The following is a 141,649-nucleotide window of genomic DNA, read 5'->3' on the forward strand; positions in this document are numbered from 1 at the left end:
TCACTACAGCCGCTCCTTCCCACAGCCAAACCTCTGACTGCTCAACCAGGACTGACTTCCTTGGGTTCTTCCATCACCATTTCATGCCTCTGGATCCCACATTGTTCCACTTCAATACTTTTGCCATTAGATAAAACTGAGCACATCACCAAATTACAAAACAGGGAGACAGAAAAAGTCAAGCACCTCTCCTCTGAGGGCAGACTGAGAGTCCTGGAGTTACTCAGCGTGGTGAAGAATAGGCCCCAGGGAATTTTACTGACACTTTCCAAAACTTCAGTGGGGATTCTGAGGGAGTACAGGACCCCTTTTTTAAATTTGTCCAGTTACAATAGCATGTAGGCTAACATTTTTAAACAAATAGGGGATTGAGTCACAGAAGGTCTAAGGAAAAACTTGTTTACTGGGAGCATGGTGCAACACTGGCACAAGTTGCCCCAAGAGCTGGTAGGTGCCCCATCCCTGGAATAATCCCAGATCAGGTGGGACAGGGCTCTGAGCAACCTGATGTCCTTAAAGATGTCCCTGCTCATTGAAGGCCATTTGGACTAGATGACCTTTACAGCCCCTGCCAGCCCAGCCTAGTCTGAGATTCCTCACTCTTTTCCTTTGAAAAGCACCAAGATTGGAGATGGGGAGCAGGGGGGCTCATCTGATGCCTTGGACTTCAGTGTAGAAGGAGCCCATCCCTCGGACACTGTTTCACCTGCAGCCCCTTTGCATTTTACCTGCAGGAGCTCCTTGGCAGACCAGCGCCGCGCCTCGTCTGTCTGCAGGCAGCAGCTCAGGAAGTCCCGCAGCCCAGGTGAGAAGAGGTTGGGCTGCTGCAGCTTTGGCTTCCCTCCTGTGGCTATCAGGAGTTGAGGCTGGAGAAAAAAGAAACACAAGGTTCTGCCTGCTTCTTTCACATCTGTAACTGCTCTCCCAGATCCCATTGTTTAACCTCCCGTCTGCCCTGGCATTTTCTGCCCTGGCACAGAGGCAGAGATGACTTTCCTATTCCAACAAACACCCAAGCCCCAAAGCAGCCACAGCTTTTCCAACATCCAGGGGATCTTGTCTTGGCAGGTGATTTCATTAACTGACCTAGTTAGTGGGAACTACAACACCAAAACCGCATTTGCTTCCCTGAGGATTCACACCAGCTTAACAGGATTTTCAAAGGACGGACTTTTCTATAATAAGTAACTCTACTGTTCCCAAGGGTTATTACATGAAAGGCATCTCTGAAGTGCTTGTTGGTCCCTTAAGCACAACTACTAGAAAACAAAACTCATCAAGCTTTTTGCATTGTTCTTGGTTAAAAAAGTAAAAAGCATGCAGAACTGCTTGGGGATTCTTTTGGTGATTGCTTCTTTTTCTTTTTTTCTTCTTTCTTTCTTATTTTTTTGCAGTTTTTCTATAAAATTAAAACTAGAAGGATTCAACCTCCATTACGAAGGATGTTTATCACATATCAAACCGTTTCGCTGAAAAATTCCTTTCCTTCAAAAAACAGAGCTCCAACATTGTTCAAAAAGCAAATGAGAAATTTCAGGCATGGCTGCAGGCAAAAATGGCAAGTTGCTGAACTGGTTACCTGCCACTTCCCTTCTGATGCAACCAAAGCTACAGCAGATGCTGATGTGCTGAAATGCAGGGACATTTTAGAAGAGGACCTTGGTGGAAGTGGTGCCAGCAGATGGCAATGGGATTCTGTCCAGTGGCACACAGAACATGGGACAGGTGAGAAAGACAATGGGATTAGTAAGTATTTTTACCGTACCCAGACAGGAGTTTTATTCCAGTGAGGAACTTCTCCTTCAACCATTTCGATGCCCACAATTCCAAAGGACCATATGTCCACTTTGGGGCCAGTTGGTTGACCTGTCACCACTTCAGGTGCCATCCACCCCAAAGTGCTGGCCACTGAGTTCTGTCTACTCTGCTCAGGGGTGAGCAGAGCAAAGAGGCCAAAATCAGCTGTGGAGAAAACAACACACCATGAAAGCCAGCTCAAATTAGGAAACCAAGCAAAAGAATTCCCCACTCTAACTTGAAGAATGTGCTGTTGAGGAATCTCCTGGAGAACTGTCCATTCTCAGTTTCCTTGGGGCTTTAGCCAAGCAAGCAGGGAACTGGCCACTTCCAAAAAAACCCCAGCTTTGGGAACTGCTCACAGCAGAGGTCTTTATTCCACTGAAGGTTTAGATTGTACCTATCTCCCTCTCTCTGGAAGGGACACACACAGACCAACATCACTCTTGACTGCTTGTGGTTCCTTATGGTACCTCTGTGCACATTGCAACTGTGCCTTCAGCTCAAAGCAGGGGCCCCTGCACTCCCACCAGCACCATTTCTGGGGAGCTGGCACTCACTCAAAGCAGTCCCACAGCCCTGGAATGCCACCCCTGACCGAGAATATACTGACCCAGCTTGACAGAGCCATCGGTTCTGAGAAGGATGTTGTGGCTCTTCACATTTCCATGGATCACGTGGTTCATGTGAAGAAAATCAAGTCCTTTCAGGCACTGGGAAGGAAAACAGAAACAGGAGGACAAAAATTAGTGATGTGAGTTCATCACACAAGAAAGGAAACAACTCTAAATGATTCCCTTTCCAGGAGAATGGGGAGTAATGGCAGAACACAGTGCCATTGAGAGGAAGAGCTTGCTGCTCCAACATTAGCACAGCAGGACCTTCCTAAGCAAAGGCATTGTCAGCTTTTGAAAGGGCAACAGAAACTGCTGTTGTAGACTGTCCCCTGCAAACCAGCCAGAATAACTGCTCCTGCAGTGGACGGGCTCAGGAGCAAACAGCAATTTGGGTGCACTACTGTCTTCTTCAGCTGAGGACTGTGAGAAAAGAGTCACTCTATTTTCTTTGCTATTTGTTTCAAATCCTGCCATCAGTACCTTTGCTTTTACAGGCAAGGAATGCAGTGCAGACAGACTTGAGGTAAACATTTAGAGAGGTAGGGTGGAGAACAGCAAATACAGACAGAAGAGACAGAGTGAGAATTTAACAGCAGCAGATCAGAGTGCAGGAATAGAGTACAGTGAGTTCTGGGGCACTGGCAGACAATTCACTTGAGATGCTTTTACTTTCCCACAGCATACCAGCAACACAGAAACAAAGTTTGGCACATGAGAACTTTCCAGTTCTGAGCCACACTTTCCCAAACAATCCTGCCCAAGCCCTTGGAAGCACAGGTGAGATCCCTGACCTCCCGACTGATGGCTGCCATCTCATCCTCACATAGGTAGGTCTTGCTGATGGCATCACTCAGAGTGCCTCCATCCATGTATTCCACCACCAGCCAGAATTGCTTACCCACAAGGTAGCTGAAAGAATGAAACAAGGGTGTGGATATCAACGTGAATGATTACGTTTTGTTTGGAAAAAATAGGGGTTGATCCTTTTTTCCCGGTCCCTTGGTGATGAGGGCAGAATCAAAAGAATAGATATCCCCTCTAGACTGTGCACTGTTTGCAATCTATGCAGTTTCTAGGAGAATGACACATCTGTGAAAAACAGAAGTGTTAGAATGGCCAGGAAGTGAAAAATGCAGTTTGGTTACAGATCAAAAACTGTCACTCGGAGTGTTTCTGGAAAAAAAGCACCTAGTGTCCCTGACATGCACAGCAATGGAAAAGAGGGGACACAATCCAAGGCAAATCCTTGTTAGCTTTTCCACATGTAAGAAGACACTTGAAATAAATCAAGCCCCAAAACAATAGGGTGGCAGTGAATTTACACATATTTGATTTACTAAGATACGGTTGATCCAGGATTTTGAACAATTTTCAAACTACATGTGCCAGGGAAGACTCGTGCAGACAAGATGCACTCTCTTCCCATTCACTGATGATGAACAGAACAAAAATAATTTACTAATAATTAACAGCTCTATTTTCTGCCAGTGACCAAAATGGGTTTTTACGTTGCATGTTTGCAGTATGTAAACAAACAGTCATGGGACAAAAGCACAACAACTCACCTGTCTAAATAGTTGACCAGGTTGGGATTACTGTTCATCTTCATGACCAGGAGTTCAGTGACTTTTAGTTCCTTTGTCCTCAGTCCATGGAGATTTACTTTCTTTATGGCCACCTAAAATGACATTGAAAATCAGTAACTTGAGAAGTTGGAGGCACAAGAATACAGCGCACATGGAGTGAGTGATTTTGCAATGACACAGCTGAGCTGAGCCAAAGTGCCTTGTGATCAGACCTTGGAGTAATTAGGAATTGATATTCCAGCAACCCATTTCTCTGCTCCCTTGGAGGCCAGATTCAGGACACATGGCCACTGACATTTTGTGTTGTCAACTTGGTAAAAAAGATGTCTTAACTATCACCCACAAAGCTCTGACCACATTCTCTGCTGCTCTGTCTGGGATTCAGGAGTAATCCATGCCTTGCTACTCTGTGGCTATATCTGGACTATAAGCAGGGCTTAAGGCTTTTAGGGATGCCTTGCACATCTCTCCTTATGTGCAGTTTCCAAGTGCAGCACTGCAGGTGGCTAAGGAACTACCAGTAGCATTCAGATGTGTTTGCTGGCAGCCAGAAATGAGAATACAGCTCTGAAGCTGTAGCCCAAAGAGCAGTGAGCTGCTCTAAGGCACCATCTTTGTTTTAGCAACTGAGAGCAAGTGAGCATGGGCTTCTCTGAAAGGAACTGCTGCCCTCCTCGCCTTCCTTCTGGCAGCTGAGTAGGACAAAGCCTGTCCCAAATGTAATTTGCAGGCTGGTCCCAGTCTGTGCTTCTTGTGCCTTTACTGCACAGCTCTACCTAAAGCTCCAGCTCACAGCAGAGGGCAAAGCCCTCATGTGCTGCAGAGTCTGTGGGGGCTCTTGACATTTACCTCTGTTCCTGCATCAGTGTTGAGTGCCCTACAAACCTCTCCAAAAGTCCTGGAAATAAAACAAAGCAAAGAAAGGAGAAGCCATTTAGAATTTGGAGTGAAAGCCAGCCCAGACACGAGATCTGTGCTGGAAGTGCCTAAAACCTGCAGGATGCAGGAGGGGTCTGCCAGAAGGCAGATGATGCATTTTCCTCTCAAGTGCATGGGCACTGGGCCTGTTCCTGGAGTATTGGGCTTTACTGCCTCAGCTCAAAAAGAGAGATTATTCTTTCCTCCCAGGTTACAGTTTCTAAACTGTGCACTTCTTGTCCTCACCATGGAGCATTTCCTTCAGCAAACCCTTGGAAAGAAATGTTCCTGAGAACTGTTATCTCACAGTTATCATAGTGGATAGGTTGCTCTTTCAGGCAAGCAAGACTCTTCTCCTTTCATTAGTGTGGCTGTTTGATTTGGAGATACTTAAAAATGCGAAGGAAATTAACACAGAGCTGTCCCACACTTGAGAATCAAGGAGATCTTCCAGGCCCTGTTCCTTGCTGCAGGCAAGACCTTGGCAGCATGGAGATGTCTTTGACAATGCCTTCTGACCACGCTCACAAATTCCGACCTCTACTGAGAGGTGGGACAATCTAACCCCAGTGTCTGAACATGTTTGCAGGTTGTCTGACTTCACACTTGATAGACATTCTACCAGCAAATCACCCGGCCCATGGTTGTGTAGAAGTAACTGTGGTTGGACTCACCCGCTGCCAATATTTTCCAGTTCAGTGTATTTTGTCACAGGATTTTCCATGTTCACTATTTTCCCTGAGGGAAACAAAATGCAAGATGCTCACTTTAAAGCAGAGATCTCAGGTTCCAGAAGATAAAAAAGGCAGTCCCACTATGGGGGTCTCTGAGCCCTTTGTGGTTGGCTGGGTAACAACAACAACAACCAGACAGACAGCTCTGCAGCACAGATGGCCAACACACAAAGTGATCTTCTGCAGCAGCTCTTATAGGGAGTCCTAAATGTCTCTGTGACACCAAACTGAGGAGGAACATTTGGTACAGCTACGCTGACACATGCACACAACACACTGTCCCTCAGACAAGACATACACAAGACCTACTCAGTAGCTCCAAGTGCTTCTCCTCAGTCTCCTGCTGCTGAGCAGCAGCTGCGTCAGTGCTGGAGATGAACAAACTGCCCGGGCTCCACTTCTCAGGCTGGGGAACAAAGGCTCCTTTGGACAATTCTGCTGCTGCAGCAGCAGCTTCAGTAACAGAGCCTGTGTAGATCTGAGATGAGCAATGAGTTTGTATCAGAAAGGTGGCTGGGAGAGATTACTTCAAGATCCCTTCTCAAATGCAAGCCCTTAGGAAGATGTTCTCAGCCACATGCAGGGCTCTTAAAATGGATTATTTGATGTCCACCTCTTAAACTGGGTGGGTCAAAACCAAAAGCTGGTTTTTCTCAAGTTCATAGCCAGACTCATGTTCCATTTTCATGGATTTTCTGAAGGATGACTGCCACAATGACCATTCCACTTCCTCTTCAAGGATTCCTTTCCCCCTCCAAGGCCTGCAGACACACTTGTTCAAATGTTCTACCTTCTCCCACTGAGTTCTCTTTTCCTTCACCATCTTCGGGACGTGCCCAACCTGCAGCATCTCCTTCTGGGACAGCTCCTGTGCCTCACTCTGACCACAGGGCTCTTTGTTTCCAGTCATTTGCTGGAAGTCTTTGCAGGCTGGCAAGTGAGATCTCAACATTTCCACCTCAAGTCAAACAGAACAAAGCAGTAAGAAACTACAGCTTGTCCCTGTCAGCCAAGAGTCATCGACTGTGAGGAAAGGGAGAGAACAGATTTACAAGGGCTACAGACAGCTTGTTTCAATCCTCCAACTGGGTCAGCATGTCCCACTGTAAAAATACCTCAAGAAACAAGGAGCACAGTAAGAGGCCAGCAGGAACCAATTGGAATGACTGCTAGCCAAAAGGACACAGGACTAGCCTCACTGTCCAGGGCAGACATTGAGATTTAGCCCACCAGGAAATGTCCTTGAGGGTGGCTGTGATAGACCCTACAGTAGGATGGCACTCAGAGGCATCGCCCCACCCCCAGCTACACTACAGTGGAAAGGCAGGAAGGGCAGAAAGCACCAGTTTGGTGACTGCACTGGCTATTGCTGTTTCACTCACTTGCTGACACAGGGCATTACGTCTCTCTCTGATAATTTTTAAGTTTTCCTCCAGCCTCTTCATCCTAGCCTCAGTTTCCTGCAGCTCTGTGTGCAGCCGGGCATTGATGTTCTGTAAAAAGCAAGAGAAATCCTTCACAAGTGAATTGTCTGCCACTCTTGTACTGACCCTGGTTTGTTGACCGCCTCTCTGCTGATGGAGCTCCATGTCCTCTCGGACACTTCTCATGGCCTCCTTGTGCCTTCTCTTCACTGCCATCATGGGAATCTGCTCTTCAGCCAGCTCTGCTTGTGGTTCTGCCTTGATGTTCTGTACACACAAATGCAGAGACAGTCACAGGGAGCTGCCATCAGGCTCTGCTTTTTCCTCTTTCAGCCTTCACATCTAATTCATTCAGCCACTTCTTTCTGACCCACCTCTGCTTCCATTGTAACCCTCCCATGCCAGTGCTAATCTCTGCAGATTACAATGCTCTGTGCTTTCAGTGCCTGTGGGAATCTCGGCCTCCTCAGTCCCAAGAGCTCTGTTTTATGCCCCTGTTCCTGCCCTTCACTCTGTCACCTGCTGAGCCAGGCTTACCTGGCCATTCTCCTGTGGCTCTTCCACCTGCTGCCCGAGCTGCTCTTCCTGCTCCTGGGCTGGGAACAGCTCTCCCTGGGTCTGGCATGGCACCTCTGATAAAGTAATCTGCTCATGCTCTTTCTCTAGAAGGGCCTGCACAGAAAGCAAGAGAGGATGGGTTTCACCTTCCCATACCGCATTTGTGGGCCAAGTCTCTAAGCCTGATGGGCTCACATGTTCCCAAAGCTCTGTGTTGCTGCTCTCCTGCGTCATTCTCTGACCATGGGGAGACACAGATTCCAAAGTGACACTGGCAGAACAATCAGGGTCCATCTGGGACTGAAGCTCTGACAGCCTCTCAGGCAGCTGACAGGGAAGGGCTGGCATTTCTCAAGGCTCTGCTGAGGGGTCCCTCCACTTCTGCTGTGCACCTTCTGTCTTTCTTTTGTGACAGACTCTCAGGCCCTTCCCTGAGCTCAGTTCTGGCTCTGTAGGTCACTTCCAGTGTGGGCTCACTTCTTGAGAAAGACACATTTCTGGAGTTCATGTAAATGTTACATAGATAGATAGATCAATCTCACTTATATAATTTCTCTTCCTATAATTTCTATTATGACGTACATCAGCACTCAGGAGCCAGTGCCCCAGTCAGCAGCAATCCTGAACTTGCTCTCCTGCTGCTTCAATAAACCACACTCTCAGGGAATCTGGAGCATGTAGGTTCTTATGGAATGAGATCGGAGCCAGAGCACTGCACTGGGAACTGCACTCTTTTTGCATCTGTGCTGAGGCAAGTTCTTCTCTTGGCCACAACCACACTGTCGGTGCGAAAGGGGATGTAAATCAGAAATGAAGCCCAGCCCCTCCCAGCTCCTGTAATCTCTGAAGACCAGTCGGAATTCAAGGGAGTTGATTTCCTGTTCAATTCCCAAACACAATCTAGATTGCATTATTGGACAATTGCTGATCCCCGAGGCTGCCAAAAGATCAGGGCACTGTTAATGTGAAAGTGATGTGCAAGGTCCTACTGACTGGCCTGGCATCAGAACAGCTCCTTCTGCACCAACGGCCCTGCCCCAAACTACATCTTCTCATGTAGGAAAATGTTGAGCAAAAGCACCTTTGCTTGCTAGAGGAAGAAAACAAACAGGTCTTCTCCTCCGAGTAAACCAAAATAATCAACAAACCAAACAATCAAAGTGTCACCTACCCCAGTGTCTAAAGCACCTGGATGCAGTGAAGGGATGCTTGGCATGGGAACGGTCCTTGTGGGGAGCACTGTCATGTAGGCATCTATGGAAGTGTGCCTGGAAGTTCCCTCACGAGCCTCCCTTTCCCCAGGCTAAAGCTCCCTCAGCACCTCCTCATTGGGCTTGTGTTCCCACCTCTCCGCAGCTCCCTTGCCCTTGTCTGGACATGCTGCAGCCCCTCAATGTCCTTGTGCTTCACAGGGGCCCAGAACTGGACACAGCACTCCAGCTGCGGCCGCAGCGGTGCCCAGCACAGGGCACAGGGCACTGCCCCGCTCCTGCTGCCCCACTCTTGCTGACACAGGCCAGCACGCCCTTGGCCTTTTTGGTCACCCGGGCACACGCTGTCTCATGTTCAGCTGCTGCTGACCGGCACCCCAGGCTCCTTTTGTCCAGGTGGAAAATTTGACTTAAAATACAGCATCCAGAATTTCAAGATGTCTTTCCTGTTGTTAGCAAAACAGAAGACAGCTGTCCAAGTTTTCAACTTTTCCTCCTCACCAGGCTCCAATGATATTTTCAAATGGAGTTAGCAAGGCAGACCACACAATAGAAGGCAACAACACACACATGTAACCTGTAGGGGTTTGCCTCAGAAATGGGTCCAGAACTATGTAGTTTTTGTCTTTTCCCACACAGCACATGAGTAGGCCCACACGGATTCACAGACAACACAATCATCTCTTTGCAGCTTATCAAAAACAGGGGGACTCAGACTGCACTCTGCTACCGACCGCCCTGCCTCAAGAGGCGAAACAACAACCTGGCAATAAAGGCACCAAGTCTCTCACTTCAAGCTGCAACTCCACAAAGTGTTTCTGAAATACTCCCACGTAAGCACACCCAAGAAGCTTGTGGGGACAAACCACTCCAAAGAGCCTGTGTGGTCAGATCAACCTTTTTGTGCCTGTAGCTCCTTGGTCAGCCTGTGGAGTGGGACAGGACTCTACAGAACATAGTGTCCCAAAGGTATCCAACAAGGCTGAGCTCAGTGCCTGTGACATGCTCCCTTCTCTGGGCCAGAGAGCCTTCATACTTCAGGCTGGCCCCATCAGAATCCCAGCAAGCTGGAGCCCAAACATGAATGATCAAAGCCCATTTTCCAACTCTCACTGGCTGCGGGAATTGCTAGCTCCTGGAAGGACTCCAGCACTCAGCATCCTCAGCCACCAACAGCAAGTGCTGGCTGCTCAGGAACTTGCAGCTCTGTCTTGCACTAAAGACCCCACCAGCCAGAAGTGGCACTTACTGGCTCAGAATATTCCGGCTGTGCTGTGACCACAGCCGCAGGCTTGCGCTCATTTTGCTCCGCTTTGGTCTCATCTCCAGGAGTAGAAGGAGCCAGAGGAGAGTTTGTTCTTGGTTCTGGGTTCTGTGGACAGAGAGAAGCATGAGGGACAGGCCATTACCTATCATTTATAACCTTATCTCTATGAAGTCACTCCAATTAAATTAAAACAGGTTGATTCACAGAACTGCATATGGCTCTGAATACAGTATTCCACCCTGGCTACTATCAGCAAGCAACATTCCCTCTGAAAACTAAGCTTTGAGTTCTTTCAAGCTCTGAAATGGAAAATTATGAAATACCCAGCAATGTCTGTGCTATCGCTACTTCAGACATGGAAATGGATTTTCTTTTAGCCTACCCAGCTGGCCCTCCACACTCTACTGCCACATGCCAAGCTCACTGCTTTCTCCTCATTTCTGAAACACCAGGAACATCAAATGTTCCTTTCTCACTCACCTCTGATTTGGCACCTCTGAATACACGTCTCAGGTGACCTGGAGCGGGCAAGGAAAATGAAGCAGATTATTTGAGACAACTGCCTGCGCTGATGAAGCCCACAGAACAAGTCAACCCAAACAGAGAGCATTTTCTGTTTCACAACAAGCATCCAGGAGACACAGCTCTTTCACACTGCCAGCAAGAGAACAGGATGATGTTCTTGCTGTGACTCTGCTTTGGCCTGTTTTGCCAGCAAATTAGTACAAATTTGATCACTACAATGCAAATAGTTCTTTAACAATCAATGCTTCTTTTCTGCCGCACACATAAACCAGCTTTCTTTACCCTCTCCTTCTCGTACTGGTTTTCTTAATTAGTTACATGCACTAATTCCCATTAACTTGCTGAGAAGAGCTGCCCCAGAAAAGCTACCCCAAAATGCCTCTGAGCTGTGGAAGTTCTATTGGCAGTGAAACAGCACAGCAGCAGCTCCAGGGTTCAGGAGTAAACACTCACTGCTTTGCAGTTTGCACTTCATTGTAAAGGGAATCACTATTTTAGCACTTAGTAAAGGGTCAGATTAGACAGTCAAAGCCTTTCATGACATTTAGAAAAGAGAAGCTTTCTCTGAATTCTTGGAAGAACTGCAGAAATTTTAGAAGGCCTTCTGCAGGCCCAGTCTGCATTTTCAAAGTTGTCCTGCTGCACCCAGCAAACACACGACATGTCAGACTCTGCTGCCACAGACTCTCCCGTGCAGGGAATGCAACCCTTGCAGGTTCCCCTGCAAATGCTGCCTGCAGCCCCCAGTGTCTGGCTACAGACATCCCATTTTCAGCGGAACGTGTTGACAGGAACTTTACCAAACCAGTGGCATCCTAATGCTCTTTCTGTTTCAAAATCAACCCAGTCACTAAGAAAGAGCGGGAAGACAAATGCCAGCTTAGGATACACCCAAGGAAAACCCCTACTTACGTCCCAGGTTAGTCAGGTAATAGGTGGAATATCCAATGCCATAAACAGTGCAAACTGCAGCAGCCAGTTGCTCAATCATTGTAGCACTGCTGTGCAAGTTTGCAGACTGTGCTGAAACACAAAAACAACAAGGCTCCTGTCAGTGCACAGCTGCCCACTGACAAACAGGAGGATACCCCTGCGCTGAGCAATCCCAAGAGATGCTCTGCCACTGAGGCCTTGCGTGCACCAAGACAACCTTCTGATGTCACCACAGCAACGTGGCAACCATGCCCTGACATCACAAAGCAAACGTTCTGTATTGGTCTGTGAATTTATGCAAAGCAGCCCAACCTTCCCTCCAGCAAACACAAAATAGCCTGGGAAGTTCTCCTCTGTCACAAAGCAGCACAAACTGCCCTGGTGGGCCAAACCCTGTTCTTCAAGGGATCTAAGAGTAACTCCAAGAGTGCCCCAAGCACATCCAGCCTGTCCCTGAACTGGGCACTCAGATGGGACCAAAGCAAAGGAAACCAGACCAAGAAAATGGCCCAAAGCATTGCACAGAACTAGGATAGAAGGCACTGTTGGCATAAAAGCTGAAATAATGCCTAACAAATGTCTCCACATATTTGCACATTTATTGGACATGCCCAGGGCTCTTGTGTATGTACATCTCTGCCTTTATTCCACTTTGGAAGCAGTCAAACTGGCAGGATCTGCCAGGCAGACAGGCAAATTCAGGACATCCCCTGAATCACATCAGTGTGCATCTCTTCCTTCTCACCCTTCCAGCCTTGAACCAGGCCTTCTATCTCCTGCTCAGGACTGGAATTTTCCCAGTCACAGTATCAGCTCCCACATGGCCATCACATGAGATGAGGCCACGATGGCTCAGGATACTGACTCCATGCCAACAATGGCTCCATCATGCTTTGTTCCCTTTTCAAAGTTGAACTGCCCATCCATTGACCAATCCATTGTTTCTCTTTCAAGGGTCAAGTTCCCACCCATTCAACAATACAGTTTTTTTCACTGTCTTGTTGACATGCTCAAACATGGATCAGATATGGCCAGGCATCAGACATGACTTTGGTCCCTGACACAGTCATTTGGGAACATCCCATCCCTCAAATTCTCCTTCGGTGGTCAAGAGCCTCCTAAAACCACTTTCATTCCCTTGAATGCATTCCAGCTACCTTCTTAACAGGACCACTCTCTTTTTTCTCAGGGCTAAGACAGCCACTTGCACACAATAATCACTCCAATGGGGGAATATAGGACAAAGCAATGTCTGTTCAAGTTAAAGAAATTCACATTTTCTTAGAGTCAAACATTTTCCCAACATTTTCCACTGCACTCTATTGCCAGCAGACATCCCACCCTGTCCATTCCCCTTGCAGAACCCTGTACCTACTATCCATGGGCACCAGGGAAGGAGCAGCAGTCACAGAGGAGATGCACCTGCTGCACTGGGCAGGAACCAAAATGCTCTTGAGTCACAGCTGCAGGCCTGTATCTGCACAGGATGCTCTGGCTGCCCCACTCCTCATCGGCTTTTGGCACTTGGAAATGCACTTGCACTTTCTGCCTCTTGTGGAAGTACCATGGTTGTGCAAAAATCGGGCAATGTGCCATATTCCAAAGGCACTGCAGTATGGATTGAGAAACAAAACAACACACTTTAGAGGCTATATTAGTATAGGAGGTAATATCAGTTCTGGTCTCTAACTGGAGGCCACCAGGGGCAGATATGGAAAAATGACCACCCCACCTAGGGTGAATGTGGTTTTCTAAGTTTGGAAAATTAGCATAATTGGCAAGAATTCCCAATTAGAAGCACAAGAATGAGGAAATTTCCCCCTTTTCGTTCCATCTGTTCTGGAGCCCCTCTTTCTTGCTTCTAGCTGTACTAGCTGTTCAAAGCTATACCTACTTTATGAGAAAGTGTCTCCAGAGAGTGTTTTAACATTGGTTCCCAGAGGACGTAAAGTAGGATAAGAGCCTTTGGAACGTGTTTTATCTGTCTGCCTATTAGGGGAGGAAAAGTACTAGGAAGTTACCTAGGAACCATTAAACCATACAATAGTCTACGCATCTATGAAGATATATGAAGGAAATAATAAAGCAAAAATAATGTTGGCATCAGAAGGAGACCCTTCCCTAGTTCCTAATCTTATCAAAACCACCATAAATGGGACTTTCCATCATGAAAAAAAAAAATACTGGGCAATTCAGAAAGTTAATGAAGAGCTTATCAAGAGGATGACAGGGAAGGGAACCTTCCAACGGAGTTGAGGTTTGATAGAGTTCATATACTGAGTCCCACTCTTGAAATTGAGAGGTTGAACTAGACAGAGCCATCCTGAAATGGTCTTCACAACCTCCTAAACTCCCTCCATTGATTCACTGCAATGATCAGAGATGCCAGTCTGGAGAGAGGCTCAGCTGGCTTCAAATATGGATGCTCTCCAAAGGGAAACAGCAACAACAGACAAACCATTACAGTAATTTCACGAATACAAGACGCACAGAGTATAAGCCACACTTCCGGTACGTCGACAACATTGATGTCTTTGTCAATAAAAAAGCCGCACCCGAATATTAGCCGCACTTTCGTTCATAGCGAGGATCTGTGTGCAACTTTCACAAATTGGTCAATTAGTAACAGAATCGCAGGATAGCGGGGTTTAGTGGCTCGGGGCGGGGCCAGGCAGGCTTGGCCCACTCATGGTTGCTGACGGGGCCGGGTGGCCCAGCTAGGCACTACGGCTCGGCGGGGCTGCTCGAGGCCGGCTGGGTGGTGCTGCCACTGCCGCTGCCAGGCTCGCTCGCCCCCTGTTCCCATCTGCACCGCCGCGTTTGCTCGCCCTGCCCGGCACTGCCGGCCCCCGCGCCGCTGGGCTCCCCCACGCTGCTGGCCCCGGTTCTGCTGGGCTCCCCCACACTGCCAGGCTTCCCCGTGCTGCTGGCTCGGGTTCTGCTGCCCACCCCCCCCCCGCCCCGCACCTCTGGCTCCGCCTCTGCCAGGCTTTCCCACCTCTGCTGGGGCTGGCCGGGCTCCAGCTTGGCTTGGGGCTGCTGCGGGCTCTCACTTCCATGTTGGCAGCTTTTAGAATATTGTTCATATATTAGCCGCCCTGGAGTACTAGCCGCACTTCTGGGTTTCCACCAAAATTTTGGTCAAAATGGTGCGGCTTGTATTGGTGAAATTACTGTACTTTGCAAACTCAGTGCCTCACAGGATCAAGAGAGATTCCTTGGTTTCCAGAAATAAGCAGAAATAGGACTGGCAGGACCATCTGCACCTCTGCCTTCATGACCTTGCTATCACAGGCCAATATGGCCCAGAATCTCACCAGTTCATTCATCAAGCTGTCTTCAGCAGCAGCAGTGCAGCTCAAAAAGCATCAGGCAGCAGTTCCCATTCCCTGTGGGTTCATGGCTGTGGGGCCAGGACTGCCAGGGCCGGGGTGGGGGGAGAGCACAGGCAGCACCAATCCCAAGGAGCCACTGCTCCGACACCGCCAGCAGGATCCCCCCAGAGACGAGGGATCGGGAGCTGCCCCTGAGCACTGAGATGGTTTCTGCAGTGCAGCAAGGCAGCTCAGGTGCCCACCTGAGCCTTGAGCAGGCAGCAGCCAGCTCTGCCAGCAGCCCCAAATGGCCAGAGAGCTGCCACCTCTCAGACTCACAGCCAAGGCCCCCAGCACGACAATTTCCATGTCAGAGCTGCAGAGACTTTCCTCTCATCTTGGTGGATCCCAGGGAAAAGTTTTGGGCACTGGGACACAGAACCTGCTTGTCGAAGGGAGTGATCACTCCACTCACAAGGAGCTCAGGAACACCAGAGCTTGAGCAATCCCTGTGGGACCAGCAGAGGATTCCATTGCAGCTGAGGGGACAGGATCACTGCCTATCAAAGTGTTGTATTGCACTGAAAATGGTTCGTTCTGTACTCCCCCAAGGTTGAGAAGATGGTTCAGCCCTCCTTTAGCCACGCCCCACCAGCACAATCTCATTGGCTGCGATTTGGTCTCCCTCCCCTCCTTTTTTCAGCCCCCCTCGGACATGGTCGATGAGCAAACATGGCGAATACACGAAGGAAGAGGAGCTTCCTTTGTCTTTTGCCTTTTATCCGTGCAGAACTTCCTCCCTCTCTGACCTGGAGCTAGCCGGACAGGTTGGAGAGAAGAGGGAATTACAGCAGCTGGCTCTTCAACGTGGGGCCACCTGCCAGGTAGAGACTCCACGGAAGGGCTGAAATTATGAGCCTCATGGACCGTACAGCTACCTGGGCAGCAGGGAGCTGCTTTGTGCACAGCACCTGCTGAGAGAGACAAGCTGGCAGCCTACCTAGCCCAAGGCAGGTCAGTTCTGGCCAAGAACTTTCTTTGCAGTGCCGAGGCCCCCAGGAAAGGGGTAAGTTTCCCTCAGGATAAGTGGAGCCCCAGTCGAGTTCCCGCACGGGAACAGGCGCCGCAGTGGCAGAACTGCCGGCTACAGTTTTAAAAGTGGCACGGCCAGCACGTGGTCCCTCCTTCCAACGTGGGCTGGAGCAGAGGGAGCAAACAGCTGCCTGCTTGCAGTCGTTTGGGTAGCTTGCTTTTAAGATCAGGATGGGCTGTCCGCTTTCTACGCAACAAAGGAGCTTATAATCACAAATTCGCAGCATATTAAGTGGTGGAAATCTTAAAACTTCTGAGATACGGTGAAAGCAATTTGTATGCTGACAATCTATTCAGTTCCCTCAGTGTACCCTGCAGAATGTAAATTCTAGCTCTTGGGACAAAATTGGAGACCTTTTAACATCTAAAATGCAGAATGGAGAGGAAAGAGTATCTCAGGTTCTCCCAACATTCCCGCTAATTCACAAAGACTTGATTAAGATGGAACTGAATGGACAGCTGCAGGAAACCCCTCTGGCTTCCCCTTGATGCACGGAAAAGCACTCTATAGCTCACAGAAATAAGTTATAAGTGTAGGTATGTATTTATTCAGCGCTGGGTAATAATGGGGGATCGCTCCTCCAAAAACATGCACACCTTTGGTGACCTGTGCCTCGCCTTTTATTCTCTATAGGAATATACAATTTGCCTAATACATATTCATTGCCTATCCCCGCTTCATATGGAAATTAGTTTCATGCCTCTTTGCGACTGCGCATTATTCCTTTTTGGGTCGCTCTGGTGGTCGTTGGGGGTCTTCAGATGAAGTAAATAGTCTTCCTCTCAGTTTCAACTTTTCACCTTGTATTCTTGAGCATGCTCTCTTTTTAGTCCTTTGGTCATTTTCCAGACTTTGGTATCAGTTTCCCGCATCCCAGGGACCCCCTCATCCTGTGGGTCTTTGTTCTTCCAATCTGCCAACTTCATCCTGCAGCTTAGCTTCTCTTCCTGTTTTGCAAGCACCATAAATTATAGCTGACACTATTGTTGTGGGCTGGGGGAGGTTTAGAAATTTTTCCCATTATGATGTTAAGCTGGCCGGGGTGGCTCTCCTTTTAGCCATTAAGTGCTCAAGACAAAGGGATGGCTGGGATGGTCCTGATTTCTTGATTGCCGAAAGTGGAGTGCTGTTTTTGTCCTTCGGCGGGTGGGGGGACACTGGCAGCTCGCCGGCCGACCTTAGGGAGAAAGGTTGTTTATCTCCGTGGTGGGATCAGGCCCCCTGCACTCCGACTGCTAAAGCTTCCTGCTTCTGAGAACAACGCTGAGAACCGGGACGCCCACGGTGAGCAGAGTGCTTTCCTCACCCTTCTCCCACCTGGGACGGCACTGCCGCCTCGCTCCCCCTGCTCCTGCAGCAGCTGCGACTGAGAGGCTGCCCTGCCCTGCTCCATCGGGACTGTGCAGACGAGGAGGGGCATCTGTCACTGGAAAAAGGGACTGAGACTGAGTTTCGTTCTGTTCTGTCACTGTTTTTTTTCTTTCATATAGCTGATGCTATTTTTGTTTGTCTTGTAAATATATCAGTAAAGAACTGTTATTCCAAACCCATACCTTTTTGCCTGAGAGTTCCTGAATTTCCTTTTCCTGGCAATACTGTCCCTTTAAACCAGGACAACTATAGTTTTATCAGTCCCCTTTTCAATCAAAACCTTTCTTAATATTTGATTCTTAATTCTCAATTTCTCTATTTCAGTCCCCCCTTTTCTGGAAAATTAGTAAATTCTTTTACTTAATATCGATACTTGTCTCTTTTCCAGTCTAACTTCCTGGCTTGCCCCTCTCGGTATGTATCCCTCATTACATTACCATATACTGTCACTAGGGAAGTCAGTGCCACTATCCACTTTAACATCCTCCAGTTCCAAACAAGTATTCCAACAAACAGCACCAGACTTACACCTACTAATATCAGCATGACAATGATAGGGTGGCAAAGTGTGTTCAGAATCCCAGTTGCAGTTGGTGACCATCCAAAGAGTGCATCCCACCAGTGATGAGTTGCATCCTGTTTTACTCTTTGTAACACTTTGCTTATCTCTTTTATGTCATGGTAGACAGTAACCAGAGTCTTGCCCATTTTCCTGAATCTCTTTCAGGATTTCTGTCAGATCTTGGTGTTTCATTAGCTGCCTTACTAATGTAAGATTCATTCCAATGGGTGTAGGTGATAATCTATGATACATTGTGTAATTAGATCTTATCAACTGGTGGGATGTAACTGGTGCCACATATGAAAAGTCACATCCAACTATCTTAACAAAACTACAAATACAAAGGTTAGAATGATTCTTAGTGGATAAGATTACATTGTTATCATCTATTTCTACAGAAGTACAAGCAGCTCTTAAACATACACAGCCTAAGCCAATGCATACAAGCACAGTCTCCTGACTAGTATCTGGATGAATCTCAAAGTGGCAAATACTTTGCTCAGTATCCAGACATATATCTTGTGCATCAATTGTGTTACTCTCACAGATAAACTCTAGTTGTTTTTTTGTAGCACAAGATTCTAAATTTACAGTTTGCCATTTCCCATTTATCATCTGGGTCCATGCTCTGTGCTCTGAGGGATAGAGCACTGCCCTCTCATGATTTAATCTTAATGCAATAATGGGGTGGATAGTGTAAATCATGGCATTACGTATAGTAAGCACAAAAGCAGTAGCCATTTCAGTGGTAGGGTCACAGATATAATTTACCAGAGTCCACCAGGATTGAAGTTTTCTTTCTAAATTGTTTGCATTGTCCCGGACAATTTTCCAAATTTCAATTGGAAAAGCACCTTCACTTCCTTCCCTTATTACTAAAGCAACTGTTGATTGCATCCATAATTGTGCCTGTATGCAACTGAGAGCCAACGACACATTGTCCTGGGCCATATTAAGTGCCTTTATTATTAACTCGTGGTCTTGGTCTGCAGCTTTTTCCCATCTTGGTAATACTTTAGAGATCTGCCACTGGCTAGTTCCTAGTGCTAATAAAGAGGATCACAGGGGCTGATCTAGCTGTCTCAGATCACTTTTTGCAGTGGTTAACTTATTCATTAATATTTCTGAATCTATTCCATTTAAAACTCCCAATCCTATTCCTAATATTCCAGTTAAATCTCTTTGCATTCTGCCCCTGAAGTGTATTCGCTTTTGTAACCATGTTGCCCAACCTTCAAAGGAGGTTTTTAGGAAAGAGGAGCAGGTTGGCTGAATTTCAGAGATGTTAGTTTACATTAGCAATTCAACATGTTTGAGAGACCACTCTGGGTTAAATAGCAGTTGTTGTTGGCCCGTATTCCTTATTACATAGAGGCCAACTTCATAAATTTTAGGTTCAATTTTAGGTAGAGTGGTTTGGGCTTGGGTTACAGCTGATTCAGTTATTGTAACAGTTGTAACATTTATTTTAAATTTGAATGTGAGCCCAATAGAACTGTGATCCCAAAGGCAAACCACATACACAGTTTGTACTAGTGTAAAATTACACCAACAATCTAATTTACTTGGATGACTACAGACTTCCAGGTCACTGTCTGTAGGAGAAGTTGAAACAGTAATTTGATTTGCTTTCTTACGTTTAGTCCCATTATCCATCCAACATCCTACTCTGATTACTTCTCTTGAAGGGACCACAGCCCTTGTTTTTGCCATTCATGCCTTTCATATACCTGGTTTCCATGCACAACCACAGTTGATAGGTTTAAATCTTTTATATCAGAATGCTTTCCCATGGATCCAGTGTACTGAATGAAAGCTTGGGACCAAGGCCAGTCAGCTTCATTCTGACTAGAGGTACTTTACAATTCTTGGGTCACACTTATGATTACAAGCAAAACAAATAAAACAATTCTGTTGACGAAATATCTGCAAGCTAAATTACTGAATACTCCCGATCACAATGTACTCATTTTGCTCGAGTAAGTTTTAATTTCAGTTCATTGTCACCCGATGTTACTTTCCAAGGGGCTTCTGGAGCCTTTTTCACTCGAGAGTGGTGAATCCAGGCACTCCGTTCCTTGATCTTAACTGCAGTGAAGGTAGTGAGGAGCACCTGTAATGGTCCTTCCCACTGTGGCTCCAAAGTTATTTCTGTAAGAGATTTAACATATACATAATCTCCTGGTTGTATGTCATGCACTGGTCCATGCAGCCCTCTGCCCCGAGTTCCAGCCACAGGTTTCTCAATTTTTCTGAGTTGCTTACTTAAGGCTAACATATAATCAGTCAGCCTCTCTTCCCCCACTTGGGTAGACAATCCCTTTTGCACTCCATATGGTCTCCCATAAAGCATTTCAAAGGGACTTAGTTTTTCTTTGGCTCTAGGCTTGGTTCAGATCCTCAGCAATGCCAGTGGGAGAAACTGAGGTCAGGGTAAATTAGTTTCTTGTCCTAATCTCACAATTTGTTGCTTAATTAAATGATTCATTTTTTCAACTTGGCCACTTGACTGGGGATGATATGGAGTATGGAGCTCCCAGTCTATGCCCAAGTGATGACTGAGTTGTTGTACTATTCTTGAAATAAAGTGTGGCCCTCTATCTGAAGATATTGTGGCTGGAACTCCGAAGAGTGGGATTATCTCTTGTTACAATACCTCCTGGGCTTTGGCAGTTCTGGTGGGGAAAGGCTCTGGCCACCCTGAAAAAGTATCTGTTAACACCAGCAAATATCAATAACCCCCCTTTTCTTGGGAGTTCTGAAAAGTCAATTTGCCACTGTTCTCCAGGCCCATGGCCTTTTCCAATTTGACCAAGTTTTGGTTTGGGAATATTCTTGGGTTTGGTTTGCAGGCAAATGTCACACTGCCGGGTTACCTGAACTACAGTAGAGTATAAACCTTTGGCAGCAATCTTTTCAATTAGATAATTATACAGGGGATCTACTCCCCAGTGTGTTTTCTAGTGCTCTTCCCTTACTAATGACCATAACAGGTGAGAAGGGATGACTATTGTCCCTTCTGCAGTAACAGCCCATCCCTCTTGGTTATAGGTTCCTCCTTGATCCTTAATTAGTTCTCTATCCTTTTTGGTATATATTGGCTTACCTTCAAGGGAGACCTGTCCATCTGGAATTAAAGCTCCTTCAATTGTCACCTCACCTCTTGCTGCTTCTTTTGCCTCTCTGTCTGCCAGCTCGTTTCCTTCCTCCAATTCTGAGCTCACCTTCTGGTGTGCCTTAATGTGCATAATTGCTACCTGCTCAGGTAGCTGAACTGCTTCCAGTAGTCACAGTATTTCCTGTGCGTGTTTGATATTTTTCCCTTTTGAGTTTAACAGTCTCCTCTCTTTCCAGATGGCTCCATGTGCATGTACAACTCCAAATGCATATCTTGAGTCTGTATAAATATTTATTTTCTTTCCCTTTGCGATCTCTAGGGCGCGGGTTAAAGCTATTATTTCAGCCTTTTGTGCAGAGGTATCTGTTGACAAGGGTCCAGACTCTATATATTACCTCTTTGCAGGTGGTAACTGCATACCCAGCCTGTCGCTTTCCACTGACGACATAGCTGCTTCCATCAGTGAACCAGGTTTCTGTGTCATCCAAAGGGGTGTCCTTCAGATGTGGGTGGCTAGAATAGGTGGCTTCGATGGTCTCCAGGCAGTCGTGGTGTACCTGCTCCCCTTGATTTCCACTAAGAAAAGAAGGTGGGTTGATAATGTTAGTCACAATTATCTCTACATCATCTTGTTCTACCATGATGGCTTGGTATTTCAGGAACCTTTGTGGGGAGAGCCAGTGCCCACCCTTCACTTCCAGGACTGCAGACACTGCGTGAGACACTAACACAGTAATTTTCTGGCCCAGGGTGAATTTGCGTGCCTCTTGAATATTCAGCACCACTGCTGCAACCGCTCTGAGGCATCCCATCATCCCTTGGCTGTTGCATCCAGTTGCTTAGAGAAGTAAGCAACCGCTCTCCAGTATGGACCTAGGTCCTGGGCCGGTATTCCCTGGGCAATTCCCTGTTTCTCATGGGAAAACAGAAAGAATGGTTTAGTCACATCTGGGAGTCTGAGAGCCGGAGCTGACATTAGAGCTTTTTTCACCTGGTGAAAGGCCCGCAGGGCCTCTTTTGTCCACTGGAGTTCTCTGTTCCCATTTGTAATGAGGGCATACAGAGGTTTTACAAGTAACCCATAGCTGTGTATGCACAGCCTACGCCATCCTGTCATTCCTAAGAATGTTAGCAGTTTCTTTACTGTTTGAGGTTTCGGGACTTGTTAGATTGCTTCCTTGTGATCTTGCCCTAGAGTCTGTTGTCCTGCACTAATTTCATAACCCAGGTAGATTACCTTTTGCTTCACTACCTGGGCCTTTTTCTTTGATACCCTGTATCCCTGAAGTCCTAGAAAGTTTAGGAGGCTTACCGTCCAGGCTGCACATGCCTCTTTCATCTGGGTGGCTATGAGGATATCATCCACGTACTGCAGTAGCTTTCCTTCTTCTGGGGGAGCCTCCCAGGGTTCCAGGTCTTTGGCAAGTTGTTCCCCAAACAGGGTAGGAGAGTTTTTAAATCCCTGAGGCAACACCGTCCATGTGAGCTCGGATTTGCATCCACTTTTAGGGTTTTCCCATTCAAATGCAAAGATTTTCTGACTGTCCTCATGGAGAGGGAGGCAAAAGAAGGCATCTTTCAAGTCTAGAACAGTATACAGTAATTTCACGAATACAAGCCGCAGCAATTTGACAAAAATTTTGGTGGAAACCTGGAAGTGCGGCTAATACTCAGGGGCGGCTAATATGTGAATAATTTTCTGACATTTACAACCCCAGACGTGCCAGCCAGGGCGCCGAGCCAAGCACCTGCCAGTAAAAGCCGGCATTTCGCAATTGTTACAGTGTTACTGTGTTGCCCTGGCTCCCTGCAGGCAGCATGGGGGGTGGGGAGAGAGGTGGGAGAGCTCTCTTCTTCCCTCCTCTGCCGCAGCTCAGGGGAGAATGGGGGGAGCCCGCGCCGCCATTGCCGCGGCCTGGGGAGGAGGGGGGGAGCCTGCGCCGCCATTGCCGCCGCTCGGGGAGGAGGCGGGGAGCCTGCGCTGCCATTGCCGTGGCCCGGGGAGGAGGCGGGGGGGCCCGCGCCGCCATTGCCACGGCTCGGGGAGCTGACAGGAGCCCCGTGCCACCATTGCCGCGGCTTGGGGAGGAGGAGGGGGCTCTGCCCCCGCCCTCCGCCGCCGTGGCGGGAGCAGGGGTTGCTCTGTGCCCGGCCAGCGCCGCGGTGCGAGCGGGATGCTCTCTCCGTGCCCGACCGGCGCCGCAGCGCGAGCGGGGCGCTCTCTCCGTGCGGGGCCGGGGCGAGCGAACCCAGAGGCAGCGGCCAGCCCCGAGTGGCAGCGCTGGGCTGGGCCACCTCACCCCGTCAGCAGCCCCTAGCGGGCCGAGCCTGCACAGCCTTAGTTGAACCAGTAAACCCCTCCCTGCCGCGGTTCTGTTAGTATTTGGCAACTTTGTTGCACGCGGGTCCTCGCTGCGAATGACAGAGCGGCTTATATTCAGATGTGGCTTATTTATGGACAAAGAACGAAATATTTGCCAATACCCAGAGTTGCGGCTTATACTCAGTGTGGCTTGTATTCGTGAATTTACTGTACCTGGTGTTAGGTACGTTAGCAAAGTGTATGGATTTGCTGCCACAGGATACAGATCTTCAGTGATTTTGTTGACAACCCTTAGATCCTGTACTATCCGATATGACCCATCAGGTTTTCGGACCAATAAGATGGGAGTATTGAACACATATTGACATTCTTTTAACAACCCTAATTGTAAAAAGTTTTCAACTATCGGGCTAATTCCTTCCCTGTCCTCCGTTTTCAAGGGGTACTGTTTAATTCTAACTGGTTGTTTTCCTTCCTTTAATTTAATTACTATAGGAGGTGCATTTTTCGCCTTCCCTGGTACATTAGAAGCCCACACTCCAGGGAACACTTGATTCATTATTTCTTCACTAATTTCTTCCTCTATTTGAACGGCTGTTAACATTAAACTTAATGCCTCTATGTACTGTTCATCATTTACCTCCAGAATAACCTCCCCATTTTTAAATTTAATAGTTACTTGTAATTGTTCTAATAGGTTTCTCCCCAAAAAATGTTTTGGGGACCTGGGCACGTATAGAAGTTTATGAATACCTCATTGCTTTCCAAGTCTATATTTTAATGTTTTACAAAAATATGCTTTTTCAGGTTGACCAGTTGCTCCTATTACCGTAGCATAATCCTCTCCCACAGGTGTCAAAGTTTTATTTAAAGCTGAATATTTGCCCCTGTGTCAACCAGAAATTCCACCTCTTTCCCTTTTTCCCCCAGCTTCAATTTTATAACCAGTGGATCTCCTGGGGTGCGATCTACCAGTCCTCCTCAGTCTTCATTCACATGTGCAATTATCTTTCCCTTTTCCTGAGGGCTACCATGTCTTCGTTTTGGGCACTTATGTTTCCAGTAGCCATATTTCTTACAGATTGCACACTGATCTCTGCCCAACTGGGATGGGCCTTGTCTAGGTGGTCCCCGTCCACGTCTTCCTCTCTCCCTCTCACTTACGACAACTACCAGCCCCCTCTTTCCTTCTTCTCTCCTGAGAAATAGCATGAGCTGTAATAGCGTGTCATAGTCCAAAGTTCCACCGGGTGGCCACTTCTCTCCCTCGTCCAGTTTGTGTAAAGGCCACCAGTTTTTACAGAATCTACAGTAAATTCACAAATACAAACCACACGGAGTATAAGCCGCACTTCCGGTGTGTTGGCAACATTGTTGTCTTTGTTAATAAATAAGCCGCACCCGGAATATTAGCCGCACTTTAGTTCGCGGCGAACTTTCACAAAGTCGTCATTTAGTAACACAGTCGCGGATTGCCGGGGCTTACTGGCTTACTGCCGACCTCGGAAACATTGTTTCCAAGTGAAAAAAGACACAGACAATGGCTGCGGCACCGTTCCCTGCAAGTTTTATTTACAAGCCGAAAAAGACACGAACAATAGTGTGGTCATTTTGCAAGCATTCCCAACGGATCCGCATTGCCTTTAAACAGCTGCTGAGCCGCGCGGGCGAGCAGCCGAGCACCGAGCAGAGCCACATCTCCGCGCCGGCACGGCCACACCGCTCAGCCCCACGGGCGAGCGCCCGAGGTCCGAGCAGAGCCGTTTCCCCTCCACGCTCATCGACACGAACCCCCCTCTCCTGTGAGCTCAGCGAGCGCCGCCCTGCCCCCCGCCCCCTCAGCCCCGCGGGCGAGCGGCCGAGGTCCGAGCTCAGCTGTTTCCCCACAACGCTCATCGGCGTGAACCTGCCTCTCCTGTGAGCTCAGTGAGCGCCACCCCGCCCCCACCCGCTCAGCCGCCCACCCCCTCCTCCGCGTGAGCCCAGCTACCCGCACAGCTGCACAAGGGCAGCCAACCGCGCAGCTGCAGAAAACTGAAAACACTTTAAAAAATACAGAAAAATATCACACTTTTATTAAACTTTTAAACAGTTTCATTTTTCATTCATCAGCCACTTCATCAGCGGCTTCATCTTCCATGAAACCGTCGAAGTCTTTGTCCTCCGTATTGGAAACCAGCAGTTGGGCAATGGTGGGATCCAGCGAATGTGAGGCGGTTTCGCCCGCACCTTCACCATCAGAGTTATTACTTTCGGTACTCTCCATGGCATTGCTGGTCAGTCCAGGAATGATGTCAGCTTTGGTGAACCCTCAGCTGATAGTTCTGGTAGTTACTTTACCCCAGGCATCCAGTATCCACTGGCACACTGTAGCGTAACTTGCCCTGCGCAGCCTCCCAGTGTTGGTATAGGAGTGTTCGCCTTCCAACATCCACTCTTCCCACAGAGATCGCACTTTAGCCTTGAAGGAATGAATAATACCTATGTCCAGAGGCTGCAGTTCTTTGGTCAAACCACCCGGTATTACAGCAAGCTCCGTCTTCTTTATTCTCACGATTTCTTTCACGGTTTCCGTCGTGTGGGCACGCATGGAATCCAAAATTAGCAGTCCCGGTAACTGATTAAAGAAATTAAAGAACCTATGCAATGTGCCACCATAAACTTCCGTTAGCCAAATCTTCATTGCTTTTTCATCCATCCAGCCTTTTGAATTAACATGAACCTTTATTCCATCTGGAAATCTGTCTTTAGGGAGGGTTTTTCTTTTAAAAATTACCATGGGGCGTAGTTTCTGCCCAGCTAGCGAAACGCCAAGGACGACCGTAAACGACGTCTTTTCATTCCCTGTGGTTCTTACTGGTACTGTCGGTGTTCCGGTGTGCTCCACGGTCCCCGTCAGCGGCATATCGAATGTGAGGGGTACTTCGTCCATGTTAATTATACAATGCAGCTGTATATTATTTTCAGAGATCTTGTTTTTGCAGTAACTCCGGAACCTGGCTACCTTTTCTTTGTAGTCCACCGGCAACCACTGACACACCATGGTCCGTGTACGGACAGAGAGCTGTTGTCGCCTCATAAAGCGGAAGCACCAAGACGCTCCTGCTTGAAATTCTTCTATATGCAATTGATTTGCAATTGCTTTGGCTTGTATCTGAATGGCGACAGTAGATACACTTCAGCCAGCTGCTCTTCGGTCAGAAATCCAGTGATAAAGTCTTTCTTCCAGCTCTGGCCATCATGCTCTACGGCCACGGAAACTTTTCTTTGTCTTTCTTGCGAGACGAAGTTCATCCTCCTGCTGTCTCCATCTGCGTACCATGCATTCATTAATGTGGAATGCTCTAGCTGCAGGTCTATTCCCATGTTCTTTTGCATAGCTAATCGCTTTCACTTTAAACTCCGCGTCGTATGCTACTCTCTTCTCCGCAGCCATGCCGAGGGAAGAAGTCGCCAAGGGGAGAACGCGCCGAGAAGAGAACACGCCGAGGGCAGAACACGCCGAAAAAGAATGAACCGCGGGAACTCACCCTGCTAAATACCCCCCCGTCCCCCAGTAATGCTGTCATCCACAGGCAGGCAATAAGCTGTTCTCTGATTGGTTCATCGTCGGAACACCGGGAAACCATGGATTTCAAACTGTTTCGGCTCGGGACTGGACCGGCATGATACTAGGTAAGGGCAGATATCACTTTTTTGTTCATAAATTAGCTGCACCCGAATATTGGCCGCATTTCCGGGTTTCCACCAAAATTTTAGTCTTCTTGCTGCGGCTTGTATTCGTGAAATTACTGTAATAAGGTCTCTTTTACTTTATGTGCCTCCTTGTCCAGAAAGGTCTTTCCAATGTGCAATAATACAGCCTAATGGACTAGCCCTAGAGATTTCTTTACCTTGTCCAGTTCCCATTATCTTCTCCCTTTTGTCTTTTCCTCATACAGTTTACTATTCTTTTCCAGTTGTCTTACTACACACACACAACCCCAATTCACAGACACCCAATGTAACTTCCCATGCTAGCTTCAGGATTTTAGATTCCACACTTGCACTCACCCCACGCTGACCCCAGTCACTTCACTTTTCTCCAGCCACCTCAGTCGCCCGAGGTCGGAACCGTGGATAGAGCTCCACACTCATGTCATACCAGAGGTATGTCTCACTCGCTCATTCACTCACTGACACACTCAACAACTCGACCTGTCCGGACTTAACAGTCACACAATACAGCAGCCAAAACAAGGGTTCACTCAACTCACCCTCAGAGTCGCTAACGGGCTGCTCTATCAGCTCAGTGAGACCCCTCCATCGGCCCTGCTATCGGCCGGGATCAATCCCTCTCCCTCTGTCTCCGGCCCCACCTTGGATGGCTGCTTGCAAGTCCAAGGGACTGTGCTGTGCATCAGGCATCTCTGCACAACTTACCAGCAGCCCTGTTCTAGATATTTAATACATACCGTTTTATCCGCAGTGCCAGCAGGTCGTTGTCTGTCCCCGCAGTGAGCGAGCCGAGGTTCGGGGTCCCTCCAGGAAAGTCCCGGGGCGCGCCAGGGAATCCGCTCCTCGGCCGCTCCTGCAGCCGGACAGAGATTCTCCTGGCTGGCTCGCCAAACTGATGCGCAGAAAAGCACTCTATAACTCACAGAAATAGGTTATAAGAGTAGGTGTGTATTTATTCAGCGCTGGGTAATAATGGGGGATCGCTCCTCCAAAAGCATGCACACCTTTGGTGACCTCGCCTCACCTTTTATTCTCTACAAACTAGGAATATACAATTCGCCTAATACATATTCATTGCCTATCCCCGCTTCATATGGAAATTAGTTTCACGCCTCTTTGCGACTGCACATTATTCCTTTTTGGGTCGCTCTGGTGGTCTTCAGGTGTCTTCAGATGAAGTAAATAGTCTTCCTCTCAGTTTCAACTTTTCACCTTGTATTCTTGAGCATGCTCTCTTTTTAGTCCTTTGGTCATTTTCCAGACTTTGGTATCTGAAACAAATGGGCCAGGAGACTTGCTCCCTTGAAAGGCCTTTATTGGTGAAATCAGCTTGGGGGGAAGCACACGCCGCTGCTGCTGCCAATGACGGCCCGGAGGAGGAGGAGTGCAGCTGTGTCCTCACAGGCAGAGCTTGGTCTTCTTTCCTTGACGAGTTTTGCTCGTGGTCTAGGGGCGTCATGTTGGTGGGGTGCTGTTTACATCTTGGTGGTAAAATCCAAGCAGCTCGGAGTGGTCTACATCATTTTCCCAGCCTGGGAACACTGGTCTCAGCTCCAGGTGTCATTTGGGCTCGTTGTCCTAAGGGGTTTTAAGTCCGAATAATGTCCCAGTGTCCCTTGCACTCCTTTTATTTGCATGCGAGTCCATGATGTCATCCTCCTCCCAGGCGCCATTTTCAGGGAAGCAGCAGCAGCAGCACACCTGACGAAGGGAAAAGGAGATACACAGGTGAGACAGAATGGGGGCTGGGGGCAGAATGGGGCCAATAATTTAACATTAACAATCAACAATTAACAACCAGAACAGGGCAAAGCTTAATATTAATAATTATACATTAAAAACTAAAACTTATAAACTTGTTCATAACAATTCTCCCCTCTATTTCTTTGATCAGGCCTTAGCCTGCATCAAACACTGACCTCTGATTCCTGAATATAAAATTTTCTTAGTTTCTGATATTGTTCATATATTTCTCTGGCCCCTTTTTGCTCTTGTTTCTGACTTTCTTGTTCCCGACTTTCCATTAACATGATTTTGGTGTGTCTTTGGTTAGTTAGCTCCGGGAGTTGTAAGTCATCCCTTTCCTGTGTTTTTATTGGTTTTTCTTTTATGAGGTCTTCTAATCCATTTTGGTTTGCTTCGTACTCGAAGCAAAGCCAGGGATCTCCTATAGAACATTCCCCATACAGGCGTTGCCTATAAGAGGCTGTATTTCTTACTAGCCAGTATACCTTCCCATCTTCTCGACAGGTGCTTAACTAGGAGTTATTGAAGCACTTGGGATTTAAGTTGGTATGCACCCTTAAGAGGTACTTGAGATTTTCCCTGTCATAGAGGGGATGATAGCATTTAGTACAAGCATCCTCTTCAGTTCCTAAAGTGTTGCATATGGATAAGATTATCATTATTCCTCCCAAGAGTCCAGTATGAGCCATTTCCCTCGGCCTCACCTGGTCTTGCCTCTCAGGAAACTGGAAAACTTTTTGGATGTACACTAGAGTCCTTCTCTCAGGGGCCAGCTACCTTCACTCCCGATTCCCTACCAATTTAGTCACCTTTTTGGGGAATTTGGGGAATATTCTGTAGGAGATTAGTGCTGCTTTGGGCACTAAAGTTAACAGGGAACCACCAGCAAGCTGTATTTCAGGGCTCAGAGGAGAATATATGAACTTTTCTAATGTTCTAGTCAGTTATTGGGGGCATGTAAACAGAACACTGAACTTGCCAACTTTCACAACTTTGAACTTCAAAAACCACTCAAACAACAACAACAAAATCAGAAAAAAATGCGTTGAACACAACGCCAGCTAACCTCAAGAAACGTTAACACTTTGTCTTCTCAAAGAGTCCTTATTACAACATAATGTCCATTTGCACACAATCTTTTTCTTAAAACCTATCCAGTTAGTTCTTTCATAAGAATTCCTTAACTGTCTTTTGGTTTCCTTCTTAATGTTATTTTAAGATTTTAAGGTCTCAAGTAGCAGTCCATTCAGGGGCATCTGTTAGTGGTGCTACAGCATCTGGTTCATTGTTGGGAGGTGATAGTGGTCCTTTAACTGGAGACATGTGTGTCCAGCCTTGCTCCTGGGTCCGCACCGCCGTGTGTGTAGTGAGCAACACTTGGAATGGGCCTTCAAATCTAGGGGTTAGTGGTTGGTTATTCCAGGGTTTTATTAATACCCAATCTCCGGGACTGATCTGGTGTACATCTGCATCGAGGGGGGAGGTTTGGGGAAGGTATCCCTTTCTTCTGAGATTCCCCAATGTCTTCCCAATGACCTCTAGATATTTTCAGGTTTCTGTCTCTTCTTCTGTGTAGTTCCCCGTCCTGAAAGGAGTGATAAGGAAAGGAAGTCCAAACATCATTTCAAAGGGGAAAATCCTATGTCCGACCGGGGCCTCGTTCTTATTCGTAGAAGGGTGAGAGGCAAACACTTAAGCCAATTCATCTGAGTTTCAGAAATCAATTTTGTTAAAACATTTTTGAGGGTTTTATTCATTCTTTCTACCCTTCCTGAACTTTGGGGATGCCATGGGGTATGTAACCTCGATTTCATTCCCAAAGCTCTGATTACCTCTTTTAGGGCTTGTGCAATAAAATGCGGGCCTCGGTCAGAATCAATATTGTTTACCAGTCCATACCTTGGGACTATCTCTTCCAAAATTATTTCAGCAACTACCTCTGCAGTTTCTCTTTTTGTGGGAAAGGCTTCTACCCAGTGGGTAAGATGGTCTACCAACAGATGTTTATATCCTTGTATAGGGGGCATTTCCATAAAATCCACTTGTATATTTTGAAATGGTCTCAAAGCTAACTCTCTTCCTCCTGGCGTTGCCCTTCTCATAACCCTCTGGTCTACCTTCTGACAGATGACACATCCTTTTGTAACTGCCTTTGCTAGATTATATACCCCAATACATATGTTTTCTCTCAGGAAGTGGTCACAAAGCCCTTGGATTCCCCAATGGGTTAATTCTTGTATTTCTGTTAGTACTCTCCGGGCCAAGGCTTTATTCAGGAATTTTTGCCCATCAGATGTTAGCCATTCCCCGTGTTCCCCTTGATGTAATCCTAACTCTCTTATTTCTCTCAGCTCCTTTTCACTAAATGTTGGTCTTCCTTCTCCCTCTCCTTGATCTAATGTTTCTTCCAGTCAGGATTTTTATTGACCCTTCTGGGTCTAAAGCTGCTTCTTTAGCCATTTGGTCTGCTAATTGATTTCCCCTCACCTCAAAGGTGTCTGCCTTCTGATGTCCTTTAATGTGCACTAGTGCTATTTCTGCTGGTTTATATAGGGATTCAAGTATTAATTTTATTAACTCTTTATGTACCAAGCTCTTTCCTTTCGAATTCAAGTATCCTCGTTCCTCCCAGATTTTACCAAACGTATGAACAATCCCAAATGCATATTGTGAATCGGTGTAAATGGTTCCCCAATCCTTTTCCAACAAATCTAATCCTCTTTTCAGTGCATAGATTTCACAGCACTGAGCAGACCAGTTCAATGGTAACTTCCCCTTTTCTGCAACCTTCATATCTGTCCCTTTTATAATTGCGTATCCTGACACCCTTTTCCCCTCTATTACTCTTGAGGACCCATCAGTGAACAAGACCCTCCCGTATGGCAGGGGGGGTGTCCTCTAGATCTTCCCTTACTTTTGTTTGTAGGTTTATTAACTCGATGCAATCGTGTTCTAAATCAGTTAGGGGTTCCCCTGATAGAAATTGTGTGGGATTCAAACTTTTAGAGGTGTTTAATTCTGAGTTCTCAGAGTTCATCAGGATAATTTCATATTTTAATATTCGAGAGTCTATCAACCACTGTTGGGCTTTATGGCTTAAGACCGTTTTGAGGTCATGTGGTGTATGTATTCTGATTTTTCCTTGTAGGGTCAATTTTTGGGCCTCTTCTAGTAAGATGGCTGTAGCAGCAATCGCTTCTAAACAGGTCAGCCATCTTCTAGCCACTGGGTCTAATAATTTTGATAAAAATGCAACTGGCTTTTTACTCTCTCCCCATTCCTGGGTTAACACCTCATATGCTAATTCCTTTCTTGGTGTTCACAAACAACTCAAAACCCTTTTTCAGATCTGGCAGGCTTAGTACAGGTGCTGAGGATAATTTATCTTTTAATTCTTGTAATTGCTCTTCATCTTCTGTTGTCAACCTTGCTGGCTCTGGATTAAGCAATTTATTGTATAGAAATTTAACTCTCTGGGTATATTGGTCTAACCACAACTTGCAGTACCCAAATAGACCTAAGAGCTTTCTTATATCCTGCCTAGTTTTAGGGGCAGGGATAGACAAGATTCCTGCAATTCTTTTGGGGCTTAACCTCTTATATCCCTTCCCGATGATGTGGCCAAGATATGTGACTTCGGTTTCTACAAACTGTAATTTGTCCTGAGATACCTTCAAACTTTTTTCACCTAGAAAGTTTAAAAGTTCAATACTAGCTGTTTTCACTTAATTCTGTTCTTTCCCGGGTATCAACAAATCATCTACATATTGTAGAATTTGTACCTCTCCTCCCGGGACAAATTGCTCAAGTAACCCCTCCAGAGCTTACCCAAAGAGATTTGGAGATTCTGTAAACCCTTGAGGTAAACGAGTCCATCTTAATTGCTGTTTCCTTCTCCTGTCTAGATCTTCCCATTCAAATGCAAAACAATCATGACATTCCTCTGCTAGGGGACATGCCCAAAAGGCATCTTTCAGATCTATAACCGTAAACCAAGCATGTTCTAGCTTAAGAGGGTATACGGATTGGACACCACTGCGTGCCTTGTGATGGTTCTTCTATTAACTTCTCTTAGGTCTTGAACCAGTCTATATTTGTTATCTGCCTTCTTGACTGCCAGTATAGGAGTGTTATGGGGGGACGTACATGGTTCTAAAATCCCTGCCTTCAGCAGATGGTCGATTATTGGCCCTAGCCCTTTCCTCCCTTCTGGGGATATTGGGTATTGTCTGATTCGAATGGGGGGAGTATCTTTTTGCATTTCAATATGGATTGGTGAAATATTAAGATATCCATATTTTCCTTCCTCTGCCCAGACCCTCAGATTAATTTCTTCAGTATCCATCTGAGTTAATTTCATGATTTTAGCCACCATCTTTCCATCTTTGGGGATAATTCACACACCCAACTGAACTTGGAGATCTCTTCCTAACAAACATCTCTCTAGATGGGGTAAATAAATAAAATCAGCTAGACACTGTCTAGAATTTCCCTTGATTTCCACTCTCTCAATAACAGATGCTTTGAATGGTTTCCCTTCTACCCCTAATACTTCACAGACCCTTGTTCCGATGGTAACTCCTATTGGGAGCTCATTCATGCTGGATCGATCGGCTCCTGTGTCCACTAAAAATTCAAATTCTTCACTTTGGGGACCTACTTCAGAGTTTACCAAGGGCTCTTCCTGGTGGCTCATTGGATCCCCTAATTAGAGCCCCTGACACCCCTAGTCGTCTCCCCTCAAAACTCTCTCTAGGGCCTCTTGTTCCTTTGCTATTGCCTTGTCAAGTGTGCGTTTCTCACAGTCTCTCCTCCAGTGTCCTGTTTCCCCACAGTAATAACACCTCTGATTACTCATAGGTGATACCTTGGGCCTCCCATAATCAGTACTCTCTCTGTTAGCCCCTGACAATGCTCCACCTCTGGGTCTTTCACGGGGAACCTTGATCTGTGATCATTATCTTTAACGTACGGTTTTGGTCCATCTTGATTTGCCCCTAAGCTTTCCCTGGTCACAGCTACCATAACTCATTTGTGCATTTGTTTTTACCTTTTCCTCTTCTCTTCTTTGATATACCCTGAGGGCATCTTCTAACAACTCATTTATACTTTTCTCTTGCCAATCTTCCATTTTTTCTAATTTTCTCCTGATGTCAGGCCAAGACTTGGTCACAAATTGTACTTTTAATAGTACCTGGCTTTCTGGACTATCAGGGTCGATATTGGAGTATAGTTGGAAGTTTCTCCTTAGTCAGTTAAGCCAAGTGGCCGGGGCTTCATCTTTTTCTTGAGCACTGTCAAAGGCTAACTTGGTGTTATTGCTTCGGGGAACGGACTCTTTTGTACCCTTGACCATAAGAGATCTGTAATCTTGCATGTTCCTCCTCCCTTACTCCTGGTTTGGATTCCATCCCGGGTCTACTAGGGTCTTTTTGTTGTCTTCTGGGGGCCCTAACCTATTCTCTGTGTCCCAGATCCTCATGGCCAGCTGCCCGAATCATCCAAACCTCCTCAGGGCAGAATAATACATTTAGGATGGAATTCAACTCCCCCCACGTATAAATACTAGGTCCCAGAAACTGATCAACCTGATTCGAGATTCCTATCGGATCCTCCACCAAGTTCCCTAGGTCCTTCTTGAATCCTTGAACCTCAGAAGCCGTCAATGGAGCATTCACAAGTCCTACTCTCCAGCCGTTCCACCCATAGGGACCTCTCTAAGGGGGAAGAGTCTCTCTGCCCTCGATGTCCTAGACCTAGTGTGGTAATAAGGTCCTTCTCCCTGAGCACTATCTTGGGGGACAGATGTGTTAGAGGCTGTGTTAATATTCCATGCCTGTCGATTCGGTTCCCAGTCCGGGGGAGGAAGAGGAAGGGTATTGGGCAAGGGAGAGGATATTCCAGGGGACACTGGGGATAAGGTTAAGGTTGTAGGTAAAGGGGCAACAGAGGGGGTTGGTGGTACAGGCAAATGAAGAGTAGGGGTTAGGACGGTGGACGGGGTACGTAAAGGAGTTGGGTTTTGGACAGGAACACTAGGAGCAGCTAGTGACTGGATCGCTGATGGCAAAGAGACAGAGATGTTTGACTCTGTAGAGGACGGGAGTGGAGGTCTGTTGCCAGAGGTCAGTGGGGGTGCTGGGATTTCTGTGGGATAAGTTGGAGAAGAAGCCTGGGGCGTAACTGAAGGAGCTGGAAGGGGGGCCTCAGGCAATGCTGGATAGATAGGAGGAAGAGGTGGTAAATATTCAAGGGAGTCCCATCTCTTGCCTGTTTCCTTTACCTCCTCATTCCCTTCTTTGTCTTTTTTCTTCTTTTGTAATTTGTATATCTTGGCATTATCCCAGCCTGCGGCAATTTCTTGCCAACATGCAGCAATTTCTTGCCAACATGTGGCATAAGCTAGTTGTTCCATATCGGGACAACTTTGGTTCCTTAAATACTGGCCTAATTGTGCACATAACCATTGGTCCTGGGTCCCGTACCAAGGCCATTCCCCTTGCATTTGTAACTGGGGCCAAACTTCCGTGCAATAATATATTAATTTGATTTTGTCCAGACTTGTTGTTACCATTAGGGTCTCACATCTATCCAGCAATTGCCCAAGAGGACTACTAGGGGGAATGTTCTTCACCTTCTTCTTGGAGGAGCTTGCCCTCTTACTGTAACAACCTCCCATGTTTCAGGCCAACAAAAAGCTCTAACGGTACCTCTACCCGAAAGGAAATAGACTGACAGGCAACACAGCCTTTAAGCAACTAAAACTTACTTGGCCCTGTTTAAATTATAAGTTACAAATTACTTCACCAAAAATCTAAGATGCCCTTACCAAAACTTAATTCATCAATAGGCAACACAACTAAAAAGACTATTTGTTTGGGTTACCTTTTCAGGCCAGAAAGAAAACTTTAACTGTGCCCCTACACAAAAGGAAACAGACCAATGGGCAACCTAACACTTAAACAACTTAAAACTGTTCAAGCTGGCCTCTCAAATTAACTCCTGTCCAAAGTTTTTGTAACTCAAACTGTAACAATTAAACACAACACTCTTTAACTCACTTAAATTACCACAAACTCTAACGGAAGCCTTAAATCCCGTGAACTTTAACCACAATCTTTCGAGTTACCGTAAACTTTAACGCAAGCCTATCATAAAACCGAAACAACAAGCCTACCTAGACTTAAGGCCCAAACCTCCCCATTTAGCCTTTTGGGGCTGGTCCTAGTGATCAGCCCCCTATGTACCCCCGTGCCTCGCCCCAGCGGGACTCTGAGCACCTTTGTTCAACACTGCCAGGGTCTCTAGCACCAGATCTCCCTGAGAACCTCCCCTGCCTAGCCTCCCGCTGGGCCGGACGTGTCCAACCCCAGACTACAAGCACCCCTCTACCTGGTGCCGTCCCCTTTCCTGAATTTGTAGTCAGAGTTGGGAAAGGTAAAAAAAACTCCCAGGGGTTACCTGGGGACATACTCTCCATTACCGGAGAGTCACCCAAGCACGGCCCGACCCCTTTGCCGTCTGCTGGCCCAGCTTGACCACCCTCCCCCAGAAGAGTGGCCTAGGGAAGAGGGATGCATGTGGGTGTGTGTGATGCCTGCCTTGCCAGTCCTCACATGATTCCCTGACTCCCCACTCCTGTGCTCTGGGCAGTGGGTTTACAAACTCCACCCTCCCCTGGAGTTGAGACAGCCCACCACCTACGGCGCGTCTGGTCCGGCCCTGGGGAACAGGGCCCTCCTGGACGTTCGGCGACGGCAGTACCTGGGGGTACCCTGCCAAAAATTTCACGCCACTCACACCACTGCCTAGGCCTCTGCACACCCAGAGTCACCTAGGCTGCCTTGGGAGGGGGGTTAATGCGTGCCACTCACACTCTAGGAGATGCCTCACACACTCGCTAGGCCTTGGTAGGCCTCACTTGCTTCCCCCTGTTCCTGGCCGGTCCCCTCACGGGAGATCTGGAACTGCGGTACTGAGGGGTCCACAATAGATTCGAGGGTCCGAGCTGCTGGCCCCCATCTCACTCACACACCACTCACTCACCTCCTATTGCCGCCACCGGCTATACTCACCCTGGTGCTCCTCCAGTCCATCGTCCCAAGCTGATTTCCTGGTCCGCGTAGCCAGCTGTCCATTGAGGTCCTGTGGGGCAGGCAGCCATCCCGTCCCTGGTCCTCTTCGGGCGTGGCTATCCCGGACGAGCCCCCAGCTGAAATAAATGGACCAGGAGACTTGCTCCCTTGAAAAGCCTTTATTGGGGAAATCAGCATGGGGGGAAGACCGAGGGGATGCACACACCGCCGCTGCTCCCGATGACAGCCTGGAGGAGGAGGAAGAGTGCAGCTGTGTCCTCACAGGCAGAGCTTGGTCTTCTTTCCTCAACGGGAATCCCTGGGAAGCCAACTTTTGCTCATGGTCTAGGGGTGTCATGTTGGTGGGGCGCTGTTTACATCTTGGTGGTAAAATCCAAGCAGCTCGGGATGGTCTACATCATTTTCCCAGCCTGGGGACACTGGTCTCAGCTCCAGGTGTCATTTGGCGTCATTGTCCTAAAGGGTTTTAAGTCCGAATAATGTCCCAGTGTCCCTTGCACTCTCCTCATTTGCATGCGAGTCCTTGATGTCATCTTCCTCCCAGGCGCCATTTTCAGGGAAGCAGCAGCAGCACACCTGACGAAGGGAAAAGGAGATACACAGGTGAGACAGAATGGGGGCTGGGGGCAGAATGGGGCCAATAATTTAACATTAACAATCAACAATTAACAACCAGAACAGGGCAAAGCTTAATATTAATAATTATACATTAAAAACTAAAACTTATGAACTTGTTCATAACAGTATCAGTTTTCCTCATCCCAGGGACCCCCTCATCCCGTGGGTCTTTGTTCTTCTATTTTAATCTACCAACTTTATTCTGCAGCTTGGCTTCTCTTCCTGTTTTGCAAGCACCATAAATTATAGCTGACACTATAGTTTTGTCAGTCCCCTTTTCAATCAAAATCTTTCTTGATATTTGATTCTTAATTCTCAATTTCTCTATTTCACTCTCCCCTTTCTACCCCGCTCCCTCTGCCCTGGAACAGGAGGGAACATGTGGGACACCTTGAGATACGCAGGGTACCCAGCAGAGCCGCTGTCTCCCTGGTCCCACATGTTCCCCTCAGTTTCCTGGCTCTGGCAGCTGTGTGCGGGCTGGCAGAGAACCTTCCCTGTACCCTGCTATCCCAGCTGTTTCACCCCAAATTCAGCGTTCTAGTAACTTTAAGGATCACCCCCCACCCACCAAGTATCGACCGCATGACTGTGCCCCGAAATGGCAGTGGGCACGTGGCTGAACCACACGGGACTGCCGACCGTGTGGCTGAAATCCAAGATGGCGCCAGCTGCGTGGGGAGGGTCCAAGATAGTGGTGGCCATGTACCGTGTCTTCTGGGCTGCAATGGGGGTGCAGACAGAGGGAGCAGTGCCCAACCCCCTGGCCCTCATGGGGGTAGGGGCGCATGGGGGGGTAGCCTGCCTTTCAGTCAATGCATGGATGGGGGCAGGGGCAGGGGAGGAGGTGTCCCACCTCCGGATTCCTGTGAGGGTGGGGGGAGAAAGGGTGTCCCCCTACCAGTCCCTGTATTTCCTCACATCTGGCTCCCACAAAGGGGAGGGGGAATCCCTTCCCAGATCCTGCAGGGAGGGCAGTGCCCTGCCTGTGGGTCTGCAGGGGGCTGGGGGCGGGGAGAGAGTTGTCCTCCATCCTGATACCCTCGAGGGGGAGGTGAACCCCTTCCAGGTTCCCACATAGGGGAGAGTGGCTGCCCGCTTCCCAGTTCCAGGTGTGCAGGTGGCGGGGCATGGCCACCCACTGGTTCCCACCGGAGTGGGAGTCCTGCTGGCCTATTTCCCCTGCCAGCTCCTGCAGGGGAAGGGGTCACCCACCTCTCGGCCCCAGTGGGGGGCAAGGCGGGCATACGACCCAGGGAATCAGAACCAGGAACAAGAAGCCATACCCTCAGTTGCTCCTGTCATATACTCCAGTAGGAGTAATGAAAATAGAAGTTATCAGCCTTTCTCCTACCAAAATAAGAAGGAAATTTGTAAGACCCAAATGTAATTTGACTGAGACAGTGAGCTCTTTAAAGGGATGGTGCAGGCTACCTTAATCTCGCATTAGTTGGTCCCAGCCGACCTCCAAGACCTTTTCCGGTGTCTCTTAATCCCCTCAGAATTTAATCTGTGGGAAAGCACATGGAAAAGATCTCTGAAGGGACTCCTAGTGGAGCTTCAGCAAAGCTCTGAGGGAGAGAAAGATGCCGATGGGAATGCTATCACTTTTGAACACTTATGTGGGAAAGGGGACTGGGCCAGCCCCAAGAACCAGACTCGGGTGCTAACCAAGCTTGTTTCAAATAAGATCTGTAGAGTTGCAGAAAAGACTTTTAGCCAGCTACCAGTCGTCGAAAACAAGGGTAGTTATATTAATATTAAACAATATGCCTTGGAGAATTTATTGCATTTTGTTGACCACTTTCGATCACAGATTGAGAGGCAAGTGGAAGATCCAGTGGCACAGGCAGTGTTAATTAAGGAAGTGGCTCAGAGGAATGCCAACGAAGCCCGCCACAGGGTAATCTTAGGGTTTCCCATTGACTCTCCACCTGCACTAGCACAGATGATAGAGGCCTGTGCTAAGAAAGCAGAGCTGTTCTGTGCACCAGAGAGGAATCTGGGACTGGCAAACCCAAAGACTGCAGCACCTGTAACATCAGGAGTGAAGAAGCAACTGATGACATCAAAAAAGCTTCAATATGTCATGTGCTTCCAGTGCAAGAAGCCAGGATACTTTGTCAGAGACTGTCTTCAGAGACAGCAGGAGAAGGAAAAAACCAGAAAGAAGAAGCAACCAACAAACAAAAAAACTGAGACCAGAGTGCGCACCTGCTTCTAACATAAATGTGTGCCATGGTATAAATACAGTGGGCTCCATAGTGGTGAAAGCTTCTCTCTTAACAAAAATGGGGGAGGAAGGTAAGAAGGGTGTAGGACAGCTGGAAAAATAAAAATTACAAATGTTTGATTAACAAAGTTTGGCAGCCTCATGGGCATTTCAGGCTCATGACTACCAAAGCCCTTCATTTCAGGTCTGCTGATTGGACAATCATTGGAGTGGACCTGTCAGATGATTCACAGGACGTGACGATAAACCACATGGAATTGAACAATGAGTATTTTGTTATTGGGGACACCTCACACACCTCCCCAGAGACTGAGGTGGCTCCCATTACCATCAAGGAAGGCATAATTCACCTCATTCCCCTGGTGTGCTGCCCTCAGCCAGCCTTCTATTTGGCCAAGGAGCAAATCCTCACCCAGACCATTCCCATTTCAGCAGAGGTCCCAGTAGATGAAAAAGCACCTGAAATCTAAAGTCTACTGGGTGGAAGTGGTTGGCAAAGATAAACCTTCTTTGGCATGGAACCTAACCTGTGGATCAGACCATCTCCACGTGTAAGGGTTGCTTGACATGGGGGCAGATGTGACGATCATACCCAAGAGAATGTGGCCGCTACAATGGGAGTTGCAACCCATGGCTGGAAAAATCCAAGGTGTAGGAGGGCAAAGATCTCGAAAAGCATCATGCAAATTGAAAGGCCAGATGGAAAATTGGCCAGTGTCCGTCCATTTGTCACTGACTACACGTGCTCCCTATGGGGGAGACACCATTTCCCAGTGGGGAGTCAAATTACAGTAAATTCACGAATACAAGCCGCACTGAATATAAGCCGCATCTCTGGGTGTTGGCAAATATTTCGGTTTTTGTCCATAGATAAGCCGCACACGAATATAAGCCGCTCTGTCGTTCGCAGCGAGGACCCGCGTGCAATTAGTAACAGAACTGCGGGAGGGCGGGGTTTACTGGCTGAGCTAAGGCTGTGCAGGCTCGGCCCGCTAGGGGCCGCTGACGGGGCCAGGTGGCCCAGCCCGGTGCTGCCGCTCGGGGCCGGCCGCCGCTGCCACTGGGCTCGGTCACCCCGGGTCGGCGCTGCCCCGCGGTGGCAGGCAGGGACGGAGCTTCCCCCGCTCCTACGGCAGCGGCGGCGGGCGGGGACGGAGCTTTCCCACACCCGTGGCGCCGGCGGCGGGCGCAGACAAAGCACCCCGCCTCCTCCCCGAGCCGCGACAATGGCGGCGCGCACTTCCCCCCCCCTCCCCGGGCCGCGGCAATGGCGGCGCAGGGCTCCCGTCGGCTCCCGGAGCCGCGGCAATGGCGGCGCGCCCCCCCCGCGTCCTCCCCGAGCCGTGGCAATGGCGGCGCCCCCCCCCCCGTCGGCTCCCAGGGCCGCGGCAATGGCGGCCCGGGCCCCCCGCGTCCTCCCTGAGCCGCGGCAATGGCGGCGCTTCCCCCCCGTCGGCTCCCCAGGCCGCGGCAATGGCGGCGCGGCCCCCCCGCGTCCTCCCCGGGCCACGGCAATGGCGGCGCGGCCCCCCCGCGTCCTCCCCGAGCCGCGGCAATGGCGGCGCCCCCCCCCGTCAGCTCCCCGGGCCGCGGCAATGGCGGCGCCCTCCGCCCCCCCCCCCCCCCCTCCACCTCTCCTCCCCGGGCCGTGGCAATGGCGGCGCCCCCCTCCCCCTCCTCCCCTGGGCTGCAGCAGAGGAGGAAAGAGAGCTCTCCCGCCTCTCTCCCCGCCCCCCGTGCTGCCTGCAGGGAGCCAGGGCAACACGGTAACACTGTAACAATTGCGAAATGCCGGCTTTTACTGGCCGGTGCTTGGCTCAGCACTCTGGCTGGCACGTCTGGGGTTGTAAATGTCAGAAAATTATTAATATATTAGCCGCACCCAACTATTAGCCGCACTTCCGGGTTTCCACCAAAATTTTTGTCAAATTGCTGCGGCTTGTATTCGTGAAATTACTGTAGTTATCCCTAAGACTCCCCAGGATTTTTAGAGGCGGCCACTGTAGAGTGCCCTACCCACCAGTTAGCGTGGCTGGATGACACCCCAGTTTGGGTAGGACAATGGCCATTAAGTAAGGAGAAGCTTAAGGCCCTCAAGGAGCTTGTGGAGGAGCAACTGGCAAAGGGCCACATAGAAGAGACAACAAGCCCTTGGAACTCCCCAGTCTTTGTAATAAAGAAGCTGGGGAAGGATAAGCAGAGGCTCCTACATGACCTCCAGGAATTAAAGTAATTGAAGAGGTGGGGTCACTCCAATTTGAGACGCCTTCCCCAGCGATGCTTCCCTGAAATTGGCAATTGGCTTTCCTGTACATCAAGGACTGTTTCTTCCAAATTCCCCTACACCCAGAAGATACTCCATGGTTTGCCTTCTCAGTTCCTACTATCAGGAAGTCCCAATGAAGCACTACCAGTGGAAAATACTTCTGCAGGGAATGTAGTCCCTCCATCTGCCAGTGGTATGTGGCTTCACTGCGGTCACAAGTGCTCAAAGAAGGGAGGCCATCATCCTTCACTACATGGATGACGTGCTTGTGTGTGCCCCCCATGACTCTATACTCCAATACACACTTGACCCAGTGGTTAAAATTTTAGCCTCTGCTGGATTTCAACTGCAGGAGGACAAAGTCCAAAGGATGCCACCTTGGAAATACCTGGGCTTGGAGATCACTGCTCGGACCATTGTTCCACAGAAATTGGAAATCAATAGCGTTCCCAAAACCCTAGCAGATCTGCATTGCTTGTGTGGGTCTTTGAACTGGGTCAGGCCCTGGCTAGGCCTCACCACTGAGGACCTAGACCCCCTCTTCAATTTATTGAGGGGGGAGGGAGAGCTGGTTTCTCTCAGGGAATGGACCCCAGAGGCAAAGGCTGCAATCGAAACAGCAATTGAAAAGAAGGCTTTAGCCGAGAGGCAGGCTCACCATTATCAGCCCGAGCTGCCTTTCAAATTCATTGTCCTGGGAAAGCTGCCACACTTGCACGGTTTGATATTCCAATGGATTGAGGGGCAGAGAGATTCACTCTTAATCGTAAAGTGGGTCTTCCTCTCCCACCAACGATCCAAGACCATCACCAAGCCACAAGAGCTGCTGGCTCAGCTGATCCAAAAAGCCAGGATAAGGCTGTGTGAGCTGGCTGGTTGTCACTTTACATGTATTCACCTCCCAGTCAGACTTTCTGAGGAGGGAAGGAACTCTCCTGAGAGGCTGACCAAAAAGATGTCCAAGCATCTGCTCCGGAGCAATGCCAACCTCCAATTGTCTCATCACAGCTACAGTGGACAGATTATCAGTCCATGCCCCATCACATAAATTGTTTAATGAGTAATTCCACCTCGTTCCTTGTGAGAAAAGGAGACATCGGCTGCTCAAAGCTCTCACAGTGTTCACGGACACGTCCAGAGCGTCCCACAAGTCGGTGATGCCTTGGAGAAATCCCCAGACTCAGCATTGGGAAGCTGATGTTGAGTTTGTGGAAGGGTTGCCTCAGGTAGCAGAACTGGCTGCAGTTGTGAGAGCCTTTGAGAAGTTCTCGGAGCCAATTAATTTGGTAACTGACTTAGCCTATGTAGTGGGGGTAGTGTCCAGGGCGGAGCAGGCAGTGCTCAAAGACATGGAGAACAAGTGTCTCTTCAGGTTGCCTTCAAAACTGTTTAGTTTTACACCAAGAGCATCCATTCTATGTAATGCACGTAAGGTCACATACTGATTTGCCAGGCGAAATTGCAGAAGATAACTGTAAGGCAGACTCCCTTGCTGCCCCAGCTAAAAAAGCACACCTCCCAGATATCTTGCAACAGCAAAGCTGAGCCAACAGCAATAGCGTCAGTATGTGCCAGGTCTGATCCGTCAGTTCAAGCTAACACGGAGTCAGGCTCAGGCCATTGTGGCTACGTGTCCCAGTTGCCAGCTCCAAGTCATGCCATTACTAGGTATTTGGGTTAACCCTCGAGGCCTTGGGAGCTGCGAAGTGTGGCAGACAGACGTAACACACGTTCCCAGTTTTGGTCGCCTCAAATATGTTCATGCAAGCATTGATACATGTTCAGTGCGGTTTATGCCTCTGCCCACACAGGAGAAAGGGCTGTGCATGCCAAACAACACCTAGTGTGCAAGCCTTTTCAGTGCTGGGAATCACTAGGGAAATCAAGACAGATCACGACCCAGCGCATGTGTATTGTCCAGCAGTGGGGAGTGGAGCATAAAACTGGCATCCCCTACTCCCCCACCGGTCAAGCTGTGATTGAGTGTGCCCATCAGATGCTCAAGTAGGTCCTGGCTAGACAGAGCAGTTCAAATGTGTGGATGTCGCAGCAGCAAAAGCTCTGCAAAGCCCTGTTCATGATTAATTTTCTAAATTGTTCATTTGAAAAGATGAGTCCTCTGGTGGTATGTCACTTTAACAGCGGTAATCAGTTTAAGTACAGTAATTTCACTAATACAAGCCGCACCAATTTGACCAAAAGTTTGGTGGAAACCCGGAAGTGCGGCTAATATTCGAGGGCGGCTAATACATGAACAATATTCTAAAAGCTGCCAACACGGAAGTGAGAGCCCGCGGCAGCCCCAAGCCAAGCTGGAGCCCGGCCGGTCCCGGCTGAGGTGGGAAAGCCTGGCAGAGGCGGGGCCTGCAGTGTGGGGGCGGGCGGCAGAGCCTGAACCTGCAGGGCAGGGCAGGGTGGCGGCAGAGCCTGGGCCAGCAGGGCGGGGGAGCCCGGGAGAACTGGGGCTAGCAGTGCAGGGGAGCATGGCAGAAGCAGGAAGGCCGGCGGGTGGGGCTGCCTGGCAGCGGGGGAAGCCCAGCAGAATCGGGGCCAGCAGCGTGGGGGAGCCCAGCGGTGCGGGGGCCGGCAGTGCCGGCCAGGGCGAGCAAACGCGGTGGCGGTGCAGACGGGAGGGGGCGGCCGGCGAGCTTGGCGGCGGCCGCCCTGCCGGCAGACCTGGCAGCGGTGGCAGCCCTGCCGGCCGGGCGAGCTAACATGGCGCGGGGCGGCCGGCGTGCCTCGCAGCGGCGGCGGCGGCTGGCCCGCCGGCAGGGCGAGTAAACGCAGCAGCGGGGCGGCCGGCGTGCCTGCCAGCAGCAGCGGCGGCGGCCGGCCCGCCGGCAGGGCGACTAAACGCAGCAGCGGGGCGGCCAGCGTGCCTCGCAGCGGCGGCGGCGGCTGGCCCGCCGGCAGGGTGACTAAACACTGCAGCGGGGCGGCCGGCGTGCCTCACAGCAGCGGCGGCGGCTGGCCCGCCGGCAGGACGAGCAAACGCGGCAGCGAGGCGGTGCTGACGGGAGAGAGGGGCCAGTGAGCGTGGCGGCGGCTGCAGCACCACCCGGCCGGCCCCGTCAGCAACCATGAGCGGGCCGAGCCTTCCTGGCCCCGCCCCGAGCCAGTAAACCCCGCTATGCCGCGATCCTGTTACTAATTGGCCAATTTGTGAAAGCTGCGCACGGATTCTCGCTACGAACGAAAGTGCGGCTAATATTCGGGGTGCGTTTTATCTATTGACAAAGACAGCAACATTGTCGAGGCACCGGAAGTGCGGCTTATACTCCGTGCGGCTTGTATTCGTGAAACTACTGTAGTCCCAGCATACACCTGTCTTAATTAAGGACCCAGAAACTTGGTAAACCAAGGCCCCTTATGAACTCGTTACCTGGGGTCATGGCTATGCATGAATATCCACCCCCTCAGGCCCTCAGTGGATACCCCAGAAGTGGGTAAAACCTTTCGTCCCTAAAAATCCAGCTCCAGCAGAAGGGGATGAGAAGCAAGTAGCTATTGCTTCAAAGAGAAAATGCCACCGGAAAGAGGAGAGAAAACCTACCTAAGATCTGGTTACCTTCTGGCAGACTCACTGAACTTTTAATATACTTTAAAAATGTTTGTTTTTCTTTTTAGTAAAAACCTACCTCCTACTAAACCTCGCAATGAACCCCTTCAAAGTTGCCTTCCTGGTTGCACTGAGCAGCTTGACAACTGTGTGGATCATCCCTCAGCCTCACTAGAACATCTGGGTGACCCTGCAGCAGCAAGAGACCCTATGTCCACCTGCCTGGTAGGGATTCCATTGCAGGCTGGACAATATCCAGCCAGCTTTGACACACATATACCTAACCAGTTCCCCAAGTCACACAGCATCCGACCACGCCAGCATCATCATCGGTGGACTGTAATGATGAAGAACCCCATAGAGGAATGGCTACCAAGTTTGCCCAAAGCAGCTCAGGAACCCCAAGAATTGGAGCTATTGGGTTCCTCCCTGGCACCATACTGCATTCACTTTACCTTCAGTCCAAAGCCTTCTAGCACCAAGGCCTTCCACAACATATTGTAATATCAAGAGGAATTCACTGCCAAAAGGTGCTGTAGTATTCTGAGCCATGTTGCAGCAGACAACCCATACCATTTGAGTCCCAAAAGCCTCCCTAAGAGGCTGTTCTTAATTAGGGGAAACCAGGCATGGGCAGGGATCCCTTTTTGGCAATTAGGAGGGCCATGTACATTCGGGCAGTTGTCCCTGTTAGCACCCAACTAAACCTTAATTGATGAATGGACTCGTAAAAACAATTTGGCCAACAAAATCCAAAAGAGAAGTGCTGACAATTTGGACCCAGTCTGTGATTCTGAAATTTTTCATTGGGCCAAGTCAAAAAGAGTTGCTGTGTCCCCGTTCCTTCCATGAGTCACAGCAGCCAAAGCTCTAGGTGAATTGGGCCACCTAGAGTGCTGGGTGGTCAAACAGGCAAACTTAATACCCACCGCCATCAGCTCCCTCCTGGAAGATGAGGAAATTAGCAGGCGAGGCACACTCCAAAATCGTGCTGCCATAGACTTTCTCCTGCTGCAGCATGGACATGAGTGCCAGGAATTTGAAGGATTTTGCTGCATGAACCTAACCTCAAAAACTCCCAACATCCACGCAGCCCTCCAAGACATGAACAGCTTGATGGGACAACTGAAGCAAGAATCCGAGGATTGGTTAAGTGAACTGTTCAAAGGACTCATGGGGTCGCGGACTTCAATAGCTAAAACAATTTTGTTGTTTTTTGTTGTTCTTTTCCTCATAGCGTTGGCACTTGGAATTCTACATTGCTTAACTTTCAGAGCAATTAACAGTCTAATTTCTACTACCTCAGAAGTCAACCACATGGAGTTAGCAAACCAAAAGAAGTCTAATTTGCCCACAAATCGTAAGTGGTGGGCAGGTCCATATTCTGAATCAGAATAAGCCAAACACCTTTCTTTCAACTTTATTGAACAAAAAAGGGGGAGATGTTGTATTGCACTGAAAATAGTTCTTCCTGTACTCCCCCGAGGCTTGTGAAGAGGGTTCAGCCCTCCCTTAGCTCCTCCCTGCCGGTGCAATCTCATTGGTGCAACACGGTTTTCCCCTCCCCTCACCCTGGGTTTGAAATTCCCCGCTGTTCTTTTGTTTCTCACTCTTTTCTCCCTGGACATGCTTTGGGAATAAAGTCCTGGACATTTTCCTGGAGCAGAGAGCCTCCTTTGGTCTTTTGCTTTTGTCCATGCTGAATTTCCTCCATCTCTGAATCAAAGCTAGCCGAGGCAGGTTGGAGAGTGGGGAGGGAATCACGGCAAAGGGTCTCCTTCATTCACAAACTCCAGAGCAAACTGCCTTTGGAATATGGCCCAGTGGGCAGTTTTGCCCAGACATGGTACTTCTATAAATAGAAAGAAATCAAAGGCAGTGGTATTTGCAGCCAAAACCCAATAAAGTGTGGGGAAACCAAAACATCCTGTGGAGATGCAGGCCTCCAGCTCTTACTAGAAACCAGTAGAGTTCTTGCCAAATGATTATGTATTACTAAGTGCAATGTGTTTGCCTGGATAAGAGTCTTGCTCAACTGAAAAAGCAGAAAGATCAGCAAGAGGGCTCTCACGGCCCATCACATAATTTTTATTTTGTTCATCTGTCTTTAAGTTGGCAATTAAATGTGTGTCTGCAGCTGAGCTGATGAGAGGGGAAAAAAAAAGACTCATGGCAGGGCCATGACATTCTACGAGAGGAATCACTGGTGTACATTTCATGGACCCCTCTCAACCCAATTAAATTATTGTAGTTCTGGTTTGAAATAGACAGGTATGAAACAACTTTGAGAGACAGAGACTGAAATGGCTTCTGGATTTTTTTTTTTAAGAATGAGGAAAACTACCCAAAAGGTGTTGTTTTATAACATTTTAAAATAGACTACATAAAAATTAACAACTGCATTAAATAAGACTTTAAAAAGTGTTGAGGTATATGAATCATTAGAAATAAAGAAATATGAAGATATGAAAGTATATTTTCATTAAAATATGAAATTACCGACAAAAGGTACACTGGACTACAATACAAAAGTATGTAAAGCTCTACTTTAATTAGCTCTTTTTACATTTCTAGAGCTTTTTCCTTCTGAAGAGAAGCTAGAATATTCCTTAAGAAAACTGTAACAGCCAAGACTCCATTAATTAAATTTCCTGATTTCTTCTGGTGGTGAATGAGATATCCTGGCTGACAGATCTGACTGAAGGCAAAGAATAGGTCCTGCGTGGTCTGAAACTGAAGGTCGTGTTGGCTGAAGACCCAGTACCAGTCCTATTCCCTCTCCAGCTGGAGGGAATGGACAAGGAAAAAGTACTTAATGGCCTAATATGGGAGGAAGATTCCAGCTCTGAGATAATTTCAATTAGGGATCGCATAACATTGGCATATGTGCTTGATGGTCGTGAGGAATGGTAAGTCCTGCCACTCCTGCCACTGGGGACGGGGATTGGGGTCACACCAGATCTGTAAGGTGTCCAACAGGAGAATAAGTCAGTGTCACTTCTGTAGTGTATCGAATCCGCGGTTCGGTCAGTTGCAGGTCGCAGTGGCCCGAGATGTTGGCTAAACCTCTGGTCAAGCTGACTTTCTGACCCGTAGCTAAAATGTTGAACTCTAGGATCTCTCCCAAGTGCTGGAACTAAAAAACAAACTAATGAAGAGAATACCTACATTTGTTGTTAAATACCTCTCACAGAGGCATGTATGTGAAGTACTTATAAATGTGTGCTTCTTGTCCTAGGGGCTTATTGGAAACATACAACACCTGATTATAGATATTAATCTTTGTTTGAAAAAGGAAAATAGCACAAGTATTCTGCCCCAGGAAGTGTTGGAAAACAATAACAATTTATTTGAAGTGCTACATATATGTGTGGACATCTTTCAATCCTCATCATTACAATTGCAAGGGTGGGGTTTTTTTAGTCAAGAAAACAAACTTATTCTGCAGTCTCCCTGACAAAAACTTTCATGCCAGTGTAAGCTTTTAACACCCCCTTTCTTTTCTGAAAAATGTCTCAGAACATATCTGTTAGCATGAATTTTGTAACTCCATTTTCTTGACACGTAACTATTGTTGCTATTTGCGTGAAGAAACTGTGCAGTATGAAGCAAGATGCTGGCTAGGAACCCATATCCAAGTGACTTTAACTGCTTGAAAAGGAGACTTACCATCAGGAGCAGGACCAAGAGGTGTACTGACTCCTCGGGGTATAAAGTAACTAGGAAGAGATTCTGCCAGAGAAAGTAAGTTAAATTCAGAGAACGTAAATATTAAAAAGCAAGGAAATGCACAGAACTGAAATAGTTATGGATGGAGGGGAAGACTATGTTGGTTCCAGACACAGCATAGGTTTTTTAGGGTGACACACCAGAGGGTAAGTCGGTTCCAGACAAAGGGCAGGTTATGTAGGGTGTCCCACCAGAGGGTATGCCAGATCCTGACAAAGTGTAGGATCTGTGTCTAGGCTCTCCCCAGCGTACTGGAATAAAAGAGAGAATAGAAAACAAATCAAGACAGAATCTACATTTGCTATTAAATACCTCTCACAAAAGCACATATAGAAAGTACTTATAACTGTTTGCTTCCTTAGTGGTTATTTGAGACACAGGGCACCTGATTATAGATATTAACATTTGTTGGACAAAGAATATTGGCACAAGTATCCTGCCCTAGAAAGTGCTGGAAAACAATAGCACTTTAATTGAAGTGGTACAAATATTTACAGACATTTTTTACTCCTCATCATTATAAGTGCTAAGATGTGGTTTTTTTTATCCAGTAAACAAACTAATTTTACAGTCTGACAAAATTTTACCCTGACAAAAATTTTCATCCCTTTATTAGCTTTCACCATCCCATTTCTCCTCTGAAACAAGTCCCAGAATGTTTCTGATGGTACTTTCTTACTCCATTATCTTTGCACTTAAGTACTGTTGCCATTTGCCAAGGGAAGCTGAGCAGCATCAAGGGAGATGCTGGCTAGGAACCCGTATCCAAGTGACTCTAACTGCTTGAAAAGGAAACTTACCATCAGGAGTAGGACCATGAAGTGTACTGATTCCTTGGGGTGCAAATGGAAGCCAAAAGGACTCTGTTCAGAGAAAGTAAATTTTAAAAACCAAGGAAATGCACAGAATTGATATTATTATGATTGGAAGGAAAGGCTGTGTTGGTTCCAGACACAGCATGGGTTCTTTAGGGTGACACACCAGAGGGTAAGTTGGTTCCACACAAAGGGCAGGTTATGTAGGGTGTCCCACCAGAGGGTATGCCAGATCCTGACAAAGTGTAGGATCTGTGTCTAGGCTCTCCCCAGCGTACTGGAATAAAAGAGAGAATAGAAAACAAATCAAGACAGAATCTACATTTGCTATTAAATACCTCTCACAAAAGCACATATGGAAAGTACTTATAACTGTTTGCTTCCTTAGTGGTTATTTGAGACACAGGGCACCTGATTATAGATATTAACATTTGTTGGACAAAGAACATTGGCACAAGTATCCTGCCCTAGAAAGTGCTGGAAAACAATAGCACTTTAATTGAAGTGGTACAAATATTTACAGACATCTTTTACTCCTCATCATTATAAGTGCTAAGATGCGGGTTTTTTTATCCAGTAAACAAACTAATTTTACAGTCACCCTGACAAAAATTTTCATCCCTTTATTAGCTTTCACCATCCCATTTCTCCTCTGAAACAAGTCCCAGAATGTTTCTGATGGTACTTTCTTACTCCATTATCTTTGCACTTTACTGTTGCCATTTGCTGAGAGAAGCTGAGCAGCATCAAGGGAGATGCTGGCTAGGAACCCATATCCAAGTGACTCTAACTACTTGAAAAGGAAACTTACCATCAGGAGTAGGACCATGAAGTGTACTGATTCCTTGGGGTACAAATGGAAGCCAAAAGGACTCTCTCCCACAGGTTTCTGTTGGCATTAATTTTATTGTTCCGTTATGTTTACAATTAAGTATCATTACATTTCCGTATATGAGCTTTGCAGCATGAAGGGAGATGCTGCTTCTGAATCCACATCCAAGTGACCATATTTGCTTGAAATCAGACTTACCATCAGGAGCGGCAGTAGGAGCAGCAGGTACTGTGGCTGCTGGGGTTGAAACATGAGGCTGAAAAATATCTATTCAGTAAAAGAAAGTTTTAAAGAGCAAGCAAAAGGAACAGAACATAAATGGTTATGGTTGCAAGGAAAAACTATTACAAATTCTTAATGGTTTATCACAGAAAGGAAGGCAAAAGCCTTGGGTTAAAGACAAAAAAAAAAAAATTAAAAGTATTAATAAAAGAAAATAAACAAAAAACAAACATCCACTCCCCAGCCCCACAAAACCAAGAAAATAAAAGAAATCAAGCATTCAAACCAAAACTAAAACAAACTCTAACAAAAAAAAAAAAAAGAAAAACAACAAAAAAAAAGAAAAAAAAAAAGAAAAACAAAACCAAAACTCCCAAGGAAATAGGGACCAGTAGAAAAAAACCCATTCCAGTAGTAATTTCAATCCCTGTGTTATCTTTCATCAATCCCTTTCCCTTCCAAAAAAGTCTCAGAACATTTCTGTTAGCACTGGTTTATCACTGCATTATATTTACCATTCTGTAATATTGCATTTGCCTACAGAATCTGTGAAGTATGAAGGGAGATCGTGTCTGGGAACCCACATTCAAGTGACCAAAATTGCTTGAAAAGCAGATTTACCATCAGGAGCAGGAACAGGAGCAGGAGGTGTACGGGCTTCTTGGGTTGCAACGCTAGCCCGAAAGGTATCTGTTCAGAGAAAGTAAATTTACTTCAGAGGAGGTAAGTTTGAAAAAGCAATGAAATGCACATAACCAAAATGGCTATGGTTACAAGGAAAGGCTGCTACAAAATGTTAGCAGTTTATACCAGAAAGAAAGAAAGAAGTCTTTGGTTTAAAAACAGAGATTAAAGGAAGTAATGGTAAAGCTAAAACTGACACACCCACCCACCCACTTCTGTTACTCTGCAAAACCAAAACAATCCTACCAACCAAACAAAACCCAATCTAAAACCAAAAATACCCAAGAAAAAAAGGACCAATAGAAAAAAATTAATTATAGAATAATAGAAATTTTAATCCCTGTGTTAGCTTTCACCATCCCCTTTCTCATCCGAATATTGTCTTTGAAGGCTTCTGTTGACATTAATTTTTTTGTTCTGTTATGTTTACATTTAAGTGTCATTACATTTGCCCACATAAGCTTTGCAGCATGAAGGGAGATGCTGCTTCTGAATCCACATCCAAGTGACCATATTTGCTTGAAATCAGACTTACCATCAGGAGCAGCAGTAGGAGCAGCAGTAGGAGCAGCAGTAGGAGGAGCAGTAGGATCAGCAGGTGCTGTGGCTGCTGGGGTTGAAACACAAGGCTGAAAAATATCTGTTCAGTAAAAGAAAGTTTTAAAGAGCAGAAAATGCAAAGAACATGAATGGTTATGGTTGCAAGGAAAGGCTATTACAAATTCTTAGTGGTTTATCACAGAAAGGAAGGCAAAAGCCTTGGATTAAAGACAAAAAAAAAAATAAGGAAATTAAAATACAGTAATTTCACAAATACAAGCTGCAGCAATTTGACAAAAATTTTGGTGGAAACCCGGAAGTGCGGCTAATAGTCGGGGGCGGCTAATATGTGAATAATTTTCTGACATTTACAACCCCAGACGTGCCAGCCAGGGCGCCAAGCCAAGCACCTGCCAGTAAAAGCCGGCATTGTGCAATTGTTACAGTGTTACTGTGTTGCCCTGGCTCCCTGCAGGCAGCACGGGGGGCGGGGAGAGAGGCAGGAGAGCTCTCTTCTTTCCTCCTCTGCCGCAGCCCAGGGGAGGACGGGGGTGGGGGGGGGGGGGGGGGCGCCACCATTGCCGCAGCTCGGGGAGCCGACGGGGGCCCTGCGCCGTCATTGCCGCGGCCTGGGGAGGACGGGGTGGGGGGGCGCTGCCATTGCCGCGGCTCCGGGAGCTGACGGGAGCCCCGCGCAGCCATTGCCGCGGCCCAGGGAGGGGGAGGGGAGGTGCGCGCCGCCATTGCCGCGGCTCGAAGAGGAGGCGGAGTGCTTTGTCCGCACCCGCCGCCGGTGCCATGGGCGCGGGAAAGCTCCGTCCCCGCCCGCCGCCGCTGCTGTAGGAGCGGGGGAAGCTCCGTCCCTGCCTGCCACCGCGGGGCAGCGCCGACCCGGGGTGACCGAGCCCAGTGGCAGCGGCGGCCGGCCCCGAGCGGCAGCACCAGGCTGGGCCACCTGGCCCCGTCAGTGGCCCCTAGCGGGCCGAGCCTGCACAGCCTTAGCTGAGACAGTAAACCCCGCCCTCCCGCGGTTCTGTTACTAATTGCATGCGGGTCCTCGCTGCGAACGACAGAGCGGCTTATATTTGGGTGCGGCTTATTTATGGACAAAAACCGAAATATTTGCCAACACCCAGAGATGCGGCTTATACTCAGTGCGGCTTGTATTCGTGAATTTACTGTATGTAAGAAAAGAAAATTTAAAAACCCAAACATCCACTCACCCACCGCAACCACTCCCCAAAACCAAAAATGTACAAGAAATCAAGTGTTAAAACTCAATCCAAAAAAAAAAAAAAAAAAAAAAAAAAAAAAGGGAAGGAAATAGGAACCAGTAGAAAAAACCCCATTCCACCATTCCAATAGTAATTTCAATCCCTGTGTTATCTTTCACCACCCCCTTTTTCTTCTGAAAAAGTCTCAGAACATTTCTGTTAGCACTACTCACTACTTTTAACACTGCATTATATTTACAGTTCTGTAATGTTGCATTTGCCTCTGGAATCTGTGCAGTATGAAGGGAGATGTTGTCTGGGAACCTATATTCAAGTGACTAAAATTGCTTGAAAAGCAGACTTGCCATCAGTTTCAGGACCACGAGGTGCAGCAGCTCCTTTGGGCATAAATTGTTGCTGAAAATATTCTATTCAGGGAAAGTAAAATTACTTCAGAGAAAATTCAGAGTAGAATTCCAAGAATGTTAATTTTAAAAACCAAAGATTTGAACAGAACTGAAAGGGCAGTGTTTGCAAGGATTTAGAAAAGAAGGACAAGAAAAAAGGAAGGGAGGAAATTTAAAATGGCAATAAAAAAATCAAAAACCAAACACTCACCCACCAACTCACCCACCAACACTGTCCAAAATGAAAAAAATACAACCTACCAAGCATCCAAACCCAAATCAAAACCTAAAATATCTAACCAAATTGGAACCAATCGAAAGAAAAAATAACTCATAGTAATTTGAATGCCCGTGTTATCTTTCACCATCTCCTTTCTCTTTTGAAAATGTGTCAGGATGTTTCCATTTGTATTAGTTTATTGCTCCATTTTGCTTACAATTATATACTGTTGTATTTGCCTACAGAAGTTGTGTAGCATAAAGGGAGATGCTGGCTCCAAACCCAAAACTAATTGACTAAATTTGCTTCAAAAGCAGACTTACCATCACTGTCACGAGCATGAGCAGGTGGTGTTTTGGCTAGTTGGTGTCCCATGCAACCCCAAAAATATTCTATACAGAGAAAATAATTTTAAAATTTAAAAAAAATTAATTAAAAAAAAAGGAAGTGTACAGCACTGAAATGATTGTGTTTGCAAGGAAAGGCCATTACAAAAATATTATTGGTTTAGATCAGAAAGGATGGAAAAAGTCTTTGGGAAAAAAAAAAAAAAGCAAGAAAGTAATTTCAATAGTAGAGAGAAACAAACAAAAAAAACCAGGAACCAAACACCCACCCACCCACCACCACCCCCTCAACCAACCTAAAATATCCAAGCAATTAAGGATCAATATAAAAAAATTACAATAGTATTTTAAGCCGTGTGTTAGCTTTCACCATCCCTTTCTCTTCCAAAAAGTCTTAAAATGTTTCTGTTGGCACCACCTTTACTGCTTCATAATGTTTGTAATTACGTATTGTTGTGTTTGCGTACAGAATCTGTCCAGCATGAAGGGAGATGCTGGTGAGAACCCACATTCAAGTGACTATAATTCCTTGAAAAACAGACTTATCAGACATCAGGTGGAACAGAAGCAGGATGTGTACCTGCTGCTTGGGGTTTAATGCAACCCCAAAAGGACTCTGTTCAGAGAAAGTAAATTTACTTCATTGTCTTAGATTACAATATAACCAAAAAGTATGTATCTGTGTCAGCTGTTAAGATGCATGGGGCAGTGCTCTTTATTCTCTTCATGACTCATCCCTGGTAACTCCCTCCAGGGGGCTATCTCTGCTAATGGGCCATCATGGCTTCACTGTATCCCTCATGACATTACATCATCCTGTTGTGAGATGCTCTGCCCAAGGGGGACAACCAAGCATTCCTACCTGGATACAATCTGAGGTTTTGGAGCACCAGAGCAGCTATACTAACTGGATTCCCAGAAGGTAAGAGCTGCATAACCACCCTGGAACTTCAGAGGAAGACCAGACCCTGTTGAGGATTGCTGCCTCAACAGAACCACAGCTACCGCTTCAGCAGGTCTGTAGCCACCATTTAACTGGACTGCTGCCACCACCCTGACCAACACGCTGTCAGTTTAAGCCAATAGTTTTGCCTTCATTCTAATTTTCCTGCTAAAATGTAGTTCTGACTAGAAACTCCTACTGGTTTGTTTTCAAACTAGTACATAGTACATGGTACCAGCTGGCTGGGGTTCAAACAGATGCCAAACAGATTCTGTTCAGAGAAAGTAAATTTACTTTGGAGAAAGTAAATTTTAAAAAAACAAGGAAATTAATTAACTATTGTATTTGCCTTCAAAAACTGTGCAGCGTGAAGGGAGATGCTAGCTCTGAAGCCATATTGAAGTGACTAGAATTGATTGAAAAGGAAACTTACCATCATGTGGAGAAACAGGAGCTGATAGAGGAGATGAACCAGCTGCTTCAGGTTCAAAGTGAACCCGCAAAGATTCTGTTCAGAGAAAATAAATTTTAAAAAGCAGGAAAATGCACAGAATTAAAGTGGTTATTATTACAAGAAAAGGCTATTACAAAAATGTTAATGATTTTTGACAGAAAGAAAGGAAAAAGTCTTCATGGAAGAAAAAGAAAGAAAGGGAAAAAAAGAAATTGGGGTAATGGTTGACAACCGACTGAACACGAGCCAGAAGTGTGCCCTTGGTGACCACAAAGGCCAATGGCCCCTGGCCTGTGTCAGGAACAGTGTGGCCAGCAGGAGCAGGGAGGTCATTCTTCCCCTCTACTCAGCACTGGTGAGGCTGCACCTTGAGTGCTGTGTCCAGTTCTGTCCTCTCAGTTTATGAAGGACGTGGAGATGCTTGAGTACAGCCAGAGAAGGGCAATGAAGCTGGGGAGGAGCTTGGAACACAAACCCTGTGAGGAATGGCTGAGGGAGCTGGGGTTATTCAGCCTGGAGAAAAGGAGACTCAAGGATGACCTTATCACTCTCTACAACTCCCTGAAAAGTGGATGTGGTCAGGTGGGGTTGGTCTCTTTCTCCAGGCAGCACTGACAGAACCAGAGGACACAGTCTCAAGCTGCGCCAGGGGAGATATGGGTTGGATATTAGAAAAAAGTTTTTAAGGAAAGAGTGACAAAGTACTGGAATTGTCTGCCCAGGAGGGTGGTGGAGTCACCATCCCCGGATGTGTTTAAGAAAAGACTGAATGTGGCACTTGGTGCCATGATCTAGTTGAGATGTTAGGGCATGGGTTGGTCTTGATGATCTTGAAGGTCTCTTCCAACCTTGTGATTCTGTGATATGCTGGCTAGGAACCCACATCCAAGTGACTAGAATTGCTGGAAAAACAGACTTACTATCAGGAACAGGGCCACAAGGTGTAGTGGTTCCTTTGGGTACAAAGCGAAGACAAAAACATTCTGTTCAGAGAAAGGAAATTATAAGAACCAAGGAATTGCATAGAATTTATATTATTATGGTTGGAAGGAAAGGCTGTGCTGGTTCCAGACACAGCATAGGTTCTTTAGGGTGACACACCAGAGGGTTTATCGGTTCCAGACACTGTATAGGTTCTGTAGGGTCTCACACTGGAGGTTATGTTGGTTCCACACAAAATGTAGGATCTGTGTCTAGGCTCTCCCCAGCGTGCTGGAATAAAAAAAAAAAAAAACAACAAAAAAATTAAATTCAGATAGCATCAACATTTGGTGTTAAATACCTATCACAAAGGCACATATGTGAAGTACTTATAACTGTTTGCTTCTTAAGTGTTTATTTGAAGCACACGGCACCTGATTGCAGATTTTAATATTTAATAGGCAAAGGACATTACAACAAGTATCCTACCATCAGAAATGGTTGAAAAAATAGCACTGTATTGGAAGTGCTACAAATATTTACAGAGATCTTTTGCCCCTCATCGTTATAATTGCTAGGCTGGATTTTTTAATCAAGAAAACTAACTAATTTTACAGTCACCCTGACAAAAATTTTCATGCCTGTATTAGCTTTCACCATCCCCTTTCTCTTCTGAAAAATGTCTCAGAGCATTTCTGTCAGCACGAATTTTATTACTCCATTATCTTTACACTTAACTATCATTGTTATTTGCCTAGAGAAGCTGTGCAATGTGAAGGGAGATGCTGGCTCTGATTCCTAAGTCACTCAAAACATCTAAGTGACTAAAATTGTTTGAAGAGCAGACTTACCATCAGGAGCAGGACCACAAGGTGTTCTGATTCCTTGGGGTACAAAGCGAGGCTGAGAAGATTCTGTTCAGAGAAAGGAAATTTTAAAAAGCAAGGAAATCACAGAACTGTAATGATTATGGTTGCAAGGAAAAGCTATGTTGTTTCCAGAGGCAGTGTGGGTTGTCCCACCAGAGGGTATGTCAATTCCAGAGATGGTATTAGTTCTGTGTCTAGGATGTCCCCAGCATTCTGGAATAAAAAAAAAATAATTAAAAAATATATAGAGAGAATCTACATTTGCTGTTAAATATTTCTCACAAAGGTTCATATATGAAGTATTTATAACTGTAAATGTCTTAAGTCCTTATTTGATACACACATCACCTTATTACAGATATTAACCTTTAACAGACAAATTGCATAAGTATCCTGCCCTAGGAAGTGCTGGAATACAACAGCATTTTTTGTGAAGTTCTACAAATACTTACCAACATCTTTCATCCCTCATAATTCCAAGGCTTGTTTTTAAATCAAGTAAAGAAATTTATTCTACCGTCTCCCTTTCACTGTTATTAGGGAACACATTCCCTGTTAGCCACAGAAGGGAGTCCTTTACGTTTGGACATATTTCACCATCAATTGAAATCAACATTTCATACTCTTCAAATATTAGTCAGGCATATTGTTACAGGCAACAGTTAAATTAAATTATTGTAATATTTGAACATGTTGCAGTAGTCTGACAAGTTAAAAGTTCACGTACCTAGAATACTGAGTAACAAACAATTTTTGTAAAGAAAAGGCACTTTCTTTGCCAAATAGAAAGTGTGAGATTGAACTACTGTATTTCTGAACAACTTGTCCTAAGTTACATAACATGATTTATAATATGTTTCATATTGTTATTATTTATAACTATGTAATTTATACTAGTTGGTTACAAGTACTACTTGTGTAAGCAAAGCCACACGATAACGAGAGTATTTGTATCGGGATACCTGCATTCCTTGCCTCTGCAGTAAGGTTGGCAAGTGATTCCCAGTTGATTAAAATCAGGTAAGAAGATTTTTATAATTTGTGTGTTCTCCAAATGAGTGAAAGTGCAGATTTCTTATTATTTTTTAAAAAAAAATCTGGCAGTAAAAGTGCACTTGCAATTTTCAGAGTCCCCTTCCATCTTTGTAAGGTTACAAACTCCAAGAGTGCTCCAGTCTTTTCAGTGAACACCAAAGATTCACAAATACATCTCCTACACTAAATTTAGAGAGTATTATACTTGCACAGGTAATTAAAAAATGCATCTCCCCAGCTTTTAAGTGTGAGAAATCTCTAACTGTTTGAGAAGGGTGAAGAAAATATGAATTCCTGAATGCAGAAAAATGTCTAGGTAAACCACTTCCTTTCCACATACTAGTGTCATCATACACATTATTTGTATAAAAAGAAAACCAAAGATGACACAAAGAGGCCGGATAAGAACAGTGAACAGCTAGAAATATGTGAAAAGAGAAAAGAAAAAAGCAGTGTGAGGGAGGAAAAAAAGTTTTTGGATAGAGTGTAAACAAATAAGCAGGACTATATTTTATTTGTTTTCCCCCTGAAATGCAAAAGGAAGAACAGCTGGACATAGTGATGAGCAAGATGGAGCGGGACACCTTAATTACGAGAGGGATTGATTGGTTTAGCAGGTTATATTTAATGCATATGAGACAGCAAGGGTTTTGTAAACTCATATGGGCTTACAAAAGCAGATGACTAAGACACTGGAAAATAAGAGGCTTCCAAAACACACAGTAGCCATAAAACTTTGTGCAATCTCTGCTTGTTTTAATTACTTGGGACTGATGTCGTATCTCGTCCCTAATTTTTTTTTTTTAACTTACCTTGCAGTTCCAAAAGCTTGGCTTTTTCATCCCTTAGCTCGCCCTCTGCAGAACACGACTGCATATGAGCCTCTTTTCTAGGAAAGGGCATTTCACTCTCCAGAACTCGACAAAGAGCCTCTTCTCTCTTGAGTTCCAACCTTAATTCCATTATTTCTTTTTCATAGCGAGAGATCTAGAAAATAAATAGTTCCGAAATTGCATTCACAGCTGCCATCTTATCAGATCTGAATTTGAAATACAGTCTTGAAACTTCACAATTTAGATACTTTTTAAAAATGCAAACTCATCCTGTTCTTAGATCACTTTAATGTACCTTAAATATACTCCTCTGTTTTTCCAAAGATACTTCTGCCTTAAGACAATAAAAGTTATAATTATATTCCACAGGCAATTTTCTGACAACTGTATTTAGCAACTAGAAAAACAGTCATGTTGGGATATTAGATTATCAGACACCTAGTAACTCATTATGTAAACACAAATTTCAGTCCAATGGTGTTCAGTAGTCAAGCAGAATTCTATTCAATACAACAAACAAAACAAAGAAAACACTTCCAAAAAGCGTTCTTATCTTATCTGGTATAAGAAAGATAGTCTAGTCACTGCTGCCAGAAATTATCTCTGTGTTACCACCTTTAAGCCATCTGAGTGCAAGAAGGTGGAAAGTAAAACATGCATTTCTTCAGAACATCTACAAAGCAGCAGCATCCTTATTAACAGGAGCTCCATGAACTGGAAATAATTTAAGCCCTTTACAAAGGTTTTCTCTGAAGCTCTTGCGGCAAACTAGTACCTAGTAGCAGTTAGGAAATACTTCACTAAAATTTTCTTTAGTTTGAATTATTATTACTGCTACAGGGAACAATTCTGCTCTTAGCAGTTTGTTAGGGGCAGCTGGTGTGGATGCTCATTCATCTATTTTAGATTAAATACAGCCAATAAACCAATTTTGTTGTTCCACATCCATTTTTTTAGAGATTCCTGCCTCTTACACAGGGATTTGCTCTTGTTGTGGTCCCATTGCTCTATCAATGGTGGGGTGATTCTCCAAAATGAATCCCTGGAATTACTGGGATTAAAACACTCAAACAAACCATGTCTTACATTAAGAATTCCAAAGCTGGGGGTGCCAAATATTCTTTTGCATGATTTGCTGTTGTGTAGCGCTCAAGTTTCTTACACACACTTTCAACAACTAGCAATGACACTAAAAGTGATATCAGCTCCTATGAACAGGCATGAGAGGTCTGTACAATGGTGCTTCTTTGTTATTTTCCAACTAGTGAATGGGATTTTGATTCACCTGATGAGAGCCTTATTTCAAGGAAATAATTTGCACTTAAGGTAACAAATTACATTTAGTTCAAGGGTAAAATAAAGCAAGCAAGAAAGAAAGCAAACAAACAAACAAACTCCTTACATCTTGATTGCGTTGATTGGTTAATTCCAAATTTTTTTCCTCAAGCTTCTGGAGTTTCTTTCTCAAATCTTCAATGGTGTCCATTTCTGATTGATTTCTGTCCTGAGGTAACAGTGGTCCTTGGATATCTTTGTCTGAGCTGAAAAATGTGTTTTCAAAATACATGAGTATTCCTCTAAAGTTTCAATGCTTCTTTACTTCAATTCCCCAAGCATGGGCCCAGAGTTTTAAACATTAACGTAAGTAAAATTACTTTGTGCAGTTTTTGTCTACTATTGCTCTTTGAAGAAAGGATTATATAGAGTTGCTTATTTTGCAAGATACGAGAGATATGGTAGCAGGAACTTAAAAGAGAGATGCACTTTGGATTAACAAAATTGGTTTAAGCATAGTGTGTTCATTAGTATTTTTCAGTATCTTCATTTTCAATAATGAACTTCCATAATTTTTGATAATAAACTTCCAGAAAGCTTAAAAACATCATTCCAATCATATAAGTTAAAATAATGGGCAAGCTTTTTGTCTCCACAGTAAGTCTCATTTTTTAACAGGAGTTACCATCTCAAAAACATGTCATGAAACAAATGCACAGATGTAGAAAAAAACCTCTCTTTTACATACCTTGTCTTCAGAGATACACACATTCAAACTACAGACACAGAACTGATGACAAGCACAGCACAAATTAAAGGTTTAGTCCTCCAAACTACCCTGTCTTATCTTAATTTCCGCTACTATTTCTGCTATAACAAAATCTAATTGGAAATTAGAAGAATCACCCCTCAAGCACACTAAGCAGTGACAACAGAGTCAAACCCAAGCTTCTGTACCAGAAGTGAAAAATTTAAACATAGAATATACAAATGTATATATACACATAGACATAAATATGTACACATGCACATATATACATACACAAATAAGTATGGATATTAAAACCATATTTATTAACTAGTTAAATAAATTTAAGTGAAATTATTATAACTTAAACTGGACAACTTTGAAGTTATTTCAGTACTTGAAAATCAGTGTTCACATTATTTGATATATGTTGTTTTTCACATTATTTTAAGTACATAGGACTGCAGTAATTTCTCCATACAAAAGTGCAAGAGTTTATGGGCAATCAATGTGAAATAGACTGATAAAAGAAATAGAATTAAATTAAGCACTAAAGTTGTATCATATAATACAGAAATGTAAATACTAAAATACCTAAAGTACCATTGTCTATATCAAGTATTTTTTAAAGAAATGACATTGTACTGACATTTAATTAATCTTTCTAACTAAAAAGTGACCACATTACCCCTGGATTTCTGTGTAGGTACAGTTAACATTTTTAATGACCAAAAATTTACCTAATGATGTTTATTTTCTCACACTTTTTTTTTTGACTGGGATAAAAGACACAAATGCCATCAAGGAGGGGATTGGTCACTTAGATTAAATCTTGCCTATAAAGACATTACTCCCATTAAACGATAAAATTTCATGTTTTTAGCTGCAGACTATAAATATTTAAATATCAAAATTATATGACACCACAAACATCAGGAAATTAAGGATGCTAAGGAAATGAAAAATATATGAGAGCACTAAAAAGAGAGAACATAATATTAAGGACTCACAAAAAAAGCATTAGACACCATTTTGAAATAGCATTTTATGAACAGTTTCTGAACTCACAACGCAATTGATGGAAACCTAAAAATATATATCAGAAAACTCTAATTTTTTTTCCTAGAATGGAAACAAAAAAAACCCCAAACCAATAAAAACAAACAAAGAAAGAAAAACCCCAGCGAACCAGCGACAGAACTGCTGATCTATTACTATATCAAGCGCTTCATTTTGGTTTTCTACTAAGATATTTTCAAATAAAATAGAAAGTAGCCTTAAGAATGTTCATTTCTGTGATACTCTCTTTAATGCTCACAGCATGGCCAGCAAATGCAGTACTTTATGAAAGTTTCCCATTAGCACTTGTAGGCAATTTTTCCTTCAGTTTTCATGCAACAACTAGAAGTGCTACAACCATTAAGCTCTCAGAAGATTCAAAGACAAAACCACACCAAAGATGGAAAGTTTCAAAGCATGCACAATTTAAAGTCTAACAAAATCCAGAGAATGTTTTCTACTTCCATTTTCATATATTACTAGTTCATCAACCCTTGGTTTTGAACTAAAACATGTTTTTTACCAACTACAGTTGTTATCTAAGACACCATTTCTTAGCAGGACTTTAAAAATTTTCAAGAAAACATATGAGCAGGTGAAATAACTCTTGAGTTCTACACTGCAGAAGGTATCTTGTAGTTCAAAACCTAAATTTTCAGTGTTCACTTCACAAGTCCTTTGGTTGCAGTCAACATGAATCATTGTAGAAAACCAGCTTTTCACTAGCTTCATTTTGCAACAGAGAGAAATGTTCTTTCACTTACTACCTAGCAGTGTAATTTTGCTAAACTTTTGCAGCTGAAGGAGCAGACTGAAGTCTGATTTTCTAACCAAAGTCCGTATTTGTGGAATTTTACTGTTCCCGTGTAACTGGCAGGTTTGTACAGACTAAAGACAGACAAGTAGTTTGTGCCAAAGATCAAACTCTTATCGAGTTATAAAACACAGGGGTCATGGTAAGGCTTAAAGCCAACCTCTACCACCTCAATTAATGTGGAAAACCCTGCTGTGCCTCCTGGACTGTATTCCTGTGTGCTGGCAGAACCTCTCTCTACCCCCTGATGACTCTGTGACAGCTTGCAGGTATCACACCATTATCTGGTTCTTCCTCAGCCTGAATTGCATCATTTCAGGCCTCTAGAAAATAAATAAGCCACAAAAGGAGGAAATCAACTGCTAGACTTAAAAATCCAGTACTGGACCTCACCAGTTAGCTTCCCTGGAAGGGATGTTGGCTGAAGAGGTTGAACTCATGGTGGTCACAATGCAGTTTTTTGCATCTATGAACTGTGGAGAATTAAGAACATAGTTGACCATATATACTTCTACTTCATCAGATCCCAAGATTAGCCTCTTCTATATCATAAAATTATTAAGGCCTCTAGCAGAGATATGCTTTACTTTATTTGTCAACCTACTAAAATATTTAATTTTATTAACCACTCATGAACAGCTATCCAACAGTGTAACTACCATGTCACTTGAGCAATTAGCACAACTGCAATTTGACGTTGGCTTTAGAAAACAGAATTGTACTGCTAGTCCTCTAAGCCTGAATATTGTAGAGATACAAATATATATATAGCAGAATATCCACTGTCAGAGTTTTGAGAACACCGATAAAAAAATGTTTGCATAGATTGAGCTACATTCTCCTAAGAAGCTTACAAACTCTGTTAAAATAGGTATCAATAGCTTACTAGCAGACAAAGGGATAAATTCAAAAAGCATGCTATTTCACCTAGGGGGAAAAAAAATCCAGTGCCATGGAGCAGCTTATGGGAGCGCCATAATGAAACAAAACAGCAAAGAAAGTTTTTGCTTGGGGAATTATGTCTGATGTGTCATTAAAAAATTGTATCAGTTTCTTCTTGCAAACTTGTGAATATATGCTGAATACTTCACAACAGGCCACTGATTTAGAATAGATATGTGGAAAAATTCTCCTCATTGAGGATGGTGAGGCCCTGGCACAGGTTGCTCAGACCAGCTGTGGCTGTCCCATCCCTGGAAGTGTCAAAGATCAGGCTGAACAAGGCTTAGAACAGCAACCGGGGATAGCAGAAGGTGTCCCTGCCTATGCCAGGGGCTGGAGCAAGACATTTGAAGGTCCCACGACATTGGAAGGTGACAGACACCACTCAAGAGTAAATCTAAACGTGATCTGAAAAAATCTAACCGCACTCACTTCAAGCCGGCAAAGCCTGGAGCGAGCAATAAATGCGCAGTGAAAGCACAGAACTCACCGGACAGTGCCGCCGGTGCCTGGAGCTGCTGCGAGGCTGCTCCTCCTCCAGCAGGACCGGATGGGACGGTCGGAGGGCAGCGGCTCCCGGCAGGGCAGGACCTGGCGTGCCGGGACCAGCCGGGACAAACGCGGAGCCGGAGGCGGCGATTCCACGGTTGCCACGGACGCGCGCGGTGATGCCACAATGGCCCGAACGCAGCGCGGGGCTCTGCCGGGGCTCCCGCTGCTCTCTCCGGCCTCCCAGACATCTCCTAAGGCTGGAGGGCTCCCGACAGTCAAATAAAAGTGCAGGACACTGAAAGGATCCCCTGACACTAAAGCCAGACTGACATGTGCGAATCCTCAGCATAGCGCACTCTTCGGCCAGAGAGAGGAACAAACAGCCAGAAAGTTTGGAATGTCCGTGGACAGAATTCAAAGCAGGGCGCTCTCTGCACCCAAGGAGGACATTTCCCTCCATCAGGAGGGAGTCAGGCTTAGGGAAAGGTTCTCGTGAAGCCTCTTGAACCGAGAGATTTCGAGCTCCCGATGGGAGAGGGATGTCCAACAACAACTGAATAAACCCCACCCTACAGGATCCTAGAAAAACACCTTCTTCTTCTCTGATCACTGCTGTATTTTCTGTAGCTCTGTTTTTAAAGTTCCTGTTAAATTCCCTCTGTCTGCATACTTAGCATGCAGAAGGTTTAACTCTGTGTTGGCACCAACCACGGTATCCTGAGCTTCTTTCAGGTTTTGTCTTACACCACACATCCATCAGGATACCTGGGATATATCCTGAAGACTGAAGGTTTCAATTGCAAGAGATAAAAACTCCATAACATTTCACACTGTCTGGGATATGTGATATGTCTTGAAACTTCATTTCTCACTTGTGACTTGATCTCTGTAAATGGCTTTCAGCCGTGGTTTTGCTAATTCTGTGTCATGTAGTTATTTAAAATATATTGTGCCAAATTAAATAAGAGGGATGGAGGGTATGTTGTGTGTTGTTTTATTTTTTTATTTTCATTTCTGAGAGATTTTAATGCACCAAATTGTGATTTTAAAGCAAATAAAATTATGAAGTACAGAGTAGAACAACGAATTAACTTTGTGGAAGTATCACAGAAAAGTGAGGTTTAAGTTTGGGTATCTGAAATAAAGATTGAGTTATAAAATGCAGCCCTTCCCACAGTTGTCTTCTCTTTCCTTCTGAGAGGAGAAGTTGTCATGTATAGTCCACGGCCAGATGTTCTCTCTGTGTCTTCTTTCAGAGTTTCATGGAAGACGGCTTTGATCTGCTGCTTCACTAGGGTGCAACTCTAGTTTTTTGCCTGACTCCTACAGCTGTTGCTCCTGCTCATTCAGAAGTGATTGATGCTTCCAACGTATGAATTGTTTAATCCTCCTACACTGTCAGACCTCTCATGGATGATGAATTTTTGCTGAGGCATGTTTAATTGTTCTCACAGGCCCTGGGCTTTGTCAGCTTCTTTTTGAAATTCCATTTCAATTCTGCAAGTTGTAAGTGCAGTAAATGGTGTTCCATCTGCGCTGCATGAAGCCTCCCTGTAAATTCAAGTGTTAGCTTCTGCAAGGATGCTTTGTTTTTTATACTGGACAGTCTGTCACGCAATCCACACTCCAGACAAGGAGTCTATCTCTAGATCAGTGGTGCACTTGCTGTGGGCTAGTGGAACTGTCTCCATTATTACTTCAGCTTGTCCATAATTTCTGAAAAGAAGCTTCTGGTTGCACCTATTTGAAAGTGTTCCCAAAGCCAGGACTTCGGTTTGTCAAAAACATTCTGCAGTTCAGTCACGGAGCTGGTTATTGCAGCATGGAAATGAACTAGGAAGCCAACTCTTCCTCTTCACAAACCAGCACCTTATGCCTGTATTTGGATTCTCCTACAAGCACTCGAAATCCAGCACCTCCTTTTAAGCCCCTTGTCCAGGTCAAAAAGGATCAAGAAGACTGGGCTAAAGCTTTAAGCCTTTTAGCTACCAAAACAGCAATCACAGCTCCACACAACTCATAAACCAGGCCCTTTGGTTCTTCTTTTCCTCAGCTTTGCTTTGTCTTGATTGTTTTCCTTGTCAGCAGGGAGAGAATTATTTAGGCTCCTGATTTTCTGGTTCATGGATTTGTGGATGTTGACCTGGTCCTGGAAAGAGTCTCTTTGGGAAGACGTAAGCACACAGTTGGCAGTAGAGAGGACACAGCCACACCTCGCTCCTTTTTGCCCACTCTTATGGATTGCATTCTCTAAATCCTTTTTTAAAGTGCCTGCTAATGTTCTGGAGATTGCCCCAGGTTCGTAAGGGAGAAGAATTAGAAGTTTGTGGAAGTTTTGTATACATGGAGAGAAGTGAAAAACACCACTATTAAGTACAGGTGCAAATAAGGAAGAATAAAATAAAGAGCAACTGTGCATTCACTATTCCATACAAAGGATTTGGAAGTCAGCAGATCTGTTTGTGGCAGCTCACCATTACTTTAAAGCCCAGTAATCTCAGTTATCACACTGAGTATATCCTTCAGAAAGAAAATATGCCAGAAAAAATCATCTTCTTCCACCAGTCACTCTGAATTCTGCAGGAATAAAAATGACATGTTTTGTTCTGAGCCAGTTAGTTGGTGAGAAGAGAAATCCTTATGAAAGCATGGTAGTTATAAATTGGACAAATTAGTCCTGATCCTAGGAAGCTGGGTTTTGAAGTATCCAGCAGTTTATTCTCCATTCATCAGCACCTGAAGCATGGAAAAATTAGTGCAAATTAGTGCAAAAATTAGCGCAAAATTAGAGACAGGAGGAGAATTGGAGTAGAGAGGCTGGAGATTTTGGGATTGTTCCACCAAGCAGAAAATGATGGAAAGGTTTTAGCCTTAAACCTTACTGCTGAGAGCAAAACCGCTTATTTAATAACCCTATTATTCTCTGTTGCTTTTGGGGATTACACCTCCGTTGCAGCCAAGGATTTTAGAGACATTTAACTGACTGCAATGTCGTGGTGCATGAGGGGAAAGGAGCTATTTTTTTGCTAAAAAACATGCCCTTCCTGCTAGCCTACTGTCATCACTGTCACAGGTGCTGGTATGGCAGAAGATGCTTTTGGGTTTGATCTCATCAGCTAGATTTTCAGCTGCAAAAAGGCAGCTTAGACATCACAGACCCCTGCTGAAATTCAAGATTCATGTATTTTTTAAGATGTAAACAAATGGTGTAAGTGTTTTGTTAGAAAATAATTAATCTCTCTCTGACTTGAGACATGTATATCCTGTAGGATAAAAGTGTAGCTCTACACATGAGTGTTTCTAGTATACAATCTTTTGCTTTTGTGCCTTCCTTGTCCCAGGGTCCCATGTTGTTGATTTTATTTTGGGTTTAACCAGACGGCTTTTAATCCCTTTCCTTATTCTTGTAGTTATGCTCTGACCATCTCTGGGGAATAAGAGGCTCCACTTTGTTGCCCAAAACGTTCCACCTGGTTCTGCACATCTATAGGTGAGCCTACCTTGGGGTGATATCTGAAGTCCTCCCACCAAAATCATCCATGTCCATCAGGAGCTTGGTGCACCAAAAGCCAGTTTCCAGCAGTACCTGAATCAGGTCCCTAAAGACCAGCTCTACTGATTCCAAAGGGCTGGGATGGGGGGTTCAAAGCCCACCTGCAAGGCCTGGGACCACCAGAGAATCCCTCAGAGCAAATCTGCCTGGAGCTGCCAGGACTGAGCCTTGCAGGTGACACAGGGACTGAGATTCCCTGGAGTACAGCCCATGGAAACACTGCAGCTGCAATCTTCCTCTGCAGCAAGAGGACAATTTCTGCTTCTCCTGACACTGGAATGGCATCAGCACTGCTGCCCTCTACCTGAGCAGAAAAACAATGGAAAAACTTTCCTGAACACGTGATCCCTTGCAAAGATGTGTAAAATCATTCTGATGACTCATTTGGTCTCCAGGCCCACAAAATATACTCTAAATATACTATATAAATATACTGCACAAACAACTCCATGGAGACGCTTTCTGGTGGCCTTTTTACTATTACTTTGTAACACTGAGCAATGCAATTCTCCTTTTCCAACCCAAAAGACTCTTTCACTCGGTGATTCTGTCTGCAGGATTCAGCTAGCTTGTGTTAGCATCATTACTTTGATCAAAACCTTTGCTCTGGGTCAGCTCGTGTGGCCTAAACTTCCATTCTTCTACCTCCTAGTTCTGAGGTGCTGATGCTAATCTCGATGATTGTGGGACAGGAGTGTAGTTAGTCCAGTTTCTGGAGTTAATGCACGATGGGTTAATGTGTAAGGTGTAAACTGAGAACACAAGTATTGTTTCTGTGTCACCTCCTCTCTACTGCTCATGCCCTTCAGGGACTTGGAACACAAGTTCTGCTAAAGAGAGAAATGGAGCAGCAGAGTAGCTCACACAGGTTTCTCTCATACAGTTGTCATTTGGGTGGTTTCACAAAGAAAGGAGAGAGAACAAGGCTTCCAAACTTTGGAAAGATTGTGTTTTTATGCTTTTCTGAAGCCTGCCTTTGTGTAGCCTGTGCACCACCTCCTCTATTTGGCCTCTGCTTTGTAACTTCCCTCTCAGTTGGGACTTGCCCACTTTGGCCATATGAGATCCTGTTTCTCTTGCCTAAAGAGAAGAATGAAGCAGCACGTAACTTGCCACACTGCACTTGATTGCAGAGGTCTGGCAATACAACCTCTAAATCTTCCAAAACCCTGGAGTGTTCCCTTCCTTGCCACGCTGGGCCTGAACCGCTCAGTGCCTTTGCAGCTGTGTGCTCCAGACGGGTTGTCCCATTCGTGGCTTTGTGCTGCTTCCGAGTGGCCCAAGGCTCTCCCCCTTACACAGGGTTCCCTCCCCACCCCATAGCTGCCCCACACCACCTGCCCTGTAGAGATGTTGTCCCTCTCACCCTGGTGCCCCCCAGTGCCAGCCGCCCCTCCAGGAAGGGCAGGAGGAGGGAGCAGGCCCCGCTTATCCCCCTTTCCTGGCACTTACTAGGTATGCAAGAGTAAAGGAGGGCTGAAAGGGCACGTCCTCTTCACACTTCCCTCTCTCCAACCTTTGGGGCATCAAGGCACTCTGCTCCAGGGGATGCGAGGGCCTACACTCACCTTGCCTTGCTAAGGTGTCCTTCTTCCTTCTCTAAGGCCTGCAATTGCCTGCTTGGTGTGAGCTGACTCACAAATGGGGAAAACCAGATGCTTTCAAATGAAGGAAACTATCCTGGGTAACTAGTGCAGATTTTCAGCACTAGAATTCCACCCCTGCAAAGAATCCCAGAGAATGAAGTAGGTTGGAAAAGAGTGTTGAGGTTATCAAGTCCAAGGTATAAACTACGACCTTCTCATCAACTAAATCATGGCACTGAGTGCCACAACCAGTCTTTTTTTAAACGAGGAGAGGCTGGGTCTTTGCAATGGCATTGATTTTCAAATACTATCCTCAGCATGTGATGTGTGAAGAGCCCAGCCTAAGGCTCCTCAACGACACTGCCTTGCCCACCCATTGTATACAGGGAGAACCTCACCATGGGAAGGACTTGTAAAATCATGGCTCAGGCCTGCTGCTCCATTCAAAGAGGAAAGGACTGGGGGAAAGTTACTCAGCTGCATTAGGGGTAGAAAATCTATTGTCAAGGTCAAAAAAGCATTGTGTGCTCACATGGTGGTATGTGGTGATTAGTTGAATTACGTTTGTTACGATTGAAAATTATGTCACTGATGAAGGCCTGACTGCTTCCAAAAGCCTGGTTTTTGCAATCAAGCAGCTCTCCTTCACACGTGCCTGGGGATTCTGCATCACTACGGACCCCCACCTCACACCCACCAGATGAGGATTTGTCTATGCTGAGTCACCAGGAAAGCAAGCTAAGCCTGGCATCATTATTCCATGGGTAAACAGAGTTGATTTCCAGAGGAGTCCCACGCACTTGTTCCCTCCTCCCAGCCAGTATTCTCTTTTCACTCTCAAGTTGGCTCCTGCATTTAACTTGGGACTCTTCAAGAGAAGTAAGTGAGTACATGCCATTTCTACTGGCATTTGGCTATCCAAATGTCTGCAGGGAATCTTACAGGATACATACAGCCTGGGCAAACACCTGGGAGAGTGTGGCTTTGGACTGCTCCAAAGGGGCCTTTGTTGGGCTTGCCATCTGCAGGGCATTGCAGAGCCGTGGGCCGCAGGCTGCTGCCACAGCTCCAAGGCCACAAAACTGTGGCAGCCCAAGAATGACCGCACAGCCCTTCTGCATGTTCTGAGAGGTTAAGTTGCCAGAGAAACTGCAAGCAGGATGAGAGGAGCTTTGCAACAGGAGCTAAGCCAGCATCTCCTGGACACAAAGGGAGGTCAGGCTCCAAAGTCAGTCAAAGCAAAGGTAAACATTCACCCATGTGCTCAAGAAGCAACTGCACACTGCAATACTGCTGGAATTTATTTCTGTTGCTTCTTTTGTCCCCTGAATGTCATTGAAGAAGTTTGGCTTTTCAGAACCAAAAAAGATCCTAGAAGGTAGAAGCAGATTTGCTTTTAGTTCAAGCCTTGGAGACCGAAAGTAATTTTTGCTTGCATGTCTTGAACACTGGCTGGGCTGGTGCATTTTCTGAGCTTCCCTGAGATATCTTGAGCCCTGGCTTAAGGACTGTGAGGATGTTTTTGTGGCGCTGTATGCCTGAGGAGAAATTCCCAGGCTTTTCCTTGGCATCATCTGTACAGCAGATTCTATTGCTGGGAACAGCTATGGCAACAAACCCAGAGCAGCTGCCATTGTGAGGTCAAGGCAGTGCTGTCAGTGCTGCCATTGTGAGGTCAAGGCAGCATGGCGTTGTCCCGGGGTGCACAAGGCCTGGTTGCCCAGAGCAGCTCTTGCACTCGCCAGCTGCAGGAGGATCCTTGTGATCAAGGAGCTCTCAGCAGAAGGCCTGCACCCCAAGAGGAGTTTTGATTCTTCTCTTGTGTGGTGTTCAGTGTGCAAACCCGCACAGCATTGCTAAAATGATCCGGCAAGTCTGTGCCGCGGTTTGCACTGTTTTTACTGTTGGTTATGCTGGCTACTACCTGACGCACCTGACGCGTAAGTAAAGGTTTATCCTGCGAGTCACATCACCTGGCCTGTGCTTCACCCTGCTCTTTTTGCCCAAGTAGTGAGCCAGTTTGTTTGGGAGCAAAACGACCATTCAGATGCCACCGCTCTGGTTGGTCTCCTACAAACAGCGTCATCTCCCAAGGGGGTGTCTGTACCAGGTGGTGGGCCAAGAAGATTTGCAATATAGGCTGCAGCGGTTGCGTTCCCTCCACGTGGCCGTGCACAGCAATGGAGTCTGTCATTCCCTCAGTTTGCTGCTTCAAGCAAGAGCACCTGCATTTTCAGATTCTAAGGAGAGATCCTCTGAAGTACTTCCACAAACTGTGTGGTTCTCTCTGGGAGTGAGAGAAAGCATCTTTTCCTGGACATTCTGACACTGAGAGGCCTTGGTTGTCTGACTTGACCCTTTATGGTGTGCCAAGACAGCGATTCCCTTGGCCATGCAGCACAAACTCCAAAGCAGTTAGGGTTTGCTGAAGCCAGGAGCTGTTCCCAGGCTGCTTCAGCAGAGAGCTGCCCCAGAGAAGAGGGCCCATGGGGGAAGCTTTCCTGAGCTATCGTCTTCCACAAATTGATGGAAACTCGTGTGTGAGATTTCTAAAGCAATCGAGAAAATGCAGGGAAGAGAAGAGGAAAACACTGCATGAACAGCAGGGCAGAAGTGAAGTTCTGTCAGTTAAGGGAAAACCAGCACTTCCATGACCGTGTTTCTATTTACCTCCTGAAAAAAGAGGCCCAAGTGTAGACAGAGCCTAGGCTAGCATCGCTGTTGTTCCCTGGTTGGCCGTGGGAAAGAACATTTGCTCCTGGAGGCGTGTTGGGAAAAGGGAAATGTTCTCTGTTTGGACTAAATTGTGCTGTGGGACTCCTCAAGACAGGCTCATTTCTAAGGGCATCTGGCTTCTTCTCCTTTGCTCGCTGCAGGTCACCTCACGCGTGGATGGAGGCAAACCTGTCCTTTGGTGAGTGGCAAAGGAACCTGTGACGTCGCTGGTGTAAGAACTGTGGGGCAAGCTGTGCACTTGGCCTGTTGCAGGAGAGTGTAGAGTGCCAGCCTGGCACACTGAGAGAAAGCCCAACTGGCTGTTGGCCTCAGCAGTAGCAATGAGAGCACTGGCTCTTTCCTAATTTTCCAGTGCAAAGCCTCTCAAGAGATGAAAGCCAATGGTGGCAGCCCAAATGCACTGCAAGAGGAGTCCCTGCTAATTCACCCATCTTCATGGGGTTTTCATGACTCAGAATGCCACTTGTATCAAAGTCTATGATTTCCCCCTCTGCTGGCTGTATAGCCAGCTCAACAGAAACCAGCTCCTAAATGATTGTCTGCTCCCAGTCTCTCTCTCTCTCTCTCTCACTGCTGTCTGTCTGCAGGGCTCAAGAGCAGGCTCAGCACCTCCTCTGGCTCTCTCTCTTGTTGACAAAGAGGTTGAAGAGGAGCAAAAGGACATCAAGCCTCCAGCTGCAGCGCCTCCACAGCCAGAACCTGCAGAGCCAGTGAGTGGCACCTGGGCTTGGCCCTGCATTGTGGTGCAGAGCCAAGCTTCATGTTGTGGATGACCCAGCCCTTGGTGCTCGTGGCTGAAGATGCTGGGAGCTCTGTGCCTGCCATGGCCTAGTGCTGCTTCTGCCAAGCCAGGCACTCCTGACTGTTGGCGTCTGACCTTTGACATTGAAGCATGACTTTGCTGGGTTGCTGGGAGGGCCCAAGAATGTCTCTTGGGGCATTAATTTAGTCCCAGCATAGAAGTGAGCCCCTTGCTGCCCAGTGTCTGTGCAGGCTGCCTGTGCACAGCACGCAGACAGGTCCAAAGATGCACATCACAGCCTTGCAGGATACTTAGGAGACGCTGGCCCCTCTCCATGGCCTAATTACCTTCAGGCACAGTGTAGACTGTGCTTCACTTCCGCAAGGTCACAGCAGAGTTTGGTGAGGAGAATCCTAGGCAGCTGCGCACTGGAAAGGCCGCTGGGTCTCGCAAGGGCTGGAATGTGGCTCTGAAGGGCCACTCCTTAAAGCCTGAAATACAGAGGGGAAATCAGTGGAACAGATCAGAAAAGGCACATGCTCTGGCCTTCTGGTCAGACACCTGCACGCCTGCTGCAGGGTGATTTCATTGCCTAGCAGAGCACAGAAGTCAGAAAACAACAAGGCTCTGGGGCAGCTCTCTGGTCTCCTTCTGGATCTTTGCCAACGCATCAATACCTTGTTGCAGTCGTCTTGCAGAAAAGTTGACCAAATGTAGCATGGAATTGGCCAAGAGCTCCTGCATCAAAGTAGCCTTTGGAGTTTTCCCATTGCCTTGGAGCAGGGGACATCCAAAAGCCCCCAGCAGAAGAGGCACTGGCTGACAGCAGCTCCCTGAGGCCTTGCCTTTGCCATGTACTCTGTGGGCCATCCATGCCAGCCCCCCTTCTGACGGGTGATCCTTTCCTCTCGCAGCTCGACACACGCTCTGCACTTCAGCGTGCCGCCGGCACTCCCCCAGCTGCCAGCGCATCGTCCAGTAGCCCAGCCCTGCAGCCCCAGCCAAGAGAGGAGCAGAGCCTGAAGAGCCTGAGTACGTCTGCTGCTGTATTTCTTTGTCTGCCAGGGCACGGTGTTGCCTGCACTGTGTCTCGGTGTTGGCCGTGGCAGCAGTTCCTCCTGGCTTTAGTGTCTCAGAGGCCTTGGGCCTCCCTGCAGAACCTGTGGCTGTGCTCTGAGGCAGCGAGAAAGCGCTCGGGCTGCTCCTGCTGCCTCTGAGGGCAGCTGGCACTGCCTTGGCTCTGCCTTCTGTGCCAAAGACAAAAGCAGGGATGATTGTTTGTGCTTGAGCAGAAGGCCGGCACCTAGTGAGTGACCAGGCCCCAGGCAGCTCCCTGGCCCCGGCTGTTTTCTGGCTGTGGTTTTTACTCCTCCTCTGGCTTGGACACTTTGTGCTCCAAAGTGGCCCTGACAGTGAGGGTTGATGTGAGTGCAGAAGCTGCAAAGGCCTTTCCTCTGCTCTGGGGGCCCAGTTCTTAAAGGCCCGGTTCTTCATTTGGGCTTATCACATGAGATAAACTGTGCTTCAAGGAAAGAAAGTCCTTCTTGGAAAGGCCAGCTGCTCAAAGGTGGAGGAGCTTGCTCTCCCACTTGCTGCTCTCAGCAGCTGGAAGCCAAGTGACTGCAAAGGGCCCAGAGCTGGTGACAGTGGGGCTGCATTTGGGATCATCTGTGGAGTGGCCTCTCTGTTTGAAAGTGAGTGCCCTGCACTGCTTTTGTCCGTCAGGGAGCATTGTGAGTGTGGACCAGCCAACGAAGAAATACACAGCATTTGAAGAACTTGGACGAGGGTAAGAGTGATGCCTGCTCCTTCTCCAAAACCATGGGCCGAGTCTTTGGCTGCTGCAATATCAGGCGTGAAGTCAGGCAAGCTCCAAATACCACCAGACTCTGGCTTGGCCTCCTGCCATCACTCAGGACTGCTGAGTCAGAGCACTCTGAAGGCACCATCAAAGGCAACTTGGTGCTGGCAATGTCCTGCTTGCGGCAAGGAGCAGGACCTGGAAGATCTCCTGCCTCTGCAGCTTTACGGCCTAAAAGAACACTTTGGCACCCAAGAATTGTCAGATTCTCAACCACAGTGTTTTGAATATAATTTTTCTCTGCTTTTTTACACGAGCATGCATGCACACCCACACACAGACAGAGCTCCCCTTAGGTTTGGAGCTGACCTGACTGGGGGTGTGCCTTGGAGATTTGCAGCAGCCCTTGGTCTTCATGCTGGAGCTCAGTTTTCTCTTGCACCCCCTGCCTGGCATGGCAGAGGCTGGTGGGATACTGGCTGAAGAGATGCTGCAGCCAGGCATTTTCTAAACAGTCCAGGCAGCCTGGAGACATCTCCTGCCTGGGCCTGCTTTCACTGCCAGGGACTAAAGGGTTTTCTCTGCTGCCCTTTTCTTTCTAGGGCATTTGGAGCTGTTTACAAAGCCCTGGATGCCAGCACAGGACAACAGGTAAAGTGTCAACACCCCCAGCAGATTTTGCAACTCTGAAGCACTTTCTGCACTGTTGTCAGCTCAGCCCAGAGCTTTGGCTGGCTGCTCCACGGCTGCAGCAGAGGCTGTTGCTCTGAAGCACAGTCTCGGCTCAGAGTGCAGAATGCATTTGGGACGGGCTGCGGTGCTCCTCCTAAGCTCTGCTGTCTAGTCCAAAGGAGGTTTGCACACCTTGTTGCATCACTGCTCCAGCACTTGCTCTGTGCTCCCTGAGATCTCGGTCAAGGAGTCACTTCTCAAGTGAGTGGTCTTCAATGTCCTTTTAGGTGGCCATCAAGAAAATGATTCTTCAGGAGGACATGTCTGAGGAGCTGGCTGTCAATGAAATCCTGGCCATGAGGGACAACAGGAATCCCAATATTGTTACCTTCTTAGACAGGTTGGGCTGGTGTCATGTCACTGTTCCTTTAGATAGTGCAAGCCAGAAGTGACCAAGCTCTTTGGTCACTACAGAAAAGGGAGCTGTTGATGATTTCTGTAGTCATCTCTGGGGCCTGGGGGGCAGGTGGCACTTGGTGTGCAATGATCTCTTCTGGCACCTGTAGCTTGGAGAGCAGTTTCAAAAGCCTGCCTCAGGCCTGGGGTGAGTGAGCTGTGTCCACTCCTCTCTCGCCATGCTCTGCTTTTCTTCTTCCAGCTACCTGGTTGATGGGGAACTCTGGTTGGCAATGGAGTTCATGGACGGCGGCACCTTGTCAGACATCCTCAGGGCAGTGTACCTGGAGGAAGGACAGATGGGCGCTGTCTCTCGGGAGGTGAGGGATCCCGCTTGTGCTTCCCCTGGCCTGCCCAGCACGGTCCTTGTCAACTGGTGGGAAGGAACAGCAGAGATTTCTTGCTCACAGCTTTGTTTTGGAGCTGCTGCCACACCATGGAGAAGAAGAAAGAGCATCTGAAATGAACTGCCTGCCGTGTCCCTGCACTCCCTGGGCTCTGTCCTTGCACGCTTCCAGGCTGTCTATCCTCTGGCGCTCACGCTCACTCGCTTACTTGGTTTCACCTGTTTTGTCTTGTCAGCTTTTCCTCTCAACCTTTGCATTCAGCCTGTAGGACTGTCCTGCATTCCTTGCCATTCTAAGCAGGAATGCAACTTGCAAATTTTCAAGCTAAGGGCAATGGAGATGTTCTCAACCTCCAAGGAGAGCATTTCAGCACAGATATCATTGGATTCTGGAACACATCTGATGTGCTGCTCCTTCCTCTTCTGCCACAAGGCTATCAAGAAAATCTCTGCCATGGCACAAAATATACTTCTTCCTGCTTCTTACCAAAACCAGGAAGGGTTTAGGAAATTCAGATACATTGCAAGAAGACAGAACACTTTTGATAGTGTTGAAGCACCATCCTCTTCCCCTTTCTCTTTTCTCACCATGACGATGCACCCTGCTTCCCAATTCCAGGAGAAAGCTGTCAATCTCTTTGGGCCCTTTTCTTTCCTGTGGGATGTAATCAGCTCCTCAACTTTGACCCTTCCCTCGGTCCTTTCTCTCTCAGTGCCTGCAAGGACTGCATTTCCTTCATTCCCGCCAAGTCATCCACAGAGACGTCAAAAGTGGCAACATTCTCATGGGCATGGATGGATCTGTGAAACTGGGTGGGTATCCCTGGGCAGGTGCAGCGTTCCCAGCAGATTCTCTGGGGCTACTTTTGGGTGACTACCAGTTGCTCAGAAATACTGCTGGGCCAGTGTGTGAAGGGTGAGGGTGTTTTTGAAGAGGCCAATGCCTTTTTTTTCTGTCTCTGGCCCCACAGAAGCAGAACACGGCTGCCTTTCCAGCCAGTTGCACCATGGCCTTGTCAGGCTTGGGCTGGGCAGTGCTTTTGCCAGGTTTTGCAGGGGGAGCTGTCTTTGACAGGGTCTGTTTTTCTCCTCAGCTGACTTTGGCCTCTGTGCTCAGCTCAGCCCTGAGCGCAGCAAGCGCAGCTCCAGGGTGGGCACTCCCGGCTGGATGGCACCAGAAGTGGTGAGAGGCGAAGCCTACGGCCCCGAAGTGGACATCTGGTCACTGGGGATCGTGGGGCTGGAAATGGCAGAAGGGGAAGCTCCTTACCAGAGGGAAGCCCGTCTCAGGGTAAGGCGCAGCTTCAAATGGGGGCTCAGTGTGGAGAGAGCTGTTGTGGTTAGCAAAGGAGCAGTTGGAGTGTCCTGTTGCATTTGCTGTAGGTGTTGGAACTGATCGAAAGGAACGGGCCCCCAAAGCTGCAGAACCCCAGGCAGCACTCGCCTCTCCTGCGCGACTTCCTCCGGTGTTGCCTGCAGGTAGATAAGTACAGGCGGTGGTCTGCCCAGGAACTCCTTCAGGTAAGGAAAAGCAAAGTGGCACAAAGGTCTGTGAGCTGAGGGCACCCGCACAAAGGCAGGGAGAGGAGGGTGGGCCACGTGGGCCTGGCTGAGGCAGGCGCAGCCCAGGAAGGCAGAGGGGCAGATGGTGGCCTCGGTCCTTTTTGTGCATCTTGCTGGGAGCCAGAGGAATCCTGCTTGAGCCTGTGAGCACAGAATCTTGCAAATTAAGGGTTCCTTTCTTTTCTGGTTTTTCCTTTGGGTAGCATCCATTTGTGATCTCAGGTGATCCTGCCTCCAGCCTGGCTGCTCTGATCATCTCAGCCAAGGAAGTGCAGGAAGAGTGGACAGGAGATGCTTGTGCCTGAGGAGGACTCTGTGCCGTGCCAGCTGAGAGGAGTGGAAAGGGGATGAATGGTGTTTAGGCCGAGATTCAGCCATCCCCTGAGTTCTATAAGGATCTGTGCCATAGATAGGAAATTTAATATTTTTTTATTTTGTTTGTTTAGTTGTGTTCAATTTAAACCTTAGTTTCATTTTGTCTTAAAAGAGGAAGTTAGAAAAATTAGGGATAATTAGGAAATTATTTTTAAGTACTATAGTGCCCACATAGCTTCATTGATAAAGAATTGTTCAGCTAAGAATAGTGTATTGTTAATGGAGGGAAGCTCTGATATCTTTTAAGTAGCAATGGGTGAATCGTCATAATAAGAATTAAGCTCTGAGAGGAAATGCTTTGATACAGCAGAACTGGATCATGCTTGTGCTATGAGCTGTCAGCCTGAACAGGACGCCTGGAGGACAGAATGATGAAGGTGTAGAAGTTGCTAGAGGATACTTCGTTTCAATACTTTGTTTCAACCAGATTGGCAATAAAATTCTAAAATATCCAGCGTGATGGAAGACTCCTTTCCTTGCCATGCTGTAGCTAAGCTGTACAGTCCTTGTCAGAGGCCCAAAGAACATGCTTTGGGGAGCAGCTTTGCTCTACCTCAACTGGGGAATGCCCATGGGCAGTTGAGAGAGAGTCCTAGTAATGTACACCAGGTAATGAGCTCACATTCAGGACAACACCAGCATGGAGATATGCAGTCCTTCCTGGGCCTCTTGTCCTGAAGATGTCAGGGTGATCAGCAGGAATCACCATTTTGTTTTTACCCTCCTTGCGCTATGTTGTCTGTGCGATGTAATGTCATTCTCATAGTGGCATTAGGCCTTTCCTCCCTGGTTCCTATTTTCCCCATTTTCACCCCAGACCCACCCCAGGACCCTCTGGGCCAGTGTCATCCCCCATGGATGTGTGACACCGCTGGGGCCCCTGCAGGGCCCTGTTCCCACTCCACTGCCTCCTTGGCCTCTTCCATATCTGGCTGGGCTGCTGCAGCCTGGTGCTGACACAACATGTCACACCTGCCAGTGTCCAGCTGGATGGAGGAGCCCCTGCTGCCCACGGCTTACCTTTTCCTGCCAAGTTGTGGTTCCATTTTGACTCTGTCTGCTGGGACACCCACAATGAGGGGCTACTCATAGACTGGATGCTCACTGAGTGGTGCCCATAAGCCTGATTTCCATGCCTCCCTGACGGCAATGGAAAAGAAGGGACAGGGTCTTCATGATTTGCAAGGAGCCATGAAGCCATTTATTGATTCACAAAGCAAAGTTTATATACTTTTTCTATTGTTACTAAAAATAGCGCTCCAATAATATTCATGTAACTAAGGTATATTGCTAAATTGTAACTAGATAACATTGCTCAATCTAGGCCCCTTTTTGTAACTAGATAACATTGCTCAATCTAGACCTTGTTTAAGCTAGCTAGGTAGATACAGTATTTCCTGCAAATCCCCATAGAAACTGCAGGCTAAGCGCTCTGCACCAAGTCCCTTCTTATCTCTTACATTTCTTCTCCAAAATCCCGCTTGTTTCTGCCAAGGCTTGGGCCTAGTCACTCCTGCCAAGGCTTGTGGCCTGCTACAGCTAACAGATCCACCTCGATAGTGACAAGCTGAGCAGTACTAACAGTTCTGCTCTCCAGTTGTGTTCCCACACCTCCCCACTCCTCCTACCCCTAAGGCTGCCTCAGCCTTCAAAACACAATTTTCCATAGTCTAATAGCTTCTTGTGCTTTACTTAATGTAAGCAGGAGTACAGTAATTTCACGATTATAAGCCACACCATTTTGACTAAAATTTTGCTCCCACCCTGGAAATGCGGCTTACACTCAGGAGCGGCTAATATGTGAAAAATTTTCTGAAATTTCCAACCCCGGAAGTGCAGCCAGGGTGCTGAATCAAGCATCTGCCAGTAAAACCCGGGATTGCGCGATTGTTACAAATTGGTAACTCTGTTGCTTGGCGGGTGAAGGCGGGCTCCATGCTGGCAATGCGGGGGTAGGGGGGAGGCAGGGGCTCCCTCCTTCAGGCAGCGCAGCCCGGGGGAGGGCGGGGGGCTCCGTGCTGCCATCCCCACAGCTTGGGGCAGAAACAGAGGGCTCTGCGCTGCCATCCCCATGGTTCGGGAAGGAGGCAGGGGCTCCGTGCTGCCATCCCCACAGCCCGGGGGGGAAGCAGGGGACTCCCGCCCCCGCCTGCGGCCGCTACCACAGGAGCAGGCAGGCTCCACCCCTGCCTGCCGCCACGGGAGCAGGGGTGCTCCTTCCCCTCCTGCCACTGCCGCCGTGGGTGCTGGCGGGCTCCATCCCCGCCTGCCACTGCGGGGCAGCGCCGGGCCGGGGCAAGCGAGCCCGGCAGCAGCGGCGGCCAGCCCCAGGTGGTCCCACTGAGCAGCAGCGCCAAGCTGGGCCACCTGGCCCCGTTGGCAGCCCCGAGTGGGCTGAGTCCGCACGGCCCGAGCTGAGACGGTAAACCCCACGATCCCGCGATTCAGTTACTACTTGGCAACTTTGTTGCACACGGGTCCTTGCTATGAACAACAGAGCGGCTTATAATCAGGTGCGGCTTATGCATGGACAAAGAACAAAATGTTGCCGACACTCGGAGATGCGGTTTATACTCAGTGCAATTGTGAAATTACTGTACACGCTTTTGATTGTCTTTATTCTAAAGTTAATAGAAATAAGCTGATGTAGTCCTATATTTTGCCATTTAAGACATGAAGCAACTGCAAAAAGCCGAGAAGCTTTCTGCGCAGCTTTTAAGTAAGTAATTTCATGATGATAAGCCGCTAAATTTTGACTAAAATTTTGGTCCCAACCCGGAAGTGCGGCTTATACTCAGGAGCAGCCAATATATGGACAAAGTTGGGAAATTTGCCAACCCGGAAGTGCGAGCCTGCAGCAGCCTCAAGCCAAGCCAGAGCCCGCACAGCCCCAGCAGGGTGGCGGTGGGGTTGATCCGAGCCCATTATATTTCTCCGTATTTTTTTTGGTGTTTTCAGTCTTGTACGGCTGCCCAGCTGAGTGGCTATTTAAAGGCAAAGCGGATCCGTTGGAAATGCTTGCAAAATGACCACACTATTGTTCGTATCTTTTTCTGCTTGTTAATTAAACTTGCAGGATACACTGCCGCAGCTACTATCTGTATCTTTTTTCGTTTGGAAATAATGTTTCCATGGTCAGCACCTGCCAGTAAACCCCACGATTCTGTTACAAATTGGCAACTTTGTGAAAGTTCACTGAGAGTGAAAGTGCAGTTTATAATCCTGTGCGGCTCACATATCGATGAAGAACAAAACGTTGCTGACACCCGGAAGTGCGGTTTACAATCAGTTGCAGCTTATAGTCATGAAATTACTGTAATTTGAAAATCTCCTTCCTTTTCACTCAGTTTGATTGTCCTTGGCTGTCATCTTTTAAGCTACATCACTTGTCTATAGATTCATAAAAAACCCCAGTAAACCCAGGGAAAATTCACTGTACTTTGTGTTTTACCTCTTCTAGAATGGTTGAGGCCCTTGTGACCTTCCTCTATCACCTAGAATTTGATTTCCATCCTGACTCTGGCTAAGAGCAGTACAAATGTAATTTATTAACTGCTAGCAAGATCTGCAGTTAGAGCTAAGCATGATGCTTCTCTCTCTCCGTTGAATACACACTTTCGTGTCTAGGTCTCATGATTTCCAGGTACACCTAACCCACTGCCAAGGAGAAAAGTCTCACTATTGCTGGTTTTGACATTGGTCTTTTTGTGGGATTTTGGTCTGTGTCTACAGCGTACTGAATCTTTGTGCCTTCAAGCAACATTTCTAAGCATAGTGGGCAGTGAAGTCCAGATGCTAATTAGTTATGGTTTCTTTAACTCTGTGTAACATATGGTACAATATCATAAAACGTCTTACTTTTGAAAGTTACAGGCATTTAAAACTTAGGTTTATTCTTGTTAACACTTTTCTTTCTTCCCTTCAGAAAGCTGCGTGTCCAAGTACTAATTTCTTTCTCAATTTGTTGAAGCTTTACCAAAATACGAGGTTTATACTTTACAGTCAGCTACTGAAATAAAAAAGGAACACGTGATGAAATTTCGACTTCTGAAGAGTGGTGTATGTTGGGGTGAGAAGGGTAAGAAGGGAAATTATTTGAAAATAAATTAAATTTAAAAAGGGAGCCCTCGTCCAATATTCTAGTATTTGAATATGAGACTAAAAAAACTATTTGATTCTTTCTTGTTACGAGCTGCACAGAGGAATACTGGAACTTTTTATTAATTTTGCCAAGGCTTGCTACTTCCTTGAGGTCCTTTGCCTTCCTGAGAATGTGATACCTTTGCTAGTATAAATCTAGCATCTGGAAAAACACCTTTTCTTTCTTGTTTTCCCTCTACAAATTCTGTGGAGGATCTACAAGACAGTTTTTGAGAATGTATCTCTTTGGTTTTGGATTGAACAGGCCCAGACTTAGATCATAAGATGCCTATTGTTAATATCTTGGTGACTAGGGAGCAGTGTTTGCTTTGTACCATTCTGATATAAAATGGAAGCCTTGAAGTGGAAAAAATTTAAAAGTCTTAGTGCAAATTCAGTAACTTGAAAGCTAGTGGTTCCAAATATCCACTTTGCAGAGACAGAAGTGCTTATTTTTGCTACCTGGTCACATTTTATCTAGATGTAAGAATTTATTGTTAATTTTTTACAGTATATATATTAAAGAAACCTGCTAGAGAACCATACCGAATTTGCATTTGGGTAGTGTTTCCTGTTACCCTACTGTTCAGTGCTGACTGGAAAAAGCACACCTTTTGCTCTTACCTGTTAGTGTAAAAAGCCTTCATCCTCTGTGTCCCAATACATGGACAACAGAAGCTTAGCTCAAACTTAGCAAATTGACAAGTAAACAAATTACTTCTTTATTCAAACCCCAATTACATTTTATACGGCTCCTGATTTTCTTTTTTTTTCCCTTATCAACTTCTCTTACAAATGTCGTAATTTGCTGCTAAAACCCATAAACATGTACAATCACCTTTTGTATTTAGATATGATGAATGGATAAAGGCAGACGGAAGGAAAGTACCAAAAATTAGAACAAAATAAAATAAAGGTAATTTCACTCCCTTTTTTGCTCTTGTTATCCCCAGCTTTGGCTTGATACATTCTTAAGCATGGCACATTCTGCTTCCTTTTGACTGGCATATGAATATATGAAAGGAAAACTGACCTCCCAGCCTTTTAAAATGAGAACTTTTCCCATAAAGACTTTGGGGTTTTCACTTTTTTTTTTTAAATCAAATGTATGTATGACTTCATAGAAAACAAATGAGAGGAATCTGTTTCATCCATGTTGGGAGCCAACTTGATGGAGTGCAATTTGATGGAGTGCACTGTTGAGTCTGGAGAGCAAACAGGACTCCTGTGTATCCGTATTATTTTATTTCAGAGTATTTCCTTCCAAATTCTGGTATTTTTTTTTAAACTGATATTTAGACATAGGCTAGGTTCCTCAGGCGGTGGGCCACGAGGAAGAATTTCCTTCTGTGGTCTTGCTTGGAGCATGGTGGAACCTCTGGAAGCCTTGTGCCAGGAGCAGCCCAACTGCCCAACGGCCGCAAACTGCTCAACTGCCCAACGGTCTCGCACTGCACCCCTCGCCCTGCTGCTCCTGCAGCACCGCCTGGGCTTGCTCCCACTCCAGCTTGGGTCCTGGCCAAGACCCTCTCCTCAGTGCAAAGTCTCAGCATGGACCGTAGGAAGGTACTTGTAGTCTTTTAAATGAAGAGGAGAGCTTCCCTCTGCACAGCAAGTGTTTAACTGTGAACGCTGCGTAATTTTAAGAGTACACTATTGTGATTGCTCAAATAAGAAGGGTTTTTCATCTATTCTTTCACCTAGAATAAAACTGATGGAGAGAAGGAAGAGGAGTTTCTGGTGCAAAATTCTCCTCCAGCTCGTGAGTCACCTTCCACTGTAGCTGTAGCAGAGTACAGTAACCATCAGTCCACTCCCACTGTCTCTGGGAGTCTGCTACCAAATCAAGAAGAGATACAAAGCACCACAAGCGAAACAGATGGCAAAGCAGAGGCACAGAATACTGCAGGGCAGATGCAAGGTCTCCAGTCTGAGCGATATATTTCTTCAAAAAGTTTTGATGCCAGTGTCAGCTCCAGTGGTGGTAATCAATCAGAGCCGGAGCATGCTGAAAATGGTAAAGGAAAGGGTAAAAAGAGCTGTCTTCAACCTAAGCAACTCTCATTTTACCATTGGGGATGTATCTTCATTCTGCTACAGTTTTGCTGTTGGGAAGTGAATTTTTGTAAGAAATAGTAGCCTACTGTCTACTTCAAATGTGTGGGGATGGTATAACCATCTAGTGAATAAAATAAAACCGTCAGGAAGTTTCTTGGCCTTTTGTTAGGAATTGTGATGGTTTCAATGAGGAAAAAAGTATGTAAGAGTGATATTTATACTGGACCTGACAAGAAAGGCCCAGAACAAGCTGTAATACACTGTCTAAGGAATATTTATTGTAATAAGATGAAAGTACTTTGAGTGCCCTGCTTACAAGCAGAAGATGCTGCTTCTTGCATAAAACTTGGTCCCCTGTAAACTATTTAATTTGGGGGAGAAAGTGCCGGGTATTGCATGTTTGGGCAACTATTGTCCATGGTGAAGTTATTATTATAAAAAATGGAAAACAAGTTGATATCAAACATTGACCTCTTGGCTGGGTTTCACATTTTTATGTGATTTTGAGATTCATCCTGAGACCACCAGAGAGAAGAGGATAATAAACACAGCCAACACTTGTGCACATGATATCAGACTACTGCTGCCTGCTTTTTAACTGTCGGCAAAGCTGGATCCAAAAGCTTTTTTGTGAAAGTGACTGGCTCTTTCGCAGTTCTTCAAAAATGCAGCTACTTTCACTGCGCTGTAGTGCCTAAAAAATTTTAACACTGGGGAAGAAAATATGTGTCTGACTATACTCCCGAGATGACAGAATTGTTTTTTTCATGCAACAGATTTCAGTTAACAATTAACTGAATTTCATCAAAATGCCCTTAAGGTGTGTTACTGTTATCATTCACCTGGAAATGTTCTAAAAGAATGCAACAAAATGTGTTTTCTTCAACAAAGGTGTGAGTTTGGAAGAGGTCAATAGGAAGCCCTCAATAAATATATCTCTATTGCTTTGTTAGTCACAGCTGTACATACTTTGACAAAAACACACAGAAATGCAGGCACTTTTGTTGTTGTTGTTGTTGCTGTTATTTCTCTTTCTGTCTACTTTTTGGGATCTTTTTCCTCCTTTATAGTGTTTAGAGGCCAAAAAAACCTTCAAAATACTCAGGGAAGAGACAGCTCCTCCAAAAAGCAGAAAACAAGCCTCAAAACCTCTGTGAACATCAAAAAGAAGAATAAAAGTAGTAAGTACAGCAGCTCAGTGTGAAATAAGATGTGTGTAAGTACCATGTCATTTGTTTGAAATTAATATTAAAAGAGGCGAAGAGTAGCTAGGACATAATAATCAGTCTTAGTCTAACAAAGCCTTTTAAAGAATATGTAGCTCCATAACTAGAAAGATGTGGACAATTTTGGCACCTACATGAACACATTACAGTGCCTCTTTGCCTTATTTTCTGACGCAGGCAATTTATTTATGGCTGTGATTCTAAAAGTGCACTGCTGTCGTGATCCAGTTGGAGAGTAGAGTGGACTGTGGCTATACGAACCTTGAGCAGCTGGATCGTACTCAAGAATCTCCTTCCAGGAAGTTTATCCCTACCCTACCTCCTTATGTTCATGCACACATGCTTTCAGTTAAATACTTGCCAGTTTTCTGGATGGATTATGGAGCCACAGTCTGCTACTTTTATCAACCTTCTAGGTCAGGTGTGTAGGACTTTGGTTCCCATAAATCCATGGAACAGATCTGAGCCTACATGCACAACAGCTAATTGGCCAGTGTTTCCAGTGCAAAGTTTCCCTTACCCAGCTTGCCAGATTTAGAGGGGCCTCATTACAGACCAGTTTTGTGGTCCTGTACCTGACCACCTCTGGTGCAGAGAGCTGTGTGCCAAGCTGCTACACCAGGATGGACTCTGTCATGTTAGAGTGAGACAGCTCCTGGTAAGCTTTGGGTTGCGTGGGAAAGTTGCTTTGTTTTGTAACAATCTACCTTCCCACAGGAAAATGTGGGCAAAGTGGAGAAAGGGAGTCTGATCTAAAAGAACACAATAATCATTTCCTTGAAGGTTGCCAACAGAGTTTTCAAGCATGTAAGTATCTTCTTTGAAACATGCCTCTTGTGGTCTTGTGATATGCTATAAGAAGGCTTTTGGAATTTTCTGGTGTTGAGGGTTTTTTCCCCTCTAAAATCACTCCATCCTCAGTTTGCTTAATTTTGTCATACATCCTGATAGTTTTTCTTTCTTGCTGTTTTACTCCTTGTTTTGTTTCTTGTTCAGCCTCTTAGATTATCACAGTAATTTCATGATTACAAGCTGCACGGATTATAAGCCACATTTCCGAGGTGTCGGCAATGTTTAGGTCCTTGTTAATAGATAAGTTACAACAGACTATTAGCCGCACTTTCGTTCATAGAGAGGATCCGTGTGCAACTTTCACAAATTTGCCAATTAGTAACAGAATCGCGGGATAGTGGGGTTTACTGGCTCGGGGCGGGGCCAGGCAGGCTTGGCCCACTCATGGTTGCTGACGGGGCCGGGTGGCCCAGCTCAGCGCCACGGCTCGGCGGGGCCGCTTGGGGCCGGCCGGGCAGTACTGCCACTGCCACCGCCAGGCTCACCCACCCCTCCCGCCGCCTGCACCGCTGCCGCCACGTTTGCTTGCCCTGGCCTGGCTCTGCCGGGGTCCCCCGTGCCGCCGGGCTCCCCCGTGCTGCTGGCCCCGGTTCTGCTGGGCTTCCCCGCGCTGCCGGGTGGCCCCACGCTGCTAGCTCCAGTTCTGCCAGGCTTCCCCGTGCTGCTAGCCCCAGTTCTGCCGGGCTTCCCTGCGCCGCCAGGCTCCCCTGCACTGCTAGCCCAGGTTCTGCTGGGCTCCCCCGTGCCGCTGGGCTCCCCCGCGCTGCTGGCTTGGGTTCTGCTGCCCCCGCCGCCGCACTGCTGTCCCTGCCTCTGCCAGGCTTTCCCACCTCTGCCAGGGCCAGCCGGGCTCCAGCTTGGCTTGGGGCTGCTGCAGGCTCTCACTTCTGGGTTGGCAACTTTTAGAATATTGTCCATCTATTAGCCGCTCTGGACTACAGGTCGCACTTCCGGGTTCGGACCAAAACTTTAGTCAAAATGGTGCAGCTTGTAATCATGAAATTACTGTAATTTTTAAACCTTCCCCTTCCATTTTGCCTTAATGAGCAAGGACTTATTTAGTATTTCTTGTAAGAAGTTTCAGTGTGTTTGTGTCAGTTAAGATAGTGATAATTAACAGCAGCTGCTGTTTCTCAGCTTTGCTGCCTGCTACCTCAAAGCACTTCACTAGGATTTGAGTACCTCTGCCTTCATCAAAATTCAGAAGGTTTGGGAAATGCTGCAATGCAATAATTAACAGACATTATTTAACTTGCAGCTGACTTGCAAAATTTGAGTAGCACTGAGCGCGTAACAGCTCTCCAAGCAAAAATGCAGGAAATCCGGAAACGTTACCTGCTGTTGAAAGCTGAGTTGGCTGCCATTGACCGGACGAAGCGCTTGAAGAAAAAAAAAGAGCAGGAAAGTAAGTGCTCAGAACTAAAATTTACTTTTAGAGGGCTAAATTGCATGTCATGGCACTAAGGTTTCAACTAGAGGGAGATTTGTGCTGTTAGGAGTTGTTTATGGTTGCATTTTTCCTGAAAACACTGGATTTAGTTATTTTATGACATTTAGAAGGTCCAGATCAGCTACCCAGTTATAAGGCAAAAAACATTAACAAGGCAGTCAATCTAGTTTATGCTATTAAGGCAGAACTATTTTATACAGGAAACAACATACAGAAAACAAATTTTTCCAAGCAGTGAACAAAGTGTGGTTATTAATAACTTCTAACTTTTTGTCAAGTTACAGATACATTTCCTGTAGCGTTGCCTGTGTGCCTACTTAGTGCTTTCCACTTAGAATTAGGGATTTATTTCAAGAACATAAGGGAGACAATCAATAAAATATCTCATTTTTCTGAAGCTGCCATATGTATTGCTGCAGCAAATGCTCTAGTGTGCCTTCTGCTAGGAGTGTTAAAAGGATCATTTTCTCTATGCCTTGTTCATGCACGCATTTAAGAGTTCAACAATACAGAAGAAAAACAGAAATCACAGTAACATTTTATGGCTGCAGCCATTGCAAGGAACTACAGTTGCTACTTGGTTGCCAGAGGAGGTACAGATTCAGTGGTGGGACAAGGTCCGACCTGTGCTGACTCCCAGAGGAAAAAAGAGAACAGTTGACTTGCTGGTGGGTCAGGAGTGAGCTCTGATGGCCTCTGACTGGACTCTTGGTCTGCATGGCTGGTCAGTTGGGGCCCCAAGGGGCAACAAAGCCAAAAGGAGGGTAAAGAGGCTCTTTTTTTCATAATTAGGTGTTAAATGCTGAAGTCAGTATATATGTCCTCATATTGGCCTGAACAGGGTCAATCTTTTGCAGCAGCCAGGAGGAAGCATGGCTAGGTTATTTCATACCACCTCACATCACTACCAGGAGCAGGGGAAACGGACTCTGTTCTGGAGAGCAGTTTTTCTGGTCAAGAAAGAAAATGTGGCAGAGGGAGCTGTCCAATACTGTCCGTTATCTGGGTTTTTTTTCATGTTGTTTCTGTTCTTATACCTTCTGACATTGGTATTGTTGCAGTTACCATTTGGTTTTGTATCTCATTCCTGTTTCAAGTAAGTTGTTCTTCGCTTTCTTTCATGCCTCCAATTCTCCTTTCCAGCATGCCGCAGCAGGGGAGGGTAGGGGGAGAAAGAGAAAGCAGTAATAAAGTCTCAGAGGGGGCACTGCACTGGGGATCACCATTCCTAAACCACAACAGCCTTATTTGTATCCCTAAGTGGGATACAAACCCCTACATCCCTAAGTGTAGGGCCTGAAGGGTTGAGATAATAACAGATCTGCCCAGTGTGAGCTGGAAACTATTTGATCTAAGCATTTGTTGTATTAGGCACAGAGCCACTGGTCACAATGTTGCTTGGTCTGCTCAGGCAGGTGTGCCACCTAACCCCGTGGTGGGTTGACCCCGACTGGATGCCAGACACCCACCAAAGCCCCTCTGTCATCCTCTCTGCAGCTAGAGAGGGGAGAGAAAATATAACAAAGGTTTCATGAGCTGAGATGACCAGGAGAGATCACTCACCAAATACTGTCACAGGCAAAACCAGCTGGAATGAGGGATTTTAACTGAATGTATTACTAACAAAATCAGAGAAGGATAACAAGAATTACCTTCCCCTAGCTCTCCCTGCTTCCCACCTCTTCTTTCTCCCCTCCAGCATCACAGAGAGACAGGGAGTGGACAGTCAGTTCATTGTGTGTTTATGCTGCTGCTCAGGGAGAGGAGTTTTTCTCCTGCTCCAGTGTGGGGTTCTCCAGCGTGAATCTATTCTATGGGCAACAGTTATTCCCAAACTGCTGCAACAGGGATCACTCTTCCACCATGTGCTTCAAGAACAGGCTGTTCCAGCATGGGTCCCCAAAAGGGCCATAAGTCCTACCAGCAAACCTGTTCCAGCATGGGCTCCTCTCTCCATAGGTCCACAGCTCCCTGCTAGGAGCCTGCTTCAGCACATGGGTCCTATGAATTCACAGCCTCTTCTTAGCAAACACCTGAGAGTGGCTTTTCTCCATAAACTGCAGGTGCATCTCAACTACCCCCTCCTTCCCCACTAACCTTGGTGTCTGCAGAGTTGTTCCTCTCAAATGTTCCTCTTCTCTAGCCAGTTACATCTGTGCAATAACTAATTTTTTTTCATTCTTTTAAATATGTTGGCACAGAGGCATTACCATCATTTCTGATTGGCCCAGCCTTTGCCAGTGACACATCTGTCCTGGATCTAGCTGGCATTGGCTCTGCCAGACAGTCAGGAAGGTTCCAGCAGCCTCTCACAGAAGCCATCCCTGTAGCCCCACCAGTACAAAATCTGGCCAATGGCAACTTGATATGTTTCCTTATATGCACTGTGTGCCCATCATGTTTCTCTTTTTCAGAGCATGGAGAGGGATCAGGATTGCACTGTTGCACAGTCTGATATCAGCTCATTACATGATAATATCAAGAGTCATTTGAGATGTGTATTCAGAGTTGCTCATCGCCCCTAACTCAGGGGCTATCCTTGGGAGTCCATTATTAAAAGTATCCAGTCTATGTGGGGAAAAGAGGAGAATGACTTTCCCCAGCCTTTCACCCACTTTTCCCCCCTCAGGCCTGTTACAACAGCATTTAAGAATTCTGAATTCCCTTTAGATCTTAAGGGAAGCCTGTCCTTGTTGCTAGTCCGCCAGTGCAGTGCACTGGAGCCAAGAAAGATTTCTAGGGAGGCTGCTCAGAGATCCCTGAAGAGGGATAGTAATGAGTGGCACCAAAGGTAGGAGGACACAGGCCAGTGTTTGGAGGATCTCTCCACCAGTTTAGCAGTTCCTCTGTGAACATCCACAGGAGCCTGTTAAAGTGCTGAAATATGTCAAAGAAAAATGCTGTAGTAGCTCCAGAGAGGCATGAACACTGCTCAACAGTAGACATCAGCCCCAGGCGAGGAGAAAGAAAGCAGACCAACAGCCACCATGGCCACTCAAACTGCTGCTGAGCCAGAGGAACAACCCCTGCCAGAAGAAGTCACTCCAACACAGGAAAAGAAATCCGATATGTAATCAGTTCACTTCATGAGGGATGAAGACAAAGCAGAACTCTCAAAACAGCAGGAGGAGGCAGGGCCAGAGATAATCACTGATCTCAATCCCCAAGTGAGCTGTGAGATACACAAATAGATTTCAACCACCAGTCAGGAGAGCCTCTGGTGATCCAGCTGCTTTAATTCTAGGATGTCGTGGCCCATGATATTAAACTGGATGGTGGTGAAGCCAAGCAGCTGGGATCTCTGTCCTGGAATGTGGGCATTGACAAGAGGTTGGGAAGACTGGTAAAAAAACAGTGAATTATTTTTGGTTCATTGGGACCATGATGCCTCAGTTCATCAGGGAAGAGATGCAACAACAGAGATGGGCTCATGACTGAGGGGTGGGCTTAACGATGGACACTACTTCCCAGATTATTCTTAACTGTGAAACATGCACTGCAATCAATCATGCCAAATAAAGCCTCTGTGGTATGGGGAACACTGGTCAAAATATAAGTATGGGGAGGTCTGGCTAGTTAGACTGCAGTCCCACAAACCTGCCAAGGCAAGTTCTGACAGCGGTGGAATCAACCACTGGATGGCTGAACACCATCTCTGGCCTTGAAAAGCAAGTCCCATGGTGACATGGAACCCCAGCAAGAGCTGAGTCGGACAATGGGATTAATCTCAAAAATAGCCTCATAGACCCCTGGGACAGAGAGGACAGTATGAGGTAGGTATCATATTCCTTACCACGTACTAGCCTCTGGCCATTTGAACAGCACACAGGACTGTCAAAAACTGTGCACAGTTTGGGAGAGCCTCGGTGGGGCACTGAACTGGGAGTAACATTCCTAAATCACGATAATATTATATGAGTGCTTACTGAATGGAAAAACATATTAACTGCTTCTTTATAAATGCTTATAACGTGTGTTTTCCTCTTCCTGTGCAGTGGCTGCTGCCACGTCAAGTTCTTCACCAAATGGAATGCCAGGGGAATGCAGGTGACAGCAGGACTTGCCAAATCACTTCATACTGAATGGCTGCTGAGGACCTCTCTTTTTAATCAGTATTGAAAACAAAATATGAGTATGCATTAAAAGAAGCACACAAAACCAACCAACCAACCAAAGACTGAGTAATGTTTACAGGTTTGAGTTAGATTTAAAAAGGTTACTCTGGGTTTTGAGAACCCATTAACTAGAAAAAAACTACAGTACTTTGCCATTTTTCTATAAAACATGTATTTTTAAATTTTTATTAAATAGATTATAAAAAAGGAAAGAAAACAGCTAACAAATTGCATTAAGCATTGATGTATGAAGACTGTATTCAATCTGCTTGAAGTATTTCTTCATAGTGGATTAAATAGGTATATTTTTGAGTTTTCTTGCAACTGTTTTCCTCTTAAAGCAACAAAAACTTCATTCATGCTTATTTTGAGCTTGTAGAAGGCAGTTTCAAGAGAATGTGAGCTTTTAAAAGCTTATAGAAAAAAGTAATGAAATATATATTAGGTTCTGCAGAAAACAGAGTTATGCAATACATTGTAGAAATGTGAGGACTTCTGAAATAAAATGGCATAGTTTTCAAACCACTGATTTTGTTTCTAGCAGTTTACTTAACCAATCATAGTGTCTTCATGAAAACGACATCAAGTTGCAGAATCTCTTAATAAATTCGTAGTGATAATCCATTCTCTCTTTCAGCAGAAAGCAAAAGCCTGGCCCAGCATTAATGCAACACCAGTCAAAACAAAGCTGAATTTTGATTCCTGTTAATTTTGATAGTTTGAAAATATCATAGCAAGCTCCTGAAAGTATTTGCTGGCTCTTTCTATCAACTGCCTCGAGGTCAGATTCATTGGAATTGAAACTGGAATAAATCTTCTAGTGTTCTCAGCTTAGATTGTGTCTAGTGAATTGTGACTAGTTGAATTGACCAAAATATTCTTACACCTGCAAAACAACACATTACTGATGAGACTGCTAAATTCCAATGATACGCTTCAGAAGCACTGACTGTGTTAAGAATTACTAGTCACCTGGGACTGACAGGAGTTATTTCAATAACCTCAGAGGATACTTACACCCAAACTAAAATGAGCAAGTATACTGAAATATACTGAAAGGCAGAAGGGAACTTTCTCCATACTAAGACAGACAGCCAGGTAGTAGAACTAAAAATCACTGCAACCAGTGGTATCCTAAAGAAAAACAGAAAGCAAAATAAATATAAATCTGAATAGAACTACCACTGTGCATGTCACAACCGCAAAGTTATTTTAACCTGACAACTATCTTGCTCTAAACTTATAGCCTCATTCCATTTTCTATCTTTTTTAAGTCTAAGATTATTATTTTAAATTACCTACATGTGGTGGCACCCTGAATAGTATTTTGGAGAAGATCAGTGTCCACAAGAAAAACTGTAGTACGATTTCTAGGAGAGGAAGAACAAAAACCACCACTACCTACTGAATGGACAAGCTTATTAGCTGCACTTCTGAAGCAACAGAGTACAGCAACAATGGATGCAAACCAGACCCACTTGGAATACTTTGTATTCTCAGCTGACAGTCAAAAATGTTTCATCTTAGAAAGGCCTAACAGTGTTTGCATGTACGAACTGTCTGTAGAGGGATTTCTGCAGACCTGAGCCAGGAATTAAATCATCTTCCTAAAATAAGTCTAAGTACTCCTTCTGGAGTGGAACAAAACACAGCCAGTCAAGCAAAAACTGAGGCAGTAACAAGTTGTTAGGGTTTTTTCAAGGTAACAAACTCATGAGAGAACAAGATGTTTGTGTTGTCAGAATCAAAGCTGCTTTTGAATCAAGGTCTACTCTTCTCTCAGAAGCATGACAGTTTCCTAAACAGAGTGAAGTAGAAATTAAGTGCATACACTGGAACAAAACCAAAATTTTATTTAGCAATACCCCAACACAGTAGTGCTGCCCTGAGTAGAAATCTTTGAAGTGTTCTCATTTCTTGTGAAAAGACTCAACTTATTTCTAGGAAAGAAAGCGTTTGAGGCAAACACCCACAGATGATCAATCAAATCTAAGTTTAAAGAAATTTATATTTTTTTAATACATTATTTTAAAAAGCTGGAGGAAGAAATGGAGACAAAGGGGAAAAAACCCAAATACATTCAGGGAGTAAATGGTATAGATTGCCAGGACACAATCTAAACACTGTAATCCCAGATCATGTATTTAGAACACACAAGCCAGGAGGTGCACCCTCCCTGGGAGAGAGGAGGGATTCCCTCTCCCTTTCAACTGGATTCGGCAAGAGGCTCTCACTGCTTAGTGAGCTCAACCCAGCTAGTAGGAGGCAGCTTTTCTGTCAGACTAAGCAAGGAAGAGACCCAGTACAGCAGTTTCCTTCCACAACCTTCTCTTGAGCCGTCTTCTTCCTTCAACTCTTTTTTCTTTTGGTGATAGGAAGGCAAAGTAAGTCCTGTCCACAAGCCCTCCTTGCCTTCAGTGACAGCAGGCACCTGTGATTCCTCTCCAAAGTCATTTACACACAGAAGCCAGCTGAGAGGTGTACTGTGGAAGCATAACCTGCACTGGGAGCATGGCATCATAACAAACCAGCAACTTCTTACAGAAATTTTCCTAAAATAGTAGCTTGCAATATCTGTCACACTTTTATATCACAGGAAAACAGATGGAGACAGAAACTGCTGTTTACTCTAAAATGAGAGCTCCAAACTATGCAAGCAGCCACAGGCAGCTCCCAATTTGAGTACACACAGCATCACTGAGTGGTGAAAGCAGCCACCACTGTCACACACCACAGTTAGAAGTTTTAGTACCAGCCTTGGAGATTTTTACCCCCCAAACACAAAATAGGTCTGATCTGTCTGTTCTCTCACTTGCCAAATGTCATTACAGGGCCTCTGCTGTAAGGAAGCATATCTGCCAAGCAAAATGGTCTACAAGAGTTGAACCTCAAGGCCAGCAGAACCAAAGGCTGTTGAGCATCAAACAGATGCACCCAGGCTTTCTGAAGGGCTTTCAGAACTCTGCCACATGGTGACACAGTCTTAAAACAAAATATCCAGCTCAGTATCTGCCTGTATGCTAAAGGACAGAAACTTCCTGGTTCATTACTTGTGTATTACAGAGACTTGGCCAAAACAAATGCAACAGATGTAGAAAAAGTTAAGACTGACAGCAAGTGAAACACAATTGTCATTTTTCTACTCCATCAAGTAGTTATAAAATTATCTAACTTGTGCGCTTACATAACAGAACACAGTAACGAACAAAGAAAAAAGCCTTTTATTCAGAAGGGGTTCATGTGTCTTTACAAGAAAGTCAAGATTTCAACTTACAAAGTCAACATTACCACCAGCACCTTTCCTAAAGACTTGTGATCTGTAAAATGTCCAGTGTGTAAGCAAAACAAATGAACAATCCACACCCAAACACACTTCTATCCCAAAATCTCTATTTAGATTTTATGTACATAAAAGTACATATGAATATCACATCTTCATACTTCAGGTCCTTCTCCTCCAGGAACCAGCTATAAAAGATTAAGACATTTTCGCTTTAGTGCCATAGAGTCAAGCTTTACAAACTCTATACAACAGCTCTTGCTTTACAACAAACATTTTAGGACATGGAGACTTCATGCTAGACCACAAAAGTGGCTTTTAGACTCTTCCCAACAGAGGAAGTCAGTGACTGACAGAGACACACAAACCAAAAAGCCAGCAAGGAGTAAACCAGAATAGCACCTCTTCGTGAAGGAAGCAAAGAACTGAAGAACAGAAAAAGAAATACAAATGGAAAAACACGAGGGGAAAAAAAAAGGATTAATCACTTCTTTCTGTTATTGGTATCTTCTTCATAATCAGCTGAGCACTTCTGAAGAGAAAGAACTCCACTGATTTTGAGATCAAAATAAGAGAAAGTCTAAAGCATGGACTTCCTGACACGGGAAAATATGTCCCCAAAAGAGACATGAGATCTAATGCAGAAACATGTCCACGTCTTGCTGAAAATTCACCAGGATCTGCTTCAAGGGCAACATCAGCCTAACTGGATGGTAGGAATTTCACCCCAAACAAGGGGTCAGAACATATGCTGTCCTTTCAACATGCAGAACCAAGTAACCAAAGCAGAAAAAGGGTTAGAAATTAACACAGGATGGCACCTGCTCAGACACACAATGCAGAGGTGCAAGACAGGTAAAACAACACAATGGAGGCAATTCCTCACTCATACAGAGCAAACTTAGACTCAAATCTTCCACTTGAGCCTCCTTCTTCCCCCAAAATTAGGAATGCCCTTATGTTGGAAGGCTTTGTGGCCAGCTATGCAGCTACTTGAAACTCCCTGATATAACAGAACTGTCACGGAAATTCAGCTTAAAGGAGCTGATTGTAATCCATCACCAACAGATTCACAGGCACAGATAATTAACACATGCAGCCCTTGATGACTTACCATAGTTATGTTATTTCCATTTAGCAGAATCTGGTCCAGCTTTGTGATTCTTCTGCCCTCAGGTGTGATCTCACTGAAGGAGATTAGAAACAGTAAGAACACAGAACTAGGGACAATGGCTCCAGTTTTGACCACAGAACCGGCAGAAATCTCTGCATTAAGGTGACCATTGTTGGAACTAACAAATAAATCAGCCACGCTGCAGCATGATTTTGATAAATGGAGCACCCAGGTACAGAAAGCTAACCGGCAGCTAAAAAGGTCTCTTCTACTCAGTATGTGGAGATGTGTATTTACCCTCTAAAACTAGGCAATTTCTTGAATATGACATATCAACATATTTATTTTATTAAGACAAAGTAAAAACATTTAAGTTTGCTACCTTATTGAATCTTTGCCTAGGTCTTAAGGAAGTGTAAAAACAAATTAACTACTGGGAAGTTTGCCACACAACCCATGCAAAATTAAGACTACAAATAGGATCTCCATACAAGTATTAGCTATGCAATAGCTTCTCTATGGCATGGCTGTCCTGAGCAGATCACTTCATATAGTTTTAAGTCCAAGGTTAATCTAGTCAGCTGGCAAATATTCCAAAAATGTAAAAACATCCTGCTAGCAGACCTTACACAGTATTTTGCCTCAGCGAACCAAACATTAGATAGAAACAAGAGGCAGAAAACATACTTACAATTCTGTAACATCTTCCAGCACCATATCTGAAAATTCAGTTTCAAGGAAAATAAGATTTTATTTTCCAGATTTTAAAGCGAGAATATTTAATGTTTTCATTTTATAGCAAAATGTGATTTTACCTGAAATTCGAAAATATCAGAATAATACAACTGATCCATATAAAAAGGTTCTATTCAGTGAACTCAAAACTCTGAAGAGCTATAAATTACTTAGGCCAGAGCATAAAGCAGATAGCCTTAAACTTCGATCATAGGATACTGACAAAGTCATCAAATCCTAGAAGTGTCCCAACAATTTCTTTGTCGCTCTTCATCACTATGTGAATGCGTGAACCAATGCACTTGTCCACAAGTTCTGTAGACACACAGAAAAACATACGTTCTACAAAGCAAGTCTTTCGTGCCTTACAGTTTTTCCGTGTTTATTTACACGAACAGAGACACATTCCACACACCCTTACACATTCCCCCTCCATTCTCCCACACAAACCAGCCACTCCCGACATCCTCATACCCACCCCACTCCCACTGGCCTTCCTCGGATGCTCCCACAGCCCCAGTCACCCTCCAGGATTCCAGCATCCCACACCTATTCCCTACTCCCACCCTTTTCCCCGGGCCCCAGACCGCGATTCCTCCCGGGCCGCGCGCGGGCCCCGCCGCCTCACGCCACGCGCTCCCGCCCCTGCGCTTCCCGCCCGGCGCGGCTCGGCCCGCACAGAGGCCCGCAGATGAGCCCTCAGTGGGGCCCTCAGAGGGGCCCGCAGCCGCCGCTGCCCCGGAAAGGGACGCTGGGCCCCGAACGGGGGAACCCGGGGGCCGCCCATCCTTACCGAGCGGCAGGAGTTGGGACGGGTTGGACACCGCGCTCGCCGCCATGTCGGAACCGGCCCTGGCCAATGGCTGCCGCCACCGCCCACACCCGGGAAGGGCCGGGCCGGGCCCGCCCCGCCCCTTTCGGCACCGCTCCGCCCGGCCCCGCTCCGCCCCGCCCCTCTCGGCTCGCTCCGCTCGGCCCCGCTCCGCCCCGCCCTTCTCGGCTCGCTCCGCACGAAGTGCCCCAGCGCCGGGCTGCGGACTGTGTAGTGTGCGCTGTAATGGCCCAGCCATTTCCAGCATCACGGAAGCAGTCAAGTTGGAAAAGACCTCTGAGATCACCGAGGCCAACCTGTGAACGAATCGCACCATGTCAACCAAAACACAGCACTGAGTGCCGCATGCAGTCTTTCCTTAAACAACGCCGGGGACACTTACTCTACCACCTCCTTGGGCAGCTTTTCTGTAAAGAAATTCCTGCTAATGTGGAACTTAAACATCCCCAGCACAGCTTGAGGTTGTTCTCTCGTCCTGTTACTTGCCACTAGAGAGAAAAAGACCAACCCCTGCCTTCCACAACCTGCTTTCGGGCAGTTGTAGAGAGTGATAAGTCCCCTGAGTTTCCTTTCCTTAACATGAAAGCTCAGCTCCCTCAGCAGCTCCTCAGAGGACTTGAGCTCCAGACCTTTCATCCGCTCTGTTGCACTCCTCTGGACTCACTCCAGCACCTCAATATCCTTCTTGCAGACAGGAGCCTGATGAAGAATTGCTTGCACCTTGTGGGTTAATAGTTTTAGTAATTTTAAAGAATGCTTATTCTTCACAACCATTGACCTGTGCAACTGTATGGAACTGTTTACTCTGTAGGAAGAAGAACTGGAAAGCAACCAGTCCAGTTGTACCAACTTTTACCCATTCACTAGGCTGTCAGCTATGACTTTGGGGGCCCTGACCACCCAGGGTCACCAAAGAGACCCCCAGGACAGAACACATGGGACAATGGGAGGGAACGCATATTAATGATTTCAGAGAAATTGTTCTCATATGTATGTTTCTTCTGGGAAAACCTACCAATGTGTATGTAAAATACAGTATATAAACTAGAGCTTTCTCTGTACTGAGCATGAATGTGATTCTGGAGGAGATATCCCCTCATCCATCCAGCTGAATAAAGAATGCTGGCTTCTTAATGCTCCATTAGTATTGAGGAGTTTTTATTTTTACTGCTTTTTGGTAACAGGCCCTCAGATGGACCCAGGACTCAAGGTAGCCTCACCAATACAGAGCACAGGAGTACAATCACAGCCTGGTGCTGCTGGCCCCAGTGCAGATTTTCATTCCCCACATTTGCCCATTGATTCACTAGAGGTGTGTATGTGGAAGATTTTTGAAGTCCTCCAGTAATTCATCTGACCACCATTCCCAGCTGGCTTCATCTATGCCCAGTGGCCACTGAGGGCAGAGATAGTCCTCTGGGCCTCCTGGGCATAGGGAGTGCTGCCTTGGGGCCAGTTAATACTGGGCAGAGCTGCACATATGGGGCACTGGCTACTACCCAGCGTCACAGGAAGCCCCCATCCATGCTCAGAGAAGAAGGTGCTCGTTGGAACTATGGGCACTGGGGGTCACTGGCACTCACCCCTTCTCCTCCTGGTCCTGTCCTGATGGGCACAGGCGCTGGCTGGCATCACAGGAGTTGTGCCAGTGGGAATGGGCCATGAAAGCCCAGGCAGCATTACTGTAGGACAGAAAAGCACCCGGTGGACATGGGGAACATTCTGCTGCCACTGGGGGAGGCAGGAAGGCATTGGCCAGAGCTTTGCAGAGGGGAGTGAGGGCACTGACTGCTTCTTTGCCATGAAACTGTCGGCAAGGTAAAGATGAATCCATTGATCCTCCATATTGCAGCTCTTGAGATGGCCACTGTTCTTTGAAGGTAAGTATTTCAGCATCCCTAACTTCTTTCTCCAGGCTCCATGCAAGGATGTGCCAGTTTTTCCCTGACACCAACCTTTAATTTTGCATGCGAAAATGAACTGGCATTAGCAGTCCAACTTGCTGTCCTTACTTACTGCAATTTTTATTTTCATTTCCCTTCTGGTATTTCCCAAGAGGCATTAAACCCCAGTTGTATCCACTTTTTAACATTACATCAGTCTGCATTACATGCTCTTCTGTGCCTGTTTGCTTTCCCCCAGCTTCTACTTTTAATATTCCTTTGGGAGCCTTCAAATTTTTAGGGTCAGAAGCCTCATTTTATTAAGATCAAAGTGCAGCCTTCTCCTCTTTTTCAGACTCCTCTTGTCCCAGAAGTCTTCCTACTGCTCCATGGACCTAAGTCCTTGCTCTTTGCATCTCATTTGGGCACTAAGACTCTGGATTTCTCTCTATTTGTGACTTCATACATGGAATTGACAGCATTTCATAGAATGCAAGATTCTCATCCTCAGCTACCTGTCTGACAGCTGAAACTTGGCCCCTTCCATTGATCTCCATCAATGGAACAGAGATGGACCAAAATACCAATTTGTGACCCTGGAGCCTCTCATCTAGATGTTGCACAAAGCCTGCTGCCTTTGTGCCCAGAAGCTGGCTGTCATTTGATTTTCCAAGCACAGGTACCCAGATCTAGTGACAGAATTTTCTGAGAGCATCAAGTAGCTCCTTGCGGTTGTTTATGCTCTTTGCTCCTCCAAGGTGCAGTGCAATCCTTGCTTTCTTGCCTAGGAAACTTGGACAGCCAGAGGAGAGCATAAGTTTCAGAGAACTGCTACTGCCCTGAAGCTCTCCTGAAGGTGTCTGCATTTCTCTCAGCTGCTGCCATTTGGAGAGCTCTCCAGCTGAGAGAACAAATATCTTCTCCACACAAGCAGCAGATTCTTTTCCCATAGACATCAGTAGGAAACTGTCCCTCACGAAGTAATCCCAACTCCTGCAGTGCTGACCTTTGGGAGGGTCTCTGCCTTTTTGAATGCCTGAATGTGCCATTTGGGGATTTTGTTCAGCTTGTGTTGACTGAACCTCTGTAGTCTTGCTGTTCAGCTAATTTACCTTCTATTGTCCTGTCCCTTCAGCGCCACACCTTACCTGATGCGAACAGCCACAGCACGTTCCCAGTTTGTGGTTGCCAGTGCTGCTCGGTTACTGTCCTTCACTTCTGCCTGTGTCCGGGGAAGATCTGGCCTCACAGCCTCTACACTGCCTATACTTACCTGTGTTCTCCATCTGCCCAGCCACTCTACACAAAAGTGCCAGACTAACCTGTTCACCACCCTTCTTTGCTTTCTAGACTGATACTAAAGGCTTTCTCTTTAGGCTACTGGCATGGAAACACATCATCTTTCATCTGGGTCCCAAATGCAGCACAATAACCTCACAGCAGAAGTCTTGCAGCTCAGCCACAGGGCAGAAAAGTCTATGGCGAGGGCATGGTAGTTTTAAAAGACCAACTTCAATGTATACACTTATTCTGAGGGGAAAGGGCAAGGAAACACATGTGGAAATCAAAGTCAGAGCTACATAAAAACTATGGAATCCTGTCTTTATCAGAGGGCCTGGTAGAGCACAGGAAGCATTATTTATTGGCCTAGAAAGTGTAAAGATGTGCACAGAGTACCCAGCTACTCAGCTTCAGGAGTTTGCTGTTGTGCTATGTTATATCAAAGACCTTTTTGCATAAGCCATCTAGCAAAAATTTTTGTCCTTGCAAGTTGGCAGAAAAATTAGCAGATCACTCTTTGCATCCACTTGCTGTCTGGCAGTACTAATATTAGAGACCAAAGATCGGGTGTTTCTTTCACACCTGAAGGCAATTTTCAGAAATGAAAACGTGAAAGAAAATCCTGACAGCCAAGCAGCTAAATCAGCCAAATTGGAAGGTCAACACACTGAAGTTAAACTTTCCAAATCGATGTTTTTTTTGAGGAGCTGGAATAAATGAGCAGCCACCTGCTCTGCCTTAAGACATCCTTGGGGTGCAGCACTGCTCTCAGACAGGCTGTCCATGCTGCCTTCTGTCCTTTAGATAGTGTTTCAACCTCTACAACTACAGCTCAACGCTAGAGCTAGACACTGTCTTGCTAGAGCTAGACACAGTTTTGAGCCATCATCAACCACCACAGCCTCAAAGATACTTTGCATTCCCTCAGGCAACGGCAAAGTGCTGGGAAGCAAACTGCTCTCCCTCTTCCCTAGCCACCATGTGCCTTCACTCCCACTTCCCAGAGGTTTAATCCATGATGCCAGCCATGCAGGTCTGGTGGGCTGAAAGCAAAAACAAGAACAAAAATAAGGGTTAATAGGTTTCACAAGGTGGGTAGGAGGGTTGCTGTGCTGTCCTGAAAGTTTGAGATAGAGTTGAGACAGTCTTGCTCCATAGCCCAACTCAAGTATTGCCTTGGGAGTTATTTCCAAGGAGGAACTTGAGACAGAAAGATTTGCCCTCCTCAGATCCAATGCCTAGTCTGCAGAATGGGGAAAAAAGAACCTTTTTTTCTCCAAATCCCCATAAAAGGAGCTAGTGTTTATCATGTGGAGAGGAAATACCCATTCAAATGCACCTGTTTCTTCTGCCCATCTTGTACCATCATCTGGGTATCCACATCTGGTTGATTCAAAGATTGTGAAGGGCTCTGAAGGATAGCCACAAAAAGTTTGAAAGCATGGAGCTTCCAAGCTATGTACAGAGCTGTGTTGGGTCTGCTGTTTCCAGCAGCGTCTGGCAGTGACATAAGTGAGCAAGTCTGGGGGTGCAGTGGCCCTGGGTCTTTCCGAATTTCATTCTTTCAACTTTATTTTGCATCACTGACCTTTGTTTCAGATCTGCTAAAAGTTTTCCAGTGGTCTACTGTTTGGGGAATCTTCATTGAGACTTGTGATCTTGTATTTTAATGACAGGCTATTTGCTTGCTATTGAATGCTAAAGGCTGTAGTGGCTGGAGGATGTTCTTTGAGCCCTTCCTGCATAAATGCTCATTTCATGGCTGATGCAGCTGAAGGACATAAGATTTAGTGATCCAAATGTTCCCTGTTTTTATCTTGCCATATTCCTAGGAGTTCAGTGGAACTGGATGGTTCTGTGTGCCATGAAAAGCATAGATTTCCTGAGGAGGGAGTAGGGCCTCAAGAGGAGAAGGCACATCCAGTCAGCTGAAATGCCAGGCTAGCCCCACTCTCCAGCGGCTTTTGTTATGACTTCAAAACTACTTTCAGTCTAAGCTTATCGGGAATTTAGGCTGTATCAGTATGCACCACACGTGTGACAATTATCACTGTCTGAATATGGTAAAAGTCCATCAGAGCTTTCCCTATACAAACATCCAGTGTAGTGTTTGGTCAGCCAGTAAATGGAAATGACAGGCAGGAACATAGTTTCTGCAGTGATTTCAGATGTTGAAATTCTCACATAACAGCAAGTCACCCCAAGACTGTCATTTCTGAATGCCTTCCGATCCTGAGCCTGGTACCTACCACATACAGACACTGTTTTTCTTTATGTGTTAGTAAAGAAGATGCATTACCAATGCACCTATTAGCACTCCCTGCTCTAAATCAGTCATCCTTCCCTGTATGGAATTTTACCTGTATGACTGCCAGAAGTTCAGTATTTCTATTTAATTTTTTTGTACTTAATTGGATTCTTTTACCATGCACTAGTGTCAGGATTTATGATGGGAAAGTTAAGTTCTACAGAAATGAGCTGAAGGTAGGCAGCACATGTTTGTGTCTTGGCATTCATTAAGTGTATTGAATTACATTCATCCTATTTCTTTATTGCTGTGCATTCAGTGTACTTCCAAGAAAGTGCTTCAGGAAAATCACTGCTTCCAGACAAGTGCTCAGAAGCAATCCTACATTATAGCAGTCCTACTTCTACTCAAGGTCATGAGAAAATATTATACAAAGAAAACAGATATCCTGAGCCCAACCCCACAGAGTGATGATTCCCAGGTGTCCTAGTTTGGAGGACAGGTGTCTGCTAAGAAAGGCAGGAGCCTCTCTTTGAAATGGAGAATGTAAACTGCCTCCCTCCAAATTATTATAATTTTGAAATCAAGGGGCTTTCAGACATAAATATGGGAATTAGGAATATCAGTTCTTTACTAGGGAAATTAAAATAGAAATGCAGTACTACAAAGAAACCAACCCCAAGCCCTGACAAAGTCAGAGTACAACTTGACACTCCATCAGGCAGGGTGTTGGTAGCAGTTCGATTAAATGGTGGCTGTAGTTCTTTTGTAGTGACAGAAGTAATTCAGTTGAAGCAGTGGCTCTGTAGAAGGTGCAGTTTCCCTCTGGAAGTCCAGTGGTGATGTGGAGAAATCCAGTTTCCCTCTGGAGTCCGGTGGAGAAAGGGGCTACCTTAGTGTCCCAAAACCTCTGTTTTATCTTGGTAAGAAATGTTGGGCTCTTCCCCCTGGCTGGAGCAACTTCCAATGGGATGAAGTAATTTTATCAGTCACACAGTGGGACTCAATGGGCCATTAGCAGAAAATGACTCGCTGGAGGAAGGATGAGTTGTGAAAAGATAAAGAACAATGCCCCACCTGGTTTCAATGGATGCTCATTAGCAGAATATCTCCCACGGAGATAAGGATCACTGCCCCCACCCTCAACAGATGGTGATAGAATAGATACCTTTTATCACACCCTGTATCGTAACCCAGGACACCAGGACACCCACAAGTGTTTTCCTCTGCTGTTGACTGCACTGCATGCAGGCCTCTTGGCTGCCAGCAGCTCATCTTTCAACTCTTGGGGTTTTGGAGTAAAAGTAAGTTTTTGCTTTTGAATATTCTTTCAGGAAAGTATTGTAACCTGTAGGAAAGAAATGTTCTAGACATCCTGTCATGTGCTGTGTTCCAGTGTATTGAAAATCATAACAGTCTATAATTGGAATTAAACTGCAATATTTAGACCAAAAAATGCCACATACTTTGCCTAAAAGCATTATTTTCCAATGCTTTTTGAAGATCTTAATTGCATTTTGAAATTCAAGCAATTTCTAAGGTGAACCTTGCAAGACAGTGAAAATCCCATTTGCTGCACAATTCCACTTAATGAAGTGTAACTCTCTCAGGGCTTGATCTAAGGATTTGTGCAAGTCAGGAAATATGGACTCATTTTCTGCTCTGTGAAATTTTGGGCTCAGGTGGCTTTTGTCCCAGAGCAAGAATGATATGGTAATAAGCGAGGTCTTTAATGTCTTAGGCATCTCTGTGAATGAAAGGCACATGCAGAATGGGTGGGTAGCTGACTATCTTAAGTCAGTAGTTCAGGACATTCACTGACACAGAAATGCAGAGTTACTGTGGGTTTGTGTCAGTGCATTAAAGACTGGTCTTAGGTGAGGCAGAGTATTTCACAGGTGAGAGCACGTCCTGGTTGTTACCATTTTCTATTTTCACATTTCCTCCCTGTAGCAGTCGCCTGTTCTTCCAGCTTTCACCCACATTTTGACACATTTTTTCTAAGTTTCCCCAGGGCAATTTTAATTGAATTCCTCATTCTGTGTGTACCAATATACATTAGGAAGAGTTGATTCTGGTGTGATTTTCAGCTGCTACTTGCAGATTGCACTGCAAACCTGTACTGGGGGCAGCAGCCACCAAAGACCACCAGCATCTCCAGAGAGGAAGCACCTCTTGTCCATGGCCTTTCTCCACTTTTTCCCCATCTGTCCTCTGCCTTTCTTCCTTCCTTTTATTACTCCCTAAGCCCTCCTCCTTCCCCCTCCCCTTTCTGCCTCTCTTCAGCCCTTTCTGTCCCTGTTGAGTTACTTTCTTGACACCTGTGGTACTGTGTTCTCCAAACATCAGAGGAAAAGATAGTGCTGTGCCAAAAAACCTCATCTCATACCAGTGTTAGCCTTCCCAAGCCCTTTTCCCTCATGTTTGATTTTTTCCAGGAAGAAAATGCTTCTCTTTGGTTTTTCATAGTCTGCACATCAAGTATATCAATATACTTTTACTTCCTGCGATTTATTAAGAACATTAATTTACAGTAAAGTCAAAATTAAGCTGCAGTTCTTAGTGCCAGGAAAATCCCTGTACATAAATTTAGGCTGTTGAAGGGACGCCATTCTCCTGTACTGCCTCTCATGTACTGTATTGTGAGCAGAACCACGTCTCACAGTGAGATTCAGATCACAGAAACAAGGAAGTTCTGTTCAATGGCCTCCATTGATAACCACACACACAATGATCAGCAGTGAAATTAAGGAACCTGGTGTTCCTGTCAGGATTAGTGTCTGCACTCTAGTAAAACCACAGTTCAGATGACTCATTTAAGGACTTTCCATTCTGAAACAGGAAGCTGTCAACAAAACTACAGCATAACCCATGCCACTCCCTTTCCTGTTAGTTCACCAGCAAAGCAGCCTGTAATAAGAAACATAATACAGGGACACACAAAGTAGTCCACGTGCTTAAAAATGTGTTGCACACAACAGATGCTGACCAGGCCACTCACATGTGTGTTGGGCTTTGCCAGCAGGTGAAGAAGAAGGTATGTATGAGTCAAATCAATCTGCTTACAAGTGTTGCAAAGTAAAACCACCTTATGTTCACATAACATGTTATCCTGTGGAGTGCAACATGGACTTTTTAATACAAATAATGAACCTTTTGAGAGCTGCTACTGTCAAAAGTTTTTACCAAGCAAACCTGAGTCACCACTTTCCTTCATGTCTCACAATACTTGATTGAAATCAGTAGCACCCTGTGTGCACATAGCATAACCTTGCTTTTCTGGAACTTGATTCTGCAAGTCAAGGGGAAGAATGTGAACAATTTTTCATCCATCTCATTTATGGCCTGTTTTAAACTCCTGGTTTCATCTTATCCCTGATGGAGGTGGTTGTGATATTGTTGCAGCACTTGTGCCCTCTGGTAGCCTGGCAGTTCAGGAATTGTTTAAATTTGAGGTGGTCCAGAGCACATTTCTACTGCCTCCTTGATAAAAGCCTTCATCATCATCATGCATGTCACTTGATACACTGACTCGTCTTTTCACTTTGTCTATTTTTTTTTGGTAGGATTATCAGCTTTCAGCAGAAAAGCACTTCACACCACAACTTAAGTTACTTTAAAATCCCGGGTGCACCTAAAAAAGCCCTGGACAACTACTTGGCTGTAACAGTAACACATCACTGAAAGAGAACTTACCCATGCTTCTAGACAAAAAGATTTTCTTAATCCAACTACTCTATAAACAGTCTTGAAATTTTTTGAATATATACTAATTGACTTAGCAAGTAATTCTGGAAGGTGCCGACACAAAACAATGATACCTACCATATCTGTTCTTTAAACCTAAGAAACTCAATATAAAGTACCTCAAATCACACATTCAGTTGCTACTTATTTGAAGTTCATATCTTGTAATTGGACAACACTAATTGAAGGCACCTTTCCAGCTCCCCCCATAACTTTATATCTACAGAATTAATGTGAAAAGATGCAGTAGGTCCCAATAATTCCTGGAATCTGCAATTAAATCTTCGAATTCTACTCCAACATGAAGAGATTTATGCGTATGACTGCCTGCATTACCGACACACTGAGCAAAGAGCCAGCAACCACACTACCTTGCTAAAGCATGGTTGAAGTAATGATCAAGTGTCAGGAGGTAGATTAACTGTAATAGGTTAAAACACAGGTCGACTATTCAAATTATGATTCAAAGCTTTTTTGAAGAATAATGTTCCCAAACCCCATAAGCAAATAAAACAATCAGACCACATTCATATATTAATTTTTTATTTTCCCATACAATATTCACAGGGTCTGCTTTTTGTCTTATTCAAACTAAATTTCCCCCCCCATGCCCTCAAACTAAAGAACCGACATTTCAGGACACCAAAAAAAGTCTTGTAAACATAAAACATCCAACGCATAGCTGAAATTCAGAGCATTTAGCAATTAAAAACACAGTTATATCCCCTTTAACGCAGGGTGTTTTCTTGCGTGTCACACCAAACTGCTCATATATCAAAAGGTGCAGCTTTAACCAAAGTTCACAATGCACTTCTTCACCCACTGCGTGTTAGCATGTGTGTTTTATTATATCCTATTCAGTCAGTTAAAAACTATATACAGCTACGTTTAAACGTGTGTTTGTGCCATGTTTTTAACAACACAAAAATAAAGGCATTTTTAAGCTGTTGCTGCATATTATGCAGCAGGATGCCAGAGCACTGGTTCAGACACCTAACTTTAATGGAAAAGTCAAGTCCACTAAACCTCTGCTGTGGGAGTAACATTGAATGGAACAGTCCACTTCACACATTCAAACATTATGAAAGAATAAAGAGACATATATGCGATAGCTGATCATCATCAGTTTTATAGCACTATTTACCAATTTTGCCAGCACACAGAAAAACTCAGTGGAAAAAAACCCAACACAAATCAAGCCTTCAAACAAATGCCTTTGTTGTGATTAAAGCTACATAACTAATATTCAAACTCCAGAAATAATGAATACTAGCAAAAGCAAATCATGTTTTCATTTGACACTTGCATCCAAAGTGTACCACTTGCTTCATTATTGTGTGCAATGTAGCACAAGAAGTACTAGACATCCATTGCTGAACACAAGAAAGCATAGAGGTACAATCAAGAATGTTTGTGTGCAGTCACAGATTTGTATCCCAAGACAAAAGCAGACTTTTGTTTTCTCATATTAGTGGGTCTAACTGTTTCTGGGGATCCTGCATCCCAAAACGGGACTGCAGTATTCAAAATTCAGTACAGGACAGCAAAACTCTACATCCTGAATTTTACTTAAAGATTTTTAATATCTTCATGACTTTCTAAGTAATCTTTGAGCTATCTGATGTTTTCCTTCAGCTTCCAAAAGAGCAGTCAGTTGACAACAGAGTAGGGGTACTTTTATTTTTTTCAACCATGACATGATTTTAACATCAAGTCATCTTAGATCAATTCTTCAGACTGCTCAAGAATCACCTGAACATGTAATTTCAAATTTTTGCTAGAAATACTATAGGCAATTAATAAGGATATAGCACTCCTTCTCTGCTTGCCAAGAACTTGTATAAAAAGCATCTTTTGATTTAGCTACTAACACATGACAAATTTTTCACTTTAGTTTATTTTGTGTGCATTTAAGAATTGGTCAGCCTACTTTTTTCCCAGTCTTTTGAAGTTTAGCCTTACTATGACCAGCTCAATTCAAGCTATGGGCATGTACATACATTTACTACCTTCCACAACCAAATATAACAAAATTTTACAGTACATATGCTACTGAAGACTTGAGTAGTGAAAACAATGTAACTCTAATAACTCTACCAAAAAGATAACCTGAAATATTTAAAACATTTCCTGACCACTAACAAAACAGAGTGGCAATTAGATGCACAAGGCTGTCATGTCTCAGTGCACCACACAGAGGAATATTTACAGCACTTGTGCAATGCAGTATCAATATCAAATTGCCCTCTTACTAGGAAAAAAATTTAGTAAAAAGCTTTGTACGTGCCTAACATATAATATAACCTCATCCAGTGCTGGTGCTGTGCTGCTTAACAAACCAAGCTACTTCTGGACTTAAATCCAAAAGGCAGCAGCAGCATATATGAGTACTGCACATGTTCAATGACAAAGTTAGAAGACTCCCTAATCTACTCCATGTTTTTTACATAAACTTGGAAATTTGGAAATTTTTTTGTATGCAGAAGTGAATTTCCTGAGTAGCCTCAGCTTACAATTTCTTCTGTAAAATAAACATTGCAAAAGAAAAAGTGTATTTATTTTAATACAGAAGAATGTATGTTTAAGCAATCAGAATGAAGTATAAAATTCAGCAAATTCTCAAGATGAAGACTTTCCAGGCTGATAAAGATTGTGCACCACAATGTAGTGCCAAGCTTTCAACGATTTAAAAAATTTTGTTTTAAACCAGCAAATCAAAACAGTGACTAGAGTTAATGACGTTTTCTTTTCTATAATCCAAGATATTCAGCCTGAAAATGAAATTGCATTTTCATATATATCATCTCTCATATCTGATATTACTGTTGGGTTATTTAAAAGTGTTATATTGCAGTTGAGTAATTGTCAAACTTGGTTTGGATTGGTTTGGATTAGTATCAGTAGAAATAAAGAGAGACTACACACTGCCAGATATTTTAATATAGGAATTGAAACATTTAAGTTCCAAAGGATCCTTAAAAATATTTCCAATTATGTGTCCCTTTCATAACCTTTAGGGTCTATTTTGTGATTTTTAAGAGATGAGGAGTATACACATTTGGATGTTGCATATATTCAGACCTCTGTACCTACAGTTAATTGGAGAACCGCTAATCTTAATGAGTAACACACCTGAAGCATTGCTGCTACTGGTTACGACCCAACGCGCGTTGCTGTGGTTCTTTTATCCGAGAAAAAGCTTTTCAGGAGGAATACCTGCCCGACACTAACAACAAGAAGAATGATTGCTTCCCCTATCGACCAGTAAGCCACCCTTGTGTTTAAATCCTCTGCTCTGCTGCGGCCCTGCGCTTCCCTCAAGCGGAAGTGAGTCTGATAATCGATGACAGACTTCAAAGCTTCGTGAATCGAAACGCACGCAGACTCCATCTGGAGAAACAAATATACAACACAGAGTCAAGAACCCTGCTAGTGGTTTTCTGCTTTGATATTTTAAATGAGGAGTCATGTAACTTTGCAAGCTAAGAATTAACTAAGGCAAATGTCAGATAGAAATAGATAGAAATAGTGTAAATACAGTAAAATGTAACTTATACTGATGAAACATGACACACAAAAATGTGCCACTGTTAAATACAGAAGCAGATAAAACCAGATAACAAATAAAAAGCAACGAGCCGTGAGAATAAATGAACAAATTCCAGATTCACACTTGGATTCAAAATGAACCTCAGAAATATTTTTGAAATGCCAGTGATCCTCCAGCTGTTAATTCCACAGGAAAACAAGCAGTTGCTTATAATATTAAGATACACACAGCATATATGAAATGCTTCTGTTTCACAAATAAGACGTTCTTCATTGATTAATTCTCACTCAAACTGTACAATGTCTCTTCTGTTCTCAAGAGACCATTTTCTTAGCCATGTACACAAAAAGTGGTTAGAGAAGGGACAATTGTTATCCTTCAGTGCTCCTGAACACTCAATACCATACTCATATAAAAATACTTATCAACGTGGCCAATTTCATAATTTTTCATTAAAAAAAAACCCATTATTGGTTTTCCAAGCCCTAGATAATTTTTTATATAAATTTCTTGCAGTTTCAGTTTATCTGCTGCAAGTAAAAGTACTCCTCACAGTGTTTTGAACACTAAGAGATTAATTAATTGTCACTAGATCTTCGAAAGACTTATTTTCTACTCACAATTTAGGTTTCTCTTTAATGGCTTAAAATTAGTATTTCCAGAAGACCGAACAGTATAAACTATTATAAAGGAAATGTTTAACACCCTTTCAGGGCTGCTCTCAGTCACTTATATCTGAGACTAACCCTATTTTCCAGTCAATGACTTTGAAGACATGAGTCTGAATAAGTCTAAGATAATCTTCTCGACAAAATTCAGGATGAGTTTTTCCAAACTAAGTTTTGCTATTGGTAAATTGTAGAAACATTCTCTGCATGATCGGCACAAGGGATTTAAACACAGGGTTACTCTGATTTTATGGATTTACCTTCAACTGTTCCCATGAAAGACTACCCAAATTTGGTCATGCCACAAACCTGACCAGAACTGCAGAAATAGCCTCATTACCAAAAACGCAAGGAAAATAAAAATTAACAGATACAATATCAAGAATCTGAACGCAAAATAAAGCACTGCAGGAATTAATGAAATGTTACAAAGGAAGTTTTAAGGTATTTAGGTTGTGTAGAGGTGGTACAAAACTGTAAAATCCTGAAAATACAATAATGAAAATGCTTTGACACTTTGTAGACTTATAAAGCCTAAATATGTAGAAGCCAGATATATAAAGCTGGCTTTATTAATTTATTTTTCTATAAGTCCCTTCTCCATTTTAAAAATTGTAGATATATAAGTCCTTCTTCTAAAAAAACACTCTACTGTCCAAGAGTTTTTTCAGAGCCTGGAAATTTTTTAAACCCTATTCCACCAATATCTAGTTTGTGAAATACACTGTGTCATTAAAAGGACATTCTCTTAGAAACTTCAGAAAAATCCCACCAACCAAACAGAAAACCACCAAAAAAACCCCCAGAAACCACCCAAACAACAAAACCCCAAACAACAGTGGTCTTAAGTTTCTGTCCTAATCTCCTCTTTAACATTTGGTGATTCCATCTCAGCTCTGTGTTTTATAAATCTTATCTTTACAAAGAAAGCCTATTTGTCACAATTTAGATTATTTTAAAAGCTTCAATTCATTTCTTTTCAAAATTGATGCAAATAACTAAAGCAGTGGAACCTGAAGGAAAATTGTCTTCACCTAACAACTTTTGTCAAGCACAACAGTGTTTTACCTGGGTAAGTGCAGTTACTCTGTTCTCACTAGGAAACAGAGGTGGATCCTCTCCAACTTGGAAATCGAAGTACACAGTTTTGTGTGTGAAAGTAGAGAACTCATTGCTGAAGCAGAACTTGTATGTTCCATTTCTGGATGCAGTAAATGTGAAGCTATCATACTGTTTCTTCATCTCTTTGTACAGTACAATGCCATCAGGATCTTCCAATCGACAGTCAACATCATAATGACCTCCAGTGATCACCTGGAAACAAAAACCAAGAAATTGTCTTTTTTGAAAAAAATGGACATTTATATATTTCTTCCAAGAAGTATGGTCTGGCAGGTGGAACTGCAAAGCTTTTTGCCTTGACAGGTGTTTTAAAATATAATGTATTCATGTGAGAATCTTTCAAAGTAGGTCTGCAAAATTATTTTCCCATGAATGACACACAGAAAATAATTTAAAATGCTTTAGGTTTAGCATATGCAATGTCAGCTGTATTCTCAAACCCTTAGGAGAGCAATTTGAGTTACTTTGTTATTACTAAGTGTGCAATAGCAAAGACTACAGCAGATTAAACCAGATGGGACAGCAAAGACACAACTGTAATGAGTCTGACATTTGCTGTACGGTCAAGTCCTCTCTGGAACTGGTTCATCCAGCTGAAACTGCTAACATGCAGCAAGACACTTCCTTCCTGTGTGGCCAGGAAAGTGCAATTGCCCTGCTCTATCAGCTGCATTAGGCTGCAGGAATGGTGTTTGACCAGTAGAACGGGAATTTCAATCTGTCCAGTCTTCCTGTCTGCTTCTGTCAACAGAGCAAGGCTGGGGGGGACCTGCTGCCTCTCTCCTGCAGTTAGACACAGGAGTTCTTCCGAAAAACAGCACATTCGGACAATGCCTGCAACTGACTCAAAACTTCACGATTGTCCTAAGGGGCTTTTTGAGGTTTTGATTACTACCTGAATTCTCCGGAAAGACTGATCAGGAGTTTAGGCATTCACAACATGGTAATCTGATGACTCTTACCATAGCAGTTTTACACTTTATCCTTGCTGCACACTTTTTACTTTTAAGATAAAGCAGGAGGAAGAGACTTATTTCATATGTGTGCAGAAATCACCAAAATATTTTAGTATTTGTGTATCTGCATTTCAGTCCACATGGCGCTGTATAAATGCTCATCAGTTTACAGAAGTACCAGGTTATTAAAATGGTTATGTTAGTGGTACAACAACGGACTGGAGCAGCAGCTCCTCCACAAAGGCAGTTTTAAAAATATCCAGTTTGCAATCAATAAGTCAGCTCTTCATTTTTGAAATACAACTTACAATTTGGTAATTTGGCCAATTACATGCAAGTCACTTGCTTTCAGCTGTGTAGGCACAATGAAAACATCAGTTTACATAGAGGTAGTAAAGACTTAAAGTTCCCCCAGGATTCCCTGCCACAGAACTTGCTTGTGCCTCCTGTCGGCCCTTGAGACAAGGACACACACAGGGTGCTTCAGACTGCCAGTGGCTGGCCAAATCCAGACTTTTCTTTTAGTAGAACTAGTCTTGTTTTGGTCACCAATAAAAGTGGCAACAGCAGGCTTATCTGTCCAGCGATACCTGTTTCAAAACTGCAGGGGAAAGTACTGCACAGAAAGACTGTATCAAAAAAAGGGGGACAAGAAATATTTGGGTAGGGAAGATATCCAGGATCTGGACCACACAGGACAGAGTAACAAGGACAGGTATGTGGCAGCAACATTCCCCATATAGATGAGATGGGACAGCAACCAACGAACTAGAAAGCACAGGACTTCAGCAAGAAAAGTCAGCCCATAAAAATTACACAATCCTTTCAAAAGCCCCCAAAGATAACTGTGGTTTTTTGTCATCGGGGATGACTTTTGTCTCATGCTGCTGCTGTACTATCAGTGACTGCATCTACTGAAGTGACGGACTGAAAAGTTCCAACCCTGCTGATACACTCAGAGGCATCAAAACAGTGATGCTGCACCGCATCCTTCTCCTATCACCCTTTCACTGTTAGTATGTAATCCCAATCTGAACCGCATCCTGAAAAACGAAACGTTAGCTCTTAAGATGCAATGTTCTCATCCTGTCGATGCTTCAGAAACCACAAGGATATTACATCTGCGGCACCCTGTTGGCCAGGTGTGCTTGAGGTATTCTCTGTGCTGTTCAGGTGGGGCACTACATGGCAGCGACCAGCGTACAGACACTGCCAGTTTTCAGGGCCAGCTCCGTGTCCCACTCTGCCGTGCTCTACACGAAAGCCTCCCAGCTGCTCCCGCAGTTTTCCTTTGTCAAGCTGGAGACCTCTCACTGGAGCCAGGCGCTGCTCCCTTGCCAGGCGCTATTCCCAAATCCTGCCTACAGGAAGGGAGCTCAGTGAGAGCCCCCGGCAGCGGCCTGGGCTCGGGGCCCAGAATGGCGCCACGCCCGGGGCGGCTCCTCCCGCCGGGGTACCTGGAACTCGAGGGTACACTTGGTGCCCTGGGCGATCTCCTCGTAGAAGCACTGCTTGGCGTTGTCGGGCAGCTCGAACGTGATCTCGGAGGCCCGCGCGGCGCAGGCCGCCAGCGCCCACACCAGCAGCAAGGGTGGCAGCGGCCTCCGGGAGCCCTGCGGCGGCATCGCCCGGCGAGAAGAGAGACGAGGAGGACAAGGAGGGTGAGGAGGGCGCGAAGGGGCTGCGGGGCGCGGGGCTGCGGGCGAGACGCGGCGTGGCCGACGGGACGAGCGGCGGCACCCGGAAGTGCCCGCGCGGCGGCAGCGCCTTCCCGGAGCGCTTCCGGGACGTGTGTCCAGCGGGGAAGGGCGGGCGAGGGGCGGGCGAGGGGCGGGCGAGGGGCGGGCGAGGGGCGGGGAAGGGGCGGGCGAGGGGCGGGGAAGGGGCGGGCGAGGGGAGGTCGTGGGGAGGTCGTGGTGTCTTCCTTTGCCCGCATCGTGCCGTCTGTGGAGGCTGGGTGTCTGCGCAGCGGCGTTGTCCTGAGGCGAAGTTTCCGGAAGCTCCCGCTAGGCCCTGAAGCTGGAAATGGCGGGCTCCTGCGGCCAGGCGCACGCAAAAAGCGACCGCCGGCCTTCCGAGAAGCAGGACACACGAGGACGAGTCTGGAGAATTCTGGCGCGCAGATCCCTGAACGTTCGTTGCAGAGAATGAATCAGAGATGAATGAATAAACAGAGAGATAAAACATGGATTGAAGTACTCGCGCTGATTGCAGGAGTGTCGACTTTCAACTTCTAGTCCAGTCAATCATAAAGTCATAGAATGTTAAAAGTTGGAAAGGGTCCTAAAGATCGGTGAATTGCAATGCACCTGCCGTAGGCAGGGACACTTCCCACTGAATCAGGTTGCTGAGAGCCCCATCTAGAATGGCCTTGAACACTGCCAGGTTTGGAGTATCCCCAGCCTCCCCGGGCAACCTGTTCCAGTGTTGCACCGTCTGCACTATAAAGAATTTTTTTCTTATGTCCAACCTAGGTTTCCCCTCTTTCAGTTAACACCCATTATTTCTTCTCCCACCACAACAGATCGCGATGAAGTGTTCCTCTCCAGCTTTGCTGTATATGCTGCCAGGTTGCTCTGAGGTCTGTACACAGCCTTCTTTTCCTCTAGCCCCAACACTCACAGCCTTTCTCAGTTATTTTTGCAAATTCAAAAAAAGGTATCAAGGATATCCTTCATTCTGTTAAGTTCTGTGACAAATCAGGCAGAGTAGGAAAGGGAAAACTCAGCTCAAACCTCCCCGGCAGGAGCATGAGCTTGTAATGCACCCATTTTGCTCCTCTGGTAGAGAGGCTGAACCTGCATGAAGTACCTATTGCCAAAAGAAGCGCCATGCTGGGGTGCTGCTGCATAATCATCTAACCTTGAACAGAGAAGTCCTGTGCTGGCTTGTGAAATGTGTGACTGCGTAAGAAACCTGGGCATCAGTTTGAGGACTGTAGATTTCATAGGGCAGAGGTACCCAAAATTCATATGTAGAAGACTGATAGATTTTCATGTGTGGATTATAGTGGCATAGCGTATGCTTTACAGCCAAGGCAGACGTTATCCATTTACAATTAATCCTCAATGTTTGCTATTTTCAATTCAACACACTGTTTTATTTTAGATGGCATTTAAGTGTTGGCTGATAGCTGAGATGGCTGAAAAGCAGGTTATCTGAGCCATGTAATGCAGCTCCAGTCATTTAACTTAAATCAGTCAGCACAGGCTTGTAGAAACTGTATCAACTAATCATCTCCTTCGTGTGGCAAGAAATAAATTTCAGGAGGACTTCCTTTGATTTTTCACAGCAGCTGAAGTGATTGTGTACAGTTTACAGTTTCCTAGTTCATTCTTTCCAGCTGTTTTCTAAAAGTTTCACTGGATGGGCTTAATGAAGCTTACCTAGGAAATGATGATTGGAAACCTATCACCAAATAATCAAACAACAGCACAGAAGGGGAAAGATACAGAGCAGGCAGGAAAGGAATCTGATGACACCTGCAGAATAAACAAAAACCCAGATGTTCCAATCCCCAAAATAAATCAGCAAGACCAGATGAGATTACATCCTTTTCTTTTTGGATTATGAAACATCAATGGAGTGAAGAAGGCAAACTGCATCCAGGAAGCTCTCAGTCCTGGTCCCCTTAAAGCAGGTGACTCCTCATAACAACTCCACCATTCAGAGCTGTCAGCACTAACTGCAAAACATCAGCTCCATTGTGTGGTGTGCTTGCAGCTCATCTGGTGTAGATTTGTTAAGGACTAATTGCTTTATATATGTAGCAATCCTAGTAGTAATTGAGAACTAGCTACTAGCATTAAGAACTGCTTATAAATTTCAGTAATTCTTTTGCAGCTTGAAACTGAAATAAGTTCAATAAATGTAAATGTAAGTTCAAGAAATATATTTTAGAGGGAGTCGTATGAAGAGTTTTCCTACTGGACAATCTGCTTAAGCAGGGTGAGGCCCAGTTTCAGGTGCTCTCAGCATAGTTCTTGCCTGAGGAAAATCTTTGTAGTTTTTTTCCTCTATTATGACAGAATATTTGCAAGTAGAAGTCTGTATGACAACTTCCCCCATTCATGCATACATAGATACATGTCTTTATTAATGATCTTTTATCTTACGTGCAGTCAAAGACTAGGAAAAAACCCAAGGATTCATTTTATTTTTCCGTTGGTTTGATTTGTAAGTGTATGTTGCCACTTTCTGTATGTGGAAAATTAAAATTGACAAATGACACGTGTTTCTTGTGCAGACAGTTAAAACATGCTCTCCTGAAGACTGCTAATGAAACATAGTTGTACAAGGCATTCTCATTCCTTCAAAGACACACGGAAGCCACTGCAGAAAAACCAAAGAATTCTGTAAAATACAGGATATTCAGGTGATAGTGTTTCTTCTCTGCTTAGTAGCTGAATCAAGTTTCTAATCTTTTCTCCCGAAGTACAGACCTTTTTACCCTTTTTAATTGAATTCCCATTTAAAGCATATTCCACAGTATGCTTTGTCTTGCTGTGCAAACTACCTAAAATGGTAAAGTTTCCCCATTTGAAGTGCTGCTGCTTTAAAAGCCTTTGCTGTGGGTTTGCTTTGGCAGATTTTTTATAAAGAATAGACCTTGATGTCAAGATAATTAATTCATCTTTACTTCCCAGTGTAGTGCTTAATTTTGGATAGGTTAAAATTACTAAAATAAACCAGACAGGCCAAAATACAGATTAATCTTTCTTTTCACTGGCCTTTATACTTTAAAAAGCAGCATTGAATGACTCTGGCAACTGCAAAAAACACTTGAATTACAATCAAGTATACTAACACATTTTCATCACACTGTTTTTGTGTGGTTTGTGCAAAGTCATGCTGTGGAGGAGAAAGTCACTGGACCTTAAAAATGCTTGAATATATCCTTTTTTTCAAGGTTCAGTGCATTTTCTAACCTCTGTTCTCATGTTTCCAAAACTGCAGTGAACAAGAAATGAGCTTGTTTGGGTCTAAAAAGTCAGTGCACTGCTATTTGTACTTGGTTAGTTGATTACATAAAAGCCCAAACACCTTCAAACAGAATACACCAAGAAAGTAACAAATTCAAGTAAATGTTTTAGATGAAAACCAAAGGTAGGTGCACCCAAAATTAAGCATTTACTGTCTTTCCATGTGTGCAGCTTCACAGAGAAACAGGCTGAGAGCTGCTGCAATACAAGGCGTTGGAAGAAGGAGAATATTGGGAAAGGTGAACCCCTCTTACCATCTGAAATATTCCACATGCACTCTTGCAGAGTCCTGAGTTATTGACAAGAACAGTTTGTGAGCCTGTATTCGTATTAACTCAGTCCTTTGATTTTCAGCGTCCTTTGAAAATATGTTTGTACGTAAGAATGTCAAATGCATTAGAATTTGTTTCAAAATGTCCATTCCATCGTGGTTTATTATTTGTTTGCTTCTTTCTTTGTTTTCAGATGAGGTAGGAAATTCAACATGATTACAAATTTTGTGAAAAGTTTTTACTTACAGGCCAAGGCGAGACCTGTGGGGACACGGACCTGCTACTTGTTCTGTGACACTCAAGAGGGAGCTCTTGATCACCACAATTTACACACAGCCGTTCCATCATGGAATGGTTGAGGTTGGAAGGCATGTTTAAAGGTCATCTAGTCCATACCTCTGCAGTGAGCAGGGACATCTTCAATTAAATCGGGTTGCTCAGAGCACCATTCAACCTGACCTTGAGTGTTTCCTGAGGTGAGGCATTTACCCTCTTTCAGTTTAAAGTCATTACCCCTTTAGTTCACTCTTCTCAGTTTTTGTTGAAAGAATATTCAGTACGTAAAGTTTTCTTCATTTCATACTAAGTCTTTCAATTCAGTGATAAAGGGATATCAGAAAACTAAAAATACTAAAGTAAATAGTGGCAATCTTGGCCAAACGTAATGTAGGTATAGCTCTTCAGGATGTGGCATCCAAGGCCTACACACCTTATTCAGGCTCACAGTTCAGCAGTGAGAGCCCCAAATCCCTTTAGGTACCTCATGTAGGAGTCCATGCATTTAACCTGGAGATCTTCAGCAATAAGGCTTACAAACACCCATCTTCTGAGCAGGGAGGGAGCTGTGAAAGCTGCTCCATGGAAAATGAAGAAATGTTACCCCGTGGGAAACGACTGACATTTCACTGTTCTGGCATCTGTGGCAGATGTGACCTGCTCTCAGCAATCTCTGGCTGACATTAACAGTTCCCAGTCTTCTCCAGAGATGGGTACCTTCCCCAGTCCTGTTACACAGCATGTAGTGCTAGAGTATGACAGTAGGACTGTCCCCAATTATTTTGGTTTCGTTAGGACTTGGAGTGCTCAGGATATCTGAAAGATCAATTCCTGTTAGTCCAAACCTGGACTTCAGTGGATGGTGTGAAGGGGAGGGATCTGGGAAAAGGCTGAAAAACCCAGGAAGAGAGACACAATGAAAGGCTGTCTGCATGAATTAGATAGGAACCGCAAAGGATGCCCTGGACAGATTTTAAATGAAGCATTTTAAGATTCCTTCCCAAAACACTTCTTCCGGTGGCTCACCTTTTGTTTTGTTTTGGTTTTTTCCTCCCAGTCATGGCTGAATTTTGATAATCCTGTTGTGCTTTATCTAATGAAAGACTTATTTTTCCATATGTGCACTTTATTATTCACTCAGATTTAGGGTACTTATAACTCATTATAAGCATTCAACTGATTTTGTCTGAGATGGAGTAAATTTTCTTCACAGTAGCTAGTATGGAGCTGGGTTTTGGACTTGTCCTGAAAACTGTGTTGATAACTCAGTGTGTTTTCTTTGCTGAACAGTGTTTATGCAGAGCCAATGCCTCTTCTACTCCTCACCCCCCTCCAGCAGTAAGTGGGCTGGGATTCACAAGGAGCTAAGAAGGGACAGCTGACCCTGCTGACCAAAGGCACATTCTATACCTTATGATGTCATGCTCAGCATAACAGTTGAGGAAAGACAAAGAATGAGGAAAAGAGAAAGGTTCAGAGAGATGGCATTTGTATTCTCCAGTCAGTCTTATGCATGATGAAGCCTGGATTTCTTGGAGAAGGCTGAACACCTGCCTGCCTGTCGGATGGAGTGAATTATTTCCTTGTTTCACTTTGCACAAATGTGTGGCTTTTGCTTTGCCTGTTAAATTGTTTTTATCTCAAGCCACAAGTTTTCTCACTTTTACGCTTCTGATTTTGTCTCTTATCCCACTAGGGGTAATGAGTGAGCGGCTGCATGGGACTGAGCTGCCAGCTGGAGGTAAACAATGATAATACTTAATAACTTACTATCTTTACAACTGTATGTAATTTGTCTAATAAAATACTCCCTGCAGAAACTGTTTGAAAGTATTACAAACCAATGTTGTGGCTTCATAATAGTGGACACATTTTAAATAATAATTCTCTATATTTTATATATTCCTCTTTTAAGAGGGACAGGCAGGGGAAGTAAGGAGAACATGTTGCCTTCTATGTCAGTGACAAACTTGGTGTGCGTGGAGTTCTACCTCGGTTGGGTGATGGATCAGGATTAAAGGATTGGCAGGACAGGGAACATGAGTCATCTATAGACACATAGGAGCAACCTCATGTTCACGAGCCCTGGTCCTCATGGGGGACTTCAACCACCTTATTATCTGCTGGAAGGACAGTACAGCAGGGCATTAAACAAGTTTCCTGGAATGCCCTGATGATAACTTCCTTCTCCAAGTGATAGGGAAACCAACAAGGAGAGGTGCTGTGCTGAACCTTGTTCTCACCAAGAAGGAGGGGCTGGTGTGGCTTGTGAAGCTCAAGAACAGCTTGGGCTGCAGAGACCTAGAAATGGTGGTGTTTGAGATCCTTAGGGCAGTGAGGACGGGCAAAGCAAGCCCTGGGCCGCAGAGGAGCTGTCCTGGCCTAGAGAGATCTGCTTCACAGAGTGCCATGGGATAAAGCCCTGGTGGGAAGAAGACAACAGATTAAGTCCAGACAAAGATCATCCATTAAATGATTTCAGGATAGAACCCCCTTGTGGCAATGTGGAGAGGGAGAGGAAGAAGCAGAGGAAAAAGAATTTCTTGAGGTAGAATGAGGATGGGGAAAACAGGATTAAGGGGGGAAAGCAAGCATTTTAGGTGAGATTAAAAATAATAACAATAAAGCTGTTACCCAGGAGCTTGTAGCTGTTCTAAAGTTGCCTTGTGCAGAAAAAGATAGAGAGGTGAATGTGTATTTTGGGACTCAGAGTTAGATGAAGAAACATGGCGACTATTTGTAGTCCTCACTCCTCTCTTTTTAGCTGGAGAAGAAGTAAGTGAAGGATCTGTAAAGTGCATATTGCAGCAAAAGGCATATACAGTTTTTATATGATTCAACAAAGCATTCAACAAAAATAGCTGCCAGGTAAAGGCTGGCTAGAAATGCTTTGAACTTGGGTGAGAGGTGAAGACAACTTCCAAACAGACAGACAGGAATGGTTGTCTACCATTTCACTAATAGAATGAAATAGGGATACCCCTTCAACAATTACACAAAATGATGTGTGAACATTGTGGACACATTTTGGGTGAACATGAGTGCGCCCAAAAAAATTACATTGCTAAAGAGTGTCTCAGTTTGTAGACTTGTGCAAAGACATTGCAGGTACTGAATTCTGGGAGTTATACCAAGAGAAGTGGAAGAGGATTAGTAAAACCCATAAAACTATTTGGCCTCTTTCATGTCTACAAAAAGATGAGGAACATGCTGACTATTTTAGAACATAGAGCAACCTTGGATTTTACATGATGAAATTATGGATGTGACAGAAAAGGAACATGTTGAACTGTGTGTTCCTTTTTCAGAAAGAAAAATTTACTGTGTAAACACCATTTTTTCCATCCATTTGTACAGGGAAAAAAGAAGAATTAATTATTAGTAACAAGAAGTGAATGAATGCAGTATGCCTCCCTGATCTGTTCTGCAATTGGCTCACATAAAGAAATAGAGGTATAGAAGCCTGAGAATTTAATTTCATCAGCATCTAAATCTAAAGCCTTATTTAATGTAAACTTTGAAGAATATGATAGCACAAGGCCAATAATGAAGATTCTCTTCCCAGAGCACAGTCTTTCAGAAAATGGTTCTCTGTACCACAGATTGACTCTGACTGATAGCCTCTAAAAAAGAACAACAACAGCAACAAAAACCAACCAACAAAAAATTAAAATGAACAAAAAGTGAAGAAAAAAAAACCCCAACATGAACCTTAGACACAAGAGAGCTCTCTCAGTGCAGTTTGCTCATGAGCTTGGGCTGGAAGCCTAAGACAAAACTGAACAAAAAGCCAGTCTGCTTAAGAAGAATTCACTTCCAGCAGCCTCTGTCCCACAATGACAAAGCTCTGCCAGCCACATGGGGCACAGCAGGAAGAAGAGAATCCAGGTGGAGACTTGGTTTCATATCTGTTGCAGCCTAAATAATCCTTTTTGAACTGGCTTTGGCTGTCAGTCATGTGGAAGACAAACACCTGTGAGGAAGTACAAAAACAGCTCATATTGGAGGTGATATTAAAACAGCATCTGCTGCTCATCTGCAGCTCTGTTAGGAGAAAACAGTAATGCAAGTCCTGTCATAAAATCTGATGAATGGGATGAATGAGGACATCCACCAGGCAATGGGGGGAAATACTTTTCAAAAGAAAGAGCAAGCTTGATTCCAGGCTTTTATGGATTGATTGTTGTTGCTGCTGTTCTTTACTGGAGGCTGGACACAGGAAAATAGTAATGTTGATGGACAATAAAACCTTCTCCCTTTCTCTCTCTTAGGGCTCCCTTTCTCTTTTAAGGCTTTTATTCCAACCTCGTATTTTCTGTTTCTATTTCCTGTAATTTCTTGGATTATCATCTCATCTGGCCTTTCCAAAGATATTTTCAAATTATTTGCATAAGCAATCCACCTAAACTTGTAATGTTTATTATTTGTCTCTGTAAGGGACGCTGTCTAGTCCACAGGACCCATCACATTCAAGTAAGACAGGTAGCTATCACTAGGTTAATAGATAACCAGGTTTTATACCAGTATGGACTATGAAACCAGGTAGATCTCCGTGCTGCATTTTGAATTACGTATTGAAATCTTTGACGATGGCTGGTAGTTAATCACAGACATGGAAGGATGATGTACTTATGTCAGTCTGTAAAATTACACATGTATCCACAGCTGCCTTCAAAAGGTACTTCTAGTGACTTGATAATATTGCAATATATTTGTATCACAGATGCTCACAGGTTCTTTTAGTGCAAAAGGTTAATTTGTTTTGTTAGAAAAACTGTTAAACAGATAATCTGACAAACTGGGTCTGGTGTGATAGAGGCATTTTAAAGCAGAGAGGGGAGAGTTCTAAAGTGACTCTGGTAGGGAGGCAAGACCAAGAATACAAGGGTTTGCTTCAACAGTTAAATTTGTTTATGGGAAGAAGAAGAAGGGTTAGGATATTACTGAAGATGAGTGAGCGGCAGTAGCAAAAGTCAGTTTCCTAGAACAAGTTTTTGTTCTAAAGTTCTAAGTGCTTGTAGATCAGCTTGGTGCCAGGAACTGCAGTTGTTTGTTTTTCAGCATCTTTGTCCTAGTTAGAATACTGTGACACATTTTCAGTGCAAGAAAATTAAGATAGACTGAAAACTCTCTATGTTGTAGAAAGTATGCAATAATTACAGATGTATACAGAAATAAAAGCAAAGGTCTGGTTTAATGTCATAGTACGGTTTTAATTTGCTTAATAACTTAGCATGGTACAGGCAGTACCATGACGTCAGATTTTTCTACATTAGATGAAACTGAAAACTGACATCAGTAAACACTACAGAGAAAATAAAGTATTTCAAGAAATTCAGTGGCTTCATTTAGAATACTGCTTCCATTTTTGAAAGTCACATGTGACAGCATTTTAATTCCAGAGGACTTAAAAAATTACATCTATAGTTACATTGCAAAATACTGAAGTTGATATTAAAGAACTTTGTAGAAAAAGCTGTAAGGTAGTTGCAATGAACCCATGCACTTTTTTTCCTGGAATATAGATGCTTATAGTATATATTCTGCTAATTTTTCTGAGTTAGAATTTATATCTATGTGTTGATGTGATTACTAATTGGTGAGGACTTTAAATTGTAGGGCGGTACCTGAAAAAATTACAGTAATCATCATTATTGCAGTCTGCAGGTCTGGACACCAATACATGTGGTTCTGGTGAAAAACAGAACTGGTGGAGTCTTTCATTCACGGATACCCTTTGCACTTGTACATTTTTAGTGTACTAGATGCTGAAAAAAGTGAGAGAACATGAAAACAAAAACCCTCTATTTCCTTCCTGGAATAAGCATGTTAACTATGCATATATTGCATTCTTGAAGCAGCTTTCGGCTTGGACAAGCAATAAAATAGCCCCTGAAACCATGAGTAATGCTGTTCATAATATTAAGATTATAAATTAGAGAGAGAACTTTATGAAATTATTCCCCCGTCCCCCACATATATATGTGTTTTTCCTTTTCAAAGGTGTTGCTATCTCTCTGTAGATTGTCACTAGTTGTGGATCATTTTTAACTTTCGGTGTATGTCAGAGGACACACATGCCTTTCCTCTATGTCCTGACATTCAGATTATTAGCTTAATTTGAGGGGAAGAGTTATTCAGGATGGCAGTCCTCAACAAGGCTTTTCTATTTTATCAGTGTTATGTAGAGAATAGAGGAAAATCTGTAGTCTGGAAATCATCTGTCCAAGAAAATAGAGAAATACAAGCAGGGAAAACAATTTTTTTTCTTTCTCTGGAAGTAACTAATTCTTTCACTGTGCGATCAGCTACCCCCAGTCTAAAAGGATCTTGAGTGTGGAGATAGCTAAATTTTGCTATGGATCAATACACGATACCTCTAATGCAGCAAACTGATCATCTCTGTACCTGCAGAGGTCACCCAAATTAAGGCATCACATTCTGTCCTCTCTTGCTTCTTCAAAAGGGCATAAAAGTTACAACTCAGCACATTTCTTAGAGCATAAATAGGTGACCTAGTCAGTGTGTCATGACAGACAAGAACCATAGCAGTGAACATGGTATATTCAGCTGGAGGGTAGAGGCATCTCAAAAGGAAGGTTTCTCTATGATGCTTGCCTATCAGCACGCTTTTTGATTGCACATTTATACAATTGCTAATTTGCTGCACTGATTAAAAATAGGAAGCAAATGGAGTTATATAACAGGACATTTGTGGTTTCAACTGCTAAGTCATTTCCATTTATGCCAAATGGAGCAGGTTTATGCTTGCTTTGCAAAATGGAAATATTAATGAAAGATGGAGAAATGAGAGTAATCAGAAATTCTGAGTTTGGGTAAAGAAGGATCATACACGGCTCATTTCTAATAAAACTAAGTGACCTGGAGCAGTGGTTTTATATACTGGCATGGTTCAAGAAGATCTGTCTCTTAAATTGTGTTATAATACACCAGTACATATGCTTTCTAACCTGAAGAAGGTATTCCCCCCACTTCACTGACAAAAAGAATGAAAGACCCACTGTCCCACTGGACAACAGAAATCTTTAGTGCAGCTAGAAAACAGGATGATTATTTACTTTAATGGGAAAACACCAAAGGTCACTTATTCCAAGGCTCACTCAAAGAAATCAGTTTTTCCTGGGAAGAGTCACATTTCCAAGTAAGATAGATTTGAATATGTTAGCTAAATATTCATGTTTCTGAGCATTCAGATACTCTTCCAACATATCAAGAACACGGTCTTCAGTGGTTGGTTGTTCATTTTCCTGGTATGATGCTCTTCTGGCCTGCTGATATGGCTTTTGCAGCAGTTGTTGCATACCTAGAAACAGCAGGTTTCTTTCAAAAATTTAAAAACATTATTCTGCTTTCCTTTTTATATTTTTTTTAACCCATTTAGGCAGATCATCAAGAAATGTTTCTTTGCAAGAAGCAATAATACTGAAAACGGAGCATGAATTTTTGCCTAAATACCCAGTGGATGCAATATCTGTAGGTATACGCTGCAGTAACAAAGCAGTACTTACAGCACTGAAGGGATGGATTGGAGCGCAACACAGAGACTCAGGTTAGTTAAGAGTCTTAATTCAAACTTCCAGACAATTAAAGTCAAAGAAAGCAGTTCTGAGGTGCTTTAGACTGCACTGTTTGCCTTCTATTTAAGGAAACACACAAGTAAAACTTAAGTAAAATTAAAGAGAGCTTTTCCTTTGTTCTTGCTTCTCAGTCCTGACAATGAAGAACACTTGAGGGAAGCCACAAGTTTGTTTCTAAATTAACTTTAAGTTTGCATTATTTCACTTCAGAAATGAAGACCCTCTTTACTTTTTGAGTTCTGAGCATGAAGAGCAAAGGAAATAGTGACTCTGTAACAGAGAAGAGCAAAAATTTGTTTTGAAAGAGAAAAATAACCTTCCTTAGGTTATTTAAAATCTGGACAGTTTGTTTGTTTGTTTGGATGACTGTTATTTGTCTTCAGTAACAAATTATCATAACAAAAATCTTGGAGGGCACACAAACATTTATCTACAGTGTATCACTGTGTTGGAGGCCACAGTGATACCCTTTTACTTCTGAGTAATTGTTGGTGATCTCCCATGTCGATTGTTTATATGTTACACTTTTCAGGATGATATAACAAGCGTCCTTCCATTCCCCCTTAAAACTTCTCTAACAATTAATTTTCTGACTCTTTTTGCCTCCATATGGATCCAATGTCATCCAGCAGCCATTGCCTTATAGGTCTCTATATGTACCTAATATGTCCACACAGAAACAACCTTCCAAGTCACTGGTGATCTGGACAACAGCCATTTTCCCCAACTGGAATGCTGCAGTCTGTTTCCAGTGAAATTCCAGGCTGCTGTGCACAAGGCATGCATTTATACTGATTAATCACCTTTTTTTTCATCAGCAGAGTGTGCACTGTCAAGCATATTTGACTGAAATATAGAAGAATAAATTGATTTACTCAGTTAAAAGCTTTGATCTGGCAGTAACAGATAATAAGTGGAGATACAGGAATCCATAGTGCTTGTGGATCCCAATTTACTTTTTGGCCTCTAAAGCAGAATGCTAGAAGGGGGTAGGAATTTCTTCACTGGCACCAAACAGAGCACTGAGTTCTTGAGAGTGAGAGATGCACTATTTTTCCTAATAACATTGCTTTTTCATTGACTTTCTTTGTTAGCCTGACACAAATAGGCTTCTAAATTAGCATTATGCCATATGCTACCACAAAATAGGAAGCATACATTGCTGCCATAGGACAGAAGACTAGCTACAAGCTGTAGGAGCTTCAGTGAGATGTACTTAGAAAAGGAGCCTATCTCTTGTTCGAGAGCATAAAATTTAGTTTCAGACTTTGTTCATTTTCGTGTGTGGATGAAGCCAAAAAAAGGTAGTGATTAAAAAGAGTATGTATATATTTTACATATTCATTTTAGGACCTGCCTGCCATCCTAAAAGTTGGAAATAGTCAAAATACTGTGTTCAGTCCAATGAAATGCTGCAAAGATAACAGATTTTTTAATGACCATTAACTTGGAACCAGTTCAATGATGCAGTTATAATCTTCAAAATTACTGATCAATCCTTTTCTCCTAGTCAGCTGTTTGCTGTAACATGAAATGAGGAAATGGATGAGATAAACAAACAACTTTGTTATCATTGCAAAATTGAAGTGTGCAACACAAGCAAAATAGCTTTTTACATTTTTTTTTAGCAGTTACCACTTGCCTTGTTGTTCAACTCTGACTGTTCCTATATTCATACTTTGTGTTACCTTAAAGAATTAAACGAGTTATCTTTCCAGAGTTATCCTTCCAGCCCAACATTTTTTTTTTTTCTTTCTTTCTGACATTTGCCTTATTCACAGCTATTACAAGAAATTTAAGTGTAGAGATTGGTTTACTTAGGTGTTTTGGCTAACAAAGGTCAAGAGTTATAAATGTGTGAATCATTAATTGCAGTGTGTGCGCCTTCTACTCTGTTACTGAGAGTTGCACAGGAGAACAGAGAATAAATACTTCCCTACAGGCTTCAGTGGTTTTCCCCCCCATTGCCAGAATTAACTCAGCAAGGTACAAGGAGACATCTGCTCAGTTGTATTGGTTGCTTCTAGTGCCCACTTGGACATCCACCAAGAAATAATGTTACATTGAGTTTTCTGAAATTGAGCCCTTGCTTTTCCCAGAGAGCAGAGCCTCATATTAAAGTGCCGTAATATCACATATTGACAGAGTGTCAGTCTGCCATTTTGTCAGGTGCTTTGACACACGTACACATTTATAAAAGAAAAGGACTTTAGGCAGATCTGGGAGCTCATAGCAGCCCTCATGTGACTGATCCCAAAGCAATTAACACTCTTCAGTGGGAATATTTCTGAGCTTAAAGTTTATGAATTATTAGTTGCTAATTGGTGTCCCAAAAGTATTTTCTTTCAAGTTATGGGTCAAACATCTTGCTGTACCAATATGGTATCTATTGAGGGTAAGACATTACTTGTGACCAGGGATCAGGGACAGATCCTAGCTGATGTGGCCTGTGGCTTTTTAAATTGCAGTGCTCAGTCACTGAGTGTGTTTATAGTGTTAGTGAGGGTCAATGCTGTGCACTGACAGAGCAGTATTGCACTTAACATGCTCCATTTCCGAGTGGAAGTCTGGATGTGTTTGGGGGCTCTAAGAAAGAGCAGTCTGTCTCCATCACACACATCTGTGAAGCTTAGACTGAGGCAGCCTCTCAGTGGGGCTTTGGGGGTTGACTAGGTGTAGCCGAATGTGAGTGTGACCAAAGAGCAGCCTTGCATAGCACTGAGCTGATACTGCTGAGATTTACAGAGCATGTAACACTTGAAGCATGCTTCCCATTGCAGAAGAGGGACATCAACAACTACTACTGAAGAGGAATATTTTAGTATGCAAGATGCTTTCTTACCAGCAGCAAGATTAGCACTCAATGAAAACTTGGAAAAGCAAGCAGTGAAAGCTTGAAGAAGGGGCAAAGATTGCAAAGTATCTGGCTTTGTAAAAGGACGTGTAAAAGCTGGTAGTGAGAGCAGTGCTCTGTTTTGGCATCCAAATGCAACTAGCAACCTTTGACTCTATGCCAGTTCAGCACTGGGTGTGAAACTCTTGGCAGTTTGCCTTGACTTCACAGCATTTTTAGGTCTGGAGACAGAAAGTGCAGAGAGAGAGGGAGTGCAGAGACCTGAGTGCAGAGTACTGAGATGGTTTTATAAATCTTTTTTTTTTTCTCTTTTCTATTTACCAGGAATTATTGATGTCTTTAGGGACTATGGAGGGTCTAGCTCGCAAAGCTTAAGTTGGTGAAGCAAACTACATCTCCCATTTTTTTAGAAATGTTACCTAGAAGTGTCAACCTGCATTTTGTCCTCTCTTTAAGCAAACAAACAAACAAAAAATTGTTTCTGGCTGAGGAATGCTTTTATCTGATGTGATTTTCAGTAAGGGAAAGTCATATCAGCTTGAAATGCCAAACTTCCTTATCAAGAGTCAGTATGTTTTTTAACATCTCCGCTTTTCCCAGAATTATCAGAACTGCATAGGGTATCTGGAAACAAATGGACCACAGCTTCTGAAAAATTAAAATTATAAGAATGTTTCTGGTATAGTTTGCGCTTGCACAACAAATGCACTACATCAACATGTTTAACCTGAGCCTGTAAATAAACTAATTTTAGATTAAAGGGGTGCTTTTCAAAACAGTGGGATTATTTTCTTTTGCTTGTAGATGTGAATTTCCACAAGTTATAATAAATCTTATATTTGCATTTATGTACTAAGTGGTATAAATTCAGAAGTCCTCTCACGAATCTTTCTAATAGTTTCAATTAACAGATGCATAAGGATTTTCTAGGCTCTGATAGCTGTGGGTTTTACTCAGAGTTCTTTTGCCCATCTACTGTTAAGGCAGCACTCCTCCTCTGTGTGGGAGGAGAGGGAGGGTGAGCTGTATTTCCCAGCATCGCTGCCACAGACCTTGGCAGCAGAAAGCCCTGTCAGGCATAGGAGTGATCTAGAAGCAGCAGGGTTAGCAGATGTAAGGCCTGCCAATCTCGAGTCACCAGCACAGGAAAGGATTCCACCAGCCCTTTACTTCTTTGCTCGTATTACCGTACATCGTGATTTCTGTGCCTACAGTACCAGCTTTTATTGCCATCACTTCCCCCATGGGCAACACAACCCACAAATTTGCTATTTTGGATATTCCAGAATCCCTTTGGGGATGCCAAGCATGACCAAGCTACTTCAAAGCAGAGATCCCAGGGGAAGATATTGTGCAAACTCTTACAGGCACTGCTGGGAGCAGCAGTGTGTCCCACAGCCTGCCAATACACATGCCTGTTTATTCCCAGGCCGGCTTGCAGATGAAGGCAGAGCAGCAGATTTCTCTGCATTGGCAAATCCTACATAGCCTGTTTTGTACTATTCACATTTTTTGGTCCCCTGCATGTCTTGAATAGGATTAACAAATGGAGTTTTCCCTTCAAGCTCTGTTGAACTCTACTAAGATACTCAGAAACTGCATCAGAAGTTTTAAATTGTCTTTTTCACTAGCGGTTCACTTGGCACCATAATTTCTTGTCTTAATGGAGGCACTGACACTCTGTGGGTGACAGTTCTTGCTCTGTATCACCATCAGAGTGTGTGATATATTAACTTTAAAGCAACGAAGAGGTTTTATTTGCTGAAAACAGGTCTCTTTAAATATTGACCTCTTTAAACATTAAACATTATGGACAAACATCCCAGAATTGATGATGCAGGGATTGCAAAATAAATTACTGTTTAAACCATGGAATGTGCAGAATGACAGTTCAGTGCAGCTGTCAGGGCTACCTCCAGCTACCCTCTGGAAAGTGCTCTCACCAACTGTGATATTGGGCTAACAGCGGTTTCAGACTTATTTCAGGAAGCATTATTGTCAAATAAGTATACTGACTAATTGCTTTAATGACTCCAAATCAATCTCTTATTGTCTACCTTCTGATTTGAGAAGTTATTGTTTTGTGAAAAATAAAGTGATGTTGGTCATTTGGACACATCAAAAATGAAAGTGTGTAACTCGAGACATATAAAACTTTATAGATTAGTAATTTTCTCTCCCGGTAAAAATGTATTGGTCAGTTCTTTGGAAATGTCAGTCACTCTGACATTTGTATTACCTCAGCAAGCTTGCTCAGCTTCAATTTCTTTGAGTCAAGCACCTTGCCTGAAGATGGGAGCACAAATTCTAAGCCGTTACCACCCCCTCTGAGTTTTCCTGGCAGATTTGTCAACAATTCACTACACTTCAAGAAAAGGAAACAGATGTTCTCTGGAAAGCCTCAGAAGAGTGTAAACAATGCTATACACCTGTTATGTTTTACTTCAGCTCAGAAACAATCCTTTTGCAAGCAAGCTTACTTATAATCCAGTAGGAAGACTTTTAACAGAGGGAGAAGTTGCAAGATCATACACAGACTGCATTTACTGCAGTATGGAAAAGATGACTTCAGGACAGAGTGATAAACCGTCCTTTCACACTGCATTGTAGGTGAGGCCAGAAGCACAATTTTGAAGAAAATCTCAGTTTTTCCCCACTTACCATACTTCAGAGAGGTCTCAAAGCATTTTATCTGGATTACCTGCAGGTAACTCCAACCAAGATGTGCCCCTGGACAGCTTCAGCCACTAATGAGCAACAGAATCAGAGCAGGACCAATCTGTAGTAAAACCTACTGAAATTAATGTATTACGGAATGCCCATGAATTGTTTTATTTTATAGATCCACTCCTACTGTGTTATCCTACTTGTCAGTGCATACACAGCCCAAACAATCATCTGGTATATAATTGATTACCATTTCAGCTGCATTGTCACCTTTGGTAGGTTTTGACTAATTCATAAATACACTAACAAGTGAAAAAAAAAATACCCAGAAGCCAAAGCCAAACAAAAGAAATGGCCTCTAGTTCAAAACTGAAGTTTATTTTCTGTCTAATGCATTTTCTTCTGCTGCTTCAAAGCTTTGGAAGCAAACACTGGGCTTCCAGCCACAGGGAGGATTAAAGCTCAGATGACTTAGGTCACTGTTACTTCACTGACTTCAGTGGACAAAATGACTACATATCCCAGATAAAGTTCTAGAAAAAAATTATTTCACCATAATAAATGACTGCAAATTCAAAATTTAAGTGTAAGTTTTTAATTACCGCAATAAGAACATTGCACCAGGGTAAATAACCAGATTCACTCAACTGTGTTCTGCTCTTCATTCCAAGCCACCAGAAAGGGCATACTGGAAGTATCCCTGGTGCCATGAGGAGCAACAGATTAATGCAACATACCTTTATAGAATGTGATCTAAAGCCCTACAACTTAGGCTTCCCTTTGGACACTAAATGTTTCTATATGTATCTCTCCATCTATCTACAGGCATATATTCTCAGGCAGCATTTGGAAATTATTTCTACCTCAAAGTTTACATCTGTTTCTTCCTGTTCAAGCTAACCTGCCTTGATCTGCTTTAAATTAAGACCATGTGTTGTACGTCATAATTTTGACAAGGTTTACACCAGCCTGCATTCCAGCTGCTAGTATTCTCCTCAGCAGAAGCTGAAGACTAGTTATCCACCTAAATGTTTACCTATATCTTAGGTTTCCAGAGGATTGTAATTGCTATGATCTAAAAGAATCTACTTGGAAGAATCTGGAAATTTCTTTTTGGAAAAGAGATCCCTCTGTGGCACCTTAGATGCATTCCACATTCCCCCTTTTCAAAGATCCCATCATTTCCAGTGCTGCTGGCCTGGACCATTATGGAATTTCTTTCTTTTCCCAGTGGTCATAGAATTGAGGATCTTCCTGGCAAGTGCACCTAGGTAGGCACTGAGGTAGGCAACTGAGCTGCTCTAATATAAATGATGTTGAGTATAAATGAACTGGGATTTTACCAAGAGTAATTAATTTTAAAATCCAAGTGGAAGGTTACAGTCAGCTGAGCTGATCTTGGCTGACATACAGATAAAAGAAACAGGTTAAATCAGGTGTAAATCTGAGCAATGACTATCCAGAGAAAGCTGTTGATTTAATTATAGGTAACTGCTGAAAATATAACTATTCTATGATAGACATACTCTTGAAAAGTGTATTAGCTTGTAGACAAAAGATGGCAGATGATTGGAAAAAAAACCCCTCCAAATTGTATGTGAGCACGAAGGAGTTTATCCTGTAAAAAAACCTAAAACAAAAACAATTTTCCCACAAAGAACCATGACACCAAGTCTTGGGTTTAAATTTACTGAGAGAATTTGGACTCCCAGCATCTTCTGAGCAGACTGAGAAGTGGTGCTGCTTTTGAGTCTGCTAAATATTACATATTTAGTAATAATTTTCCTGACATCATTGTTGAAAGAATAAAAGCAGTAAATTAGCATCTTAGACCTATGTGCCCTTTTATCTAAGCAAGTTAGAATATTCAGTTTTGCATATATGATTTGCAACTCAAGATAACTGTTCCACTTCTGTCTCAATGCTCTTTAATTAGTCACTGCCTGCAATATTTTCTTCAATACCTGTCCTTGACTCTATCCAAAACAGATGATTTTAAACTTATATGTATGAAAAGTGTATTTTTTATGTGTGAAGCTCTTGTTTTCCTACTGCTTCTTGAAAAGCTGCCTCTCTTTCTTTGCCTCCATCTCTGCTCTCTACACTTCACACTCAGAAAGGCTTTGCTAACAGCTCCAATGCAGCCACTCATGGAGAACAAGCAAAACATCTCAGGAGCTGGCAGCATTGAAGAGTTCAAATCGTCCCTGTATTTAAAGGCAGAGAGATCCTTGTGTAACTTAATTGAATTAGGACATTACACACAAAAAAGTACTTTAACTAAGCCTAATTTACCTAATGCTTTCTGCTGGTGCTACCAAAGAGTCATCCTGAGTCTGTGACACCAAGAACGTTTATAATTTGAAAAGGAAACACAAACTCAAACCTTATTCTTCTGGGTAAGGAAATCACCCAGCTTGGGGATTTATTTGGCAGAACTTAGAATCAAATCTGACTGAAGATCTGGAAACTCAGAAACTCAGTGTTTGCTAGTGCTTTTAAAAGGGAAACTCACTTGAGAGGAATACAATGATGACAGTAAGTGCTTCATGATTTTGAATAAAAATACAGTCAACAAACTGACACATATAAGAAATGCTTTTCTAAGACACGCAGCTACACTACTGAACTACCTGATGGTAAAATATCAGAACAAAAACTTTCCTCCACCTGACAAAGACCATTCAATTTTTAAGACTTTATATGGGCAGCTCTCTGACTGCCAAAGGTTGTTGAAGCGTTTCAGTTTTGTTTTTCGCACATTGTCAAAAGATTTTTTGTTTTGGCTTGTCTGCTTTCAAAGGCAGAACAGAAATATTGACAAAGGGACTATTCATGTCAGTATTTAACTGCTGATTGACAACTCTTTTTCTGCATGCTGGTGGAAGCTGCTGAATTATAGCTTTAGCTGGAAGGAGCCAACAGTGAAATTGAACACCTCTTTCTCAGTCCCAAATAACTACAAATCTAAAAGCTCTTTTGTTGAAAGATTATTGAGTTTCAGAAAGCCAGGCAAGAAGGAAAAATATTTTTCTTCCTAGTCCTAGTTCTTCCTAGTCCAACTCTGCCCCTGAACACAGGGGCATAGATATTTCTACCATCCTCATCAGCATACCATCTAACTAAGAGGTTGTTAGTTTCCATTAGGTATTTCCTCCCACATCATTTCAATGAAAAAAGAACAAAGTTAAAAGTGCTGGGTGTTCCTATGTTTAAAAATTCTACAGCAGAAAAAAAGGGAAAGTTGAAGAGATGGACCTTGTTGAATAATGGACCTTGTTTTCTATACAAAGAATAAAAACCAGAAAAAACCCCAGAGAAAATGGGCAGTTTCTAACAAAAAGCTATTTCACATTTTTAAGGAGTATTTACACATAATTGTCTACTAAAAGACATGGTGCAAAGTTTCTATTAAACAGCTGCTACTTCTACCTTTTTTAATATTTTGAGCTTTCATTTTTAAATTTCTCCCTTTAAAAGGGGAGCCTTGAGAGGGCTCTGGGGAGGATCTCATCACTGTTTGCTGCTCCCTGTAAGGAGGTTGTGGTGAGGTGGGAGCCCATATTTGCTACAGTGCCTGAAGTGAGAGGACAAGAGGAAATGTCCTGAAGCTGAGACAAGGGAGATTCAGTTAAAATGCTAGAAAAAATTGTCACTGTTAGGGTGGCCATGCACTGGGTACCCAGGGAGGTGGTGGAGTCACCATCCCTGGAGATGCTCAAGAGGCATCTGGATCTGGTGTTCAGTGATGTGGTTCAGGGGTTTTGGGCAGTGCTGGGTTGGTGGTTGGACTCGATGAACTTGAAGTCTCTCCCAGCTTTGGTTATTCTACAAAAACACTTACTGGGTGTTGCAGGGTAAATGTGCTGGACTTTGTCTTTCAAATGCTTGGAAACAACTTGGCATTTACATGGGCCGAAATACTTAGAAGTGTTTCTGTTTCAGAGGTGGACTTTTTGAATGCACATATAACAAGTGAGGCAGAGTCAGCCCTAATATTCGCTGTATAATAATATACCAGGAGTAAAGGCTACATTAGCATTTGAACTGTCTCTCTGGTATATTTATCTAATTAAATGTTTCCAATATTCTGACATGTCAAATAAATGTGAAATAATTTAATTCATAGAAATATCAAGACGATTGTTTTTTAAAAGAGAGAAAGATAGTAAAAAGATGAGGGAAGCAGCAAAAGAGAATAGTAAGCTACTCATAAATGTAGCAAGCATTTTGACAAAAGCTTGTGTGACATTTTGTTCTCTGGGTGCCCAATAGTTTTGCCACATTCCTCAGTATGTAAATTTTGAAAGAGGTCCACCTTTTTCACAAGAATTTCCACGTATTCACACCCTCCTCCATTACTTGACACAGAAGAGATCTTCTTGCCCTTCATATTCTTTTAAAGCATTTGAGAGAATATGACTCTGACAGTCTTGCAAAAAAGCCTTACATAATTTTGTTCCCAGAATCTTTCTGAATTAAGGAGGTGTTTCCTCATGTTTCTTCAGTGAAACTGCTGGTGTCATCAACCTCTCAAAAGAGATGTCAAAGCATCTCTTCACAACCTAACTATCAAGCTTTCAGTAGTAACTGCTATTTTGTAACATTACACAGGCTTTTGTCATCTCCTTGAAGCTTCCATTTCTCCAATAGTTGTTTCAGTTCTTGAAAAAAAGAAAACTATTTACCATTTTCAGATTTCTTTTGCTCAAGATTTTGGGAGCAGAGTGGGAGAAGAAGAGAACTTCAAGTAGAAGACTTAGACTGCAATTTTGTCTTCCAATTTTAAACTCTTTCTTAAAAAAACTTGAACCAACTAATCTTATACAGGAGAACTGTTTAAAATACTTTCAGAGGAAAATCAGGGAAACGATCCTACCAAACGACAACGAGAACTTTGCCTGAAGGCATGCACCCATCACTTCGGTAGGGCCTGCACAAGTAGTGTGTTAAGACCTGAAAAAGAAATCAATACCATTAAACTTAAAAGCTCAGGAAGAATATTTCCCCTCATATGGAAAAGGAGGCCTCTTTGATCTCTGCCTCTTAAATGATAATGCCTTACAATCCTTGCTTTCTGCATTACATGCACCTAAGTCTTGTACATGCATATTTAAATGCTTACATATAAGCACCAACATTCTTTGAAATTCAATTTTCTCCATGGTTTTTTGGAATTCAGGTGATTCCAAAACTTGACTTCGAGGTTGCTACAGGAAAGGACTATTCTAACATCAGAAGCACATCACTGAATTCAGTTAAAGAGCCTTAAAAATTCATAATATATTGCACGAAATATCTCCAGCAGTACATACCTTTTAATCAGTACCACGTGGACTGTGTCACAAGCTTTAGAGCATTTTACATACCCTATTCTATGGTGGTTTCAGCGCAGCAGTAACTGTGTTCAGGTGAGTAAGGATGTCTCAGAACTTAATCCAAACCCTCATAGTCTCTTTTTTGCCAGTAAATGTGATTCCCTTCTTCCTCATGTCTGTCTCAGTTCTGCTTCTAGACCTACTTGAAAAGTTGATCTAGGTTGTTTTTCTGGACAGCTGTTTTCACCTGCAGTATGGGAGACATAGACAAACAATGGGTAGGCATAAACCACAGCTGATCTGAACTACTTTGGTTTGTTTTTATGTGTATTTATACTCTGCCATGCAGCATATTAAATATTATCTCAAGGAGCAAAACTTGAGTGGAAAAATGCTCTGGTGCTTTGTCCAGGAGCAGTGAGTGGATGTTGTCAGAACACCACAACCTCTGGTAACTGAGCAAATCCTTCTTTGTTTGCCTGGGGTTTTAATCTCAGCAACTGTAGTAATTCTTCTTTTCCCCTACAACTTTTTCTGGTTTTATCTTCAGACAATGTGAGCTCTCAGTACAGGAAATTTCTTGCTGTGCTTTTGACTGGAACCAGAATGAGAAAACTCTGTCTCACCTTCATCTTTCTGTGCACTCTGTTGTAATGACACTGAAATAAATGCTAAAAAAATCTGGACAGCTCTGTTTAGGCCATTCAAACTAACATTACTTTTAGCTGTTTTCAGCTTTTTGGTTTCATTGTGCAAAGTGGCAGTTTTAAATATGTTGTTGTTAAATTAGTTTAACAGTTCCTGTATAAACAGATCTAAGTCAATCTAAACAGCTAAACCACTGTTTTTCACTAGGTGCCTGGCTGGGGGGAATTTCCAATAAGAACTGACGTAATACTGTTGTTTGTGAAACAGACAGACACAGTGTCACCTGTGTCGTCTCTGGGCTGCATTGCAAAGGTATATCTTTGTGTCAACAAGGTGATGTGACCTGTCCTCATCATTGATGCAAAAGTACTGGCAATCGGGGAGAGCTGCTGTTGGCAGAGTTAGAAGCTAGCTCTGTGACTTTCAGGTGGGGTCAGATGATGGGAACAAACTTGCTTTAGACAAGAAAAAAAAGTAAACAGGTTTCAAACAGGCAATGTTTTTCACATAACCTCTATTTCCAGAGAAAAGCAAAGCCTAATACACGTTCTGACCAAAGGCCAAATGCTGAGCTTTGGCTGCATATGCCTTATTTTCATTTTAATCAGCAGGAACTCTGTCAATGTCAAAGGTCAAAACTGAACCCCAACCTCAGCTCAGGTCAATATAATCTTGTGATTTTGCCATCTCCATGTAAGTGTAATAAACTAGAATTCAAGCTAATACATTTCATGTTTAAGCAAAGATACAGAATTTTAAATGAATCGCAGTCCAAGAAAATGAAAGTAAGTGTAAACCAAATAAATACCTTGAAGTACAAAATATGAAACCCCAGACATTTACCAAAGCATTGCTTAAATGTTCTGCACAAGAAAATACATCTGAAGGAATAAGAGATGTGCTAAGAAACCAGACATTAAAGCTGCGGAAGAAGAAGAAACTTGTGGATGGGCTTAAGTCAAACATGTCACCTCAACTACAGTGTTTAAATTTAAAGAGCAACAAGAAATCTGATAAAGGCCAGACATTTGCAGCTGAATCCAAGAAAAAAAAAATCCAAGAAAAAATATTCCAAGCAAAAAAAAAAAATCCAAGAAAATGAAATCCAAGAAATAAACAGTCTTCTATCCCTTTTTCCACTAAGGGGAGGAGTATTTTCTCTTTTGAGGTGCTACTGGTTTGAGTTAGTTTTGCACCATCTGCTTCCTGTGGGTGCATCCACCATGACATAAGACTACAATGATCTTGTCCTTCCAGAACATCACAGTTTTCATTCCGTGCTCTGTCTTGGCTGTCCCTTAGAAATATGACAGGTACAAAGTCTGACATACAGCATGAATTAAATCCCCAGGCATTCTGCTCTTAGCAGTGCAGATTATGAGGTCCAGGGCACTTCTAACTCTGTTCCAGCAGAAGCAACACGGGACAGCTGCTCAAACTCTGGTCACAGTTGTATGTGTCCTTTGAAGACAGACAGGCATGAATTAATTTAATTTTTAAATAGTAATTCCAATCTCACACATGCAGTTTGTACACACAGATTCAGATACAGTTCTTGGGAGTTGGTTGGTTTATATCCACATAGATACAGTTGGTTGCATATGACCACCTGTCCTGAACAGGCACATCTCTCACTGTATTTATTTTTAGAGTAAAAAACCCCTTTTTTTGGCAAAGAAATCTTGATCATCCTTTTGGGATTCACTAAATTATTTATATTCTTAGATCGGGAAAACATACCCCTCAGAGCCATACCAATCTGTTTTTCTGTATATAATCAGTTTAGCTAAGTTTATATATTTAGAAAGTAAATAATATTTAGAAAGTAGAAAATTAGTAGAGTTAGGGAAAATGTTAAATAAATCTGAGGCGTGTGCATGTTATGACACAGTTTTTAAATTTCTGCCTTCCCAAGTGGGTGTGGAGATCATGTATTATAGTGTGACTATGTATATATTTTCTATTTTAAACTGTATTATGATTTAAAATATTTTACTACTAAAGGAGCGAAGCACTCAGATCTTAAACAAACTATCTTAGAGTAGGAGCCAATTCTAATTGTAATGTAATGCCTTCTAGCTACTACTGTGCAATATTCCAGCAGAGCCTTTCCTGTTGGCTGCTCGATTTATGTTACACTTAACCTTGAGGTCTTCTGGCATGCAGGGCCTGGTTCCACTTCCCTACTCCATCATGCTCACAGCAGTGTGATGATGCATCATCAACATAGCACAGCATGTCTATCAGGGCTCCCCTGGAAGGTGGTGAGCATTTTGTTTGCACAGACAGCAGATCTGGCTCTTGAATTCCTTCTTCTTGCTTCCCTTGGCAATGTAAGACCTTTGATACTTTAATCTTAAGAACTAAAAGGACTCCCAAGAGAAGGTATTGAATATTGTGGTGACTTTTCACTCTGAAATGACAATTTCTTTGTTACCTCAATATCTTCCTCCTTCAGTGCTCTGACTGTAACCTCAATATCCTATCTAATTGGCCTAAAGGAAGGAATTTGACTTAATGCTAGCAAATATGAGGTCACTAAGGAAACAGAATCCTCCACTGTGCCGCTCTGTTAGCCTTGGTATAATCACCACTGACTAGGAGGCAAGACAGAGAGCCCTGTCAATTTGATACATTTATTTGGCAGATTTAATCCCTGTAAAAAGATATAATTTGAAGATGTTTGGAGACAGTTTGGTAAAAGAGTGGATGAAAAGCCTATATATCTTTCACACTGAATGTGTTGCTTTTCCAATCCATTTAAACATCCCACTCTTGCTTTGTTAGAGCTTCACCACAAAATCAAATTCTCTCTCTTGGCTACAGCCCATGATGCTTAGAAAATATCATTAGGGCAGAAGGTGATGATGGAAGGTGAGAGGGGAAAGAAAATAGCATAGAAAATCAAGAAGAAAAAGGAGCAAAAATAAGATGGCAAAGGGGTGGTGGGGGGAAAGGAAGGAATA

The 141,649-nt window shown here is 44.4% G+C and overlaps 6 protein-coding genes across 8 annotated transcripts in view; 1 reads left to right on the top strand and 5 right to left on the bottom strand.

The window, feature by feature from the left end:
* Positions 1-6,003, bottom strand: part of LOC117010483 (serine/threonine-protein kinase PAK 3-like) — an 8,728-nt gene extending 2,725 nt beyond the window's left edge. The window contains exons 1-7 of one of the 2 annotated variants that reach the window (XM_033084985.1): positions 5,962-6,003; positions 5,593-5,656; positions 3,980-4,092; positions 3,206-3,323; positions 2,411-2,510; positions 1,766-1,962; positions 729-866 (exon numbers count right to left, since the gene is read on the bottom strand). In XM_033084985.1, coding sequence (XP_032940876.1) covers positions 729-866; positions 1,766-1,962; positions 2,411-2,510; positions 3,206-3,323; positions 3,980-4,023 — 597 coding nt within the window. In that variant the 5' untranslated portion in view covers positions 4,024-4,092; positions 5,593-5,656; positions 5,962-6,003. Of the gene's footprint in view, positions 1-728; positions 867-1,765; positions 1,963-2,410; positions 2,511-3,205; positions 3,324-3,979; positions 4,093-4,354; positions 4,419-5,592; positions 5,657-5,961 lie in introns of those variants that run through there. The other variant, XM_033084986.1, reaches the window with a different exon arrangement.
* A 42,107-nt stretch (positions 6,004-48,110) lies between these two features.
* On the bottom strand, positions 48,111-53,208 carry LOC117010278 (nascent polypeptide-associated complex subunit alpha, muscle-specific form-like). Its single transcript, XM_033084583.1, has 10 exons — positions 53,193-53,208; positions 52,404-52,508; positions 51,806-51,874; positions 51,161-51,229; positions 50,942-51,019; positions 50,297-50,407; positions 50,116-50,178; positions 49,456-49,566; positions 49,256-49,318; positions 48,111-48,722 (listed from the first exon to the last, which is right to left on the bottom strand). The coding sequence occupies exons 1-10, from the start codon at positions 53,206-53,208 to the stop codon at positions 48,229-48,231; spliced, it is 1,179 nt and encodes a 392-aa protein (XP_032940474.1). The 3' UTR covers positions 48,111-48,228.
* A 585-nt stretch (positions 53,209-53,793) lies between these two features.
* Positions 53,794-65,277, bottom strand: LOC117010467. Its single transcript, XM_033084962.1, has 10 exons — positions 64,980-65,277; positions 61,054-61,192; positions 59,631-59,805; positions 57,937-57,996; positions 57,766-57,828; positions 57,095-57,205; positions 56,914-56,976; positions 55,973-56,047; positions 54,573-54,641; positions 53,794-54,050 (listed from the first exon to the last, which is right to left on the bottom strand). The coding sequence occupies exons 2-10, from the start codon at positions 61,135-61,137 to the stop codon at positions 53,953-53,955; spliced, it is 798 nt and encodes a 265-aa protein (XP_032940853.1). The 5' UTR covers positions 61,138-61,192; positions 64,980-65,277; the 3' UTR covers positions 53,794-53,952.
* Positions 65,278-71,280: 6,003 nt separating this feature from the next.
* Positions 71,281-78,741, top strand: LOC117010279 (serine/threonine-protein kinase PAK 3-like). Its single transcript, XM_033084584.1, has 13 exons — positions 71,281-71,364; positions 71,955-72,060; positions 72,997-73,067; positions 73,444-73,566; positions 74,513-74,630; positions 75,324-75,387; positions 76,002-76,050; positions 76,359-76,471; positions 76,730-76,847; positions 77,587-77,686; positions 77,968-78,164; positions 78,257-78,394; positions 78,640-78,741. Exons 1-13 carry the CDS (start codon positions 71,281-71,283, stop codon positions 78,739-78,741), a joined length of 1,383 nt encoding a protein of 460 aa, XP_032940475.1.
* Positions 78,742-83,641: 4,900 nt separating this feature from the next.
* LSM5 (LSM5 homolog, U6 small nuclear RNA and mRNA degradation associated) lies at positions 83,642-98,682 on the bottom strand. Of its 2 annotated transcripts, XM_033084976.1 has the most exons (6): positions 98,575-98,682; positions 98,001-98,096; positions 97,738-97,765; positions 97,047-97,119; positions 88,423-88,466; positions 83,642-84,959 (listed from the first exon to the last, which is right to left on the bottom strand). In XM_033084976.1, exons 1-6 carry the CDS (start codon positions 98,618-98,620, stop codon positions 84,944-84,946), a joined length of 303 nt encoding a protein of 100 aa, XP_032940867.1. In that variant the 5' UTR covers positions 98,621-98,682; the 3' UTR covers positions 83,642-84,943. The 2 variants fall into 2 exon arrangements, with proteins under 2 accessions (XP_032940867.1, XP_032940868.1); XM_033084977.2 differs by lacking the exons at positions 83,642-84,959; positions 88,423-88,466 and adding an exon at positions 95,855-96,120.
* Positions 98,683-108,298: 9,616 nt separating this feature from the next.
* TMED7 (transmembrane p24 trafficking protein 7) lies at positions 108,299-115,816 on the bottom strand. The gene is made up of 3 exons (XM_033084972.2): positions 115,526-115,816; positions 113,059-113,304; positions 108,299-111,162 (listed from the first exon to the last, which is right to left on the bottom strand). Exons 1-3 carry the CDS (start codon positions 115,691-115,693, stop codon positions 110,926-110,928), a joined length of 651 nt encoding a protein of 216 aa, XP_032940863.1. The 5' UTR covers positions 115,694-115,816; the 3' UTR covers positions 108,299-110,925.
* Between the last annotated feature and the right edge of the window lie 25,833 nt (positions 115,817-141,649).

This window comes from Catharus ustulatus, chromosome Z (genome assembly GCF_009819885.2).
Source record: "Catharus ustulatus isolate bCatUst1 chromosome Z, bCatUst1.pri.v2, whole genome shotgun sequence".
Lineage (NCBI taxonomy): Eukaryota > Metazoa > Chordata > Aves > Passeriformes > Turdidae > Catharus > Catharus ustulatus.

What these genes read in the sequence shown, in the direction of transcription:
- LOC117010278 (XM_033084583.1), bottom strand. An exon ending in TCATGGTCCTACTCCTGATG is followed by an intron (nt 49,567 to 50,115) that starts GTAAGTTTCCTT and finishes CTTTTATTCCAG; the next exon opens with TACGCTGGGGAGAGCCTAGA. An exon ending in TGGAACCGACTTACCCTCTG is followed by an intron (nt 49,319 to 49,455) that starts GTGTGTCACCCT and finishes TTTCTCTGGCAG; the next exon opens with AATCTCTTCCTAGTTACTTT.
- LOC117010467 (XM_033084962.1), bottom strand. Translation starts at nt 61,137, where the DNA reads ATGGACACCATTGAAGATTTGAGAAAGAAACTCCAGAAGCTTGAGGAA. An exon ending in CAAGCTTTTGGAACTGCAAG is followed by an intron (nt 57,997 to 59,630) that starts GTAAGTTAAAAA and finishes TTTTTATTCCAG; the next exon opens with AATGCTGGGGACATCCTAGA. An exon ending in TCATGCTCGTGACAGTGATG is followed by an intron (nt 54,051 to 54,572) that starts GTAAGTCTGCTT and finishes TTCCCTGAATAG; the next exon opens with AATATTTTCAGCAACAATTT.
- TMED7 (XM_033084972.2), bottom strand. Translation starts at nt 115,693, where the DNA reads ATGCCGCCGCAGGGCTCCCGGAGGCCGCTGCCACCCTTGCTGCTGGTG. An exon ending in AGTGTACCCTCGAGTTCCAG is followed by an intron (nt 113,305 to 115,525) that starts GTACCCCGGCGG and finishes TTTTGTTTCCAG; the next exon opens with GTGATCACTGGAGGTCATTA. An exon ending in GAGTAACTGCACTTACCCAG is followed by an intron (nt 111,163 to 113,058) that starts GTAAAACACTGT and finishes TTGTTTCTCCAG; the next exon opens with ATGGAGTCTGCGTGCGTTTC.
- LOC117010279 (XM_033084584.1), top strand. Translation starts at nt 71,281, where the DNA reads ATGAGAGGAGCTTTGCAACAGGAGCTAAGCCAGCATCTCCTGGACACA. An exon ending in GAACCTGTGACGTCGCTGGT is followed by an intron (nt 73,068 to 73,443) that starts GTAAGAACTGTG and finishes GTCTGTCTGCAG; the next exon opens with GGCTCAAGAGCAGGCTCAGC. An exon ending in ATTGTTACCTTCTTAGACAG is followed by an intron (nt 76,472 to 76,729) that starts GTTGGGCTGGTG and finishes TTCTTCTTCCAG; the next exon opens with CTACCTGGTTGATGGGGAAC.
- LSM5 (XM_033084976.1), bottom strand. Translation starts at nt 98,620, where the DNA reads ATGGCGGCGAGCGCGGTGTCCAACCCGTCCCAACTCCTGCCGCTCG. An exon ending in GTCCCAACTCCTGCCGCTCG is followed by an intron (nt 98,097 to 98,574) that starts GTAAGGATGGGC and finishes GTGTGTCTACAG; the next exon opens with AACTTGTGGACAAGTGCATT. An exon ending in AGGATTTGATGACTTTGTCA is followed by an intron (nt 97,766 to 98,000) that starts GTATCCTATGAT and finishes CTGAATTTTCAG; the next exon opens with ATATGGTGCTGGAAGATGTT.